The sequence below is a fragment of the Alosa alosa genome, chromosome 14 (genome assembly GCF_017589495.1).
Source record: "Alosa alosa isolate M-15738 ecotype Scorff River chromosome 14, AALO_Geno_1.1, whole genome shotgun sequence".
NCBI classification, from domain to species: Eukaryota; Metazoa; Chordata; class Actinopteri; order Clupeiformes; family Clupeidae; genus Alosa; species Alosa alosa.
The window spans coordinates 20,352,868-20,497,046 of record NC_063202.1 but is presented as its reverse complement, the minus strand read 5'-3'; the positions used below and the strand labels follow the sequence as shown (position 1 = coordinate 20,497,046).

General features: G+C 43.0%; 4 protein-coding genes across 7 annotated transcripts in view; 3 read left to right on the top strand and 1 right to left on the bottom strand.

Moving 5' to 3' along the window:
* Window positions 1–6,457: 6,457 nt before the first annotated feature.
* Window positions 6,458–16,012, bottom strand: ap1ar (adaptor related protein complex 1 associated regulatory protein). Of its 3 annotated transcripts, none has more exons than XM_048263285.1 (10): window positions 15,615–16,012; window positions 15,123–15,171; window positions 14,980–15,006; window positions 14,844–14,869; window positions 13,018–13,114; window positions 12,414–12,512; window positions 11,682–11,743; window positions 11,462–11,535; window positions 9,788–9,907; window positions 6,458–9,618 (listed from the first exon to the last, which is right to left on the bottom strand). In XM_048263285.1, the coding sequence occupies exons 1-10, from the start codon at window positions 15,683–15,685 to the stop codon at window positions 9,347–9,349; spliced, it is 897 nt and encodes a 298-aa protein (XP_048119242.1). In that variant the 5' UTR covers window positions 15,686–16,012; the 3' UTR covers window positions 6,458–9,346. The 3 variants fall into 3 exon arrangements, with proteins under 3 accessions (XP_048119242.1, XP_048119243.1, XP_048119244.1); XM_048263286.1 differs by having other exon boundaries at window positions 11,682–11,740; XM_048263287.1 differs by lacking the exon at window positions 12,414–12,512.
* A 29,073-nt stretch (window positions 16,013–45,085) lies between these two features.
* gabra4 (gamma-aminobutyric acid type A receptor subunit alpha4) lies at window positions 45,086–80,284 on the top strand. The gene is made up of 9 exons (XM_048263092.1): window positions 45,086–45,557; window positions 45,772–45,890; window positions 47,730–47,797; window positions 48,249–48,469; window positions 48,591–48,673; window positions 51,440–51,583; window positions 51,858–52,010; window positions 65,851–66,110; window positions 73,486–80,284. Exons 1-9 carry the CDS (start codon window positions 45,472–45,474, stop codon window positions 73,990–73,992), a joined length of 1,641 nt encoding a protein of 546 aa, XP_048119049.1. The 5' UTR covers window positions 45,086–45,471; the 3' UTR covers window positions 73,993–80,284.
* Window positions 80,285–91,493: 11,209 nt separating this feature from the next.
* Window positions 91,494–125,929, top strand: LOC125307312 (gamma-aminobutyric acid receptor subunit alpha-2). 2 transcript variants are annotated; one of them, XM_048263226.1, is made up of 10 exons: window positions 91,494–91,859; window positions 92,296–92,381; window positions 94,031–94,146; window positions 100,072–100,139; window positions 104,850–105,070; window positions 106,979–107,061; window positions 108,464–108,601; window positions 115,120–115,272; window positions 120,274–120,476; window positions 123,591–125,929. In XM_048263226.1, the coding sequence occupies exons 2-10, from the start codon at window positions 92,311–92,313 to the stop codon at window positions 123,891–123,893; spliced, it is 1,356 nt and encodes a 451-aa protein (XP_048119183.1). In that variant the 5' UTR covers window positions 91,494–91,859; window positions 92,296–92,310; the 3' UTR covers window positions 123,894–125,929. The 2 variants fall into 2 exon arrangements, with proteins under 2 accessions (XP_048119183.1, XP_048119182.1); XM_048263225.1 differs by having other exon boundaries at window positions 94,019–94,146.
* Window positions 125,930–141,314: 15,385 nt separating this feature from the next.
* Window positions 141,315–144,179, top strand: part of guf1 (GTP binding elongation factor GUF1) — an 11,368-nt gene continuing 8,503 nt past the window's right edge. Inside the window, exons 1-4 of the mRNA XM_048262576.1 lie at window positions 141,315–141,771; window positions 141,873–141,984; window positions 142,378–142,526; window positions 142,614–142,694. Coding sequence (XP_048118533.1) covers window positions 141,571–141,771; window positions 141,873–141,984; window positions 142,378–142,526; window positions 142,614–142,694 — 543 coding nt within the window. The 5' untranslated portion in view covers window positions 141,315–141,570. The remainder of the gene's footprint in view (window positions 141,772–141,872; window positions 141,985–142,377; window positions 142,527–142,613; window positions 142,695–144,179) is intronic.

Below are 144,179 nucleotides of genomic sequence, written 5' to 3'. Positions count from 1 at the left end.
GCACCGCACACACACACACACACACACACACATACACACACAAATACACACACACACACACACACACACACACACACACACACACACACACACATCTGACGTGCCACACGTCACCCCCACGCTCTCCCAGAACACAGGCCACGGATATGGGAAGGAGAGGGCAGAGGGGAACGTGGGAGCCGTTTTCAAAAGAAGCGCTGACGTACAGTGCACTCAACCAGAACAGCTGGAGGATCCAGAGCAGATCTGCCCGGGCCTGAGCCAGACTGGACCAGGATCAGAGCCAGAACTCTCCGCCAGCTGGGCTGGACAGAGCCTCTCCTATTCTCGTCTGAGTGGGTTAGGCAGAACGCAGTCATTCCTACGTGGATTAATCTCACATGATGCATATATAACAATACATTCCACATGATGGGATAACGTATATTAGCTTGTCTCGACATGTGAACTAATGACAAGAAAACAGGGAAATGATTAATCATTAATCAGATTGGGAGTGGATTACAACACACAAGTGCTCTGTGATGTCTGAGAATGTCTGATGTATTCAACAATATTATTGTTTTGCAAAGACAAATGGTTTGACTGTTTTGTTTGCTGCTGTTCTGCTACTCTGCTGATGTTTTCCTCTCTGGTGCAGTCTATTCAGTGAGACTCACTTCTTCTGCTGCCATAGACCCAAACACACACACTGTCTTTTCTATCTGGCTCAGTCTCTTTTCAAATCAGTGAGTGTGGCTTCACAAAATAATACATTCTAAGGTGTAGCAATTTGACAAGCCTCTTGCTTGATACGTGAAATGATACAATACTGATTTAAAGGTGCCATGTGTAAGAATTGAGGTAAAACTATCCAAAAAATGAGCTACACGCATCAAAAGAATGAGAAGAAATAAGGGCAATGATGTCATTAAAAAATTAACAAGGTATAGTGCTGCAGAGATATCAACCTGAATTAGCATGCTAAATTACTAGCCAAAGCCCGACAGGTGTCATAATACAGTTACAGTTATGAGTAAATCGGAGGGATGATGCATCCGGTCAGCCTGGGTAAGCTCCAGCCATACAACACTATCCCACTGTATGGCCAGCCCCAGCCTTCAAATGCCCGTGCGGACAGTGCTGTTCTCTTTGGCACAGTAGTGCCTTCTCATCTAGCTTTCTTCTCAGGCCTGACCACCCTCAGCCACCAGCCGTCCTCCCCTCAGGATGAAATAGGGAGAGGATGTTAATGATTGACTTGACCACACATCCCAGTGAGGGCTGTGAGGGGCCTAATTTCATTGTGGCGGCGGCAGCCACCTTCCAGAAGCGTGAGAAAGTGTCTGACCGGGATCAGGGAGGACACAGCTGTGCTCCGTCAGTCTGCCGAGAGAGCGAGAGAGCGCTGGGCAAGATAGCCTTGGCAATGACTCCCCCAACAACCCCGCTCAACCCATCACACACACACACACACACACACACACATGCATGCACGCACACACATACACACACACATGCACGCAAACACAAAAACACCCCACACCCCGCCAAACACACACACACACACACACACACACACACACACACAAATACACACACACACACATACACACACACATACACACACACACACACATACACACCACCCTTCAGAGACACAAACTACCCCCCGCCACCCTGTGATTCTGTTTCTTCCTCCCTCTGCTGTGAGAGAGACTTTAGATGTGCTCTCTCTGGCCAGTGGGAGAGCCTCCCAAGCTGAAAAAGGGACACTTGATTTCCTCTCACGGGGGCTGTGGGGGCTTCTATATTTGGTACATGCGCCATGACCTCCCCACCCCCACCACACTCACCACCACCACCCTCACCCATCCTCCTCCTCCTCCTCCTCCCATTGCTCCTTTGTCTATTCAACTCTGTGTGATGCAGTGTCTTCAGATCGACACTGAGTATTCACAGAGACACCACCCCCACCACCACCACTGTTCACTGCCTGCCTCCACTTCCTCTTGTCCTCTCCTTTCTTCCACCATACACACTGAATCTATGGAATTACAGCAAAGTCAATGACATTTCCTACCAAGTCCTCCCACCCCAGCTGTTTTGACAATGCGGCTCCAAAGGGGTTTTGCATACGCGGAATACATTAGTCCTATCTATTATCAGGCCTGTGAATGGTGTATGGCTGCAAACAATTACTCCTAATATGTTTACTTTGAGACAGGCCCAGAAGGAAAAGCTGCTTAGAACACCATATTTGCATAGTGTTTCTGTCAGGGAGGAAAATGTGGGATGCAGGCTTCTAAGAATGGGGAAAGTGTGTGTGTGTGTGTGTGTGTGTGTGTGTGTGTGTGTGTGTGTGTGTGTGTGTGTGTGTAGGAGGGGGGTGACACTGGGAGCTAACTGAAAGTGACGTTTAGATGGGATGAGCTAGGAAGCGATGGAAAGAGAGAGTTAGGAGCAAGAGTGAGAGAGAGAGAGAGAGAGAAAGTGTATTTGTGTGTGAGAGCGAGCGAGAGAAAGACAGAGAGAGATAAGCCAAGCCAGGTGATTGTGATTGTGGCATGGGCTCTAGGGAAACACCACAGCAACAGTCACACGCGCGTGTCCGTGGAAACGGGGGCATATAAATATTGAACAGGTGGCTCCTGTGCCGGAGCGCACGGCCCCGGTGACGATGATGGATATGGCGGCACGGCATGCCAGCTCCCTCGCCCGGACACCGCCGGGGCTAATTCCCTTCCTGAAGCTGTCAATCAACTTTAATGGATGTTAATTCAGGCCCCTGCCTCCTCTCCAACCTCCACCGCCAGTGCTTATCAAATTCACACTCCTCCTTATGCAAACTCCACACACCTTTACCCCCACATCTTCACCCCCTGCACACACACAGACAGACACACACACACACAAACACACACACCCTCCCAGGCTTCTTCTACCCGTGATGCCTGCGTTGTTATGTAACACAGATCATCACTAAAAACACCAGTGGAGTGTATCAACTGTCTAAACATGCGGGGGTGTGCTGAAAACCTCTTGCCCAAGTTTGTGGCCCCGAGTTTTCTTGACGGAAATGAAAACAGGTCAGAATCGATTCCTGTATCCGTCAAACGAAGTGCGCCAAGCGTTTGCATAAGCGATGAGATGGCGCGCTGATTTCATTTGTAATCCCCACCAGTGCCAACAAATCAGTGGAGCTGTCACTGACACTTTAGATCATCGCCTGAGAGCCCAGTCCATTTAGACTCAAACCCACGGCTAAATAGTTTCGCATTATGCAAGGTATCTTAATCAATCTGGCCGTCCTGATGGGTCAAGCTCATTTGGCAGCAGATTTCCCTTCCCCAATCTCCATCTCCAATAACGTCTCATGCATGTTTCATTGACGATGGCACTAAGACATTGTCTGAGCACCAACAATGAAAGAATGAGCTACGATCGCAGTCTACCGCGAGCTGCCATTGCCATTGACATTAGGGGCCCATAAATACGAGCATGCGTGCAAATGATCCCGGTTTCCACAATGCACCCAACATGTTTTCACATTAAGTGTTTGCTGAAACAATGAGTCCTCCTTAGACCCTTGGCTCACTTTAGGGTCCTCTTGACCCTGCTGTGGCCTCGTCTTTTTGGCAGTAAATTTGAGATGAAATGTGGCTCAGTGCTGGGCAGTATAATGGCCCGGCGTGGAGAAGGGGATAAAGGCGAGGTCTTTGTGTCGGAGGCCTGCAGGGCGATGGAGGAATGCATTTGGAGCGTTTGATTCATAACTGAGGGCCATGTTTACATGCTCTCTCTTCATTCATGCATTTTCATGCATTCTCTCTCTCTCCCTATCCATCTCTCTCTCTTCCTATCCATCTCTCTCTCTCTCTCTCTCCAGCTTTCCAACTATTCCTCTTTGTCTCTGTTTCTCGCTGGCTTCATGCTGGGTGCCAATACAGCGAGGCGGGAGGGTGTGTGTGTGTGGGGGGGGCTCATTCTCACACTGCACACGGCTCTAACTGTTTCTGACCGCAAAATGCCACGGAATGAAAAGGGCCGCAAGCACCACTGTCGAATCCTCGCTTTCTGAACCTTGAGAGCGGGAACACAGATCGTGTTGAGCGGGAAACACGCTGTAAAAAAAAACAACGATTTCGAGCGAAGACGGCAACAGAGTATTTTTTTCCCCCCTGACTCTGCTGGGCCTAGTGTGATCTGCAGTCAAACTATTAAAAAGACATTGTTCACTTCACTGTGGCAAACTGAATGAACACGAACATGCCAAACAAGCACGACCATCCTGTAAACCGAGGAAGCACACGTGTGTGTGTGTGCTACATGTGGGTCATGCCAAACAAGCCCTATCATCCTTTAAACCGAGGGAACACACATGTGCTAGATGCAAGTGTTAGAGTGGGGTGCAGTAGAGCCTGGAACATAGTGTTTACATCTGTAGGCAAGACATTAGTCAGGAGCAACCGCTCGCTGTAACCACCCCACCCCACCACAGAGAGGGAAGGAAGCAGTAAATCCTCAGTGCTGTGATCTGAGGTATGGACTCTGTGATAACATAAACAGTCTCTACCCACTTGTCGCATGTTTACAGAAAAAAAGTGACTTTAAGGAACAAAGGTGTCAAAGAAACGTCTTAACGGTGTTACACAATCCTGTGATAGCAACACATGGTGGTGCGGCTGGATTTGGCCATAGCTCCTATTCAGTATGGGTACAGCTTACACACATGTTGCAGTGCCTGATCCTGTTAGAATGTACAGTGTTTTGGAGCCAATTACAGTGGAGACTGGACCGAGCTAAATCACTTCACCTGGCCACCATTAATCATAGAAAATACGAATATTAGTAATTAAATGTTCATATAAAGTATTCCATATGTGCAGAGAGCTTAAATTATGAGCAACTATCATTTTCTAATCAATTGGCCTATTAGAGAGAGATAAATAAGAATGCAAGGCCAGAGAGACGCTGGGAACCCAGTTATATTCCACACTCACATGAAGCTATTGATCAACATTAGAAAATTGCACAGTAACATGAATAAAAGGCTATTCCTTGGGGCTTTGCATTGCCCAGCGTGTTCCACTAAATCATTTGCTGTCCACATGGTCCCTTCATAGACACACACCTCCACAAACACACACACACATACAGACACAGACACAGACACATACACACACAAACACACATACAGACAGATACACATTAGAGACTAGAGACTTGATTTTAAGCCACTGGCTCTCCCTTATTTTGTCCATCTGCCACGCCTCTTCATTTGTGACCCTCATCCCCTTCCCAGGAGAAAAATAAAGTTGCCTCCACCCAAGGGACTTTGAAAAAACACACACACGCACACAGACACACACGCACATTCACACACACACGCACACACACACGCACACACACACACACACACACACGCACACACACAAACACAAACACACACATAAAGTCAAAATCCAGTCAGAGCTTGCTGTCATGACATGGAGATAAGGGATCAAAGCGAGCAATATAAATGTGGCCAACAGTAATTTACTTAACCAGGAATATTCTGCAGTGTTTGTAGTTTCCCAGAATGAAGAGTCTCTGCCAAATGTTTGGCCGTCCAATGCTCCGATGTTGAGGGTTCAGTGAATGTTGGTAATGCTTTCATCCCTGACAGAACCTTTAAAACACTGCTTCCCATCCTTCTGCTCATGATCACAGAACTATCTACATCCTCATACTGTACTGCACTGACGATGTAACAAGAACAAACAACATAATATTATATAATATATAATAATGTAATATATAAACAACATAATATTATATAATATATAATATTATATAATAATATAATATATAATCTGTAGTTGAGTGACATCGTCAAAAGTTACATTGTCAAAAGTCATGTTATGTTTAAGATGACATTTTCAGTGCTTGGTGCAGTTTATTTCATCACTATGAAGCTCATGGTATGACAGCTAGGGTCTGGTTCCACGTGTGTACTTGTAGGAACACATAGCCTACAGTATAGCCTACTCACCCCTTACTGGCTGAGCTCACAACAAATCATGAGGTAGCGGTGCCATCTGCTGGCATAGTATAGCTACTACAGTTCCTCGCACTGCGCCAAACCATGAAATGGAATTATCTAAAAATGTCCCTGCCTCAAACCCATGTCTATAGTCATTACAACCCATTGTTAATCAGCTACATACAACTTATGTCCCATTATAAAGTGTAATGTTATATGTACAGGAAAATACATGGTCCTGTACGTGTGTACTTTATGTTTTTGAGGTCAGGGGGCAAGCAGAGATAAAAAGGTTGTGGGAAATTGCCTTGTTGCTTGCCATTATATGTAGCAAAAATTTGACCACTTTTAAACTAAAGGCTGCCCAGAACACATACTCCCATTTGTCACATTTGAGTACACTTCAGCCACCCCCCCTGCTCTACCCAAAAACATGTACAGAGAGAGAGCAACTTAATTTTATTCACTTTTATTTACATGTTATTTACCAGATTTTTGTGTGAGTCTGGGCAAATCAAAAGTACAGGAGGTTTATTTCATTCTTTCCACGAGGCCAGTGGGATTGCAAACATCCACATAATTATTCAGACTCACGTTAATAAAGAGTAAAAAGTAAAAAGATTAACACACAAGCACAAATAAAAAATATATGAAGGCTCTGGAGATTTCCTAACACACATCCCCTTGGTTCTTCCAGTCACAGAGCCAAATGTACAACACAATTAAGCTCTTGTAAGCTCGAAAATATAGAATAGCTCTGAGAGGAAAGTGAGTCACTGAGCCCGGTGAATGAACCACTCACTTTCACATATGGCTCCTTCCAAATTTCACTGTGCCCAGATCTGTCCTTTGACTGAGTGTACAGTACAGCACTTGTCCGGCTGGCAGTGCGTCCACTTCCTCGTGTATTTTCGGCAGGGTGTGGACATCCTTCTGACTAATATGAAGGGAGTGTGTGAAGGGGTGGTGCTGACGGTCTCTAAGGACTTTGACTTTGACTTAGCGTTTTGGCCTAAATTAACAAATACCCTGCTATTTCCCAAATTAATATGGGTAGCATTTCTCAAAAACATCCCTGTACAATGCCCACGCTCTCTGTGTTACTCAGTAATGTGGTCGCATAGTGATGCCTTCAGGGAACATAGCAGCCGGTGAAGCACACTCCTAAGCACTCTAGGGAATGATTTTTGTTTTTATTATTATGACCTGCACTATTCTGGTAAACATGTTGCAAATGACACATCATCTTAAAATCTACTAAGGGGGCAAAAAAAAAAAAACGGTTGGCTCTAAAATAGCTATCATTCAGTAGATATATGCACTGCACTGATTTGAAACATATGACATATTTTACAACTGAGTGCTGGATATTTTAGACAGAAGCGGACATGAACGCATAAAAATATGTTTAAAGCTATTGGTCACACAGTGAGGACAAAACACAGTGAGTGTTAAAGCATTTTTAAAAAAAAGTCACAGTTGCCTCCACTTACTGTGTGAGTGCACCCTCACCAATCTTAGCCAATGAAAAAAAGGCATTATCAAAATGATCATCTTTTTTTGTTGAAACACATTGCTTGTGATATTACGGTAGTCCCAAAAGCACATTCGATGAAAGAAATAACAAAACCACATGAAGGACAACAAGAAGCTCATTCAGATTGTGTTCTTACCACATTGACTACAGTAATAGATGCTCTTTCAGAAAGCTAGGTACAGTCCCATGTAAAAGTACCGTAACTCATTTGCAAATAATGGACCATTGTCAACAACCATTGTGCCCTCAGTCATTCTTGGATGCCGGTCAGTGATTGTGCTGTGGAAAAGCCTACATTTAAGTCTGTAGTTTTAACCCTCTAAAACACCTACAGCATACATATGTGATCTAAATACATGCTTGTTACTTCTTTTTTAAGAGAAAAAAAACTGTTATAAGATTTCCCCCAATCCCTGTGATTTCACATCTAGAATAATAATCCAAAACATAAAAGGTAAAAATAAATGGTTATACATCACTGAATTTTAGGCTCCTCTACATTCTTCTGTGCCATTGACTCAATAGACTAGAGTGGCAGTTTTGGGTTAGTGAATTTGTTTTCCAGTTTGTGACCTATCAAACCCAGAGGTAGAACATCATCAAGCGTACAAAACAGATTGAGATTTCCCTCTGATGATTTGACATCAGATCAACCCAGTCTCTAAAACCTTCTGGCCTTTGTTCAAATGGTAGTTTTAGAAAAGCAACATTTCTTAAGGCTGACAGTTCATATAGCATTTTTTTTTTTAGAAAGCCAGTGATTTTTCCCCCAATGAGGCTCAATCATATGCAGCCGCCTGGAGAAAAAGTGCTGTGCCCAGAAAGAATTTCTGTTTCTTCATTTTTTCCCCCTCCCTCTCAGAGTGCTCCACCTTTCTTGTGCAATCGATCTGAGCATTTCTAACTTAGTTGAACATTTGTCAACTTTTCAGAAAAGGCGCTGGTGGTGTTGGAGTGGTAATATCGAACCCCACATGCTCTCTTCGATGAAATGCTGGGATGAAGTTCTCTCCAGCGTACTACCAGTGAAAAACGCTATATGGACACCCGGCCCCAAGTCAGGGTCATTCAGAAACAAGATCACAATTTCACAAGAGATGGTTCCCACTGCCTTGATGTAAACCTTTCTTTTTAAAGAAAGAGGAGTTTCAATTTTTCATTTTTTCTCCAAAGGTTGCAGTATTTTGTATTTACAATTTATTTATGGTCTTATTTTTCTTGTAGGCACTGAATTCAAGCAGACAATGTTGCTTTGGACGAGACACAATGACAGAAATGGTGGTCTTCATGCAACCCACTCTGTGAACAGAAGCTCTCTCACATCCAATCAGAGGCCGTATGAATTGCACTTAATAATTAAATGTTCTGAAAACAGGCCAATTTAGAATTAAGGCTGAAAGAAACACAACCCTTTCAAACACATGGGAGACAGTACATCTTAAAGAAGGAGAACTTCACCCCAATCTTGACTGTTACATTTAATTTAGAAAGTTTTTTACCTGATCAGTGTAATAAACAAACTGTCAAATTTGGATTCAAACTGGAACTCTTCTAGCGCATCGTCCAGTCTCAGAGTCTAACCAGTAGTGGTATTTTAATTCCTACAGTGCAGGAATATAAACATTTGACTATAGACAACTCTGGAAAGTGACTGTAGGTCTTCTGATCTAGTTAGGGCTGGTTTGGGCGTACACAGACCAACTCCTGCAGGTTTTGGGCTGCATCTGACTGAGGGAGTTTAGGTTGAAGTTGAGACTGGACCAAAGTGGTCTGCTGACCGCACCTTCACTGGCACATAGCTGGGACTATCTCTCCTGACTCTCCACGTCAAGCGTCTCCGGTGTGCCTTCCGAGGGCGTGTCCAACACGGGGTTGACGAAGCCCTCAAACTCTTCGTCATCCTCGTTGTCCTCGGCGTGGGCGCTCACAAAGTCGTTCTCCCACTCCAGGGCGTTGGAGTCCTCCGAGGTGGAGGTGGGACCACTACCCACCGCCTTCCCACAGGGACGCAGCGCTGCACGGAGAATGTCCTCCTCGGTCTTCGAGCGCTCCCACGCTGGACCCAAGCGGTTCATGCCTGCAGAGGCACGCACACACACACACACACACACACACAGAGAGAGAATGTGGGTAACAATCCACACAACCTTAGAATCTCTATGGTTACCAAAATGGCAAATGGCAAAAGGAAATAAACTTAAATTATGACCTGAAATAAGTGAACTGAATATATTTGATAGCCTCACCTTCTTCATCCTCCCACTCCAGGTCCAAGGAGGTGCCATCATCGTTTGTGGAGCGCTTGCTGGTGAAGTCCCAGCTGCTCTCTGTGTTTGGGGTGACCACATTTGTCTCCGATGACAGCCCTGAGGAGACAAGTCACTTTTATTCCACAAGGACGACCGTCAGAACAGACAGAGCATGAGATTCTATTGTCTACAACAGTACCAAATGTACATTGATGCATTTGTTAATCCAAGCTGTGTGACAACATTCTTCACTTCAAACTTTCTTTCCAACTAATAAAACACAGAAATCAAGTCTGAGAAAGTCTCAGGTATCACTGTATCATCCTTTAAAACAAATGACTGCACTTATTGTGAAAATTGTGAAAACACAATCTTCAACAACACACTCAAATGACTACTATTACAGTCCAATTGAACTAACAAAGGTTTTAGTGTAGACCATCAGCAGGAGTCAAATTAGTGTTTTTATGTTATAATCACATAGCCTGGAAACAAGTACTTATTTACACCACTGCTAATTTTCATTAAAGTAGAACTGGGCAGTTTCTGCTTGAAGTCTTGGACCAGTGTTGTAACAATTCTTGCCAAAAAAGATTATAGGGAAAGCCGACAGTTGTTAGCTCAGTCTGTAATCACATAATTCTGGCTCAAAGATTCTAGCTCACATTAAGTTAATAGTTAAACCATTAAGTTAATAGTTTTAATCCAACCAATTTCCTTTCTTTTCTATTTCAGCCCAGGGTCATGAAAATGTCACTACACTCACTGCATTTACCTGAAAAACAGTCACCTAACATAAAAAATATATTAACAAAAACAGCTGTAAGATAACAGAATCTCCAGTTCAAACACCATAATTTAGGAAAGGGCATTGCGTGTCTTGTAGGTGTTAGCAAGTCAGAAACATCTTATGAACTTCACCACTAACCACTCGTTGAGTTGCAGTTTTGAAAACGAATGTTAAGGGTTGTTTTAGGACATGTTTGAGTAGCCTACTACAGTATGCCCATTGCCAGCCACCCTGAGAAGTCAAAGGCGATTCAAAACGAGTCAGAAAAGTCGAGACAGGACCAATCGTCAAAATTTCGGTGTCCACCACTCTAGTTCATCCATAACAAAACCAGAAAAGGGCCGTAAAGTGCTAAAAACCGGAATTTTCCTTTAATAGGCTCTCATGGTACAATCATTCATTAGTAGATATGACAATGTCCAACAGTTTGAAAATGCCAGCTTACCTCTATCAGTAACTAAGTAAGTAAGCAGCTCTTACAACTCTAGTTGGCATAACAGCGATGCTGACTTGCATTGAACTCTTAGCCACAGGAGATAGGCATGTCAAACATGTTATGACCAACACCATTTTCTGTTATTAATCCTTATGACAATCAATGATTTGGCAACGTAATCTTAAAGTTAAATTTTACTGATATTTAGCAGATGCTTTTATACAGACATGGACTCGCAATGGCGGGAATCAAACTCGGGTCGAACGATTCTCGGGTCTGACGGTGACCTTACCACTGCATGACCCTTCACATGACTCAGTTCCAACAGGTCATGGCTATGGCTCTGCTAGTCTTATGGCACAAGGTTCATGCTATGCATTACTTGACATGCACAAGGACTGAAAGAGAGAGAGAGAGAGAGAGAGATTTGCTTAGCATGACTCACGGCTACTGCGGAAGGCTTCTGACTGGGCCTTCACACTCTGCAGGTAGACATCAAACTCCCCACCAGCACCAGGTCTGTGGCGGAGCAAAGCAATTCATACGCAGGTGAGGATCACCAGGGATTTCTTTTTCAGTCAGCAACCAAAGATGACTGGCAGAATCAATAGGAGATGCTCTCTCTGCAAGTATCAAATGAAATGGGACAATAAAGAGGCACTCACTTCCTCTGGGTCGGAGCAGTCTCGGCTTCAGGCCGCCCTTTGTGTCCTTGCTCTTGTTGCTGCTTCAGAAAAGTAATACATTTTGTAACAGTAAGTATACAGACAGATAACTTGCCTCTATACCAGTATAGAACATATTCTGACAACAGTCTTATTGGAAAAGGTTGTTCAGAGCACAAGAGTCTGTTGTGAACTGAAATGAAGTATGTATGGATGATGGGAGGAACCAACACAAAGGTTTTGCTGCAATAACGTGTAAAGAAGGGCAGACAGGGGAGTTTAAAGCAACAACCAAAAATAAAAACTTAAGCTAAGCAACAGAAGATAAACTAATAAGTACAACATAACATGAAAAACCTGATGATGTTTAAGTAATATTACAGCTCAAGTAATATTACTGAAATATTAGAGTTTGATAACTATCTATTTAGCATGAGGCATGTTAGTCTTTAATACTTATATATTTAATATGACACTGGTACAATGTCATGAGATATGGTAGCCAGAATGGGTAATACCATCAGCACATAATTATCACCACATTAAATCAGACCAAGGGGAAGTTCTGAGTGATGACTCAAATTTATACACACGAGGGCTAAAGGGAAAATTTCTTCATTCATTATGTAAGGGTGTATACTTAGGGTGCATTTTGTATTCTACTAGAGGAGTGGCTAAACGTGGGTGTGGTCAGGACATGGGAGGAGAGGGGCGTGTCCTGTGCCACCTCACCTCCTGCAGCCTTCGTTCCCGTGCCAACCGGGCGGCCTCCCGTTGGGCTGCACATATAGCCTCTTCCTCTAGCCTTAACGCCTCCTCTTGTGCCACTAACTGGGCAGAAATGACAACAGAAAGCGACTCAGAACAGAACCAAAACAGAAAACATACAAAAACTCAAAAACAGGAGGTAACAAAAGCCATGTACAACTGCAAATTAAGTTCATAAAAACACAAGAGCTAAACTTAAAAGCAGAAAAAGAGCAAAGCCTTAGGATCTTAACTGATGACATTCACCAGGACTCCAGAATTCTTTTCTGTTTCACCATCTGTTCATTTTCAACATTGTTTAGGTATTGCTGAGCTGAAGTGTCTATATTTAAACTGTTCAAATCCCCCTCACTACCTTTTACACTGCTTCGCTAACTGACAAGGGCAATGATTGAAGATTCCTGTGCTTATGATGAGAACTTGTTCTGTGCTGATCTATGACTTCCTTCGGAAACAAAGCAGAAACAGCTTACAAGCACTTCTGGAGGACAAATGTAATCTCGCTGCTGTCTACTGGGGGATTTTGGCAGGACTTTGCCAAGGAGAGCTAGAGGACCCCCATTCATACCTCCGCACGCAGCTTCTCATCGATCAATGTCTGCTGGTCTGCAATGGCAGTGTAGCGAAGCTCCTTCAGGTGGTTGATCTCCTCTTCACTGATTGGTCTGTGGGATCGAAACCAGGAAGAAACATCCACGGATGTCATCCGTGTTTGAAAAGTATACCTGTATAATGTGGTGTGCATCCTGCTGTTCTCATCATTCCACATAAATATACACCTAGCCGAACAGGAAGAGATGGGCATTCATAGACCATTTCAACTGTATAAACTAACATGTGCGTTCCCAAGGCATTTCTGGTGGCACAGAAAACAGCATTGAGCTAATGGTAACTTTGGGACAAACAATAATTAAAAAAAAAAAAAAAAAAAGGTCAACATTTTATAGAGCATCACGCTACAGTCAGATACACGCTAAAGATTCATTTTCATTTCAAAGTATCTACGTTGGGTTTGAACGTTTCAACCAGAAACCCTCTAGGAACAGATTGAGTCTATATTAAGACCATGATACCAGGTGGCAGCTGGCTCTAGACAGGGTCTCATTTGGAAGAGGAGTGAACCATATATGGGGTTATTTTTGACATGCTAGGCAAAAGCTTCAAGTCTCATAAGTCAACATAAATCACTCTACTTCTCTACCAGAAACACAACTGAATACTAATTTTGGAGCCTCTAAGAGTTTCCAGGTTTTGCACCCACAGGTGTATACAACAGGGTTCCTACACATTTTCCATTTCAAAATTCCATACTTTTTCCATACTCAAATTTCCAAACTTCTTGGTAGATTTTGCTGACCATATTCTCGACATTGCGGCCACATCTGGTTTGGGATAACTTGGTGAAAACAAAGGTATGGACAACTGAAGTGAATTAAAAACTGACACTTATTATTCGTCCATTTAGCTGGGTTATTTTTAGTTGTATCTTAGTTGTATCTTGACGATGGGGACTGACAGTTAAGTTACACAACAGTAGGAATGGTTCATTATGACCTGAGTGAAGTGATTAGTACTGCAAATGCAATAGTCTGGAAACACAAATATTCCTCCATGCCCTTGTTTCTTTTTTCCATACTTATCCAGACCTGGAAATTACTAAAATCAAATTCCATACTTTTCCAGGTTTTTCATACTGCGTAGGAACCCTGATACAAAGCGTGCCTCACATTCTACATGCAGCCTATACTGCACTGTCAATCAATCACTTAATTAATCAATCAAGCAATAGAAGCCTGGTACTGAAAGCCTTCCAGTGGTACCCTTCACTGGTATTTATTGGACATACAGTAAGTATGACTGAACCATCTTCCAACTGAACCAAAAGCAATGAATTGATGCATGACTGCTGGAAATCCAGATGTCATATGTCTAACCTGCATTGTGTACACTGACCGCACCGATCAGCCCTGCTCCTGCTCAGACTTAAACCCGCAACTTGCAGCACTTCAGACTTGGAGGCGGGCGTGCTAGCAAGTGGGCTAAAACTCATGGATGTAAGTGCCAGTCGCTAACACAATCTCTTAAGGAGTCGGGAAGGAGGTTTACACACCTCCTGCCCAGCTGCTGGACCAGCTGGCTAATGTTATATGCACAGAGCAGGCAGAGATGACAAGAAAGCGAGCCTTTGGGGTGACACACGTCTGAGTCAGTGTCCCTCTTGTCTGGACTCTGACTGTGACCGTTATCAGAGTTAGGTGCATAGATGAGACAGAACACTGACTAAGACACACGCCACCAATATCTATAATTTAGCCCTCTGTATGCTTAATTACATGAAGAGGACCTGCATCACACTGATATGATCACATGAGATGGAAATGTTTTATAGCCTACCTGGGACAAGTTTCTGAACTTTCCCCCTGAAACAGAGAGTTCATTGTAAAGGTGGTATTGACATGTCACAGTAAAGAAAGTCAACCCAGAACATGTAAGTATACATTTTCAAAAATCCATGATCTCTATTCCTTACCTCATCGCTTTCAACAAGGTTCTCAAACTGAAAATATATGCAAGAACGACAGAAAAGTGTCAAACAACAATGCCATAGCAATCAAATTACATTTTAATTTAATTTCATTCAAACTTTCATTCAAAGACATTGAGTTACTGTACCTCTATAGTATAGTGCTCCCCTGTTGTACTACTTCTGAAGTACTTGGACCTGTGTGTTTAAAGTAACATATTGTCATTGTTCAGGTTTTTGAGGGTGTTTATTTGCTAATGGACATTTACACTCAATTATGCCACTCAAACACTATAAATGTAAAATAGTGATGAGTAAATGTGTCTTTCAGTTTATACTGGATTGCAATCAATCGCATTAAAGACGGGGCGTGGTCACTCGAAAATGTGGCTAAGTAAGGCGGAAATACTTAAGGTTGTCAGATCCGTAATAACTAAGACTGTTAACCTGCAAACACTGCAGCTTCCTGAAAGCTGTCGGTTTCAACTTAATAGAGGAAAACAGTTAGCTGGCAACAATCAACTTATTTTACAGGTAACGTTTTCGACAACTAGCTATCAACACCAGATGTTACAGTTGCTTTCCTTAGCATGGATACTGGTGGCACAAGCAGTAACGTTAAACAAGAAACGTTGACTCACCCTCCTCCTCGTTGAATTCTATTTGCTTCTTTTCTAAATAACGCATAGCAGTGAGACCAACAGTTCCCCATGGCATTATGTCAAAGTGGAGAGCCAGGATGATCAGCTAGTTATGTTGAAACTGGATAGTTAGGTGACAAGCTAGCCGAGAAGCTACATATCAGTGACCAGGATCATCATTCTAGAAACAAACTTAGAATCATAGCTAACACGTTAACGTTACCTAAAGGCAGAACAAAACCAGACGCGCCTTTTGTTGGCAGCCTAAACATGACGGTTTACAGTTGTGTAAGGAGGTGCTGAACTGGCCCAAACAGTCTCATGTCTGACCTGTGACAGACCAGTCAAATGCAGCATCTTCACCTGACGTGTTAGATCAGGGCTAGCTATCCTTTTGTTTCCTCTTCCTGACAACTCACACGTGATTAATGTTTCAGCTACGGCGAGCCAGTAGGCTCAAACAGTGCAATCATGTTGAAACCAGCAGGGGGAGACAGACATCAAAAAGTGGTTCAGCGAAACTAGGCCATGACTTACAGTATTGGCGTACCCTTCATCTCTCGCCCTTACCCTTCTTATTCACAGAGAACACTACCCCATCCCCCGCCCCCATCGCAATATTGAGGACACACGTCAGGTTCCACTTATTAGTTCTGCTCAGCCTATGTCCTGCAGATTCCAAAAGGTCACAGGGATTAAAATCTGAGGATCCGGCGGACTTTGACGCCTGATTCCCCACCAAGCAAATCAGATGTCACAGCGTGTGAAGCAGTGGGCACAGATTGTCCAGCAGGTAGCTGCTGCCCTGTCCTGCATGCTGCTGACTCTGCACGCACACACCTGCTCCTGGTCGCAGGGGTGCCCGGGATCTTAATGAAAAGTAGATTATACCTGGAGACAGGGACCACCGCACTGCTGACTCCCAACAGGAGCACGGGAGCGACAGCCGTCGTGATGTAGGTGTCTGGCAGTGTGTGCGGAAAAGAGAGCACCCAGAGAGTCAGACAGACTGTTAAACAGAACCGTTCAACCCTAAAAATGGAACGCAGTGACGCACTGCCATCACCTCGTTGCATAAGAGGTTAATTTCCTCCCTGATAAAACACCACTGACATTTGGAAACAAGACTTCTTGCAGTGGTGTGCTCTGCAAGTGTTTTACACAAAAAATAGATTTCTTTTTTAGGGAAATACTTTGTCAATGCCCATGCTCTCTCTATGTAGTGTCTGAGGTAGGCCTATACTTGCCTTTGACATTTAACCTGAAACTACGCTTTCAGGAGACTACTTGGCCAAAAGAACAACATCTGGAAATCCAAGCCTTTGGGTGAAAACATATGCTCTCTGGTGTACAGTCTAGTAACAATGTGAAGAGAGTGTTGTAAAATGCACGTTTTACATGAGTTTGTGGGCTCATCAAATTAAATATGGAATTGTATATGAATATTTTATCCCACCCCCACTCCTTCCCTGGGTTTGTATCTACCCTAACCCAGGTTGGTACACCTGAGGGGGTCACCCCCTACCTCCAACCCTCCAATCTGCTACCCTAGCTTAGCCTGGCCAAGCCCACCTACATCTCTTTTCATGGACATAGGCTGGGCCAATGATTTCAAAGTTAATGCTATGTCCCGTCACTGTGTTAGTGTTGGAAAGGTTTCACAATCTTGAGTCCCCAGACTCAATTCAAGAAGTGAATGAGTCTGGTTGTAACCAGGCTAACCCTGGCTAGCCTGTGGCATACCATGATGACATTGATGTTTAGAACTAGGCGTTGTGTTGTTCAGACCCTGAGATATGCATGTGGATTTTTTCCCAAAGTGTATCTTTAGGTGCATCTGTTGTTATCACTGGTATTGACATGTAAGTATAAGGGGGTGAGTTTGGGGCACCTGACGATCCTGTTGAGACTTGTTGGCCTGATTCAATAAAACACTGATGAATGAAGGTGCCTATTTGACAACCACATTGTCTTTGATGTTGTTATTATAATGATGGTGCACACTGTTATCTTACAGTACTTGCTGGTAATGAGTACTTGCAAGTGGCAATGAGAGGTTGGAAATCCTGAACAAAAGCCTTCTTCCCTCTTCTTCCCTCTTCCCTTCCGTTTTGTCTTTCCTGGAAGACATCAGAACACTTCACATTGCCTTATGCACGACCAGTCAGCATCCCTGTCCTCTCCTCTCTCCCTTCCCCTCCCTGCCCGTAACAGCCCCCGAAACCCCCCCATGACCGCAGCAGATGCGAGCGAGAGCCATCGTCCTCTGTCAGCAGCGCTACCCTTCGCCTGATGGACACGCTGGGCTGCTCCCACTGGCCTAAGGTCGTCGCAGCTTCGCGCTCCACCACAAGGCGACAGGACACTCAGCCATCAGCGTGCACGTGCCATCAGCTCCGCGCTCCACCGCGAGCCGACAGGACACTCAGCCATCAACGTGCACGTGCCCCAATCAGATCTGTTCACATGACGTACCCGTCCTCAGCTGCTTAGGAGTGATACTAATAATACATCTTCAGATGGGGACCCAGGACTGGTCTTGGCTCTGCCGCTTTGGGTCACTAGTTAATAATGAGACAAGTTGATAATTAATGTGTGATTGTATTTGACCAGAATAATAACAACTGACTCTTTAAAAGGTCGGTCGTCCCATTTAATTATACTTTGTTAAGGTAAACATGCGCTTTTGGAGCGTATTTGAAATTCCTCCAGAGACATTCAGAGGGCGAAGTTGTTGAGATCTTGGAGCAATAGCTCTCGCTTTTAACCCTCTGCTTCATGCGTTACTCAAAGTGGCCTGTGTTTATGCTGAAGGCGACTCTTAATGCAAACTTGTCTCTCCGCCACGTCGTTTTCCAGCCTCCAAATCCACAGTCACAAATAAAATCCGCTCAAATCCGCTCAAATCTCAGATGTCCTCCAGCGCCGGTTCCATTGTGAGACTTAGCCTACCTCAGACTCATCCCCACAGTTAGGCTACAGCTCTGAATGCTAACTCACAGAGACGACTAGCAATCAAAGCCACTCAAAAAAGGCTTTTCTTCAAAACGTAACACACTAGGTTGCTGTCAGTGAGTACGAAGAAGAATATGCCAAACTCAATCTGCTGAATATTTCAATTGGTCCGATCCAAATTATAAAATGATAAAATAGAACTAATTGGTTCAGTGATAAGTGTCAACCTACTCTTGTGAACGATGTGAAATGAGACAAAAATCCAGAATGGTAATTGCAACTGTTATCAGGTTTAAAAATGAGCGTAGTTTAGCAAGTGTAAATGTTATAAATTCATAATAGTGTAACGATTTGATAGCGACACACACAGTTGTCCAATCAAAAGGTTTATTCGCTGAGAACGAGAGCACACAGACTATAACTTAAGAGCAAACGACATAAACCCCCCAAATGTTCGCTCTCATATCCCAGCATGCCTTTCGCGGGAGAACGCTAACACTGTCTTTTTGCGCTGACGCTACATAGCTCCCCCAACAAGCCATTGCCGTCCTCGGCAACAACCACAAGGTAGCCACATGCTAGCGTCGGCGCGCGTCGCCCGCCACTCAGTCCAGTGCGACAGTACCGCCAAATCACGTGGGGTGCACACGCCGCAGGAGCTCACTCAACGGGGCGCCACGCTGCTAGCAATCCAGTTCGGGCGTGCTAGCAGCCACGTGGCCGACCCCGCTCGTCACCAGCTCCCTCTCAGCAGCCGCCCTCAGGCTGCACTTTCCGCGGCGTGTCACCACGGCACTCCTCCTCTCCTGGCGGGGCCCTAGGTGGCCTTTTCAACCGTCGACACTGTACCAAGCACCAGGGTTCGAGGGGGGCCAGATGAAGCTGCACCAACGCCACTCTGCTCCGTCGAGTCGCCGACCAGGACAGACAGGCACCGACTCCGCAGCAACCGGACCGCGCTGAGCTCTCCCGCTGCAGCTACCGTCTTCGGCGTCCCTCCTCATGTTGCCATCTCGCAGAGCCGTCCTGCTCTGCTCCCGGCCCGTTCCACTCCTTCGCGGCCTCGGCGAAGGCACGACCCCCGAGATGGCCATGCTAACGAACTCCACACAACAAACTTTTTTTTTTCTTTTTCCAAAGGCTCTCCCTCGGCTATGCTCATGCGTCGCGGCCACCGCCAGCTCCAGCCTCAAACCGCCCGGCGCGGAGTCACTGCCCAGCGTCGTCTTCTCCGCGAACGCTTCTTCAGGCCCCTCTTCCGGCAAGATCTCCTCCCATGGCAGCAGGCAGGTCCAGACAACAGCTCCTCTCCTCTGTCGGCAGTAACGATAGAAGGCCCCAAGCTTTTTAGCAGCCCTTACAAGGGCTCTCTCTGGATCCTCTTGCGTGGGCCTCCACCCAGTGGTATGGTCTTCCATTCCCAGCTTCTCTCGCTGGGCGGAGGCCATGTTCGATAATCGCTTCTGACACCAATGTAACGATTTGATAGCAACACACACAGCTGTCCAAACAAAAGGTTTATTCGCTGAGAACAAGAGCATATAGACTAAGACCAAGACACAGAACACAATACACACGGGGCAGGTCAAGCAGACACACACACTACACATAGAGGGGAGGACGCAGCCCCCCACACAAAAAGGAACACACACGGGGGAGAACTAAAAGGGAAACATGTTACAATAAAGACGCTAACATTACACTCAAAACTAAGGAGAATTAACAACATAAACCCCCCAAATGTTCGCTCTAGTATCCCAGCATGCCTTTCGCAGGAGAACGCTAACACTGTCTTTTTGCGCCGACGCTACAATAGATTACATTTAACAGAATTCACTGACTCAATTATATTGTTCACGGCAAATAAAGTCATAATATACCCTCCAGTGTGCGGTGTACAGTGTTGGGGAAGTTACTTTTAAAAAGTAGTGTCTGCTCGTTAGTCGTTACTTCTTAAAAAAGTAGCCCGTTACTTTACTTAGTTACCCTCTATGGAAAGTTACTTTTTATGTTACTCGTTACTTTTATGTTACTTTTATGTTGCTCCGCAGAACCCAATATCTGTTCCTAAATGTGTAGGCCTACATAAAGTTCTACTATGGAGGACATAACAGTTCTTTTGTGCTCTTTATTATATAAAAAAAATGTCACAAATAGAGCACATGACAAGAAAACATTGGGCTATCATAGGCTTCAACACCACCACTAAAGCCCTATTAAACAATATCAAATAACATAGCCTCGATACATCTTAAGGGCATATAGATGTACACAAAATTCATGAGGGCTTATTTTTCATGAGGCCTTATACCAAAGATTCTTGATTACTAGCTCCGCTTTAACCCTCTCTGCTTATATTCATTAAACAGGTGCTCCCCGAAATTTGGTGCAAAGTGCAAATCGTATCAATAGGCTGGCAGTCAAGTTAAAGGTAGTGGACAAAAGTTTCTCACCAGGGCACAGGTGTAGGCTACAACTTACAGGGGAGCTACACCAGGCGCATAACTGAAGCGTTCACGACGTGTAAATCCATTTTAGATAATAGTCTATTTTTTTTTACGTACGCGCAGGTATCACGTCTGTTGTAGCTACTTCCATTAATTATAGTGGAAGCTAATTGTTGCAGCAGATCCAACGCGAACAGAACACTTCAGTTACGTGCCGGTTGTAGACCGAGGTGAAGTTAGTTTGATATTTGATATTCGGATATTCGACAGATATTCAATTTTTTTTAATACAGCCGGTTTCACACCGTGTTTGCAGACAATGTACAAACAGATGACCTGTCTACTTGCTCCAAGCCGACCTACTGTACTTAGGGACCGTCTATAAAGTACCTTCTGAAATACCTTCATAGTCTTTTTTGTCAATAGCTTTGACATCATGTCACCTAGCGACTCCAAACCAATGCAGAATAGTTATCCTATATGGGACTCATCAGACACACCTATTTTTATAGTCACTGTATGCACACTGTATTTTATACTAATATTTTAAAGAAAATAAATTATTTCCTATAAGAAACAGTCTCCTTTTTTTCCAATACCTCCCAAGCCATGTGACCTAGGGACTCCAAACCAATGCAGAATAGTTATCCTATATGAGACTAATAAGACACACCTCTTCTTATAGTCACTGAATGTACTCTGTATTTTATATGAATATTTTAAAGAAAATTATTTGCCATCATGAATGGTCTCCTTTTTTCAATACCTCGCAAGCCGTGTGACCTAGGGACTCCAAACCAATATAGCATAATTATCCTATGATTCCAAACCAATGCAGAATAGTTATCCTATATAGGACTAATCAGACACACCTCAAATTAGTATGATTTTTGCACATACTATTTTATATTCATTTCTTAAAGAAAACCAATTTGTTTCCTATGGAAGCTGCTTTGTTCTCAATACCTTCAATATACTGGGTCCTAGACATCACAGATCAACATAGAACTGTTCTGCTATGTGATACTAATCAGACACACGTCAATGTGAAATAATATTTTGCATGAACTATTATATTTAATTTTCACATCTGTTTGCTATGGAAAACAGCTTTTTGCTCAATAGCTGCCATATGGGGGGGTCCTAGACAACACAGATCAATACAGAACTGTTTTGCTATGGGGTAATTATCAGACACACCTCAATATGGAAAATTATTTGGCATCTACTATGGAAGGTATTGAGAAAAAAACAGTTTTCATAGAAAACAAATGGGTACTATAAAATAGTATATGCAAAAATGATATTAATTTGAGGTGTGTCTGATTAGTCCCATAAAGGATATTCTGCATTGCTTTGGTGTCCCTACGTCACTTCCCTTGGGGGGCGGGGGGGTATTGAAAAAGGAGACCATTCCTTATAGGAAACGATGTATTTTCTTTAAAATATTCATATAAAATACAGTGTGCATACAGTCGCTATAAAAAGAAGTGTGTCTGATGAGTCCCATATAGGATAACTATTCTGCATTGGTTTGGAGTCCCTAGGTCACATGACTTAGGAGGTATTGAAAAAAGGAGACCATTCCTTATGGGAAATAATGTATTTTCTTTCAAATATTCCTATAAAATACAGTGTTCACACAGTGACTAAAAAGAGGTGTGTCTGATGAGTCCCATATAGGATAACTATTCTACATTGGTTTGGAGTCACTAGGTCACATGATGTCAAAGCTATTAACAAAAAAAGACTATGAAGGTAATTCAGAAGGTACTTTATAGACGGTCCCTAAGTAGGTCGGCTGGGAGCAAGTAGACAGGTCATCTGTTTGTACATTGTCTGCAAACATGGTGTGAAACCGGCCGTATTAAAAAAAATTGAATATCTGTCCAATATCCGAATATCAAATATCAAACTAACTTCACTTCGGTCTGGTGTAGCTCATCCCTCACATTCCTCCCCTTAGTTTCAACAAGTTTGAAGTAATGTGAATACCTCCATCATCCCTCAGAAGTTAGCGTTGGCTGCGCCTCGCTTCCTATGATTGCTCTTTATTGCCACCAGCCTCTGTCACGTACCGTGTGGAGCCATGATTGCACTTTATGCTACCAGCCTCGGTCATGTAGGCTGCCGTGTGGAGCTCGTGCCTATTGCACAAGCGCGCAGCTGAGAAAGCAGCGTTGCTGTCAAATCTGTCCCTGGGGAAAGTAATGTTGCTCCAATTTGAAAAAAGAACAACGTTAAGTTACCAAATTTTCAGTAGTAGTGCGTTACACTACTTTTTACCCGAAACACACACTGGCGATGTATACTACTTTTTGACTTTTCAATGGTTATACTGCACACCATCAGCACCAGGAGGAAGAAGCGCTGTACACAGAAATTTTGAACCTTGATCAATTGTATTGCATTTCGTTGTCTCTGTACTTGTAGGCCTACTCTGCACAATGACAAAAGTTGAATCAAATCTAATGTAATGATTTAGTCATTGTAATGTCAGAATTGCAACACCCAGTTACTTCCCTATACAACTACAACAGTGTGTACAAATAAAAAGGTTTATTTATTCATAAGAAGGCTAATAAAATAGTTTACATTTCATAATATGAGCCAGGTTGGTTTCAAAATAACACATGCGTGTTTCACTAGGTTTTACAGTAATGTCCCCATTTTTATCAACTCTGTCAGACATTCATTAAAATGTAATGCAATTAGGCAATATTAAGGGCAGCTGTCATTCTGAGGAGTCCCTTGCTGCATTTCACCTCTGCAGAATACATTAGTGTCAGGCTCTGGTGAGTTTTATAGTTTTTGACTATTTTATATGAATATGAAAATACCTCCTGTCACAACCGCGAATGTGAATGTGAACACCATCTTTGGATTTCTGAGCTTAATTGTTATGAAATAGACTCTGAAATAGACATAATATGTGAACACCATTAATTGTTATGAAATACACTCTGAAATAGACGCAATATGTGTACACCATCTTTGGATTTCTGAACTTAATTGTTATGAAATAGACTCTGTTAGCAGCTAGCATCAACAGAGAATATAATGGACTCCATTTGTTAAGTGAAAACAATGCCTAATTTGTCCACACATTGCAGATCATTTTGACTCACCATGATATTAAGGCACATTTTGATGTTGCATCAACACATATGTCAGGTTAACTTCTGTATTGTGTTTTGTTCCTTTGAAACAGTGTTATGCGATACCTTACAATAACATCCCATCCTAGCGCAATGGGAACTATTTTTGAACTCAACAGAGGTGCTGGCCACTTACCCAGACTTTTCTGTCTCCCGTCTGTCTTGGAAAACCCCCCTCGAGGACAAGGCTGTGCACGGAGGGAAGCAGGAGACAGGCTCTCTGTTGCTGGGACTGATGCTCTGCACGCAGGGAAATGACTAAATAAATGACTCCCATTATCACAGTCAATGGAACATGACACTGTGGGTCTCCACAGAGCAAGGCCAATTTCCCACATTACTGAGACAAGTCTGAACGCAGCTCCAACACACACACACACACACACACACACACACACACACACACACACACACACACACACACACACACTCAACAAAAAACATACGTATAGAGTAAAAGGCAGACTATAGTCATACACACTTACATACATATATTGAAGTTTCAGCTGCATATACTGTATTATCATATACAAGTTCACAAATACAGATAATAAATAAATAACAATAGGATACACACTCACACAGAGTAAATTCACACATAAACTCAAACACCCACACCTACCCACACAAACACACACACACAGACACACACACACACAGACACTCACACATGAGGGAAGGCACACTAACGAGCCCAGGTGCAGCACCCCAGTAGATTTGGTGTGTGTGCTGTGAGTCACTTGGCCCACACCGAGAGTATACTCTCATTAGCACCAGCCTAATTCATCCTCCACACCACCGACCCTCGGGTGTACTTTGCTCATACCCTTTTCCCTGCTTTTCAAAGATTTGTGAAGTCACCTCCAGTGGAGACCACAGGGATATCACAGCTAAATTATGCTGTCAAACCACCCCCATCCCCCAAAGAAATCAAATTGATTGCAGAGTGACCGGGCAAGAACATGCAAATTCTGATCGCTGTGGATTGTCTGAGCTCTGGGAGACTGCAAAAAGAATGGGTTCATTGTGTGAAGGTGTGGACGGGTGCAGAAGAGTGAATCTTTCGTCACGTGTGTGCTGTGGTGCTGAACCTACGCAAGGTTACTGGGCATTTTAGCAAATGAATGTAGCCAGAGTGAGATTCTATCATCACCATCCCTAAAAATATGAGCAGATCTGTTATCAAAGAGCCTCGTTGCTGGTCTCCCCACAGCGAGCGTTAATTCTGGATCTTTCTCTCTCTCTGCTCCCCCCCTCAGGCTAGGACAAAGCTCTTTGAAGATATCACACAAACAAATTTCCATCTGCCTCTGAAGAGAATCATTAACATTTCTCCTCTACAAATCACCTTTATAACAACATGAGCATTGTGGGCTTTAGCCATGAATGTCAAAGGAAAGCAACAGAGAAATCACTTGTGGCGAAAATACAAATTCAAATGTTGATTTAGATTATCCACAGTCCTTTGCTTAAAGCACAGATTTTTCAAACTGTGTGTTAGCACATTTTAATTAGCATACTGTCTCTGTGGATATAATCATTTTTGACATATGCGTGCAGAAACATCTCGCAAATAACAGTCCCCGGTTTCTGGAAGAGAGGTTGATGCATTTGCATTTTCTCATTTACTTCATTTTAAAAATCCATGACAAATTAATAATTCCAATTTTGAAAATCAAATAAATAATTCCCACATTATTAGCCTCTTTTGTCCCCACATGATGCCTGCAGAACTGATAATGATGAAGTAATTGAAACCTTGTATTGTGTAATTCCTCTAGCTCAAGGCTTTTCCATGGGAAAGCGGGGAATGACAGGGTTTAATACGGGCAGTCTGCGGCTGGGTTGGGCTGAGGCGGAGGCCCCCCTGTGGTACCATGCGAAGTTCAATTTTAGCGCAGCGCGTACGCTGGAACACATAGAGCCATCCAAGACAGACAGCGTTTCCTGTGTATATAGGTCATTTAACATGGCTTCTAATCAGAGCGTCTCCCAGGAGCTGCGGGAAACTCCGATAATCCAAGGTGTGCTCAATCCTCTCCCAGAGCCCACAAGCGGCACTTCTCCCCAATCTACACGCTCACCTTGCACTCCCTGTTGTGGGCTCACAACATCTGAGGGTTGCTGTTTTAATTGTTTCTGCTTTATGAACACTCCTGAGTGTGAATTGTCAAGCAGGGAGTGTGTGCTTATTCATTATATCATTTGTTGTCCTCTGTGTCCTTTTCAAAGCGGTGCTTACTTATTGTTCCATGGAGATAGTTCCCCTGTCTGAACTGCTCATGGAGCAATACCTCAAATAACCAAGTGGATCAAGAGTCTTTTCCAGGCTCCATCTTTTTTCCCGTAACACCCTTTGTGTTCTGGTGTGACATTTTCCATTACCCTAGGGCCCAGTCACAGATATGACTTCTCTCCCCAGATTGTTTTCAAGGTTTGCTTCCATTAAAGGGACTGTCTTAGGGGGAAAGCTGATGAGCCTCTTTTTTTATGACGCAAAGAGCGGACTATGCCCAAGCATCCCAGGGGCGCTGGAAGCCTAGATTTCTCAAAATGCAGGTCAGTGCCACATCGTTTTCTGCATATGAACCATCAGTCTAGCTGTGCAATCTAAGTGTGGTCAACACATAGGCCCCGATATTCACTGATGTTTTACGCTTGTGTTATACCATGTAACATTTGCAAGATATATTCCAAAAGGTCACATTGCATGTTGAGGATTTGATTTGTTTTGTTTGTTTCCATGACCGAAAAACAAGGCTTGTTTTTGCATCGCGTGACAAACTGGACGGTCAGCGAGGACATTTCATCATAATGATCACTGCAAAAAGAAACAAAAACAAAACAGAGAGGGGAGGGTGGAAAAATGACAACGAAATAACAAGTCCCTCCCTGTATGCCGGGTTAATGGAGTGAGCGGGACAACCCTGCGGCTGCAATCAGCCGCTCGTTCTGCAGGGAGAGACGCTTGTGCTGAAATGTACCATGAACCACAGGAAGTGTCCTTACGTTCCAAGGTCATACTGATGATTGGGGGGTTGTGGGTAGTGTGTTGTTCCTCACAGGCTGTCTGTCATAACAACAAAAAAGCACTCGGCCATGAGGTGTCTACGACATGTGGTCAGTCCTGCATTTGAGTGTGACTTATGAGCAGACCTCTACAAATAGCCCGGAGTACTACTATGTCAACTTGATGATTTGACCCAGTAACAGTCCATTTTCAGCCTGCCCTGGCCTGCACTCTGTGTGTTTCTGTGTCCTAGACTGAATGCCCTGAGCAGATGAAACCTCCTTTGCGACCCGTTCACAGTCTCACATTGCACCCCTCTGTCACGACCTCCTTCACAGTCGCATTAATCCCCTCTTAAGCAGAGACAGAAGTCACGGTCTGTGGGGACCATTTGCCTGCGTGACGCCCCTTGTGTTGTTTTGACAGGCACAGGCTCGTCGTCGCGGTGACACCAGAGAAACTCGGGAGACGCCAGCTCAGTTCCGCAGAGGCTGCTCGGCGCGGCCCGGCTAAGACAGGTTGTGCCCAGAATAACTCTGTGTGAGGCTACAGGGGACAGCAGGAAAGTAAACTGAGCAGCAGTCTCAAAAAACTGCCAAACTGTGAAACAGAAAACCTGCACTACAATGAGGTCCCCTGAATTCACTCAACAAAACAACCACGGCCATTGAACCAGCGCAGGTAAACATTGTTCCTGTTTAACTAAAACAACAACAACTTTCCTGTACCACCTGAATTTGTGCGTTGTCATAACACTTTTGACTTGTTTATGACACATTCATGACAGTGTCATGCCACTCTTATGTCGATACTGTCAAGTTAAGTGTAACCGTTAATTCTTTGTTATTTATATTCACGTTCAAAGAGGCCATTGCACCACTATATCTGGCCTCAGGGTGTGATGACTTGACCGTGTGCTTACAGGGAGGGCAGTCAACTATTACTAATGAGAGTTGTGGTTCAGCCAATATTAAAACTTCTCCTTTGATTTGATACTGTTCTACCAGCTAGCTAGCAAACCTGACCATAATGGTATCCATTAACGGAGTGACCTTTTGCACCCATGGTACAATTAGGCTTGGTGACACAGCTGGGCTATTCACACCCTGTATGATGAGTGACAACAAATGTATTGTGCATGCACAAAAAAACATGGCGGTCAATTATTTTTTGTCAACAGAAAGTAAAGAATTCACAAAGGTTTCGGCAATAAAATCTGTTCTGATGAATTTTCTAGTGGAAAAGTTGTGTTTTATTTCCATAATCTTTGTTCAGTGAATACATACAACCGCCAGTCTGTTAGTTAACAGCAATCTCTTGATTATGACAGTCAGTCCTATGAACTATAAATTTGCCTGCAAACTCCCAACAGTAAGTTGTTCGTACACGATGTGGCACATGGGGGTCTGGGGTTCCATTCCTGTGAGAAGTGTAAGAGTAAGAGAAGCCAGAGTGGTTAAGACAAGTAGCTACGGGACCAATATTTGCATCCCTAAGTATAAGTGTGCATGTGTACCATCGACTCTGCAGAGACGGCGCACAATTTGAAGAAGATACAATGAAGAAAGCAATTCTCAAACTAAGGTGTAAATATCACACATTACTATACACCAGGAATAGCATACACTTCTAATCATACACTGGTGTAGATAGCATACATTATTTGTACAAGGGTGAAAATAGTCTTTGCCCATCAGTAGGGTGTGAAAGTAATTGTGGTGAATAATTACTTAATATTAACTTAGACTGGCAAACTTCAGGAACACTCAGGAATCAGGTTTATTCTGTTACAAGCAGAGAGGGTAAAAATGGTCTATGGTCATGGCCTCTGTTGGATCAACCTCTCCCTCTCTTCTTCAGTTCTACATCTTATTCTAGTACTTCTTCTTTTGTATGGGTTAAACAAAGAAAGGATTTGGCGGCAAAACAAGTCAACATGATTGGTTCTCCAGATGGCATCAGACACACCTACTCACACCTACTTCACACCTATCTGAATAGCATGAGGAGAGATCTCTTATATATCAGAAATATCACTTATAGAATGTTCCAAACATTCTCACAATCAAATCATTACAATCCTTGTACTGAGACTATTACAATGATACCAAACATGAATATATTTACATTTCATGACATATGGATTCAGTATAGCAAGTTATTATACGGCTCTTCACAATGCAAGTAGAATGCTCCATTGACTTGAATGGGATTTCCGAAAGTTCTAGCGGTCATTATTTCTTGGGAAAGGACCTCTGAAAACAAGAATGACCGCTGTCAATGGCAACGGAGTTTGCGCTTGGAACTTCTTTCAAAAGTGAAAAGAAGTTCTAAAGAATGTTTGATTCAAGTTCAGCGTGTGTTGCGAACTATTTGTTTCTCAGCAAAAGCCACGACGAAACGGTAACAAATAAGTGTAAAGAGACATATCATGGAGTTTATTTTTTCGTTTTGGCAAGTAGCCATATAATAAGCAGGATAATGTATAGAACGCCGGTCATTATGGGAAAATAAGTCCCTTCAGGGTTCGCCCTGTCGGGACTTATTTTCCCCATAATGACCGGCGTTCTATACATTATCCCTTACATAACATCCTTTGTCTTGTGGATCTGATAGCCCTTGGAACCAGTACATTAGCATTTCATTGGGGGAGGGGAGGGTGCCTTTGTTTAATGCCAAGAGGGGCCACATGGCTAACTAAAAGTAGTTTTGAAACCCTAAAATAATTGCTATCAGGTGTAAATAGAACACATTGCTACACCTGGGTACGAGTAGCATCCACTTCTAATTATACACTGACATTACAAATAGCATACACCAATATTTGTACCAGAGTGACTTTTGCACTCCTGGTACAATTAGCCTTGGCACACAGCTGGGCTATTCACACCCTGTATGACGTGTGACAGCAAATGTGTTGTGCAACGGTAGCACACGGGAGCCCGGGGTTCGATTTCTTGTGAAGAGCATACTTTGCTAGAGCATACAGTCTATGGGCTAGAGCGGTTGAGAAAGTATCCGCTTTTAATTACACATTGGTGCAAATAACATACATTACTGTATTTGTATCAGGGTGAAAAGTCTTTGCCCATCAGTCCTTACACCAGGGTGTAAATAGCACACATTGCTATATACACCAGGGTACAATTAGTATCCACTTCTAATTATACACTGGTACAAATAGCATACATTGATATTTGTACCGGGGTGAAAATAGCCTTTACCTATTTGTACCAGGGGAAAAATAAATACATTTAGATGGGTGTGTCCCAACCCATTATATAGAAAATTCAAATGATTACACTGACCCATTTACTGAAACAAATCTACTGTACATATTAACCAAAACACAGTAAGTATCTGTGATGAGTGTACTAACAAAATATCAAGTGTTTGCTTCTTATGATATGAGGCTATTTATTATACAATGCCCATGAAAGCATCACTTAGCTCATAGTGTATATCCAGCAGGTGGCATTGCTACAGTATGTATATTAGTACAATCTGCATTATGTAAATGAATCATCATGATGGTTTAGCTTTCAAATGGGTCATGGGCCAAAAACTGTGTCAAACCGCAGAGTGGAGCAAAACGGCAGATCACACAACCTATTTACCTGTGTGTGTGTGTGTGTGTGTGTTTGTGTGTGTGTGTGTGTGTGTGTGTGTGTGTGTGTGTGTGTATTTGTGTGTGTTTGTTTGTGTGTGTAGCTGACTACAGGTCTGTTTGATAGAGGGGGAGATTTACAACTTATTTACCTGTGTGTGTGTGGCTGATTACAGGTCTGTTTGAGAGAAGGGGAGATTCACACATAGAGGGGGGGTGGGCGTGGAAGAGGGAGAGAGAGACAGAGAGGTGGAGAGAGCAAAAGAAAGAGACCGAAAAAAAGGGAGAAAGAGAGATATGGAGATAAAGAGAAAAGAGAGGAAATGAGGGAGAGAGAGATGATGAGTGTGAGAAAGAGGGAGGCATGGTGAGAGAGAGGGAGAGAAAGAAGGAGAAAGAGAGAGAGAGAGAAAGAGAGAAAAAGGGAGGGAGGGAGAGAGATAGAAAGAGAAAGAGGGAGGGAGGCAGTCATGTTTCAGCTGAGAGAGAAAAGAGTGAGAGAAAGAGATGGAGGGAGAGGGAGAGAAAAGAAAGAGATAGAGAGAGAGAGGGAGGGAGGCAGTGATGTTTCCGCTGATTTGAGAAACCCACTCCTCCCGCTCTGGGTGCACAGTGCCGAACGCCCAGAGACAGATATATCACCTCCCACCGCTGCTCGCTGTGGCCTCGCGCTTCTTAAAGCGCCATGGCGGCCCACACACACACACATGAGCAATTTTAACATCCACAGGTCGCACAACCCTCTGAGGAGAGCACGCACACACACATATGCACATGTGTGAAGGAGTTGGGATTCTCGCAGCCGATGTATGGAAGGTTGCATTTAGAGGCCAAGGGATCAAAGGGATACTGCACTGCGCTTCTAAAAACATGAAGCAGTTTGCACAGGTTGGAGAAGAGGAGAGAAGAGAAAAGAGAGGAGAGAGGAGAGAGAGAGAAAAAAAACAGGCTGCTGGTTTGGAGAAGAGCTTGTAGAAGAGCTCGCTTCAGCTAATAACAAGCCTGGCGAGGCTGTCAGGCTCCGAGCACTGTTGGGATTTGAAAATGGGCCGAGATGAGAATGGCTCCTGCTGAGCGCTCATAGCAGCTAACTGTCGTGCGGGCACATGCGGCCCAGGCGTGGCACAGGTCTGGGCCAGGGGCAACTGCAGAACCAGCTGCCATTTGAGAAATGAGGGCGGGAACCCACCCAGCACTGTGTTGAAGGAGGGGTCTGTCTGAACAGCAGAGCAGTGTTCACCGCTCACACAGGGGAGAGGAAAAAAGCACAAGTCATGGCCCAGTGATTTGCCCTTTGTCCTTGCTGTCATCGGAGGCAAAGAAAAGCCTGTTTCCTCTTAGGTGAAGGAGAGAATTTAAATAGCAGGGCTTATGCCTGTTCCTCAGATTCATCCTTCTCTTCATGCATACCCTCTCTCTCTCTCTTTCTCTCTCTCTCTGGAAAGCACACATAGTCTAAGCACACACTCACAGACACAGACACAGTCACACACATACACACACTCACACACACACACACAGGTCATTCAATGTAAACTCTCCCATTCCAAGAATTTAATAACAAGCCCCTCAGAAGACAGCAGATAAGCCAGAGACCATTTTAAAAACATGATTTAGGAAGCTTATTCCCCATGCTTTTAACTCGATATTCAATTATTGTCCTCTGTTCCATATGCAAGTTGAGAGGGGAAAAAAAGCTTTGTTGAAATCCTTATCGGCCCCTCTATTCTTAATGGTGGATTAACTGGGAGAGAGAGAGAGAGAGAGAGAGAGAGAGGGAGAGAGAGAGAGGCTGACGAAGGGAGTCTAGGGATTTTTCATAATGTGCATGAATTCAGATTCCTCTGTGAGAGATAAATGAAAATGTTCATATTCTTTGTTTGACTACTTCTGGACTTATCGCATTGTTTGGACATGCCTGACATACGGTAGGCTTTCCCTTACTGAAAGAAAATTGCTCTCTGACACGTGGCGTACTGCCAGGCCTTTTGGTATTGTGCTGGTTTTGGTTCAGAATAGGTCCCATTGTTCATTGTTCCAAGATCTTACGCCTCACAAACTAGGACCCTCCACACAGATAATCAAGTCAAAAGCTGAATATTCTGCAGAAAAACAATAACATCCAGTGGGCAACTGAGTTTCTAGAAGTGACCTTGTAGTCATGATTTTCCCGGAAGAGACAATCAATATGTAATGTTTATATATTATCTGAAAAAGAAAAAAAAGCATAAAGAGAGGCTAAGGGACAGCCATAAAGCTGGTGTGACAAAAGCTTGCAGTTTAGTCAATGGGGCATTGATCATGACGGTCATTATCACAGTATTGCTCTCTATCTATTATGAGGCAAAATACAGTGTGAGAGGCCAACCGCTATCTCCTGCTCTCCTCCTCCATCCTGTTAGCCCTTTGGCACTGGTGAGTGTGGTCTATGAATCTACTCCAGATCACAGCATGAAGCCACTATCCCTCTGCTCTGCTCTGTCTCTGCCTTTGCATTGCTTCCATTAACAAAAAGAGACTCCTTTGAATAATTTACTGTATTTATTTTTCATAATGTGTTAGCTGATTTATGGTACATATAGTACATTCTCTGACATTATTTTTCGTGTACAGATTAATCATTTTTACTCTTTGAACAGATTTCTGCCTGTCTGCATTTCTTTAGGCATGTTATGACAGTAAATGCAGTTTGTTTCTGTACAGTGAATGCGAATTGTTTTGAGGTGCTGATTACTGTTTTAAATTGGAATTGCATAATCCATGTTTAAATATGTAAATAGCTTTTCGATTTGTGAGGTGAAAAGATTATTTTTTTGTTCAATTCATTCCCAATATAGATCACACAGGGCCATGGTAAATGTTAGCCTAGCGCTGAATAATTACCAAATTCCTAGTGTAAAAATCCCAGGCTATTGAAGAAATTGAAGAAGTGCCTGAACTGTGTGTGTGTGTGTGTGTGTGTGTGTGCGCGTCAGCGTCAGAGAGAGAGAGAGAGAGAGAGACAGGGAGAGAGAGAATGAAAGGAGTGAGAGACAGAGGAGGAGACAGTGAGTGTAGAGATGGCAAGCAAGCGGGAGGGAGAGAGAGAGCAAAGAGAGCACAGAGAGAAATGAAGGGGAATAAATCCCCCCAATATTTCAGTGGGACTCTCCGAGGTTATTTCAGTCCTCCTACCCTGAGATTGGCCAGACACATTTTAATCAGGTTACCCTTAACGTACAGCCCAGGTCATGAATATCTACCTAGCGCAATGAGTTTGCACAGCCAACGTCCCCTGATGGATGTCCAGTTCTTTGGAAGCAATTCATCCGCTTCTCTCTTACTTAGAGCTATCTTTGATTTACACTGACACCTGTCTATTTATAATACTCTTCCTGCAATAACTCTTAAAGCACTGAGCTAACAGTGAACATTATGTCAGCAAGTGTTTTATCATTTCTGCAAGATTAGCGGAGTGACTTGGCATCTTTGTCAATAAAAGTCCTTGCCACAATCTGCCTTCTCACTTTTCACAGGATGAACGATGAAGTGCGGCAAATCACTTTAATTATTTTTCATTTTATTTTGAAAGTGAAACAATTAACACACCCAAGAAAGATTAATTGCCGTAGAGACTTATTAGGATGGGAGGAGTGCTTATAACTTAATTTGGACACAACTGAGTGAATAAAATGATCCGTTTCACCTTGGGCTAAAAATAAAGTGACTGTGCGGTGTAGACGCAGAGTCAATCACATGACACCCTCCTTGGGCACAGCGATAAGACCCACGACTTTCAAGGGCCTGCGTCTGGCAGGTTTGTGCCCTTGCGCTGGGTTGGCCGCTTGACTCTCCCAATGGCAGGGCTTTGGACTTAAGGGGTAAGTGTGTGGGTGGGTGAGGGTGGTGAAATGAACAGTAGCGTTGTCATGGGGACTTTCCCTCTGGACTGCGGAGATAATAGGACCTAACTCCACATTTAAACTCTCATTATTTCTGAATTAATTAAAGAAAAAAAGGAATCCTGTAGACCCTGGGTCTTTTGAGAGGATTCCCATCTAGTCTCCGTATCAGATGCAGAAGTTGTTCCTGAATGCCTTTGGGGGAAGGTATCCATGCAAAGCAGTACCACTTGAGAAGAGTGCTGAGCTACTTGAGGGACTGAGGATGGAGGGGAAACAGGGAAGGGAAGTCTCCTGACAGCCAGGCTGCTCCACGGGGATGCACACATGTCCTGCTTTTTAGCACATGCTTTCACACTCATGCAAACGGCACTGTCCAATAAAGCACGTCAAGCGAAAGATATTGCTATGTTGTTTAGTTTGATTGCTTGTTGATTGATGATTTTATATGATAAAAGTCACCAGAGAATGCACTGGCTATAATATGCAACATACTGTAGAGGAATTATTCATAATTCATCACATATACCAAGCATGTTCTAGACATATGTGGCTTTTACCACTATGTTACTCCCTAAGAGCTGTCTCTATTCATAAGGTTGATATTTACGGAGGGAGGTGATGTTTGGCTGGGCTTTGTCGTGCAGACCTTCGGAATGAGAAATGGCCCCAGATTTCGCCAGCAGTGGGGGGACCCATCACCTTTGCCAACCCTTTATCCAACGCCCCCCACTGCTCTGCAATGCCATATCTCCTCCCGCCCCTCCCCCCTCCCCTCAAGGTGTCCTCTGCACCTCACAGCCGGCGTGTAATTATCAGCACTCATCTGGTCCTGCTGGCTGGACAGCCTGTGAGAGACGGACACAGAGAGGGAGAGAGGGAGAGAGAGAGATGGGAGGGAGAGAGAGACAGGCAGGAGAGAGAGAGAGAGAGAGAGAATGAGAGAGAAAAAGAGTGAGGCATGAAAGAGAGAGAGATTAGGCACAGGGATGTTTGTGCATCAGGTACACCTCAGATGACTGATTCTGCCCTGTGCTACATACATACACACACACACACTGTCACACACATACACACACACACGAGCGCACACACACACAGCCTCTGGCCCTTCAAAGAAAGTGATAGCCATGCCATACAGATGATTCCCAGAGATTAAATGGTCTTAAATGGTCTTAAATGGTCTGCACTGAGAAAAAAATCTTCACTGCTACACTGACCAGACCACACAGACCAGTCAATCACTCAGGCTATCTAATCAGCATTATTGGCTATTACAAATATAATTATATTTTTTATCTGCTTTTTATCTGCTAACTACTCTACTTATTGGTGTTGGTACACTCGGTTTTATTGACAAATGATACCAGTCTCCAGCAATTAACCTTTTCTGTGTGACCTACCATCTTTCAGTGTTTGTGCAGTGTTTGTGAATTTGTCACAATAGACGCCCAGTTGGATCAGATGCATCAACATATGCAGCAAGTGAGATTCATGGCTGGTTTAAACTAGCGTGAGAGCATAGACGGGCGCCTCTATGAGAGAGTGATGAAGTGATGTCAATACGACATGACGAGTTGAGGCGCGAGGTGCCTCCGCTCTCCATCTCGATTACACATAAAAAATCCACCCCGCAGGGAAATACAATCAGGCGGAAACGCTTCTGCTGTCACATGAGCACACACACACACACACACACACACACACACACACACACACACACAAACACACACACACACACTCACTCACTCACACATACATCTCATTATATGTGCATAAACTACACATACTGACACTTACTGTACACGCGCACACACACACAAACAACACACACACACAAAACAAACACACGCACACACACACACACACACACACACACACACACACACACACACACACACACACTCACACACAAAAAACATTGTGTCCACTTAAGTCTTCATTAAAATAATGTGCTCTGCATGCAAATAACATCCAAACACGAAAATACCAAACAGAATCAACATTATATGCAAAGAGAACGGAGCAATCTCATCAAAACTGACTGGTCCGTTTGTACAGTTTAATATCTCAAGCCACAGTTTTCTATTTCACAAAAACTCTAACATTTGGTGAGTATCAGCACAGTGATGTTGACAATGCTTTCACATGAAAGATTTCTGCTGAGGAGATGGTCAGCATCACATGAGGTAGAAGCGATCAATTAGTTTAAACTCATTTCACCACATGTTCCATGTCAATGAGACCCTGCTCATCATAAATAAACATAACAGCTTGCCAGTGTGGTGCATGGTATTGATGGGGTCATTGATGTCTGCATGTAATTTTGTGCTCACAGAACTTAACTAATCAATCACCTCTGACTAACCAATTTATCTCCACTCACTCTCCTCCATTACGTGTCCAGCTAAGTTCTGGGAAGAGAAATGGGTTCTTCCCCCGAAGACAGCTGACTAAGAGGCTTCAGTCAAGTCCAAAATGTTTGTGTTTGTGCACCATGGATGCATACAGTACTTGCACATCATTTGTGTATCCAAAGTATGCTAGTTTTTTCGGTTAAACTTTGTTGACAGTGCCGACATGAACATGTACACTTAGAGACATGTCTGCAACAGAAAAAACAGTAACACTTTCCTTGACAGTTTCGACATAAGAGTGACATGACACTGTCATAAATGTGTCATAAACATGTCATAAATGTTTATGACATAACACTACTGTTATTAAGTGTCATTTGGTTTTTGTCATAACAAGTAAGGGTTAGGATTAGGATTAGGTTTAAGGTTAGAGTTAGGGTTAGGATTAGGGTTAAAGGTTAGGATTAGGGTTAGGGTTAGGGTTTGGGTTCATATGTCATGACAGTGTCATGTCACTCTTATGTTGATACTGTCAATTAGTAAAAAAAAAATTCTGTTGCAGACACGTCTCTAAGTGTACATGTTCATTCACTCAAAAAGCTAAACTCAGCAACTCTCTGTGCATTTGCGCTTTGTTCCAGGTTCCTGTCATTGGCTCCTGTTATTTCCTGTCCTCATTAGTTCCAGCATGTCCACACAGATGCTGAGTGACTTCATAGCCACAAAAACACCCCTCTCAGTGTGCGCGCGCACACACACACACACACTTTTCCCACATCCTGCGAAACATGCGGGTTTCCGTCCGTTTGGAAGTGTGGCCACCCCTCCATCCATCCGGCCATCTCAGGAGAGCTCCCTCGGAGCGTCCGCCTTATTTCTGGCAGGCCTATTTATATGGCACTCCGCTGCGCTCCTTTCCGCCTGGAAAAAGAGACACCCGCATCCAGGCCATGGATCCACCCCTGGGGAAGCTGCCGAGCTTCCACGCTCAAGCAAAGCACGCACTTACTGTAAGGAAACGACTACAGGAGCAGCCTGAGCTGTGTGTGTGTGTGTGTGTGTGTGTGTGTGTGTGTGTGTGTGTGTGTGTGTGTGTGTAAACAGTAAACAACTACAGGACCACCAGCCTGTGGTGTGTGTGTGTGTGTGTGTGTGTGTGTGTGTATGTGTGTGTGTGTTTGTCAAAACACGCAGTTACTGTAAACAGAAACAACTACAGGACCACCAGCCTGTGGTGTGTGTGTGTGTGTGTGTGTGTGTGTGTCTGTGTATGTGTGTGTCAAAGCACTCACTTACTGTACTGAAACGACTTCAGGACCAGCCTGAGTTGTGTGTATGTGTCAAAGCATGCAGTTACGGTGTGGAAAGGACTTCAAGAGCACCAGCCTGTGTGTGGGTGTCAAAGCACGCAGTTACGGTGCGGAAAGGACATCAGGACCACCAGCCTGTGTGTATATGTGTGTGTGTGTGTGTGTGTGTGTGTGTGTGTGTGTGTGTGTGTGCATGTGTCAAAGCACGCAGTTACAGTGCGGAAACGACTTCAGGACCACCAGCCTGTGTGTATATGTGTGTGTGTGTGTGTGTGTGTGTGTGTGTGTGTGTGTGTGTGTGTGTGTGTGTGTGTGTCAAATGTACAGTACTCAACCACTCCTGATATTCGCATATATTTTTTTGTTGTATATATGTTTTTTTCTTTCTCTTTGTGTTGTCTTGCTCTGACTTTGTAAAGCCACCCTGAGTCTGAGAAAGGCACCATATAAATAAAACCTATTATTATTATACTATGTTGTATTTTTGATAGTTTACTGAAACGCATCTTTTTTCCGATGGTTGGACAATGTGATGCTTTACTGTTGGCTTATTGGATAGTGATTCATACAGATCTGTGTCTCATGTGCGATTCATTTTTAGTTTTTACTCAACCCCCTGAGGCAGCGACATCTGTAATGTGGTGATCACGAGTGTCGGAGTGAGGTGTCTCGAGTTGGAAAGCGAGTGTCACTGTCTAAAAACAAATGCCTATGGGTGCTGATTGGCGCCAAGCAAAGACACTCTGAGACTTGTGCAAATTTTTTGGAAGCACAGTCGTTTTGGAAGCACAGTCATCTCGTGCCTGCTTTACAAAAATTACCAGTACTGAATGTTTTTATTTCTTGATTATTTTTCACTGCATGATATGTTGTCGTAAATGCATATTCCAGTCTTACTCGGTCCCCAATGAAAGTTTACACTCGTTATCCACCAAAGATATATGATAGGTTGTTGTTAGACCAGACTTTTGGTCCTTTAACCTTTATACTGTATCTATTATTATTTCTTCCAATATCTAGTTTTCAAAAAAGTAACCAAAAAAGTAAAAAAATCAATAAATAAAATTCCAACTAATGCTTGTCTAGCCAAAGAATTCCTCCCTTTTATCCAGAGGTCTCCAGTCTCCTGGGGAGAGGGTTGGGTTGCTGATGAGTAGCAGTGAGAGGACTTGTGACTTGTGGCGTTATGATGCACTGGCCGTGGTGCTGAAATCTGATGCACTCCCAGCCACTGGCCCTTATTTACACACACTACAATCTCCTGGAAACTAAAACAGCATGCACACTTATGCATATGTAAACTTGTAAGCAATAAATATGGCATTTCTGTTCATTAATATTCAAATGAAAAGACTGCTGAAAGGCTTATGCAAAGGGGGTGAAGGCATAACCTCCAATGCCCCCAGGAAACAGCTGGCTTTTTAAAAAGGAATAAACAACGCTGACCTGCTCAAAGACAGAAATGAAATGGCGCCGCTCTACCTTGTGTGTTTTTCGCTTCTGTGGCATACATATAAGAAAAGCTCAGGGATCACCATGGTTACATCAGCTTGTAACATTGTCTGAAATCAATTACTGTAACTCCACAGCAGATTAGGCTTGACTTATGAGCTGTTTCAGGGTCAGATTAGACCTAGCGCTTACAGAGAGCACACAGAGTGAGTCTATGAGGTGATATCAACCAGAAATCAACACTGACCAGTGAGACAGTGCATACGAAACTTGCTAAGCCCCCTCCTGCATCTATTTGTTTTGTTGCACAGATACAAACACATTTTCAGCCAAGACATGGCAGAGTAGGATATGGTTTTTCTTGATGTGTTGATCTTGATTACAGCTTAAATGCAGGATTATACCAGTTGGCTGCTCTCCAGTGAACTATTATAAAGAAAAGTCCAAAAAATCTCTATCCATTTTTTAAGACCCAGCGTGCCACCTTAACCAACACTTTTAGTACTTTTTAATCTCACTGTGAAAGGAGCCACTGCACAATAGACACTCACACAAGCATGTGTAGTTCTGATCTGGTTTGGATGCAGTCCCAGTCCCATTCCCAGTCAAAGCCAGACCCATCCGATAGTCATCTCATTACAGGGGGTGTGACTGAAAAGCAACAAGCAGACGTATTATGTGGACAGACCCGCAGTGCCAGACGAGAGGCCCCTCTTCCACTCTCCTCCTTCCTTCTGCCAGGCCTCTCATTCCTGCTATGCCATGTTTGTGCTGTGTTTGTGTGTCTTGTGAAATCAGCTTGTGCTGAGAAGAGCGCCTGTGCAGCATGTGTTAACATGCATATGCATTTCGCCTGCGCTGTGGCACTGGGCTACGTAGGCGGCAGGTATTTATTTCTTAAACAAGGGGCGGAAATGAGGCGTTCACTCTTTTATAGGCCATTTGGAGCGATCATTTCACGCGCGTCCCTGGAGTCAGCCGTCTGTGGGAGATCCAGGGAGAGGCGTTTCCGATAGCGAGGAAAACATTCGCCCTGGAGCTAATGGAGTGTGCAGGAGAGGAGAAGAGAGGAGAAGAGAAGAGGAGAAAGCTCTCTCTCTCTTTCTCTTTCTCTCTCTCTCTCTCTCGGTCTGTTTCTCTCTGCTTCTCGCCTGCCATGAAAACACATTCATCTCGCCAAAACACAGGGATGGGGAAAAAGATGGCTCTCCGCCGAGCACATGTGTTGATCGATCCCACTGAAACAGGCAACAGTGAAGCGGGAGGCAGCGAGCCAGATTCCCGTTCCTCCTGCAGCCTTCCCTTCCCTTTCAGTCAGAGCTTCAAGGTTGACAGGCCTGCTGCGTTCCCCAGGTTGGCTGGACGGACCGACTGACTGCATCCTCAAGTCTGAGCAGAAGAGAGTACGCAGGCCTCTCACATACAACAGGGGGCAAATGTTTTTTTCCCAAAATGATTCTTCCATCATCTTCGCCATTATGAAGACGCTGGTCTAATGGATCTTCAAGGGCAGACTGACGTATACATAGCCACACACACACACACACACACACACACACACACACACACACACACACACATACAGCTACATCACACCCCCACTCAGCGGGACTTCCACCAGATTAAAATGTGTAACATATTTGAAGAAAAGGTTTTTGGTTTGTTTTTTATCTTCTGCTGACAGGATGATGAATCTACTCCAGTAGGTGGTAATGGAGCTTTTTGGAGGGGTGAATGAAGTCAAGGAAATATGAATCCTACATGTCTTCAGACTCAAATCAACACAAAATCTTTACAGAACAAAAGAAAACCTTTGTGGTTTTTATTGCTTCAGATACTTCTTTTGAAAGTTTTTTTGTGAGTTCTTCAAATAAATTTCTTGAAGGGGTATTGTGTACAATATTGTGGTAAAGAGAATGTTTAAAGCGCTCTTTGCCTCAAAGCAAATACAAAACAAACCCAAAAGTTTTCCACAAAAGTTCCTCTGAACCTCTGAAAGGCTTGTTGCGTGTAAACTTAAAGCATTTTGCTTTGAGTGAGTTGAGTGGCACCAACTATCAGTACTACCCACGTAATATATACACATATTTTTATTCGGTAAATGTTAATGATTGCTAATATTCTACCATGTTTAAAATATTTCACATGATTTAGAGCACTGCAAAAGTGTCAAAAATTATTTTGTTGAAAAATCTCCTCACTGATTCCTATGCTGGCTTCAAGCAGAGAAGCCATATCCCCCCAAAATGACAGGAAGTGAATTAAAAAAGGCTGGTGTGATTACTGAAGTATAGAAAATGCTGCTTTACCGTAAATCACTGTGATCACTGTACACTTTCCTCTCAAGAGCAAAGGTCTTATGTGTGTGAAAAATAACGTGTGCAAAAATACGAAGCTCCATTTAATCAAGAGCAAGCTCAGATACCAATTTACTTCTCTCTGACTTCTCATTTTTATCCCCTCTTCCCCCCCTTCTCTTTATTTCCCTTATCTCTCTCTCACTTCCTCTCTCTCTCTCTCCCCCTCTCTCTCGTCTCATTGCTCACACTGGAGGGTATCATGGAAACATGATCACAGTGGGCTCCTGCACCACTTCCTTAGTCATCGCCATCACAGACTTCACCCCCCACCAGCAGGAGCAGATGTAGCCACCACACTTTGCTGGTGCCTTTTTTTGCTGAGCAGGGGGAAAAGATCCACCAAACACACACACACACACACACACACACACACACACACACACACACACACAGACACAGACCCTAACCTTTCTTCTGGCAAATACTTGTCTGCTCTGTTGACTTCTTGACAGGAAGACGCTTCGGCCAGTTTTATGATGCAGGAACACAGCAGTGGCAGTGCTTTTGGAAAAGTTTTGCCCGAGAGCCAGCGGGTGCAAAGCGGTAACAAGCACTATTCTCCATGCCCTATTTCCCTGGCTTAAATTTTCTGAAATGTGTGACAAGCTCCGAGTACTAAAATCTGCAAAATGGTTCTATAAAAACTGAATTAATTCCCTTTTTTGGCAGATTTTCCTTTAGAATACCCATGCTATTAGCCATGTGGGTGTTATCATTAAACTGGTTTAAAGGCTGAAAAATATAACAGAAAACTTTCTCTGACATCTCTAAATTGTTAAAGAGGCAAGCATCTAAGTATTAAACACAATATGTAGACTTACAACTGCTGTCGGAGGTTATTCTCTACAGTTAATAAACCATGGGTGAAGAAGCACAACACACACACACACACACACACACACACACACACACACACACACACACACACACACACACACACACACACACTAAAGGCCCACTGAAAGTGTATCAGCTCGCTAAGTGGAAGGGGAAAAGCATAAAAGGTAGGGCGTTTTGCTCTCCGCCACTTCCTCCCTCTCTCGCTCTCGGTGTTCCTCTGAACTGCCTTTTTCTTGGGTGGGATTTGATTACTAGACAGCTTGACTCACGGTTCTGACTCATTAGTCTCATTTGCCAAACCCGCTGCTAGGACTCCCATCAATACCCCCATGTGCAATAAAGGAAAAAGCGCTCCTTCGCGAGGGGGAGTACAATGAGGTTAATGCCTTTCTGATGTCTCTGTGATGTTCTCTAAACGCTCGGATGCGAAAACATTGCTGTCACTGTGGCCTCTGAACCGCAGTTTATCAGCATAAAAAAAATGTTATTTTTAATGTTACGCTTTGAAGAAAACAAGTTCAGCTCTGGTTAACACTGATTTATTGATGATGCACTATTTATGATAATGAAATATGACTACCACAATTTGTGAATTTCTAATGTCTCACAATGTCTAATGTTAGCACATCTTTGCTAAGTCTTTTTTTTTTTAAAAAAAAGAAAATTCCCTCCGACGTTTAATACAATCAAATCACTGAGACATACTCAAAATACAAACATACTTGACTCACATATTTTAGAACAAAAATGCAGATCCTTTACAGTGGAAGCATATTCCTTTTTGCAGTTTTGCATTCAAGAGTGTTTTGCATTCAAGTGTGCTATGTTTTCAACTGAGAAAACAAGCAAGATGCCATGGCACCTGATAGCATCATGTAACGCTCAGACCTCACACTGGATATAGAGGAGCTATAGCTTGTCATTATACACTTTGATCTCCTAGGGTCAATGTAAATTGTGCAAAATTATCAAACGATTATCATTAATTCCAGAAAATGTATACCTACTGTAAATGGACACATACTTATGATCTGAATCTGTCCACTTGCTGACCATTGTGGAATTATCACAAAAGAGTGTCCAAATCCCTCTACTGTATGTATACCTGTGAATGTAGGAATTTGACAGATGGCAAATTATAAAGGATTAACAAACCAGGTCTCAGTTATGTTTCCCCACTGTTGCCATTCCAGCCCCTTGGAAAGGTGCTTTGGACCAGCGAATGATACCGGCATGTCCAACAGCATGAGTGCTGAGCATACTGCGCCTCCCATGGAGGTGGGCAGCACCCCGCGTGTCCTTTTGGCCAAGCAGCAAACCCACTCACTCCAAACGGCTTTGTTCCCCTCCCAGGTGCTGAGAAATCTGTGAGGCAGCATGTGACTTGCCCCACTTATTTTACAGTGTGTTTGTACCTGCTGTACCTGTGTGTGTGTGTGTGTGTGTGTGTGTGTGTGTGTGTGTGTGTGTGTGTGTGTGTGTGTGTGTGTGTGTGTGTGTGTGTGGGGGGTGAGAGAGAGAGAGAGATGGACAGACATCTGAGTGGGGAGACTATAAAACTGTATGTGTGTGTGTGTATACGTGTGTGTGTGTGTGTGTGTGTGTGTGTGTGTGTGTGTGTGTGACAGAGCACCTGCATGTGTGTTTGTGTTTGCTCGGATTTCTAAACAATGGCTGACCCAAATGAAGCTAGTGCACTAAAATCGCTCACAATCACCATTGTTTAAACGTAAGCCACATTAAATGTGCTAGGCCAAATATGAATCCAAATGCACGTGTGCAGATTTGTGAGCATGTCTGTCCTCTAAGACATAAACAAAGTTTGCCCTAGAAGTGGAGAGTGAATCATAATCAGTATGTCCTACCTTGGTGTGTGGTCAGTGCCTTTGAAATATGTTTGGTTCACTCCAAACACAGATGTATAATCTCAATCTCTCTCTCCCTCTGTCACTATCCCTCCCTCTCTCCCTCTATCTCTCTCTCTCTCTCTCTCTCTCTCTCTCTCTCTCTCTCTCTCTCTCTCTAAGATGTAACACTTCTGGCGTAGTATACAGACAACGCGTCGTCAAACCACACGGTGGTTATGTTCCCTGTTGTTGCACTGATAGTGTGACTATTGGATCTGTTGCGCGAGGGTCGCACAACCCAGTGTAGGTATGTAACCCCGCGTGCAGTGCTAAAACAACTCAGCCACTCTGTTCATCTTTTTTATTTCTCAAGAAAACGGTGAATTTGAAAGGATGTCTATTTACGGGTCTTTCCAGCAAGAGAGTTTCTGGTGTGGATTTACTCATCAAGCTAAGAGGTGTGTGTGATCTGACTGACACGGGTTCTTGTACCGATGGAGGAGCGCAGAGGTGGTTATGCCGGTGGTTCCTTCAGCGCCGTTCGCCCGCTCTTCCCCACGACTGTAATCTTTTCTTGGGACAGGACATTTGGCGAGGGGAAATGTGAAGAGGCTTAAAGTATGGCATGCAAAGATGGTCTCTGCCAAGAAGGAGATGGTGACTGCGATGTACCCAAGTTGCGTTTCGACTCTCTTGTACTTACTCTTCGTGACTGCTTGGTGAGTTTCAATGAACCTAAGATATTTAAGCCCCTTTACATTTTGAGATCCTTCACTCTGTCACAAGTTGGTAGGGGTACGCTACACCCCATGTCCCTGAAACGGGCATGAATCCTAAAACTTATTTAGTAACAAATTCATAGCGCCAAAAATGGTTTCAGTTCGGGGAATGGGTTCTGATAACACGACATGGATCTTGTGCTTTTTTTTGCAGTATAAAGAAAATCTCTGGCCAACCCAAAAAGGATGATAAATTATATCCGGAGAATTTTACACGAATTTTAGACCGCCTTCTGGATGGCTACGACAACAGACTTCGACCAGGATTTGGGGGTACGTACTTCGGCGACATTTATCCAAGTGATGCAAGGTGTCGGATTAGGCGAAGAGTTTCACTTGGGCGATGCTCAAGGCACATAGGATGAATTGTTTTCTGTTGTTTGTTCTTGGTGAGGACGTAGCGTTACTATGTTGCTCTCTAGCTTTTTGATTCAGTGCGCATTGTCAAGTTCAGACTCTTACTGAAAGGCGGCAATTCTGTTTTTTCCCCCCTAGATTTAATCCCCAAGTAGCAGTTGCTTCCTCTCATACCAGCTTGATTTGATACTCAGTGCAATCTCTTACAGCAGTAGGCTACCTTCTAATGTTTAAGCGAGTTTTGTTATGTAATGTGATGAAAAAGCCGCTTAATGCACAATGTAAGTAGGAAGAGTGCAGATGTTCTTTTTGGTGTGTGTGTGTGCGCGTGTTTGCGGGGGGGGGTATGTGCGTGAGTGTGTGGGCAGTCACAACCTCCGCTCCCACCTCAAGTTACTGACCTAAAATATTTGCAAAGGACACATCTAAACTTATTTCAACTCTCATATAAATAGCCTAAATAGATGCGAATAAATAATTTATAGATCGTATTAGATTGCCCCTATGCTGTCACAGCACGACACCTTCAAGCGACTGCTCCCTGGGTGCCTTCATTTTACGAGCTAAACCTTCGATATGTGCATAAATGTTCGGCTTACATTCCCTGAGGAGTTATATTCTAAACTCCGTTAACTATTTTTCTCTCCATTATATAAACGCCTCGAAGGACAAGCAAGCTACCAGATACCAAAAAACATGCAGGCGCATCATTCAAATATTTGGGATTTCACGTAATTTTAGCCAATGATTCAGCAAATAAGCCTATATCAGCATCATAGTAAGCTATCATTACAGTTTTAGGCTTTCGTGGTATTGGTTTAGTTTTCAGATTAAAAGTGAGTTGTAGGTTCCTCAGAAAAAGTGGCTTGTATGCCTATGGTATGTCAATTACACAAATGCTGCTATATCCAAAGTACTTCACAATGGCTTTTGAAACCACTCTCTGTAAGAGGCCAGGCTGTGTATCAGCAACCCAGTTCATGGGCTCGTTTGCAGGTTTGGAAACTGACAATACATACTGGGTAAAATGCAAAAGCATGCTCATTAGTTAAATGTCTAATGAATGCCATCCATTATTCCTGTGACACCATCACATATACTATATATAGATATTTAATTTGATATAGTGGGTTAAAATCTCCATGCTAATGGCAGTTTTAAAAAAAACCTGCTACTCACGGCAAGTGGCATACTGTAGTGGCTTTGGAATTTTGTGCCTGCTATTGCACAAGCAAATTATGGAGTAGGCTACAGATTTAGTCCTGGAACAACACTGATTAAAGGCATCATGAAAGTTATTTACCTTGATATAACAGTGTCAAGTGTCAAGTGTCAATAACAGTTGTGATGGTAAACTAACTTGAAAAAAGGAGAATGGCCTGCCTTGCCAGCCATATACCTGTCTATGGAGATCCAACCTTGCAACTTCCCTCAGAGAATCACAACTTACTTTACAGCAATTGTGCATTTGTATTAAGTCATGTAATATTACCTTGTCAGTCAACGTGGGTCTTTGGATATTATATGTGCTGGTTTGTAAACAAATGCACATGGACTGTGTCCAAGGGGTGCAAGCCATGATTGGGATATTCATGACAGTTGTGTAAAATGCCCCCTCCACAACTGTAGGGGGAGCCGGGTAGCATTGGATTGCTTTGAGACACCTGGCACAGAGGTTGCTCATCTCTGCCCTGTTAACTGTAGATGTGCAATAACAATACAATATTTTTTAACAAAAAATCAATTATTTTACAGGTCCAGTGACAGAAGTCAAGACTGATATTTACGTCACCAGCTTTGGTCCTGTCTCTGATGTTGAAATGGTAAATATTGCTGCAGAATATGGAGATGTACTGCAGAACTGTGTCATGAGCATCATATAAAAACAGTTTAATATCTGATCTGTTGTCTGTTAGTCCTTTATTTTTAGTTTAAAGGCCATTTAGGTTTGTAGTTTGAAAACTATTTACCTGACAAACCTCTGTCAGTGATCTTAGACTCCATGCAGCTGTTAGCAAGTGATGTAATCATGGTGAGACAGATGCCACTAAGTAGGTTAGTGAACAAGCTAGGCAAAAAAACTTAGGAGGCTAGAGCTTAATAGCAGTGGTCACTGTGGGAAGATTGACTAAAGTAGTATTACAGTCTGTGGTCTCATTTTCTACATTTCGAGGATTTGTATTCACTGAGGATAAAAATCTGATTAAAGATTAAGTGTAGTGAGAAATGTCCAGTGTTTTTTATGATTTGTCTGTTTGTTTTTTGTATCAATAGGAGTACACAATGGATGTGTTTTTTCGGCAAACCTGGGTCGACAGACGACTGAAATATGAGGGGCCTATTGAGATCTTGAGACTTAACAATCTCATGGTGACTAAGGTGTGGACCCCCGACACGTTTTTCAGGAATGGGAAGAGATCCGTGGCTCACAACATGACTGCCCCAAACAAGCTCTTCCGCATCATGAAGAATGGTACCATCCTTTACACAATGAGGTGAGACTTTTTTGGGATGGTTATGCTGAACCAAGTGAAACATGGACAAACAAAGAAGAGCTTTGAATTTTTTCTATTTGTGATGTTATTTTTCTATGTGTGTGTGTGTATTGCTTTTTAGACTGACGATCAGTGCAGAATGTCCAATGAAGCTGGTGGATTTTCCTATGGACGGTCACTCTTGTCCCCTTAAATTTGGGAGCTGTAAGTAACTCCACACTTACAGTCAATTAGCCCAGCCAGATTTCCCTTTCTTACTGATTTATTTCTACTGATTACACCTTCTGAGTTACTGTAGCTCTTATTATTATTTGATCAGTTGTCTGCACACTACATGTTCTATCACCCCATTGCCATGTTCTTATTTTTAAGCATACAACAGTGTGACCATTTACCACAGCTCATTACTGCAATTCACAGATTATAATATTTAATCCTTCATGCTCTCCTGCCCCAACCTGCCCCAAATTACAGTGTGTGTTGGAACAGAGGACTTGTTTCTTGTCCTTCCACAAGTGGTGATTCAGCTTGAGTTAGATGAGGATGAACATGACACATGACATTATACCAGTGTAGTTGCGTGGAGCTCTGTCAAATTAAGAGAGAATGTGTTGTTGCTGCAAAAACTAAATGGCATCCCATTTTAGAGGATATCCAATTCTATCAAAACGGAATGGAAAAGAGCCTTTTGGGAATGAATTGACTGTGATCTCAAATGGACTTGTTAATGGTGTCACTTCAGAAGACATGGACTGTTCTTTGCGGGTAGATTATTTTGAAAACATATTGGAGTTAATCTGTCGGGACTGGTTACTTTGAGCAGGAGAGAGAATGTCAACTCAAAGTGTTTACTTTCATTTCTGCCATGTGTGTGTAGTCAGAACTCCTCAATCCCTGAGCAAAATCCACAACAATAGCTTCGCCCGCAAAGAGTGGAAATGCAAACTCAAAATCAGATCTCACACCAAAACCAGAACAAAAAACGACGATATCAGCACCATACTCAAGAGCGGTCAGCAAAAAAAAAAGAAAAGAAAGAAATATAGGGAAAGGAGGAAAAAGAAAGGGAGGTAGAGAGAAGAGAGAGGAGAAAGAGAGAGGAAAGAGAGAGAGGCTAATCTCAAAAAGAGGAATCTGTGGAACATGGCTGCCTCTTATCACTGCTGCCTGAGTGATTTGGAGATAATATCTGTCCTGGAGATGGAAGGAGGAAAAGCTCAGCAGGGACGATTTTCACCCCACAACTCACATCCTCCTCCTCCTCCTCCTCCTCCTCATCCTCTTCCCCCTTCATGGTTCCAGTAAATACAGTGACATTGGGGAGGACAAAGTTCTGATTTGGAGCTAGTGAGCGATTAATCTCGCTTTGGAGAGGTAATAATAGCGGCGGCAGCTACCTGGACGGCCGTCCCCGCTGTGCGGATCGTGGCCCGGGGACAGGGAGGCAGACGTGGGGCCGCCGGGCCCATGCCGCACCGCAAAGGTCAAAATCTCTCCTCTCCCGCCCCAGGTTAGCATAGACCTATTCTAGCTCCACCACTCGTCCCTCCTCCATCCCTCCTTCCCTCCCTCTCTCTTGTTTCTTCTCTCTCCCTCTCCCCCTTTTTCTCTCTTAAACACACTTAATACAAATGATATTATTTTGACCAGATTAATGATTAAAAAAGATATACTATTTTCTGAAATATTTACAGTAAACAGTATATCTATAGTCTCCTGAGATGACTGAGATGATGAAGATCATTACTAATTGTAATATAAGCTGGATGTAAGATGAGAAATAAGATCATCATTACTAATTGTAATATAAGCTGGATGTGAGATAATAAAATCTCCTTCTCACTCTCCATCACCTCCTTTTAGTCTTGGACCTTTTTTTGAAATTCCCTACCTTACCTTCCCTTTCTCAGTGCCTCTCCTCCCTCTCTTCCTGCTTCCTGACCCCTCCCCTCCATCTCTCTCTCTCTCTTTCTCTCTCTCTCTCTCTCTATCTCTCTCTCTTCGAGTTGGGGAGGAGGATGTCTTGCTCTTGCTCCATCTCAGCAGTTTTGTCCTCCTTCTGTTTGCCTGCCTCTGCTCTTCTCCTCTCCTTGTCGGGACTGTCCTCAGGGAACTGGCCCCCATAGATAGACCCCTAGAGAACAGACACGCACACACATTAGAATATTACCTATATAACATACATAGCACCCCCCCCGCAAAACCTAACGCACGTCCTCTCCTGAAGGAGGGCTGTCTTTTGATGCGTAGCGCCATACCCTTGTGAATAGCATTGCCATTGGGGCCCTCTGTTAATTGAACATTTTTTTATGGCCTAACTAAAAATAGGTAAAACATGGCAGGCTTGTGTGAAGAGGGGATCATTTGCATTTCTTTGTGGTTGTGATTGATACACTGGCCAATGAGGGAACTTGTGGCCTGGTGATGACCAGGGGGAGCAGTGGGAAAGGAAGGATTAATTTGTCCATGACATCTGTCAACGACACCCACAAATAAACATTACTGTACTCAACTGAGCACGCGCACACACACACACACACACACACACACACACACACACACACTCTATGTCCTTTTTCTATGTCCATCTTTATGCATAATGATCTTAAGACTTACAGTTTGTCTGACAGAGGCATCCTTATAGTGGCTTAAGATGATGGTATTACAATAGAATGTACCCGCAAAGAAACTGCTGGGTATCTTTCTGCAAAGTATATACATATATGCATGATCATGAATATGTATACACATATGCGTATGTCTTACGGAAAATGCACTCTGGACTGTGTTGTGCACACACACCCACACGCACACACACACACACACACACACACACACACACACACACACACACACACACACACACACACACACACACACATTCACCTTTCTACATATTCTCTCTATATACACCTTTCTATAAGTTGCATATATTGAATTGTTGTTATTCCTTTTCTCCCGGGATGACAGATGCATATCCTAAGACAGAGATGATCTACACTTGGACAAAAGGACCAGAAAACTCTGTAGTCGTGCCCCCAGAATCGTCCAGTCTGGTGCAGTATGACCTGATTGGTCAAAGTGTTTCCAGTGAAACCGTCAAATCAATCACAGGTAAAAAAATGTTTCTGGGAAATTCAAGGAATGAAAAATGCATGTGTATATCTCCCAGCTCTGTAGGTAACTCTATGCTGAACACTAAGCTGATGTCAAATTAAGATGTTAACTAATTGTGTCTATTTGACATGTAAATTGAATGAATTAAGTGTACAACTGTATTACAGTAATTGCCGTTTGATTATGTTAATAAAGGTTAGATGATGGGACCACTGTTTTATGTCTGTATTGGACCTCTCTGAAGCTCCCTTTCTCTCTCTTGCTCTCTCAGGTGAATATGTGGTGATGACGGTGTATTTCCACTTGATAAGAAAAATGGGCTACTTCATGATTCAGACATACATCCCTTGCATAATGACAGTAATCCTCTCCCAAGTGTCCTTCTGGATAAATAAAGAATCTGTTCCCGCGAGAACCGTCTTTGGTGCGTATTGCTCACAAATCCGCACTCACACCACTGCAGTCATTCCGCTAGAGCTAGGGGGGGGCATTTTTATGCAAATGTTGAAGAGGGAGGGGTGTGTGTGTGTGTGTGTGTGTGTGTGTGTGTGTGTGTCTGTGTTTGTGTGTGTGTATGGGGATAGCTGGTTAAGAGTACAAGACTAATGTCTGGAATGTTTAGCTATTTACATCTTTGGTAAGGCTTTGCGTGGTTAAGTCTTACTCTTTACTTGAAAATGAATGGTTTTGCTGAGTAGATTTGTTTTGGATACCCTGCTGATGTTTATATGCAAGCAACACTGAGTGATCCAATATGTACCAGAATACTAGCGAGCACACACACAAACACACACACAAACACACACACAGTCACACACATTCATATATATATATTAGGGCTGTCAAAATAACTGATTAATTTCGATTAATTAATTTGAGAAAAAATAACTGATTAAAAAAAATAACGCAGATTAATCGATTCCGTATGACCTTTGACCCCGAGCCATTGTAGTCAGTAACCATTAGACTGTAAAAAGAAGGAGAGAGAAGAAAATGTGCTGCCTAGATCATTGATTGGAACATTTATTTTTAAAAAATGGCCTGATGGTGTTGATTAAAATAAAGTCCTCTGCAATGTTTGCAGCAAGGAATTTGCATATCACCGGAGTTCATCAACTCTAACGCACATCAATGCAAAGAAATAGTGTTGACATTGAGGGGAGTGTTAATTTATTTCCATTGTGTCCCCTAGGTTATATCTGTGGCCTGAAATAGCTTGTATATGAAAAAAACTTCTTCCCGAAGCACTTTTGAATTTATTTCCTCAGCATAGTAGGTCATATCATAGATTATTATGGCCATTATAAAAATAATAATAAAATGGTTTTTGAACTTTAATGTCACTAATGCTGATTATTCAATGATTCATTAGAAAATACTTTTACAGATTACAAATATTATATATGCTATTAATTTAGATTCATTAATCACAGATTATGTAATTAATTAGATTATTTTTTTTAATCGATTGACAGCCCTAATATATATATATATATATATATATATATATATATATATATTTGAACAGAAGAAAGAGACATAGCAGCGCTCGACGCACCCTATATGAAACTTTACCTGGGGCAACAGAACGCTCAGAATAGCCCGCTCTGGATTTCTCCGTGAGAAAGTGTAACAATGACCCACCTTCCAATGGCCGCTCATACGCACTGTGTGTTGGCCACGTGCCGAGCCAAAGGATTCATGTCCTAGATGCTAAAGTGTGGAGAGTGAAGAGGCGCTCCTCAGTGCCAGCGCTAGTGGAGAGGCACTGCACACTGCCAGCGCTAACGCTAGTGGCTTGAAAGCCTGGCGGAGCGGACGCTCGCTTCTTATCAAATGCTCCTCTCCGCGCTGCCTTTTAAAACCTATCCTCCATTTTTAGAAGAACTGAAGGACTTTTGTATGTGTGTGTGTGCGTGTATTCATGATTTAATGCAGGCAATCACACTGACTGTTTTGAAATGAACATACAGATCCACTGTGCTTTTTTTTCCCTGCCCAACAATAGTTTTACCTTTGCCTCCTGCCAATCCTGTGATGCCTTATGCTTCATAGATCTCTTTGGAGATTACGTGACGTTGTTTGTGTTTAGACATCTTCTTTCTCCATGTTTAATTGTGGGGACATGGACAGTGTTACTCCCTCAATTCCCCGACTTTAAACTCAAAATCAGTGGCAGACTGTTTTGTTTTTATGCTAAGGTGTTGAATGGGGATCACTTTATGTTCCAAGGGTGTCATCCCCAGAGACAGTTACAGACTTTAAATGTTGTTGATGTTTTGTTTATGTTTTTGTTGGTTACTGTTTGTTCCAATGTTGGCACACAGGGAAATAGTGTGGTCAGTGTTCTTACAGTAGGTTGTGGTACTACTGGTTCTGCAGTCCACAATGTGTGTGCGAGTTCATTTCTCCTCATTCTCTTTAGAGGCTCTGAGCTTCATTTCTCCCCTTTATACTCATCCACTGTCTGGCACGGACCCCACTGGTCCATGTTGGACCATGATCCCCAGCGTGACCTGTGCTGCCCCTTAACCCCAGTGCCTGCTGGGCCGGGTGGGAGAGAGGGGCGGGGGAAGTCCATGGCACTGTTTGCTACTGAGCGTGCTCAGTGCACTGTGCTCTCCCTGATCTAAGCCTGCTGCTGTTGCTGCTGCCAGTGCTGTTGGAGCTGGGCGCTTGCTTTCCCTCTGGCCAACTCAGTGCTCAGATTTATTGATTGCTTTTTTGTGTGTGTTTGTATGTGTGTGTGTGTGTGTGTGTGTGTGTGTGTGTGTGTGTGTGTGTGTGTGTGTGTGTGGAGTTGTGTGCATTGTTAGCTGTGCCTGAGGAGAGCAGTCGGCAGATGTGGAGAATGTGTGTGTGTGTGTGTGTGTGTGTGTGTGTGTGTGTGTGTGTGTGTGTGTGTGTGTGTGTGTGCACTCGCATTTGTATGGTGTACAAGTGGGTGCCCATACTGTATGTGTTTGTGGATGTGAATTTATCTTTAGATTGTGTTTTTTTGTGCAATATTGTGACAGGCTTGCTGTTTGCTGGCAAGTCTTAAAGTGCATCTGCGTGCGTATGTTTTTTTTGCTGTACGTGTGTATGTGCGTTTGTGTGTGTGTTTTGTGTGTGTGTGTGTGTGTGTGTGTGTGTGTGTGTGTGTGTGTGCGTGTACGTGTCTGTGTGTCTGTGTGTGTGTGTGTGTGTGTGTGTGTGTGTGTGTGTGTGTGTGTGTGTGTGTGAGAGAGTGTGTGTGAAGTTTGAAGAGATTGCTGGCGGCCTGTGTGTGTGTGTGTGTGTGACTCAGTGCTTGGCACATTCATCAAATCGTGGCAGGTCTGTGGTTTAGGGAAGGGAGAATGGAGACCACTCGTAAAATGAAGACGTTTTAATTAAGAATGAATGAGGCTCCCTCTGCTGGTGCAAGAAACCGCCGTCCAAAGAAACATACCCTCGAAACGAAACGTGTGGGAATAACTCTATACAAGCCGCAGCGCAAAACGTGTGGGCAATGGGATAATTCTACAGAACAAAAAACATCCCCTTAAAATGTCTGTCCATAATTCTGTGGATACACCACCTCAAAATGTGTGAGAATTTTACACAAACACCACCTCGAAATGCGTGACAATTTTACACAAACGACATCTCCAAATGCGTGGGGATAGTTCTACACAAACCCCTACACAGCGTGTACAAGAAGACCTGATACAAAGCGTTGTTTTGAATTGCGTGTGGATAATTTGGCACAATGGCGTTTCTCTGAGCTGTGTCTGGAGGAGCTTGGGCATGAGAGCCCATGTGGGGGCACAGCAAACGTGTTTCTTTTCTGAGCCCCTCTTCCCCCTCATACCCTCAATGTGTCTGGGTGTGTTATTGTTGAGGCGGGCCGTAGCGAAGCATGACTCGTGATAAAACTAGGCCCTTGAGGTTCGAGCTCTGAATGCGTATTCACAGTGGGGGCCCTTGAGTCGTTCGAGGGACATTCGTCACGACGGAGTCTCTTCCAGTGAGGCAGTGCGTTGTGTAACGCGAGCTGCAGCGTCAGGGAATGTCTGCCCTGGCGAGACCAAAGGTGCCGCACACGTCTGGACAGTCTCAATCTAACGTGTGTGCTTCCCAGCCGACCTAGAGGCCCAGGAAGTGTGTCACTGCTTGCACCCGCGCCATCCTGTTGCTTTAACAGCGTAGATTACATATCTGTAAAATCCTGGAAAGGCTTATCAAGACAGTGTTGTTTAGGAGTGCTGATTAGAATGAACTAGAATAACACAATCTGCTGTTTCTTTAATTACATTCATCACCTCCGGAGATTAGACCGTGTCTGATTGGAATGTGCATGCTCCTTCAGAGTGCATGGAGAGAGTAATCGCACAAATAATCTCGCACAATTCAAACTAATCATTGAGACTAATCGCTGCAACTAATAACTGGAGAGCCATTTTCTTTTTTCACTGGCGGATCTGGTGTGATTTGCCACACCTATGATGTATGATTGACAGATTTTCATCTTGCCACCAGTGCAGATTATAGCTTTATATCATAAAGCATGTTTAAGCAGAGCTGGCTGTAGTTTGTGCTGTATACGTGACACAAAGAAGCTTACCTTAAATCACATTACAGATATTTGTTAGAAATCCGCAGGTCAATTGACCAGAGAGCTTAGCTCCTTGTAATTGTAATGGCATAATCCTCAGCTATAGGGGTTGAATGGTTATCATTTTATAATACCAGAAAGGCTCCCTGCATACACAAAGCAAAAGGCTCTACTGCTTAACTCTTGACTTTGAGTCATGGTTTAATTCCTTCAAGACCTCAGACTTCAGCAACTGGGGCCGTTGAGTCTAAATGCTTGATAATGTGTGGACTCATAGCTAGCTTTGATCTTAATGATTCTGGTGAGTCTTAGTAATCCTAGCTTCCCAAGAGCTATTGGTGCTAGGGTGCTCCTGGCAACGAACAGACTGAATATTTTGTTGTTCTGTCATGCTGTGGTACAAAATGCTGTGATACAACATTTAGTGTTTATGAAACCATAAAACACTGCAATGCCTGAGAAACATAAATGTGTCGAAAGAGGAGTTTACTGGAGCAACACAGATGTATAAAGTTCAGATTTTATTTAAAGTGCCAACATAAGGGAATAACGTTTCGACGTTCTGCCACGTCTTCGTCAGAGTCTAGTATGGCAAGCATAGGTAGTGGTACCTTATTAAGCTAAACAGGAACACCTGACAGGCATAGTTCGAATTACAGGGGGTACTGGGGGGTACTATACCCCCCAATTAAGACCCAGTAACCTACCCCCCAAAGAGACAGAAATATCAGTTTTGGGGGGTCAGATAATTTTTCTGATATTGTGAAAAAATATCATTACAGTTAGGCTACAATACAAGTCAACTCCTGTTTTCACTGTATAGCTGGGAAGGAATATGTGAAAAATCATGAAGATTGGGCACTTCTGGATAAGTTTTTGATTTTTGGCAGGGTGTTAGGTATAGGCCTAAGGTTTTCAAAAATCCATGGATACAAGTTGGGGTGGCCCCCCTAGTGGCAGTTATCCATAATCCAAAATGGCCCCCGCCGAAAAGAGAAAAGGTTATATCTCAGCTTCCTGTAGTCTTAAATTGTTGTATTATGTATTTTCTCTACTTTGTTTGATACAAGGAATCCAATTTTGATTTGTTCGTCTTATTTTAAGTCCATTTCCATGTTAAATCTAGTATCATAGTCATATTTAGCTCATAAACTGTCAATATCTTTAAAAAAGTCACATTCAAATATTACTCAGGTCCGTAGACCCATATTTTACCTCCAAGGTATGCTTTTCTTTGTTAATTGGACATGTTGTGACCAAAAGGACCATTGTTGAGGCCTTAAATAAACACACATTCAGAACTATGCCACAGTGAAAAGTTACAGTATATTAGGCTTTTCACCATGTTAAGGATCAATATTACATTTTAGTCAAATAACACAAAAAAAACAATTCATACTTGTTGGGAACGGGTGGGAAAGGGATAAGCCGTTGATGCACCTGATTTCATTGCGATCAGTTTTAGGGAGTCACATGACGTTTCATCTCAGATGACCGGATGTAACGCAGGTAGAATTGTAGGCCTACCTCGCAGTCACTCTTTCTTTTCAAACCAGATGGTGCATCTAATGCAGTGGTGAGAGCACTGTTTATCGCGTTTGAACTTTGCCAGCGGTGATCCAACACGAAGCGGGTAAGGAAAGCGTTTTTGGCTTAATTGTTTGAGGCAGAGATCAACCAATACACATGGACGGATTATGAACTTTTGGGCCCCTGGGCCTAGATATATTAAGGGCCCCCCACTAATTGTCGCATATGTGGGAGGGGGGGTTTGGGGGTCCTCCCTCAGAATTTTTTTAATATGTTTGATGTGATTTCCTGTATTCTTGTGCATTTTGGGGCCAATACTAAATTCAATCAGATTCATAGCCTACATCCTGATTTGTTGATATTGAGGCAATATATATGATATATATATATGATATTTCAGGGCCCCCTGACCTCTTGGGCCCCTGAGCCTGGGCCCGGTAGGCCCGTGCAGTAATCCATCCCTGCCAATACAGGCCATAAGCTTACAAACTTTGTGATGTGTTAAACATTATAGTGTTTCAGTCGTCTGGTGCCTGGTCGTCATCATCGGCTGTGGTACATACATGGTGCGTCGATATTCAGGTATTAAAATATTTTATTGTCCGTCTGTTTAGTGCGGCTTCGCTATAACTAATGTGTATTGATATTGTAGCTCCCTCGTTCGCGTTGTGTCCGAACAGGGTGGCTGTCTAGCTGCATGAGTGTTTGTTGAAGATTCTATTAACTTAAAATGTTATGTATTTTAAAGTGTAACCCATTAATCTTAAGATAAGAAAGGTACGTGCTGTTGTGTGTTGAATATGCACTCATTGTCTTTGTAGAAATGTTGGTTCCAGTCTACATAATATGAGAACATTACAAAGGTTATCAGGTATTAATTGATTAAATTCTCAACCATATATCATGTTACTTCAGTCGGTTGAATGGGCATGGGATTAATGTGATCTTTTTTATTTTCAGGAGCAAGTTGTAGCCACTGTTTTCCCCTTATGTAAAACATGACATGTCAGTGGGTTAAAGTTATGTTGTAGGTAGCTGTAGCTCTTATAAGTGTGTAAAACCACTTCCAAGTTTGTGTGTTAATTTATTCTCTTGCTGTGTATGGCGAGGCCTGCTCTTTTCCTTTCATTCCTTTGTGAGCTGGGGCTGGGAGAACACAGAGGGTAGCATACTCTGCTCTGCCTCGAACCTAGTCAGTGTTGCCTGCAGTGAGGCCTATACTAAGTCTGTGTGTGTAGTGACTATGGGCATAGCTCAGAATTTCACCACATATGCTAAGGTCTTGGTTCTATAGAGTTAGGAATGTGAATTTTGGGCACATTTTCATGATCCTCAAACCCTTCTGAACATTTCAGGTACATTTTTAGCATTTTTGAGCAATCCAGTCTGGAGAAAATCAACCTTATATCAGGTGTGCGCCGGTTATTTCTGCCGCTGCTGTTGGCCGGTTGCAACTTATGCTCGTCAATACGTCATCGACACGCCTCTTTATGCAGACAGGATTCGATCCCCATTTCGCGCCCATAGACATGAACTACGACAAAGTATCTTGCTCCGCCTTAACAATCTTTGGTTAGGTTACACCCAAGGGGGCAGGCGAATTCCCGGAAGTAGAAGAATCGACGTAGGCTGGAGGGACCACCTCTCTGCTAACTCCCATAGAAGTCCATTCATTCTAGGATTTTTTTGAAATACCATAACTTCATATAACATATATCCTGTGCCGATATTGTAGCTTCTGTGTAATCCACATAAACACTACAAAGGCAAAACAGACTCCACTACCTCGTCCGTAGCGTCGGGTTACCCGTAAGAAGAATGGTTAGCTTGTTCGGTTGGAGGAAGCTAGCTTTGGCGTAATCTCTCTTTTCGCACCGTAGGGAGATAACCGTATTGTTTGGATAAGAAGCTCAGTCCACCTTACTATGACGGTAACTCATAAGCAAACCCTAGCATACACGACCGTATGTTAAGGTAAAGCATTACACAGAGGCAACCTAATAATAATAAAAAAGTAAACCTAATTTTTTTAAAAACGGCACTAATCATTACAGAGGTTTTCGATGGATTGACCGTAGGTCGGAAAAGTGGAAAGAAGATTAGCTTCAAGGCTATAACTTTTTTGTTTTGTTGACTGTTTTTGAAGATGATCATGTATGGTAGCTTCAACATTAACACGACTTGGTGAGGATGATATTAATAATAATACATAAATAAATGTTTAACTTTGATGACTTTGAAGGCGAAGGAAGTGTGAGAAGAATTTCTGTGTATCTATCATATGAGTTACAAGATTCAGTTCGATGGCTAACGTCACAAAGTTAAGTGTGAGTCTGCGCAGTACTGGGGGGACCAACTGAAAAATCGTTCTATTTGACTCAGTGCCCTCCCATTGAAAACGACGGAGTCTGTTCGTCCATTTCTTTTACTGTCTATGGTTACACCAGAGCCCGTCTACGGAGAGCCTTGGCACTTCCTATTAAGCCCCATATATGGAAATTGGTTGCAGTTCCATTAGAATTCCACTGGGGGTGATCGCGGGCGAGTGCAGGTTGAATGGGGGTCTATGGAGCTAGACGGCTAAATGTATCTCTTTCACCTGCTTGTCGTGGAAGAATCGTAGATTTTATTGTAGTTTATGCAAGTTCAATATAGATTTTAGATCAAAAGTTGAATGAACGAGTACTTATGTCCTTTTCATTTCTTACAGGTTGGGTCATTGTTGCCCATATCACGCTAGCATTGTGCTAATGAATGATGTCATTGACATATTTGAAAGACTTTTTAGAAGACTTATGTGACTTCAAAAAATATAAGAATCAACAGTGTGTATTTTCTTTGCCTCTCCTAGCGAATGCAACATTCAAATTACTACTCAAAAAATGATATACAGAGAAAAGTGGATATTGAGGGGTAAAGCTCCATAGACCTCCATGCATTCTGCACTCGCCTGCGAGCGCCCTCAAGTGGAATCTGAGGAGGAACTGCAACCAGTCCAGAAACCGAAAGTAACCAGACAGTGCCAATTCTCTTCCTATTAGACATTCTCTGGTTACACTTAAACCAGAGACGTTCTAATGAGGAGACACAGCACTCAAAAAATCCTCCATAGAAATGCATGAGCTTAGTTTGTAACGGCAATATGGCAGTTGTCTACACAAATCACACCCCTTCCGCGGCAAAATGTTGACATGTGAATACATTGAGCCAATCATGTGCTGTGTTGTGAATACATTGAGCCAATAATGTGGTGTGTTGTGAAGACATCGTGCCAGTCACACTGTAAAAAATAATAAGTAATGGTTACTTGAAAAAAGGGTGGAAACTCGTTGCCTTAAATAAGTTAAGTAAACAAAACTTTTCTCTTTCAAGTTAAGTTTACTTGATGTCTACAAGTAATGCTTACTTAGAAGAAGTTATCCTTACTTAAGACTTTAAAGTTCTGGTTACTTACTTCCAACTAGTAAAGTTTACTTCATGCCCTCAAGTAAAGCTTACTTGAAACAAAGTTGTATTTACTACTGTTAAATGAGTTACCCTTACTTTGAGTTGTAAAGGGTACTTTATGTTGGATAGTAAAGTTTACTTGCAGAATATACACAAATAGTTGGCACTATTAGATTAGATAACTTTATTGTCATTTTGCAGAGTACAAGTACAAAGACAACAAAATGCAGTTTGCATCTAACTAGAAGTGCAAAAAAAGCAGAAAAATGCAATGTGATATACAAAGACAGGTGGTGCATAGACAGGATAGGAAATATGCGGTGTAAACAGTAGTATACAGTTGGTTTACAGAAGGTGGTTTAGAGTAATATAAATTAGGTATAAATATGTGCAGTGTATTAGCAGAATAAATATGGATATATTTGGTATGAACCATATAGACATATATGTACAGTATACAGCTATGTGCAGTGTGGTAACAGTACTGTAGTGCAGAAACAGTAACATTATAACAGTAGTAAGAATACGTGTATGTGCAGGATGAATAGTATGAAGAGCAGTAGAAAATGGAATGGCTATATGTGTAATTACAGTATGTACATTTGTAAATAAATAGAACACTATGGGTGGGATAGGGTAGTGCAATTGTCCACGGGGGGTGGGTGTCCCCCGTCAAGGTTTCCGTGGTCATGGTGGACACCTCAACAGGCACAGGCAAGGAGGCATCGGGCGGGGGCTTAGTTGGTTGGTTGTCACCGGGATGCACAGCTAGAGTTCAGTAGGGTGACAGCCGCAGGGAAGGAGCTTCCTCTGAACCTGCTGGTTTGGGTGCAGAGAGACCTGTAACGCCTCCCAGAGGGGAGTGGGGTGAACAGTCTGTGGTTGAGGTGAGAACAGTCTTTGATGATGCTTGCTTGCGCTTTACATAAAGCATCACTTGCCCTGGATGGCCTTGATGGTGGGGAGTGAGGAACCAGTGATGCGTTGGCCAGTTTTCACCACCCTCTGCAGTTTTTTTCGGTCGTATTCTGGTGTAACCTCCATGTTTCAATCAGTAGTGTTTGAGCAACTGACCTCTGACTTCACATCCAAACAAGCACAACTTACATGTCCAGTTCATTGCTCTGCATTTTCAGTTTTCCAACTGCAAAAAGAAAAAGAGGGCAAAATTATTATCAATATGCATCTATTGGCCATGTTTAACTAAAACAGCTGATTAAGTTTATCACATTAAATGTTAATTTAAATTATTTCTCCAGAGACCTAATTAATACTGTTAAGCTAAAAATATTATGATTTGGCAAGTTAATTTTCTCTATTGCTTCAGGCCTAGTACATTTATCACAATAGAATTTAAAATGTCAATCATACGTTGGAATTATATGATGCCATTTTGCACCTCAATAAAGGCACATTCGTTCAAATTCCACACACTGCAACCTAAGTCCTCTTGCTAAATCACAACGAAAGATTTTAGATAAAATACCATGGCTTTCTCAGTCAGTAAGGTTATGAGTCCAATTATCCTAATTGTTTTATCAATACAGTAGGAATATCGACGTAAACCATACACAGTTTAATCTTTACACGTTTTGAATCAACTTAGCATGCTAGCAAGCGTTTCTCATGAGAAATGGCTAACGTTAGAACTAAACTTCATTAAGAGAGCTCATGAAGACAACTGCTATTGGCAAATTTATACAGCCTAGTTTTAGACCCCAGGCGCCACCACTTCCTCATAACCCGATAACAAAACATATCAAAGGGCTTGAATACCTAGAATATTTGTTTTCTGCTCAGCATGGTCTGAGGCAGTGTTAACAAAGATCTTTGGTGTTAACTTTCGCATAGCTGCTATCAGTTAGCTGCAAACTGTTAGTAGCTAAGCGATATATAAACCACTTAGCAAGTTGAACTTAACATTACCCCAGTTGTTAATGAAACCGAATGTACAGTTTTGCACAAATGCTGTTAGTTCAACCTATACTGTAAACATTTGACACATTAATACATACTGTAAACTTACCGGACAGAGCAAGTCACTGGTGAAGCTGTTACACTCCCATCCCAAAAGTCAGCCACACCGTAACACTGCCGACCGTTGGCTGTGGAATCCAGAATGCTCCCTCTGCAACTGTCTTGGCGTGTGCACTGCGTGGAGTCCAGTTTACTCAGGTCTGAGTTGTGAAGCTTACGTGTATCTCAAGTTTTAGACCCCATTGTTGCAAGTTCGGCACATTACTAATGTTACTCTAGTAAGAACACTAGGTCAGCCTATAGTAAGTAAAGTATACTTGTGTTACTGCAGTAAGATGTAGTGTTATTTTTTTACAGTGCATGTGTTGTGATCTCACTGCTGGGATATTGACCGTTTATGAGCTAAACATGACTGATACTAGATTTAACATGGAAATAGACTTCAAATAAGAAGAACATATCAAAATTGGATTCCTTGTATCAAACAAAGTAGAGAAAATACATTACACAACAATTTAAGACTAAAGGAAGCTGAAAAATTACCTTTTCTCTATTTGGCGGGGGCCATTTTGGATTTGATGGATAACTGCCACTAGGGGTGCCACCCCAACTTGTATCCATGGATTTTTGAAAACCTTAGGCCTATACCTAACACCCTGCCAAAAATCAAAAACTTATCCAGAAGTGCTCAATTATTAGGAATTGCATCCTAGCTAATAGGAATATTTATGTATATGTAAAGCGATTCCAGACACCCCTATTGTGGACCGTACCATTTATAACCACCGTGGCGCTAGAAGCAACGGAGATAGAGAATGACTAAACACTAGGTAAATTCCTCCAGTAGGCCTAGGCTAAATTCGGTTTGCTGCGTCTATGGTTTGCTGCTGATGCATGGGTAAATGTAAGTTGCTAGCAGACGTCTAGCTTGTTGAAAATGTGTTATTTTACAATTTTCATTTATTAACATGTTTTGTTCTTTCATAGCTCATGTCACGTCTTCATACATTGAATTACCGGTTACTTACCTGCTACTTAAAGTGGACCTTGGTTAGTTAGCAAGGTTAGTTAGCAAGATAATTCTATTTAAATCAAGCTTTGCATTGTGGTGAGGTAAAATCGATTGTCATTTCCAAGATAAACTCCATAGCCTAGGTGTCCATTCTCATTTTATCTTGAATAAATTATTGTGCCCTTTGAAATGAGTTTGGCACCGATCCTGTGTTGTTTTTATGTTATGCACAAGAGGGTCTGATAAGCCTACATAACATCAGTGAAACCTGTGGAAACATAAAAAGAGCCAAGTAGCCTAGGCTAAAGAGTACATGCTAGTATTTGAATTTGTTTTTAATTGGTTAGTATTGTTTTTACATTCTATTATTTCATATTTTTAGTTTGATAAATGTAGTTTCATCTAAGAACCCCACTATCGCTCTGTAGTTCTTCTGTGGTACTATGTTTTTTCATAGCTCCTTAATCACATTAAAGATTGCTCAGGTTTCACATATCTCCAAGTAATTGTGTTGATTTGACACTGACTACCATAGACTATAATGGAAAATTGGTTTCTGTTTATATAGTAGGCCTATATGAGAGGGTTGGGTCTTACCTCCAGGTCTTGTGAAATCTAAAAATAAACCAAATCAATTTTTCATGAAATAGGCAATAGGCTTCTTGTATAAAGAAAGGTATTACTAGTAATTGTAAAGTACTTTACTAGTAATTAGAATGGTATTTCAGTGCACTTAACATCTAACTTTTGGGAGTTGACAGTTCTCTTTTGGATATATAATAACAATGAGATATTCTGTAGCCTACTGATTATCAGTTTGTCGCATGTTTAGACCTTGTATGTGTGTTGCACAACATATGTTGCACTTGGCGATCATGGTGGGGATTGATATGGTAGTGGACCATGATGGTCATAGAAGAAGTGAAGGAGCAGTACCCCCCAATTATGGTGGGGTAATTTGCACTCTGCTGACAGGTGTGCCTCAACATTAACAGCCCTTAGGGGTGTAGGCATAACAAATAATTATACTAACAGGGACACTATTACATAGAGAAAATAGATATAGAAATCACATAAATGTGTGTGTGTGTGTGTGTGTGTGTGCCTTGTGTCCACTCAGTACTGAGGAGAGCACATTCCCTCATGTCAAGAAATTCATGATTCATGTGATGCACTAAAATGTTTGTTGTGATTTTCATTTCATACATAGATGTTCTAAGCGAACATATTTACTCTTCTGGAATGAGATGCAGAATGTGCTATACTGTGATGATTCTGTCATCTTGTCATCTGTCATCTGTCATTATGTCCACTTGCCGTAAAGGTTTTGGACAGAAGAGTGGTGGACATGGATTCACTATAAATCCTGGCCTGAGACATGTCATAGCACAGAATGCCATATGACTACGAGAAAAGGTCTTGGTTGCTTATTGCTCTGGTCTTAGAATGAATATGTTGACTGCCTTGCCTCATTTCTGTCATTGCTGTTAGTGCTTGCTGTCATTACACTTTTATATACATGTATATTTATTCAACAGGTGATTTTATCTGTTAATTCAAACACATGGTCCTGCTGGTGTCAGCACTCTGCTGTTCTTGTTGAGCTGTCAGAACTCATTTAGTGTCAGATGTGCTTGAGTACAAGTTCCTGACTAATCTACTGAACTCAGCGTCGTGTTCCTCATCTTTGGCGGGGTGTTGATTTTTTTTTTTTTCCAGGCATCACCACAGTCCTGACCATGACCACCCTGAGCATCAGCGCCCGCCACTCGCTGCCCAAGGTCTCCTACGCCACGGCCATGGACTGGTTTATCGCCGTCTGCTTTGCCTTTGTCTTCTCCGCCCTCATCGAGTTCGCCGCCGTCAACTACTTCACCAATGCGCAAGCAGAGCGGGCCAAGAGGAAGCTGGCCAAACAGTGCCCGGTGCATTCAGCTGAGGCCAAAGCCAAGGACAAAGACACGGAGGAGGTTCTGCAGGTGAGAGCCCCTAAGATTACAGATCATACGATTACAGAGGAGTGACCAGATGTTGTGTGAGTTCAATCTGGAGCAGAGGCTAAAGGACACATGCGTGACGCTGCTGTGTTGAATTATCTTTCTAAAATGGATAGTTCCGGTCTTTGGCTGTGCTTGGCTGAATCGCACTGCTATTGTAAAGCCCAACGCAACCCTTCACGTTGACCACATATCATTCTGTGTGAATTGATACAAAAGTTAGAGTCGCTGCGTCTTGGTGTTGCTTGGCAACCATTCTGATAAAAGAAATATGTTTCTTGGCGGAAGAATGATTATCTATGAATAAATCATGGAATTTCTTATTGCTCATTGCCTTTATTTTAAAGTATATGTAGTATTTTTTCTTTGCGTCTTGCCAAAAAAACACCTTTTAGCTGTTCTAAAATCACTGGAACCTACGGCCCCTTGGAGCGTAGTGCAAATTATTTTCATGCAAAAGGCATTATCATGCAGATGTTAGAGATTTATTGTTTATGTGTGTTAATAATAATCCTCAGCAGTGTGGCTCAGTGACAATAACATGGTTCCTGTACCTAATCGGTAAAGCAAGATGCACACACAGTAAAACAAAAAGTTTCATAGCCAATAGATGCCATGCTAATGAAAAAATATATAACTACACAGAATGTCACTGTAAGCCACTTTAAAAAAAAGAAAAAAAACACACACAAATGGAAACAGAACGCTAATGAAAACAGAAGTAAATATGCTTACATATGCTCTTTTTCACTAATATTCTGAGCATATTAATAAAACACAACCCCCTAGTGAGCACAGTTTCCTATGTGAAGCTTTTTATTCTTTCTATGAAGACCAACGTGAACCTCTCCATGTCGTACTTTAGTTTCTCTGCTGTCATGAGTGGTCATGAAGCTTGTGGGACTTGTCATTTGGTGGCCCTAATAGGATTGTAAAGGTCTTATAATTAAAGGCGACACGAAAAGCGTTACCTTTTAGCTCTAATGCAATGTGAAATTACAAGAGAGCAGCATATTTAGGGCATGCATGACATATTTAGACTTTTGAAGGGATAATATCTCTCTAAGCTGCAGGCGCAGGATTAGAAGTGGCATGCACTGACAGCTGTGGGCCCGTACCTGAGCGGACATGGTGGTGAGAGATCCTTTCTGACAGGAAGTACATTTTGCTCTTTTGCTGCTGTGTCTCTCTCTCTCTCTCTCTCTCTCTCTCTCTCTCTCTAATTATGCCTTTGCTTTTGAGTGAGTGTGTGCAGTTTGAGAGCAAATCTATTTTAGAAAAAAAAAAAGGTATTTGGACTGCGGTAATGCAACATGTTTTTAGACAAATGCACTTGTGTACTTGTGTCTCATATTAGGTATATACAGAAGTGTGTGAATTGGAACACAGCCATGGGTTCACTGGGGTCACAGTGATGCCAATGTTGTTGTCAGAGGTTATATATGGGGGCCCTGTGAGAAGACACGTATGCACACTTTGTTATGGCAACTATGCCATAGTAGGGTCACCAAAGGGCACCAACCGTACCTGCGTATGTAACATGTCCTCCAGGACACAGGGCTTGAGACTAGCATGTAATATCGGTGGGATGCTGTTTATTTGTGGTACAAGCTAAGAGATTTATATTTTCTCCATAGACAGGTCCTGGAGTTGCATTTCTCATTTTGACTGTTACAGCCAGACAGTCAGAACACCATGTTCAACAGATATATAATATCCTAAAGAATACCTCTACCCTGGTGATAAATCCTGCAAAAGCAGCGCAGCACAGCACAGCGTGCCGAATGTTCCAGGCACATACATTCAGGTGAACCGTCCCAGCTGTCTGTATAGCTCAATGCACGCCATGTGTAATCCAACGCAAGGGCTTAAAGATATTATCCCCTCAGAAAATCTAAGCACAGTATGCACGTCCTAAAGAGGCCTCTCTCCTGATAAATTTGCTGCCCATTAAAAGTGGACGTGCATGTGGTCGTCCTGTCTCACTTACACGGAGGACATCATTATGTTCTTATGAACTGTGGAACCGGACTTTAATCACATAGCCCTTCTCACATGAATGACTGCTTTTGTCTTACTGTACACTCATATTATTAAAGCCCTTGAAGTGAAAAACAAATTCTAGAATAATCAGTTCATGAGTGGTCAGATACTGGCTCAAACACTCACACACACTACAGCATTGTGTCTTACAATCTCACATACAGGAAAGGAGTAAGAGAAAGAAAGAGAGAGAGAGAGAGATAAAAGGCCCAATATGGAGTAATCGTGTGGGAATGTGGTTTTAGTAACTGAGGTCCACACTGGTGGATTAGTGGGTTGCCACAGCAACGGAGCCACTGCACATCTGTACAGTATATTGTAGGTTTTCTAGAGCCAATGCAAAGTGAAGTGGGTGCGGGGGTGCGAGGGGGGTGGGGGATTAATAATCTTTTCCTAGAGAGCCCCCACCATCACCACCACCATCACCACAAACACACACAGGAACACACACAAGGAAGCTGCTGCATGGACATTTGCTTAGAAGACCCAGACACTTACAAACATATACACACACACGCTCACACACACTCACATACTCAAACTTTCTCACACATACTTACTCACTCTCTCTCTCTCTCTCTCTCTCTCTCTCTCTCTCTCTCACACTCACACACACACACACAATCAATAACACATAGAAGTGTGTGCGCACCCATTCACACACTCATTCTTCCAAACGTATCGGTAAAAGCATTGGCTCTTCCGAAATGGAGAATAAATAAATAAACCACTCAACTCTTTCAGGACATATTATCTCCCCATAGGCCACTACATTCCCTCACCTCCATAATAACTCAAATGCTGGAGGAGTACACTGATGTACAAGGACACAGTGATGCAAAAGCAAAACAAACGGAGCCAAAAAAGATCCCAACGGGCGCCTCTCCCCTGTGCTCACTTGAGCGCTGAGCCCTTTGAGCAGGACCAGCTGCACTAGTGAGATTTTCTGGCGCTCCGCTGCCACACCGGGTCCGGCTTAGTCATCTCCCCCGCCCCGGCCCTGCCACTGAGAGTTGCTTTAAAAATTCAATATTGATAGACGCCTCCCCCTCACGCCTACTCGCCTGCTCTGCTTCACACAAACACCTCCCACAAATGCATTTGTATAATGCTCAGGCCTCTCTCCGACCACTCGCGTTCCCAAAGGCTCCTCATGCTGCTCCGCGTTATATAATGAGAGTGAATAATTGAAAGCATACTGTTTTTTGCCATGATTCTATGATTCAGTGCTCTCCAGCAAATCAAAACCACTGCCTGTGTGTTATTTCAGACATTGATATGTGAAGATGCTAAATGCACTTCAGTTCACTCACTGAAAGATGTTAAATATGAGCTGTCTGCTTGTTAGCTGTGTAAGGACAGCTCGCATGTCTACAAGTACGCTATGGTTTGCTTTGGTCCAAGTGATGTAAATGTTAACATCAGAGGGTGTACAATGACTATGCATATGTGATGCCATCTAGGAAAACCCATTACATGGTGCACTCATAAATCCTTGATTTTTGCTCTGTTTTAACCCTCTATGTTGAAATGTCACCAATTTAAGATTCTGATACCATCCTAGCAACATTCTGGACACTGTCTCCTAGCACTGTGCATCTATAAGGACCTGGTCTAATGGTCTGTAATGGTTTAATTGAGAACCACGCCCACTCTCACTCTGACCCACTCCAGCTCTGGGCCAGGCTGTTGAAGTGGGTGAGAGCCATTTGAGCTATTGGACTGTACAAGCAGTGCTGTAATGTTCTTTTTAAAAGAGTTATGTGTAAGCCTGACTAGCTGACTGGCAAATGAAATAATTTCCTACTCTCTACCCCTGCACCTGCAAAAGTAAAATTAGGCCAGTCTAATTGTTTACTTTTAATGCTGCCGTGCAGCTCATCTACTCTGCAAACATTAATCATCGGAGCATGGTCATTAGCCGCAAATTGTTGGTCTGTGATTTCCATGAGAGATTAAAACAAATGTCTCATACCTGATTAATAGTTTATGCCCAAAATTCTGACCAGTGGTTTCAGTGATCAGAGTTTATCAGTCATGTTTACCAAGTTTTGTTTGGAAACAAAACAAGCTACAAGCAATTGCAACCAAGAAGGATGACATATCAGGATGAAGAAATAAGGGAAATCAAGACCTACAGTAGACATCTAAAAAGAACAAAATTCCTTGTGTAACATGGTGATCACCATTCTGAAATGTATTCCATGCAGCACAACGCATTGATCACTGCACGCTGAGTGTGTGATGTCAGCGTTATAAGCATTTATTGTGCGATCCATTTGTACATGCTGACGGTGTGACAACTCGTAACTTGTGAAATGACGTAACTTCCTTGTTGTAAGAACTCGCCGTGAACTGGGGGTCCTTTGACTAGTATGAGATCGCTTCTCTTAAGACGAGTTTAGGGGGGCATGCTGTCGCGTCATTTTGCGTAACTTCCGGATTCCGAACTTACTACTCGTTAGACAAGCACACTGGACAAATGGATCGCACCATTATACTGTACAACACTAGTTGCCTTCGAAGTGAAGAGAGGCTGTTACCACCGATCAAAGATGCAACAATTGTAAACAAGAGGACTAGCTAACAGTGTCAAGAAGGTCAGGGGCGCGTTTCCCAAAACCATAGTTGCCAACTAAGTTTCCCATTGCCAACCAACTAAGTTGCTATCAGGTTAGCAACTATAGTTTTGGGAAACGCACCCCTGAGCAGTAGAGATACTTTGGTTGAAATAATTGTGTTTATTAGGCCTACCTTTTGCTGGATGTTCTTTTGCAATGTACCTGCTAATAATTCCCCCGTACTGCAACTCTCTGCGGTAACTTCTCCAGCTGACTATCACCACTGCTAGCTTAGCCTACTAATCACATTCACCTGTGCTGCTCTCTCTCTGCTTACTTTGCTTAATCTATTTCCTTAACTGGCGATTCAAACTTCACGATTCCCCTGTGCTGCAACTCTTAAACTGACTTGTCAAACATTCAAACTTTATGACTCTACAGTTCATAAACCAGTTCCAATTCTACTACAAACCACTCACAATCTGATGCCCATTTTTACATTTTGTTTTGAAAAGAATTTATCTTCATTATTTTACTACTTTCATTGACACTGTTATCGTGTGAATAAGCCTTTTAAGTTTATTTAGGATGTGGGCTACAGTATATGAAATGCTGATATGTCGGGCTGCTATTGTCTGATGTTGTCCTCTGTTAATTTATGAGAACTTAGCAAACACCTGGTGCCTGTAGAAGCACACCTGCTCCCTGGTCTTGGCTTTCCTTGGCTCTCCTGCTTTTGATCTCACAGTCATAAAAAATCAGCTGCATATGCAAGGCTGAAATTTGGCTACACCAGCTGGAAAAACATAATTTTGACGTCACACTCGGCCGCCTAGTCCTGTGATCCCATTTTCCATCGTACTCATCTTACGTAGTAAGCTGTCCGAAAAAACGGAAGTTACGCAAAATTACGCAAATACGCCCATTTCAAGTCATCTGACGAGAAGCGATCTCGTACAAGCCAGAAGACCCCCAAGTTCGGCGGAGAGTTCTTACGGCTTGAAAACAAAGATGGCTGCGGCCTGTGTTTGTGTTAAGTAGCTGTGCTATTTTACTCTTCTTTTTACTGCTTAGCAAATGTGAATGTCCATTTCAATTACTCGTACACATTCCAATGCCTCAAGGGTATGTGTTATGTTGTCTTGTTGTTCGTGGAATATCGTGGAATGTGTTGTTTATCCGTTGGTGTTGGTAAAAGTGGTTAGCAATGTTCCTGTGTTGCTAGAAACAAACGCTAGACAACAATACGTTACTCAAGGTGAATACCAGCGATTAATTGGTCTTTGACTCATTGTGTTGTGATAAACGCAAACTGGAGTGCTTCTTATGAGGAAGTGACGTAATTTCACAAGTAACGGGTTGTCACAAGCCATCAGCATGGACAACAGGATCACAGCACAAGGCCAGGAATGTCGAGAATGGCTGCAGATCATTTGTCTTTTTGTCCATCTCTCCTTCCATCCTTCCTCCTGTCCTAACCCCTTCTTCTAATTATATTTGTGAAGGAAACAAGAAAGGAACGATGAGGATGGAGGAATAAAGGAGAGACCAATATGATGGTGCCTTCATGTGCATTGGAAAAACATTTTTTCCAGTGAAAACGCCATAATTTACATCACTTCATGTGGGAATAAGAGGTGGGAAACTGGGGGGAAGATTTTGCAACCCGAGTTGCCCAGTTGGGGGCTATGTTTGATAGTTCTGGAGACATGAATGAATACTTATTATACAATGCGTGAACAAAACAGGCATGAACTTTTAATTTTTAAAGTTTGCATAGTAGTTCATGATCAGTCCAGCATTTAAAGCTCTTTTCTTGGTCTATCTAGTAACTTATTGCCGCTAATAAATCCCTACGAACTTGGTGGAAACTGAAAGTTGATAGACATGGGAGGGAACTTTTCGCATTGACTGTTTGGACCAATGATCACACAATTCCAACTGAAAACACTTCCACATAGGATGTTCTCATATTTCCTTGCGCATCAGCCCTTTCGCCTCTCTCCTCTCTTCTCGTTCTCACCTCCTCTGGTTGCAATTAGACAAATGAGACATCCTCGATGACGTAGACCTTTGAACGATTTCCGGGGCACGAGCTGAGGACCGAGGAGAGAGGAGGTTTGCAAATAGGCCTTTGGGATGCAGCCTATAAAGCTAATGAATGAAACTATAGGAAATGTGCCAGTTGGTCTGTCCCCAATTCTCTTCACCAGATGGACCTAGTTTCATTGTCGTTACTCATGATGGAGAAGTGACCAAGCCTTTGCCCTCCAGCCATCATAGTCCACCAAGCCTCACCCCAAGCTTCCTACAGGTTCCCTACTTAGACTTAACCTTGCTTTTGCATTTGGGTTCTACAGGGTTATGTACTTGGTCCTCTTTATTTCTTATTTATTGTTCTGTTTATTGTGAGGTATCTATGTCTTATAAACTACACAAAATTGTATTTCTTTTCTGGGGATTTCGTTTCCCCAGCATACCCTTTTGGGAAATGCTGTGCTAAAAAGAAAGACATATTCATTTTATTTTGTAATGTAATTGAGAAAGCTAATATCAATTGAATACGCTGGTAACTCATGATTGCTAGAATAATTTGGCAGGTAATCCAGAAGACTCTTAAACAGGATTAGGCATCGTGTCCCTTTTACCAATCTTAAACTAAGGACCTGAAAGAAAAGGGCAACTAACAGTATGTTCAGTATTTTACCGTGTTTGGTCATGCAGTTATTCAGTCTTCTCTCATCCCTTGACAGCAAAACTCGGACACAAACGGCAACCTTAGGAAACGGCTGAACAACTCCTCATCCCGCTCGGACTCCAAGAAGGCCGACTCAGCCAGCAGCAGCAGTGGCAGCAGCGGTAACAACAGCACCGCGGTGAAGGGCGCACGGCAAGCCTCCTCCAACACCGGGACCACCGGCAGCTCCTCCACCCTCGCTCCAACCGGCCCCAACTCAGCGCTCACTGCAGCCTCCAACTCCAAAACCACCCCACCCGCGCCCCCCTCCACCCCCACTGTGGGAGGCCGGATGGGGGCCAGTGCCCAGGGGGGTGCGCCTTCCCTCCACAACCTTCTGGGGCCGAAGCTGGAGCACATCCAGAGCAAGATGGATGCAAAGCAGAGCGCTCCTGCCACGGGCGGCACCAGCAAGATCGACAAATATGCACGCATCCTCTTCCCAGTGTCCTTTGGGGCCTTCAACATGGTCTACTGGGTGGTTTACTTATCAAAAGATACAATGGAGGGACGAAATATTTAATCCTCCTCGTCTTCGTCTCGGCGTGGATTAATATCTGTCTGTCACGCTCTCTCAGTCTCTCTCTCTCTATATACCCTCTCTCTCTCTCTCTCTCTCTCTCTCTCTCTCTCTCTCTAACCTCTCTCACGTGGAGATGTTGAGTTACAGAGGAAATAAATCTCTCTGTGTGGATATGGTCAAACATTTCCAAGGGGAGAAATGAAATCATATCTTGACAAGTCAGAAAAAACACTGAACAAGCATTGTTGCAGATTATCTCAGCAAAAATAATCTTTTAGCCTGTTTTTTTTTTTGTTGTTGTTCATCGTCAAGGACCCCCATGCTAACCGTCCCTCAAGAACAAGCATGTGGATTTAATAAGAAAAAATCTTTCAAGCAGTCTCCAGAGATGGAATATAAAAATCTCTGGATTTTGTTTTTGTTTATTGTTTGTTTGGGGGTTTATTTGTGCTCACATATTTATGCCAATTCATCTGAGGGACATCTGGCAGTTTCCTTTCAATCAGAGTATCTAACCTGGGAGGATGCCACAATAGGACTCAGTAGGAACTGAGCACTTTCCAGGTCTGTTTTTTTTACCCACAATGCAACACCCCCCTCACTGGGGGCCAGTTCTCAACCCACCTTTCCCTGTTTCCCTCCTAAATTCAGGTTGGCTAAAATAGCATAAACAAATCAAGGTCTCATCCAATGTAAGCTTCTCTGAGTCGTTGCAAACTTTGGGTCAAGTACAGGATCTTTAAACAATACAACAGCTTGAACAGCAATTCAGCTGATGTTTCACCAGCGTAAGACCACTAATTTAAATGCATGTCTTTTAATTCTTTATTTTTTCGTTTTGTGACACAGTCCTGACCAGAGACATGGATGACTGATGCTGTCTCTATAACCTCTTATTGACTAGAATAGTATTAAGTCCAGCGAACCCACAGTGGCTTGACATATGCTTGTTTGTTTTAACGTTTTAACTTTTTTTACTTATTGGTAGAGCATTTTCTTGTCTTTTCTTTTCTTTGAATGTGTTATTCCTTCCTGTCATCAGGCTGGCAGGTTAGTGAGTATGGTGTAACAAATGATACTTCATACAATACATGTGTATAGGCATTCTGTTGCCTATCCTGATCATGTGACCAAACAATAACAGAGGCTGTTACAGCAGTGGAACCTTAACAGAACTTTGAAAGGTATTTGATTTACATAGCACAAAACCTTTGGACATGGTCCGGTACACTCTCCTTGAAAACAAAGATTGTATGGGATGATATGAGTTTGCATGTTTATTTGTATCAGGGCAGATAGGTTTGAGAAAAGACTTTGTACGATGACCCAATCTGAAGGGCAAAATGCCCAGATTGAATAGTGGGGTGAGGGCACAGAGAAAGGGCCAGATTGATAGCAAAGCCCTGTCTACTTCAGAGAGGAAATATTGACCAGGCGTAAGCAGTTCTGGTTGCCCAGGAAGTGTCTTCCACACACACCATTAACTTGAGAAACTTCCATATCTCACCCTAAAACACAACCACATTTTCCCCGGGTCCGTCCCGGCCTTGTGATTTAATACTGGCCATCGGTTCAGAGCCAAGCTCTAGCCACAGTCCAGTTTACACACACACACACACACACACACACACACACACACACACACACACACACACACCCTCTGCAGCTATTGAGTTTTCTCAGAGCGCTTGCCAATCTCGGGAGCTGGTGATGTGCCAGGCCTGTCTGGCTGTGCCAGGTGTGTTGAGAGTGATGTGTCCGGGAGCCAGGAGGACACCGGCAGGGGCGGTAAATCGCCAGGAGCCAGCCAGACCCCGGATTAAATGTCAATTTCGACCGGGCGATGGGAGGCCAGCGCGGAGCTTTCTCCAGCCCAAGGCCCATCCACCAGATGATATGCTCTTCTCACACTTAAATACAGTGACAGAGATCATCGCGTCATGTCCTTATTGTGGTCAATAGTAGGCGATTGGATTAGCTCGATCTCTAAGTATTAGGATGGCTGCCCTGTTGTCCTTGTTAATAGCTGCCTTATTGATTGGAGTACTGAGAACAGTCACCCCACACACACACACACACACACACACACACATACATCTCCCAGTGAGTACATTTAATCTGCTAGCCGCTAAATTAAATCAGTGTGTGTTTTGTTGTTCCTGAGAGAGGATGCATTGACATGGCAACCATGTAAGGCATTTCTTCAGCCTGAGCCTGGAGCATGTGGGAAGAATACTAATACTTTCTGAGGCATCTGCAGGCTTTTTGTCTTCGTTTCCTCTCTGAAACCAGCAGTGCCGTTTCAAAGGTTAAAGTGCTAAGTAGATATTTAGTGCCCCTGGGGATCTTGTTCCAGGCACTTACCTTTGCTAGGGATGTGTCACTTCTATACAACACTGGGTAGCTCATTACCTGTCTTGTTCTTTTTCTCTCTCTTTCGCTCTCTCTCTCACTCATTCCTTTTCTCTGTGTGCACTCTCTATTCCCTCTATTTCTCCTTTCCCTATCCTGCTTTCTGTTCTCTCTCTCTTTCACCCCCCCACACACACACACACACACATACAGATACACACTTACACACACTCATTCCTTCTAAAATAGACTAATGCTCCTTCCACAGCTCATCTTGGATACACTCTTTAATAGGGGATGTATTTCAAATCAAAAGACCGATGAGGGATGAAGACGTTTGGGACTATGAGTGTCCTAGGAAAAAACGCGCTCATGGGTGAAATTGACTTTGTAACCTTGACCTACCCCCTCCCCTATCTAACTCCACCTATACCTGTTTTTAGAAACACACACACATTCACACAATTTTGACCTCCGATGAGCCATCTCTTTGCTTAGAAACCACTGGAGTCGCCCTACCTAGTCCTGTTCTCACACCCTCTGGCCCTGCCGTTTCTCTTGTAGCTCACCTGCTCTGAGGGAGGCATGTCATCTGAGGATAATAGTTTTGCCGTTTACATAAGAAAGCATTCAGCCAGAGGAGGCGAGCTCAGTAACTAACAGAAATATCATTACCGAAGACAGGGCTGTGGTTCACTGACTGCATTCGACACTTTAAACCGACCCTCCAAGCTATCTGTTGAGACAACACGCTTTATTGCTCTCTCCTCTTTTTCTCTTCCGGTCTTTTCTCCATCACTAAGAAGCTTAATGAAAGTGCAAATCACAGTCAGCGAGCATCCTGTTGTGAACTTTGTGGTGGTGTTTGATTTTCTTTCTTTTCTCTTTCTCTTTTTTTCCAATTTGTCTTGTTTTTTTGTGCAATAAAGCAATGCCCAGATTTCCTGTTCCATGTTGCTTGCATCAATAACCAGACTAGATCATCTCAGGTTAGGCTGGCCTTGAATTATGTGTATACATGCATGATTTTAAAAAAAAAAAGATGCATCGGCATTTATTTAATTCCTTGTAAGCGAAAAAGGACACCTTAATAGGATACCACTGGACTTCAGTGTTTCTGATGGAATTTTAACCTCAGTGAACCTGGAGCTCTGTCGGGCAGTGCAAGACGCAGGGCATTCCCCATTCATCCACTGCCGCTGATGATGCAGAGTACTGGCAGCTGGGTGTGCAAACGTTATCCCAACATACTGACTTTGTTTTTCCTTCTCCTCACCAAGAAGCATTGTCCGCCGCAGCGGGAGACCTCACCTAGGGAAGTTGTATTGCCCTATAGCTCGTATTTGTGTGTGATCTTGCTCTTGGACTGCATCTAAAAACCCACAAGGAGGACGAGAAGGAGCAGCAGTGGGAGAAACGAAGCACACAGCACACAGACAGCAAATGAAATGTGTGAAGACGAACAAAATAAGTCTTGTTCCTCACCAACAGACCAGTCTGGAAACACCTGTAATTTAAACACTTGCTGTAAATACGGTCATCAATAACTGAATGTGTTTGTACAGACAATACTAACATTCTGTGTTTTGTAGTTGAAAAGAATATTTACAATTGCTCTATGCAAAACAATCACCTTAGAATATGACATTGTGCAGGTGCCTAAGATGGTCTCCTTAATGATGATATCGATCACAGCCAAATAAAACCAGTGATAATGTTCGAATAAATATAACCATTCATCCTCTGTTATTTGCTGTAAAGAATTCCTCTTTGTTTTAATGTAGTAGTGTCCATTTTAATGGTTATATTCTATATCATATGAAGGTATGCTGAGGTTACATGCACAGATATTTCTGGAATTTCTGGCAGGTGTGCCAACAACAACAACACATCTCAGTCTGTTTACTTTGTGCTTCCTGCAGACAGTAATACTTCGGGCTATTTATTTTGTTTAGCATCGTTCTATGCAACCCTGAGTCAATACACACCAGTGCATGTACATACATGATAGAATAAGCTTAAAGTGTGTGTGTGTGTGTGAAAGAGAGAGGGAGAACAGAAAATCAGAGTAAAAAAAAAGAGCTTGAGGGCCTGGTGTAGTTCCAGACCTCCAAGCTGCATCGACCCTGAATCGACCCTTTTCCCCCTGCTGTGCTACTGAAAGAGAGAGATTCCTTCAAACCCAAGAGGACCCCCAATAATAACACTGGGGGCCCCCACACACCACTGGCACGAATCAGTCAGTTAGAAATACCAAAAGCCCAGTCCTAGTGTTTCCAACACGTACTGTATGGTGATTGAGCAACCGAGCTCTCAAGAGCCCTGCACAGTGTGTATTCTGCTAACACGGCAGTCTGTGTGTGACAGCCTGGACTCTCCAAAAGAGCATGTCTGTCAGTGGAGGACAGCCATTTGAACAGAAAAAAACTAAATTGTGCTAACCACTGACAAAAGAAGCCAGTTCTTCTCTCTTTCTTCAACACATTTAAACATCAGTCTAAAAATAGGAGACGCTGCCATGACAACCGTAGTTTGAGAGCAAAAAAAAACTGTAAACAGCTATGGCACTGACAGTTTTCAATGGCTAGCTGAAGAAAGGCAGTTTCTGCGGAGCAATTAAAGTCTAATTAAGAAACATGACTTCATGGCTGGACGGCTTGGCTGTTGTCTCTGACAGCAGAGGGAGAATGGGTTCAGGCCCTTGGCTCTTGTTCATAATTGTTCTGACTTTTCCATTCCTGTACTGAACTGGATTTATTGCTGTGACGGAAGAGAAGGAAATAATTATTCCTCTTCCCCAACTCCAACCCCCAAACACACACGCTCACACACACACATACATGCATGTGTGCACACACACACACACCAAACCACACTATTAATACATACAGAGGCAAGGGTTTATACTTAAAAAAATAAATAAAAAATGCACTGCTGCACACTGAGTAAATATTAGATTATCACCACAATTTGTCTATTATGGATACACACTGAGTTGTCTACGATGTTCATCATGTGTTTCATGCATGCTTCATTACACAAGTTCACACTTGTTTCTTTAGTAGCCATGAGATGTTCATCTTTGCCAGATTATCAGTGCTATTTATAAGACAGCGGCCTCTACTGCATATGTGTGATTCAAGATCATTTGAATAGGGCCCCCTTCTGGTTAAACTGATGAACACATAAACTCCACAAAATTAAAGTTCCCATTTTTAGATGGGCATTTAAGGTATTATCACATTAAGGCATTATCATGTGTGAGGATAATGTGTGTTTATTTCAATATACAATTAACTGTCTTTAATCTGTTTATTTTACTGGGCAAAAGAAGATCTGTAGAATGGAAGACTAAAACTCTCTGTGAGACGGCAGATATGTCTTGTCCCTCACTGCAATACTTGGTCATATGAGAGTAAGTGGGTAGTTATTTATTCACAATGTGTTTTTTTTCCCTCTCTTCGCTTGTTTTATATCATTTTTGTTATAAAAGCCAGGAGGGGGAATAATTTGCAATTATGTTTCTGTCAGCATTTACTACTTGGGACATACCCAGGCATACTGTATGTGCAGGTAGCCCTCTCACACATAACCTCCACCCGCCCACACAGGACCCGCACACACCCACCCACCTACGCATGCATATATAGACACACACATATTATACAAACACACACACACATGCTCACAGTTTCTGTGCTATTTATAAACACTGTTCATGTTAAGATCAAAAAACGGTATGCCTTCTATTTCTGCCTTTCAACAAGATCGAACCATCTGGATGTTATATACGCCAGTGTTGTGCCCAGTTTAATCGCTGGTGTCGAGTGAGAGTGTTATGTTTTTATTATGAGTGATTCTCTGTTTTTTATTTGAGGTTATCTTTACTGTTTTTCTTTTTGAATGGAGAGAACATGAAGATAAATACTTAAACACATGACATATTGCTGTCCCGTCCGTGAATAGAAACGTGCACAGTTGTACTGTATAGGGGTTCTTGGGTGGCCTTCCTACCACTGTACCTGTATGCATGGTCAAGAGCTCAATAACAGTATCCAGACCATTGAATGACTTTAGTTCTCTACACTAAATGAAGTGTATTTATTCACTTCATTTTTTCAACAAAGATGTTAATATTACATCTATTCATTTAGCAGACACTGTTGTTCAAAGTGACTTATGTTAACTATATTATAAGTGATTACAGTGTCCCCAGAGCAACTTGGGGTTAAAGGAAAATTCCGGTATTTAGCCCTTTGAGTCCCTTTTCTGGTTTGTTTTGGATGAACTAGAGTGGTGGACACCAAAATTTGCAAACAGGCATATTGTAGGCTACTCAAACATGTCCTAAAACAACCCTAAACTGTGCAACTCACCGAGTGGTTAGTGGTGTTCGTTGATTATTAAAAGCAAATATATCGGCCAATGTATGATTTCCAGCCGTCTTATTTGCTATTGTGGAACTATTCACAACCGCTCAATATTTGAACTTGAAGCATAGACGGTGGCGCAGTAATATCAACGTGCAATGAGTCTTCCAACAGAAATCAATGGGATTTTACAAAATGCCAAATAAAACACGACAGAAACTGTATTTCGCTACGCTACTTGTTTTGGAACATAAACTAACCACCACTAACCACTCGGTGAGTTGCACAGTTTTGAAAATGAACGTTCAGGGTTGTTTTAGGACATGTTTGAGTAGCCTACAGTATGCCTGCTGGCAGCCACTCTGACTAGTCAAAGGTGATTCAAAACAAGGCAGAAAGGTCGAGACAGGACCAATCGTCAAAATTTCGGTGTCCACCACTCTAGTTCATCCAAAACAAACCAGAAAAGGGACTCAAAGTGCTAAATACCGGAATTTTCCTTTAAGTGCCATGCTCATGGGCACAACGGTGGAAGCTGGGAATTGAACCCACAACTTTCAGGCTACTGCACCCTAGCCCAGCTTCTTAACCACTACACTTCCACCACCCCATGTTAACTTGATTAACTAATTAATACATATAAACACCTATTTGTATAAAAACAATTCATCTGCAGAAAATAGTTTACGTTTGATTATGAGGTTTATGCGGCATCATAACTTCTTCAGGTATTTCCCATTTCAGTATCTGGGGTACATGTCTTCAGTATGTCTTTTTTTATGTTGACATTCAAAATACACTTAATTGGTGTTTTCCAGTAGATTAAGCCCAGAAATGGATGCAAATTTCTCTGATTTTGCATGCCATGCCATGATGCAACAGCCTGCAAAAAGAAGCGCAGAGGATCAGAACACACATGACAAAGAATTCTGCTCAGGTTTGTTTCCCTGGTAACCAACTAGTGGTATTAGCAATTGTAAGAGTACACACAAACTCCTGAGAATAGCACCAGTGAGGTTGGAATTGGCAGGCCTGTGCATTTGATTCAAACAGAATGACTCACTGTAGAAGGCTTTAGACAGAGAGCGAGAGAGAGAGCGAGAGAAAGAGAGAGACAGAGAGAGAGAGAGAGTCTCTGGGGCGGTCAGTAAGCAATGCTGCTATTGCACAGGTTACACATAGCCACAGCAGTCACTGGCCTCGTGTCTCAGACAAAAGCTGTCACCCCCGGTGCTGCCCCACTGAGTTGCATTATAACAGGGGAAGCCATATGAGTCCCTGGTGAATTTCACAGCCTTTGTTCCTTCCCACTTAGGTGAGTCCAGCCATGGTCGGTTTAAAAAGACACTGAAAAAACAACAGACACAGGTATGAATTGATGGTTCCATTTTTTTTATCATAAATATTAGATGTGAGATGTCATACATGGATACAATATGTATTTTCAGGCTGAATTGTCATCCTATAGACAGTATGCCTGATTTATGAGCATGCACAGATAAGTCAATAGCACACCACACACATAGAGGTGAAATCAGTCATATCCTCTCTAATTATATGCATGTGATTCCCCAATTTCTCCTAATTATTGTTGGGTAGAACCTAGCATGCAGGATGTAATTATCAGTCATTAGCCAACACTTGGAGAGTAACAGGAGTCACACAGCGTGCTCTGATGCAGCTGAGGATCTGGTTAAGGAATGATGGATGAAAACCTCTGTCAGGTGAATTCAGATGTGCCGCCATCTGCATCTTTCAACACTCCTTCTCCCCTCTGCATTTGTATTTACAGGAGTTCAACTTTGTAGCCATCACCACTTTTACACCTCTCTTACTTTTGTAAAATTATGATGGCATACACTGCAAACATGCTTTCCTATATAATTTCTCTATCTCTCTCTCTCTCTTTAATACTGTTGAGAGAGAGAGAAAGAGAGAGAGAAACATGCTTTCCTATATCATTTCTCTCTGTCTCTCTCTCTATAATACTGTTGAGAGAGAGAAACATGCTTTCCTATATCATTTCTCTCTCTCTCTCTCTCTCTCTCTTTAATAATGTTGCATCTCCTCTGGAACCTAATGTGGGTTTGTTGAGCTAGCTATAAGACTCCTGCCAAAAGAGGGTTGTTGCACAACCACCCACCCCCAAACTCCTGACCCAAATCACTTTGACTGCCACTGACGATTTCTCCCGCCCACATACGAATGTCTCACAACATACAATGTAGTATGAAAACATCATGACCCATTCCTCTTTCGTAAAAAAAAAAAAATATATATATATATATATATATAAGCCTCTACAAGGGGAAGCATCTTAAGGGCCCCCTTAAGCACTCCAGGTCGATTCCTTTTGAATTGCTGTAGATTGTAATATAATAGCTACGCTTGTAATGCTGAAAATAGTCAATATCCTTGCTGGATAAAATAGAACTGAATTCTGGTTTTTAATTTACCATATAGTGGTCAGATAATATGGACCTTAGTGACAAGATTCTAAAACATTATCTTTTCATAGCCAGTGCTCTTTGATATATATGTGTGTGTGCACACATTCTACGGTATAAAGCACACAATGATTTGAACCAATGGAGTTTAAAAACAACACAGTAAAAGTTCTCCTTGGAGATTGTTTTCTTCTTGTTGTTGAAGATCAAGTTCAAGTTCAAGTTCAAGTTCAAGTTACTTTATTAGTATCCAGAGGTAGATTTTGTTTACAGTAGAGCCCCCAGACACATATGGGAAAAAGACAAAGAACACAGAGGCACAAATCACACGTCATCCAACTTAAGACAATGGCAGTTAAAAATTTCCAACAGGTCCGGATCATCGTGAGATATTGGAGTGCACTAAAATACAACACTAAAAATAAATCAAATTAATAAAAGAAAAATAAAAAGAAATATAGGCTATAACTTTGACTTATTCCTCAGTGTAGTGCAAGAACAAAACTGTTTTTGTATCGTTTTGTTCTACGCCTATGGGATTGTGAACCTGCGACCATGGGAGGAGAAGCTGAAACTCAATGGATGCAATGGATGGGAACTGTCATTTAAAAATGTAGACCCTTTAGCTGCACTTTAGCTGTCAAATGTATAAGTATAATTATATATACTCATTTGATCCCATGAGGGAAATTTGGTCTTTGCATTTATCCCAATCCGTGAATTAGTGAAACACACTCAGCACACAGCGAACACACAGTGAGGTGAAGCACACACTAATCCCGACGCAGTAAGCTGCCTGTTACAGCGGCGCTCGGGGAGCAGTGAGGGGTTAGGTGCCTTGCTCAAGGGCACTTCAGCCATTCCTACTAATCGGGGTTCTACTATACCCGGCAACCTTCCGGTTACAAGTCTGAAGCACTAACCAGTAGGCCACGGCTGCCCCTGTGTGTAATATTCTGTCCATTTTGGCCTGGCCTTGCACAATGAAAAAGAAAAGAGAGGGCAAAACACTTTTTTTGTTTAAGATGTATCATATTGTATCCATTTCGGCTGCCAAGACGAAGAAAAAATCTCTCTCTCTCCCGGCTGTATCGCCCATGGAGTATTTATCAGTGTCAGCGACCCACCACTGCCTACGCAACATCACGCGCCCTCCGTGCCCGCAGCACACTGCTTTGTTGCCTCGGCAACAGGCTGTAGACTGGACCGGTAATCCATGCATCATGTCGTGATCAGCTGATTGAAGCGGTGTTAAAGAGGATCTAACTCCGGAGTTTAGTACCCTGATCACGCGTAAACCCCAGTAGAAGAGGAAGTCGAATAGGCTACATTCTGGGAGCATCACGTGATGGATCATAGCCACACTGACAGAGGGACAAATTAACTGTCTTGTTGAAGGGTAAACTTATCTGGTGGTGTCAGCAGGGCTTGATGTATGCGAGTCTGGTATTCACAGGTTATGTTATCTTTTATTCACGACGAGTCTGGTATTCACAGGTTATGTTATATTTTATTCACGACATCACGTTGTTTGCTTCTTTTAGCTGTTGTAATGTGTTCGGGTCTGTGGGACCCGTTTTCAATGTTTGCTAAAATAAGAAGTATGCTATTTATTATTTTTTTCTAACTCAAACTCATTGGACTTGGCTCTGTGAAGAACATAAAAAATAACTTATTTTCAATGACTGCACACAGTGCAACCCCCCTACACATAACTATTACATATGAGGTGTTCAGGTCTACATGACCCGAGTGTAATAATTGTAGGTGCTATGTCGTAGGCCCTAACTGGGCCTGCTGTGTGTGTGTGTGTGTGTGAGTCTGTGTCTGTGTGTCTCTGTGTCACTCTGTGTGTCTGTGTGTGTGTCTGTGTGTCTATGCACTGCCCACTGTATGTGTGCATGTCTGAGTGTAGGTGTTTGTGTGCAGGAATATTGTCTTTCTGCACTTGCTATTCCCACACAAAGTTACAAAACTGTTACATTTCATACTGTTACAGTATGAAGTTACAAAACTGTTACATACAGTTCTGATTAAGTTCTAAGAAATAAGCACCAATAATGATCAAAAATCTTGTTTCTATTTTTTTTTTTTTTTAATTTTTCTCACAAAAAATGAAAATGATCATAGGCCTATGATCGTAAATGTGATATCACAGTTGTAAATGGCAAAAATAAACCATAAATGATGTCTATATCATTGGTAATTGAGCTAAAGTAAACATCTGCTAAGTATTTTTACATAAATTGTTATGGCTGTATTGATTTAAAAGCCTAATAATGTGGTGGGTCCACCAGACCTGGGAACATTGGCTGAGAAACAAAAATATGAACACCTTACAAGGTTAAGAGCGCAATAGTCGAAACAGTAGGCCTATTGTGGACAGTATTTTAAACTGATGTCCTCAAATGAAGAACACATCAAAAGAAGGTGAGAAATCTATTAAATGTAATAGATCATGCAATTCTGATGCTTTGTAACTCTGTTCACTGTTACCTGGTTCAAGCCACACATGAAAGCTTGATTATTCGTTTCTTTTTTTTTTTTTTTTTTATTTATTTGCAATTATTTTATTTGGGATTGGCAATTATTTTATTTATATTGATTATTCGTTTCTGAGGTAGTGTTAAAGACATATTTATTTCATCCAGCAGAGGTCGCTGTTAGTTGATTGCTAGTTAGGCTTTCAGGAAAAGTGAAGAGGATGCCTGTCACTTACCTTTCCATTGGAATCTGGTTTCTGACCCATTGTGAGCCAGGCAGGTGGACGTCGTGATGCAAAATAAGCAGCACATTTTACCATCTGCCTGTCTTTGCTTCTGCCTGCTGGGTGACCTTCACTGGCAAGTAAAAGGAATTCCCTGTCCTTGACCAGGCAGTGCGGCTGATGTTGCCACTGATGCAATGTCAGGCAACACTAACAATGCATTTATGCCCTGGAGCTACAAAGACATTTAATATTCATTCAATATCAACCAAAGCTTTTTAATCTTCATGGATAGATGCTTGAAAAGTAAAAGTCAGCCTTTTCACAGCTCACTACAAATGTGTACAGTGTTTTAAAACACATTTCGTTACAGTTTTTTTCCCCCAATTGTTCTGTCAATTACGCACTTTAAAGAAAAAGAGAGAGAGAGAGAGAGAGAAAATGGAATCCACCAGCCACTTAAAAGCATTAATAACACAAGTGACAACCTTTATTAGTAATTTAATGCACATATTTGTTTAAAGTGAGTTATCACTTGCTTGCATTTGTAAGTGCAGGCTTTAATTAGAAACACGTTTCTGAAAAATAAGGGGGAGTTGTGAAGTCGTTGTCACAGCTTAAATCTATATCTTAAATGGGTATATGTAGAATAATTGGAATGTCAAGAAGAATGCTATACCTTTCAGAATGCTATCTATCATGGTGCCATAAAACAGTTGTCATTGTGAGATCTTATCTGAGCCAAGTACCTTAACCAGTATACATTTGTATAGATTTGTAGCAATGTAACTATTGCTTGCTGTGTTATTATGTGCCCTAAAGGGTTTATCTACAACCTTTGTTAGTTCACACACACACACACATACAGTACACACACACACACACACATACAAAAAAAGGAAAAATAAAAACACCTTACACACAGGGAGACACAAAGCAGCAAGGGCACTGAAGGTCATTTAGCTTTCACTGTCTGTGGCGAGGGGCAGTGGTGATCGTGACCTGCTGTCACGGCGACAGCATGGCTCGGGGATCAATATGGCTGCCCGGGGGTCTCTCATAATAAGCAGGTGGAGCTCCGAGCAGCTGATAAGCAGCGAGGGCTCCTGAGCACAAAGAGAGGGGGTTCAGCTTGGCTAGGGAGAGCAGAGGTGGGGGTAGAGGGGGGGGACTGTGCCTCCATTCATGCTTGGCAATGCCACGGTTGTTGTGCCTTTGAGTGCAGGCGATCGACCTGGAGTGAAATGGCTTAGAGAGGCAATGCGGATTGTGTGCTTCACTGGTCGAGTGAACCCAAAGAGAGGAAACAAAAGAGAGAGAAGGAGTGATAACCAAATAACTATTACATGTAATCACAGGAATTAGTCATGAGGTGTGCTTCCTTTCTCTGCATTTAAATGCTCGAAAAGGTAAGGCAGAAATAGATAAATAAATCTATGCTATATTTCCCACCATTATGTTGTGCACTCAAAGGAGACTGGGGTGTTGCAATTGGGTTTGCGGTATTTGCAGTCTTCCTGCAAGACTTTGTTAAAGGCCATTGAAAGGTTGCAGAAAAACACAATGCTAAATGATTGCTTTGGATTGGAGTTAATTACATGTTCACTCTATTGTCATCTAAGGAGAGTATGTGTCCATCCCTCAAATACAGGTGACATATTAGTAAGTCAGGAGTCATGCACACTTAACTCAAGATGATTGCCTTGGACAGCTCATTGCCTGGGCTTAATCAGTCTCTTGTTTTTTTTTTTTGTCTTTTCTGTCTTAGTGATGCTTCCCACCGTGGTGAACGGTTCATATAAGGAACACAATGAAAGGCATGCTTGAGAGGCATGTCTGCATAAAGACAAAGTGTACACACCACTAAATGCAATCTAAAAATAGGGCCAGTTGAATAGCAGGCATGTGCCACATGATGGCACATTTCAAATAAGACTGTCAGTACTGGCCCTGTATGTACCATATGAGTGTGCAAAGCAAACATGCCTCTTTGCAACTGCAGGGGACTTTTCTCAGTGTTACATGTGTGTGTGTGTGTGTGTGTGTATGTGTGTGTGTGTGTGTGTGTGTGTGAGTATGTGTGAGTGTGTGTGAGTGTGTGTTTTAAATGCATACTTTTTTAATGGTATCATTAGACATTTCACCCTCCCACACACAGCCCACCTACACACCCCAGCTCACCACACACACGTCTGGCCCAGCGCTGGCTTTTGAATTCTCACAAGAGAGCATCATTTCAGTTGGAAAACTCTCCGCCTCTTTTGTCCCTCAGCATGGTACAGTTTGTACAAATGGACTATTGATGTGTGTGTGTGTCTGTGTGTGTGAGTGTGTGTGTGTGTTTGTGTGTGTGTGTTTGTGTGTGCATGTGTGCGTGTGTGTGTGCATGAGTGTGTGTGCATGGCACGGTGTGTGTATTTCTGAGTGTATGCCGTGTGTGTGTGTGTGTGCGTGTGAAAAGACGCCACATGATTTATGCTATACATACACCCCTCTTTCTCCCCCCATCAAATCTAAACTACAGTTCTGTTTAGCGAGACAGACAGAAGGGGTAGAGATCTGGGAATGCAATTAGTACAAGATCAAAATTGCATCTCAGCTTGCCCACCAGAGACGTGCTCATTTTTTGTGCTGGGAAAAGATGTTTCAACTCCTACGCTTTCTTCACTTGGAGGTGTCGTAGTCTCCTGATGGGCCTCAGCTGACAGAGGGGGCATATGTTTGCCAAGGATAGGCACAAGATGCAATTACTTTATACAGTATTAAATACCGGAATGTGAAACTCATATAGGTATAATGTATTTCTTTCTAAGCAATTTTGTTATGAAACCGTAAGTGATGCATGAAAAAAGCATCACAAAACTCATGGGATATGTGCTAAGGTTTTTATATCAACTACATGCTGTGGTTTTACAGTTAGGAAATGAGCAGTATTGTGGGGTGTCACACTGGAGACATGCATTTCAAACACTGTTTTGTTAAGCTTAGGCTGCCCGTCGCTGTGTGTGGAACCCCAGTCCTTGTTTCTGAAGCCCCCAATCCCCCCATGCAGGCACACTGACATGTGAACCATATGTGACATGATACTTCTTGGCAGCAACCCTCTTGTTGAAAATCTCTATTTTACCTCCACAGAAGAAATGCTCTCTCTCTCTCTCTCTCTCTCTCTCTCTCTCCCACCAGACACTCAGCTTTCTCCTGTCTGCGCTGTTACCAGCAGGCGGACCATCATAGCCACACTGTCCTCTTGTCACGGTGCGTCATTTGGACAAAAGTCTCCCCCAAATGGCAGAGCGCAGCATGTCTTCCCATTTCTAGCCGCCAAAGGTGGATGGCAGAGATTCCCCACTGAGCCATGGTGGGATTGGTTTAGACATGTGTATGAGACACTGCAAACAGTCAAAGCTCCATTTCATTTCCCCTTAAAGAGTAATTGCTCTCCGTCAGGCTGAGTGATCTCCTTATCGTTAACATTTTATCGTCGTGAGCCTAAACAAAAGTCACGCTGAGATGTGGGCCTCAATTATGCTCCGGACGTGCTTGTGCAGGAGTTAAGTGTTTTGAAACATTGTGATGAGTCCTATTCTTAGCACAGGTGATGTATAGCCACGTCAATGAAATGAAAGAAAATGGTGTTAGCAGCCATTAGAGTACAGGTTGAACACTGCTCAGTCAAAGAGGAAAGCTAAATATCATCCTGTCCATCCCTCTCTCCCTCCCCTATATCCCTCTCTCACTTTCACCTTCTCTTTCTCTCTCTTTTCTCTCTCTTTCTCTTTCTATCTCTCTCTCTCTCTCTGCAGATGAGCTCCATTACAATCATTTATTATGGTAGTATTCTACTCTGGGCAAACATAGACATGCCATTTGCAATAATGGCATTCCCCTGCACTGTTTTTCTCATTACTAACTTAATTCAGGGACACTGGCAGGCGATGGGAACTGTTTAATCTCACTGTTACTTTCACACAACATGCAAAAACACCGGCAACACAAGCCAACTCCTGTGCTGCAGGACCTGAAGAAGGCATGCTGAAATATTTAAGCCAGGACTGCGGGACACGTAAGATAAATTAGAGTTTAATCGTTAGTGCTTGATCAATGATCATCCTGAGGTGATTTAGTGGGAGGCTGGGAAATAAATCTGCCGACTGCGCAGTTGGGCAGCGCGGGAGCACAGCACCACCTGCCCTCTCCTCAGACGTCCACAAGAAACTCAGAAAAGCCGAGCCTGTCTTGGGAGGCTTTACAGTGAAACCGCTGGAGTCAGGACACAGACATTCTGCGGGATGAGGGGGATATTTGTTGGCAACCTGCGCTTGCTCCATTAGGCTGACTGGTTGTCAGGTCGCTTTGATTTACTCCGCTTGGAACTCATTGTGTGTGGGGTCTTATTTATGCGTCTGTCTTTCAACAATGCATAAATTCTCAGAACAGTGGAGGCAAGCAAACACATAAAATATTACAACTCTCTTTGGGAGCATGGGGATGTTTATAGCAGATTTCCCAGATTAAGATGTTGGCCTGTGTCAGTGATTTATCCAGTCCTCCAACCATGCAGTATGCAGCATATATGCACACCACGTACACACATACAAACACACACACCATATGCAACGCATACACACACACACACACACGCATGTACACATCACGTATACGCACATACAAACACATGCACCATATGCAATGCATACATACACACACAAACACGCATGTACACACCACGTACACACATACAAACACACGCACCATATGCAGCGCATACACACACACACGCATGTACACACCACGTACGCACATACAAACACATGCACCATATGCAGCGCATAAACACACACACACACACACAAACTCACACACACACACACACACGCATGTACACACCACGTATGCGCATACAAACACACACACGCATGTACACACCACGTATACACATACAAACACACGCACCATATGCAGTGCTGTCTACACATGTGCTTTACGTACTGCTATATGTGTAAACATACACACACACACACTCTCTCTCTCTCTCTGTCACACACACACACACACGCATGTACACACACACAAATGCACGCCCACACACACACCTTTATTATATATATATATATACAATAGTAGAACTAGGCTATCCCAATATAATGAAAAACAAACTAATCCAAATGTCTCCCACATATACTTTATTTCTCCATTGACTATTCTATAAAACACTAGTCTACAGTGTATGCAACATCAAAACTCTGCATTGTACATATTTTTGGGGATGGGTGCAGAATTGTATCCATTATAACCCATATTATTTTGTTTAATTTGTTAACCAACATGCTGTTGGAATAACTCTTAGTATCTCTGCCAAAATTCTTCACAATACCACCATGATTACCATCACCATTAAGGATTTGTCTCTTTGGTATCATCAGACACACCATGGCCATCATCATCAACATAATCGTCATCTTCACCATCATGTATTATTAACAATAAAACATTAATATCGTTTTGAAAGATTGTGAAATCCCCATAGTAACTAACTACCCCTCAACATTACCTCATTCCGTCACAATCTTGATTTGCAGAAAAGGCTCATTGCACTGAACACACTGCCTTTAGGACCCTGTTGTCAACGGGCGGCTCTTTCTTTGTAGTTTTTCTTCCATCTCACGCGCAAAATATGTATTGTGGACTCAGTGAGACTCAACCAAAGGTGAGCCACTTAGTGCCGTGAGTTGGAGTTGGGGTTAGACAGAGAAGGTGATAACCGTTGTTTATTTTTAAGACTTGGAAACGTGGGTCTCCAGTAGGAATGTATGAGATTGGCACTGGAAGTAGACTATAATACGGCTCGCCCTGTTTGCAGTTGCGCGCTCTCTTGAAATCTTCACCGACACCTCACTGAAACCATCAGTGCCGTGAGCTGTTGAGCTCAACTTTCATATCTTCAGTGTTTGGATTGGGGGGGAAAACAAAGATAAGCAGCTTATCCAACAGGTGAGCATTTTCACTTAATTCCAGGGCTTTGCGTGCTGACAACAATGAGCGGATCTTAAGATCTACATTGCAGTGCATTTGGAGAATATTTGAAGAGGTAGCCAACACGTGAGTGTTTGACACTCATCCACAAGCTGTATTTGTTTTGGACGGAGGCGGTTTTTTTTTTTTTAAAGGAAATTACCATGCAACGCCTGGAAATTCAGTGGCAGTCAATGCATATGAAGTGGTCTTTGTTAACGTGTGGCAAATATGAATGTAATGGCTGTCCACCAAAATAGCCTACATTTTTTGACATTAACAGAAAAAATAAATTGTTTCCGTCAAATATAATTGTAGCTTACTAGTAGATCATTCTTAACTGTCAGTAAGTATAAATACTACTGAAAGTGTAATAATTCAACGGCTTTCCCCCGTTCCGCTCTATTTTCTGTAGGTGTTCAAACCAGCAATGAGGGAGAGGGTGATCATATTCTGCCATCTGTTCTTCTGTCTGTCCTTAGCTGTGCTTTTGCACTCAAGGTAAGCATTTCATTTCAATTCAGTGAGAAAAGAAAGTGTTAACCATGAGTGTTAATAGCCTACAGCGTCAGCCCATCAAGTTGGTCCTTAGTCCAGATTCCTGTCTTGATACACATTACAGTAATTACACTTCATTTTAAAGGTCACATCACTTTTTTCTGGTAAGCTTTTGTTTGTTTGAATGACAATCTTAAACAGTATGGTAGGCTATAGTATCAAGTCCCGCACTCCTGGACCTGAACGATTTCTCTAGGTGGAGTCAGATTTCAGCTTCGCTGAGAGAGGAGTGTGAGGAGTAGCCTATTGAATATTAGGAGGGAGCCCCGTTTCATCAAGTGCAGGTTGACTGAGTTTTGTCAGATCTGATAGTAAAGTGCCTGGCGCGTTTCACAAATACAACATTGATTGCTGGCCAAGCGGTAAGGTTCAAATGTTTTTTTATTTGTTTGTTTGGTCGTTTGTTTATTAATTTATAATTGCCTATTTCGTCAACTTGCTGCGTTGGATACATCACCCATAAATCTCTACCTTAAAATGTTACACAGTAGCCTACACACACTTAAAAACGACACGGTCCGCGCTAGTCACCTCCAGCCTCAGAGCGCCAGCGTGTGCGAAGAAAGTGTGACTTTTACCTGAGCAGATTACCTTTACCTATTCAGAAATCATTTCACTTGACCTCCAGCAAAGTTAACTACCTCGTTAGTTTTGATCAGAAACAAAATGTCGCACTCAAATGTCAAGCTGTAATGTCTTTCATTAGGCTATTTACATTAGGCTATTTAACAATGAAATTGTGATTAGAAATAACTGTTTTGAAGCACGAATATGACCTAGCTGTTAGTCATGGAACAAGACACCAGATGTTAGAGGGATACTTATCTACCAATAGTAGCCTACATGTTCTAATTTCATTACAAACTTTGACATTTTATACATTTTTGCATAGATGTCAAAGTTTTATGGGGAATCATTCTAATCGACTTTATATGAAAAACAAGCTTTGAGAAAATGGGCTATTGTTGGCAACACATATTCTAATTGTGTTGCATATTTACCACTTTTCTCTTGAAACCCAAAACGGCATCAGTCACCATAGGCTAGACAAGGCATTGTGTTAATTATATATAGGCAGGTGACTATAGTAACATATTACACAAACCTTGCTGAATGTACCAATAATTCTCATTAATTAGCTGCCATTATCCCTCAGACTCTTATAGCATATAGCATGGTGTTCTACAGGAGTAATGGTGTACAGGAGTCATTGTGCTTTAAAGTGCTTGTAACTTACACATCAGCAATTTGCAGTGGAAGGAAGACTCGTTTACAGGACACAGAGAAAGGCTTTAGAAGGGTTTGGCACATTCACTAATGCATCTGCGTAGGAAGCAAACCTTGTTGGCTGAATTTTGAGTCTGGCCGAAAATGTTTCTCCTGTCTGTCTAACACTGTTGGTCGATCTGCTTAATAAATCAATAATAGTATAATTATTTAAAAAAAATAGGCCCTTACCAGACCAACCCCATAATGGGTATTGCCATGTCATGATGATGTAATAACAGTACTTAACAATACAGGTTTTTCACATTTTTGCTGTAGGTAACCTTCATGAACAACTGGTTAACACGTATCAGAATCCCTTTTAGGTCGATTTCTGGTGACGCCAGTACAGATGCCTTCAAGAACAACATCACACTCTTTACACGGATCCTGGATAGACTTCTGGATGGCTACGATAATCGACTGAGACCTGGCCTTGGAGGTAAGACACGGAACCTGCTGTGCTGAGTTGTGCCAATTACATTACGCTGTTTAAGCCATTGTTTTTTTTTTTCATTACATTCTCTGTGTGGAGTAACCATTTAGTTTATCTAGCAAATGAGACCTGGTGATATTGTTCCCATTTGACACATTTCACTTATTTTACTACAGGTGGCAATTTGAACTATCTAGTTATGTAAACACATATACATAAACACACATATTGCACACTGCCCTCTCCCCACATACACAGCACACTATCCCATCTCCCTTGTTATCCCCCCAACACACACACCAAGACCCCTGGCAGTTGGGTTAGCCCCTTGAGCCGTGGATCTGCCCAAGGTTTCTTCCTTGGTAAGGGAGTTTTTCCTTGCCCCTGTTGCTCTTGGGTGCTCCTTGTTGGTGCCCCCCCCCCCAATCCCAATCCTCCCCCACCTTTCTTATGCAGCCCTTGCCACTTAATCTACTAAACCCCTCTTCTACTGCACTTTTCACCCCCCCATAAATGCACAAATAGGCTGACACCAGACATAATTTCACTGCTATATGCATGTGACAATAAACTTCCTTGTATCCTTGTATCCTTGTACATTGACAATAGTCAAACTCTGTTCCGTCCATTTACGTTTAGGCTACTGCCAAAAGCATCAGCTCAAGTTTGAGATGACCAAACATCATAAATAAGGAATGGCAAGAGTTCAAACACGGGCAAAGATCTGTGTTTTTACTGGAGCTGTAAACCGCCTTTGTTATTCATAACCTTCCGCTGCTGCATTAAAACTTGTGCTATAAAAAATAAAGAAAACGAAACAGAAAGAAAAGAGAAAAAAGAAAAAGAATGAGGCTTAGTGTCCATTTCACAGCTCCACTGTCCCACTGGCTCTCCCAGGCCATTCATCTTCCTGTCTTGCCTCCTTGCACACTTTGACCCCCACCAAGCCCGACCATTAGCACTCTGGGGTCATCATTAGGGTCTAGTAAGCTCCCTGTAGATCTCTCGTTAGTTGATTGGACACTGTCGTTTGTACTTGATCCATGTGGTCAATGTGAAGGGTCAATCCTAAGAGGCACATCTGATTGGGAGGTCATCCCAAAGCAGTGCAGTCAGCTGATTTGAATGTTTCAACTGACAACCCAGACACATTGCTTTTAGAGAAGTGACCCTTGCTTATTTTATACTCAGCTGAACTGACTCAGGCCCAGCCCCCTGTCTCAACCATCATTTATTACTTAAAGCTAACGAGAGCAAATTAAATTGTTGCGATGCGAGAGCAGCCAAACGGTGCACATTAAAAGACACAAGCGCTTGTGTCCATCCAGACGAGGAGTGGAAGGGAAAACAGACGTGAAGTGATTGGGTTTGTCTGGCAGTCTGTCAGGAGCTCAGCCTCTTACTCACCCTGACGCAGGGCCGCCCCATCCATCGGAGAAACCAATCAAAGTGCCACGAACGCAAGAGTGACGAGTCATCACCAGCAGCACCAGCAGCAGCGGTAACGGCGGTAGCAGCCCGGCCAGGTTGAGGTGGTATGGCAGCTCATCCACACTCAATCCAACTTGGCCACAAACATGGCTGACATTTAGATGCCACGGCCAGAGCTTGAGTAGTGTGAGGCGGGCTGATGAAATGAAACAAATTCACGGCTGAAGCTCCATTGACTTCACCTCATTTCATTTAAAATGATGAGCGGCTTCACCAGCATTGCTTCATGTTTGCATGCTGTGAAAACACAGCCTTGAAAAGAGAGCCATAATTGTGTAGGATACTAACGTGGAGGTATTTATAGGAGTTGTCACGATGTACCCAGTAAACATGTGGTAGTCATGGTAATCTGTTGGTACGAACTCAAGCTCTAGTCTTCTACTAACTGATTGCCATGTCCACTTCAGCAAAGGATTTATAGAACATCATCTGTGATACATCGTTTAGATAGACGCAGGTGAAGCCAATGGTGCTTGATGGTCTGTCACATAGTATGGTTTGGTCAACTTCAAAGCACTCAGGGCCAAGTGAGCATATTGCCCATATGTCAAGCTCATCTGAGACTGAATACAGAAAGTGTGTGTGTGTGTGTGTGTGTGTGTGTGTGTGTGTGTGTGTGTGTGTGTGTGTGCGTGTTGTAGAATCCACTATTAGGGTACATAGATGGACTTTCTCCATCATCAGTGTACACAGATGTACTTTGACCATCTCTTGTCCCCACAGGGCTGCTTAGTGTAACCTTTTTTTTTTCTTTCAGTGTCAGTCCGTTTTCAGGTGTCCCACAATCTTGGGAAGAGATCAAAGGCTCTCGTATTTTGTCTTGCCTCTCAGACCCGAGATATCATAAGATGTACAGTAGTAATATCGCTATGACATTTTGGAAGAGTTGCTAAGACATTTTCATTTCTTCACAGTGGTTAGAGAGATTATTTGTGCTATGCTCAGTTCCCACGGGTCATGGAATTTCTTGAATATCATAGAAGTCTATTCCAAAAATGGAAAGTCGGGGGAAATATATAATTTTTGGGATAAAGTCAGGGAATATCAGGGAATTTTGTTTGAGCAGATGAAAATGTACTTGCCAAAATACATTAACACAAATATATTTCCACACAGCATCTGTGATTATCATGTTATTAGCTTTTTCCATTACTGTGCTCGCTTGAGTGGTTGTGGTTAGCCCTACTTTGTTCTTTCAATGCCCATTTATTTCCCAAATGGTCAGGGAAAAGTCATGGAATTTTACATTTGACTTAGAGTGGGAACTCTGTAAATTGCTTTGTGTTTTTCTGCCACATGATTTAAAAGTAAATGTCCTGTTTTTCGAGTAAAGAACAGATTTCCTGTGGTTGCTCACTATGTAATTGTGACTTAAATATACTGTGGGGCAGATGGGGGAGATGAGATGTTGTGGTTGCAGTCAGAGAAAATGTGGTGTCATTATCCCTGATTATCCAATCACAGAATGGCCATCACAGCTGATCAGCTTTCATGAAGGCATGGAAAGGTTGTGAGTGAAATATTTGTCTTTGAAAAGGTGAAAGGGTCCACAGACCCCCCTCCCACACACACACACACACACTCACCTCTGTCTTTGGCACACGCTCAGATGGCATGGGCAGCAGCGCCTCCTCGGGGTGATTAAGGTTTGCGAGCGAATCAGAGAGCAATCCCTCAACATTGGCCGAGCGGTGCAGTTATCAGCACCGGTCAGGGGATTTAATGATCTAATAAAAATCACATTTCAGGGCAGCATAGGACGGCCCTTTCATTATTATTTTGTCCTCAAGAGTGGGCTATTGATTGAGCTGAAGGTGATTTTTGTCGCCGGTTCCCCAGCCCAGCAGGTATCAGGCACCCAATTGCAGGATGATGATAAACAGCGTAGGAGGGGACTGTTAATCGATGATAGGAAGTGAATGATGGTGTGAAGCAGCACAATAAAAACTCCACACAGGAGTCTCATGGGGGGCAAGGTGCCTGGAGAGGGTAGAGGGGGATGTGGTGGTACGACTGCAGACTCTTCATTTGGGAATACAAGGCCAGTGCAACAGACTGAGACGGTACCATAACATACTTACAGAAGCTAAGGGCACCTTCAGGACAACTTGTAAATGGTTTTGAACATCGAATGCAGAGAATTTGCTTTGGAGAGCAATTTTTGTAAATATAAAAAGAAGTCAGTTACTAGAGCAGTTATGTGCAGCTCTAATTTAGAAACCATGGCCAATCAGTGGAAATACAGTACTTGCATTGTAAGGGCTGAGCTATGCCAGAGGGATGTGTTGTTGGTTATTATTTAAGACTTAAATGGATGTTGGCATGCTCTCGTCCATAAGCTGGAGCGGGATCATTAGGGGTGGTTGGAGTGTTTGCCTGCGCGGGCGAATTGGCAGCAGGTGAGAGAGGTGCAGGTGTCCACGTTTGTCAGCTGGCTCTAACTGAAGCGCAGACAGGGTGCATGCATTACCATGTGTGTGTGAGAGTGTGTACCTGAGTGTGTGTGTGTGTGTGTGTGTGTGTGTGCATGTGTGTGTGTGTGTGTGTGCTTGTGTGTGTGTGTGCATGCATTACCATGTGTGTGTGTGTGCTGCTCCTATTAAGGTAGTACATGCAAAACCAACCGACCAGACCCCCAACACACAGACACACACACACTCATATTCGCCATCTAAATTCCACCCCCTTTCCAACCCAACCCCCCACCCAGTCCCCAGAACCTTGGTGCCTGCGCTTGTCCCAGAAGGACCCAGCCGCCGCTGGAAATTTAAATTCAGGCAGGCCCGCAGCCACCCTCAGCTCATCTGTTATGGCAGACAACCCCCCACACACACACACACACACACACTCTCTCTCTCTTTGGGTTTGGAGGCATAAACGTTTGAGCATCCGCTGTTTTGAAAGTGGGAGTTCTCATGGAATGTCTAGTCTCGTCTCATTCTCCCCCCAACCTCCTAATACATCGTTGTTGTTTCTTCAGTAACCCCTCATTTTGACTTGGAAAGAAACAGGCACACCCGTCATCTCCATCTGTCCTGGCAGATTTTGATATTTCTGGGCATATATGAATACTAAGGGGTGAGGTGAAAAACACAGAGGCATCAAGGTCTTTCAAAGCAGTTCTGAGGATTCTCTGCCATGAATAAACCAACCTACATTACATATCTATTAATAAAGCAGACTAGCATCCTCGGGCATTGAATGCACTCTAGATTTTAATAGTAAATTGCATCAAAATCCCTGAAGGCAGTTGCTTTGTATTTAAGCTTGGTGTGTGTGTATGTGCATATCAGACATGTGCAACATGCTTTTATTATTTGTTTTTATTAGTGTGTGTGTGTGTGTGTGTGTGTGTGTGTGTGTGTGTGTGTGTGTGTGTGTGTCTGTGTGTGTGTGTTTGTTTGCAGAGTAACCAGGTCATATTTCTTCATAAGACAATTAGATGACAGCACTCATTAGTTGTCTTGTTGCAACCTTTCATTCCCTCCTGTGTCTCTAAATCACTTTGGGGAAGTCGATGGTCGGGCGCACCCTCCTTTTTTAAATGAAATAGATGGCCCCTTGCTTCTGCAGCATTTGGTGTTTAATATTATACAAACGTCTGCACATATGGTCACAAAGACCCACACATATACTCAGACATACACACAAACACACACACACACACAGATTATTGCACACACACACACATTCACAAACCCACACATAGACACACATACATATACACAAACGCACACACATACCCACACACGCATAGTTAGAGGAGTGTGCTATTAGAAATGCGTCAGCATGGCTGGGAGTCGGTGTAAATTACCCTTATTGCCTGTTCCATTTGATCTATATGGGTTTGTAAATGAATAGGCTCTGGAGGTAAATTTTTTCCCCTCCCCTCCCTCCTGCCATATAAAGGGGGAGAGCTGGGTCGAGTTCTCCTGCTTGATAGCACTTTGTTTAGCCTAATGAACAGCTCTTTACAGTGGAGGGGAGTCTTGAGTCGGAGAGGGGGATAAATAAGATTGGTTGGGGTGTGTGTGTGGGGGGAGTGGGATGCCGAGTGAGCCTTCTGGATCAGGCAAGCACTGGTGCAAACATTTTCATGACAGACAAACATAAATGTAGGCTGGTGAACCGCAGAAAACTGCACCTATCAAGACACAGGGCAGCTCCCAAAGAAAAGAGGACAAATCCTGTGGTTTGTTATGAAAAGATAACTAGGGGGAAACCACAGAGTTGAAGCCATTTACTTGGAATAGCTGGTTGTCATGGACAAACTGCCATGGCAGTCTGTGAGGCGACGGTGTGATTGTGTAAGAACAACAGCAAAGTGAAAGACATTAAAGTTGTTTCAAGTTTCAGTGGAAAAAGGAAGAGAAGATTGGCGCAGTTGGTGTTTTTCTTTCCTTATTCTGTCCTTGTCTTCTCTCTCCCCTCTAATTGTAGATCGGGTAACAGAGGTGAAAACAAACATCTACGTCACCAGCTTTGGCCCTGTGTCAGACACCGACATGGTAAGAGCTCCTCCTTCTTTTCTATTGTTATCTCTGTGTTGACATTTAAAACCCTAAAACGTATCCACTGAATCACTCATGTTCAACGATATAAAGTATGCAAAAAATTATTACACAAAGACATAAGTCAAGTACAAAGGGAGAGATAGTAGAATATAGCTTGTGAGTAAATGAGAACAACAGGAAAGCCCATTACGGGCACATTATCTACTGTGGTTTCTTCAAGTTAACGCATTTGGAGTGTTGTCTGAGTGGAGCTTAACACATAATTCCCTCTCAGTCCTTGTTTTGTATTGGTTGGTGGATAGTTCTCTATTCATGTCTCAGAATACTGTGCAGCACAATAATGAGCTGTGTGGTGAAGGACAGTTCTCATATCCTGGGTGTGGCGTTCCTCCTCTCCTGGAGTCTTGAAAAGAAAAGCGCTTTTCTGGCATCTGACAGCCCCTGTGCAATTAATTTGATTATTAATTTCAGATAAAACAGGGTGTGTTTGATGTGAATGGATCTCATGTCTAAACACACACACACACACACACACACACACACACACACACACACACACACCTACACACACACACACACACACACACACACCTACACACACACACACACACACACACACACACACACACACACACACACACACACACACACACACACACTCACCCCACACACACATCTGGCTAGTGGGCTACATATTAATTTCAGCCGTGAAGCTGTAAGGCATGAAGAACCTGGTATTATAGCACTCAGCATCTTAATTCACCCGCATGATCCTTTTGCTTTCGTCGTCTTTTTCTCCGACATCTTCACAGTGCAACAGACAGAAAGATCTGGATTGCCCTCTAAACAAACTGAGGGGGCCACTAATTGCCCCTAATGGGAGAAGCTGCGTGGCAAGGCTGAGAGACGGCGCTCTCTGAGTGCCCTTGCTCTGTATTGTGCCTGACTTGAGAGGATGATCCTCCAGACCTCCTGAGCTTGTCTGTTGATGAGTCAGTAGGATTGCATACATTCCAGAACCTTTCTGACCAAATGGGAGATGATGTGTGTACTCTTTAAAAGATCTGTGTCTGAATTCAGGGATACCTTGTCTAACACATGTGAAGATGTAAAGCAAAATTATGGAGTCCACTTCCATATTGAGGAATGCTGTATTGTTGTAAATATTAGGGGTGTAACAGTACACAATTGTCACAATTTGGTGCATACCTCTTGATTGATTGATGGTTGAAGTCTTGAAGTCAAGTTCATTTTCGATGCAGTAAGCCTGCTAGTCTAACATTCACTGACCACATTGCTGATGCTCAACATATGAGCAGGAATAATATTTTGAAAAGTTGTCAAATGTTTTTTGCTGTTAATTAACTAAGCTGACCAGTCTCTGTACAGTCAAACACTAACATGTTTGTGTGGGAACTCAAATTTAAAACATTGTCCGCACGCAAAAAAAGCCTACTGTTGATTGCTATTTAAAACTGCATATGGTACATTGAAAATGTTTTTACCTAAATTGTTCAGTATGAATATTTATACCTTTACACCCTTAATAAATAAACAAAGGTATTGCATAATGTCAGGTTTGACTGTTAGGTGTAAGGATTGATAAGTCTAGGACAACACCAGCATGAGGTCTCTTTGTAGTCTGAGGTTTCTTTTCAGTTTGATTGTAAGTACGGTATATTTCAAGGAATGTTAAACATGCTGCATTTCTTATATCTGGATCGTCCAGAAATGCCATTCTTACCAAATGCATGGCAGTTCTAAGTGTGAGCCTCTGTGAAGACGTTAACTCAACCCCCTAAACCCACTTGCCTGATTCTGCTACAGCACATATCCCCTTGGGCCTTCCCATTTCTTTTGTGAGCTGATGCTCCTTACTATGCTTTATTCAGAGGGGAGGATGTAGCCCGTGTTCCATTCTGATGCTCTGTAAGTGGGTAAAAGAGATAGGCCATATGTGCCGTCTGTCTTATTGTGCGATTTGCCCTCTTCTCATAGCTCATCTCATTCACTGACTTCCACCCTCCCACCCCCCCCCGCTCCTTCCTCCCTCCTAGATAGATGTTCAGCTGTGAAAAACCTCCTCTCGCTCACTCTTTGATATATTTTCCGTTCGTTTTCAAATGGCAAAATTGGCTCTTTTTTTTAACAGCCTTGTTCTGTCGTGCTCGTATATATTCCTTCATTTCTTATTCAGGTAGCACATTAGTCACTTGTTTACTGCCACTGAAATGGTTCCATCCCCACCAAGGGTCGCATACTAGTCCTCTTTCACAGATGCAGTTTTATATCTAATGAATAACTTAAAATGCTATTTTTGTTTTTATAGAAAACGGGCCCTTCAATGTTGTTGTTTCAGGAGTTTTTTTGGTCTTTAGTTCATTGCAAGCAGCAGTGTCAATAAATCATCTGCAGCCTACTCAAAATGATCCTCTCAGTCATGCAAAGTCGTCTGTCCCCTCCAGTCCACTCCGAACATGACACAAAAACATTCATCAGTCATCTGTCCTGTTTCATACACACACCTATTAACCGGCACACGTTAGAAATGGCTTACTCAATGAATCTTAGCGGCTGATAAATGACTTCCCCCATAGCTGTCTCAAAAAGTATTTCAAAGACGCATCCTAACTAGATGTCAACCAACTTGAATGCTGGCAAAATGCCCACACCGGATTGAATAAGCCACAACAGTCAGTGGACCCATGAACCAAGCAAGTAAACCCACAAAGACATGAGCTTCACTATTCCTTTTATAAGACCCTCCTTCACCGCAGTTTTCCTGTGAAAAACGGAAGGAGAGGTACCAAAAGCAGATGACTAGCCATGGACGAGTGTGGGCAGAATCCGTCCCTAAGCTGGTACAGACCCGTCACATTAGGCCTACGTCTGTTCCTGAGTCCTCCTCTCTGGGACCGCGTTGCCACTTTAATGAAGCCTAATGAGGCGTGAGTTTATGGCATTTTGTAAACAACCTCGAGGAGGTTATGGAGCAATTTAGCACAGCCCTGGTTCCTGTGTCCAGCGCTACAGCAGCTCCAGGTGCTTCAGCGGCCCCCTGCCATTAAGAGTGATCATTTGCCCGCGCCTGCCGCCGTTCCTATGCCTGGATGCCTCATTTCAAAGGGACGCACTCTCGCCGTTTTCATTTCCTCTGGATAGAACTCCTCCTCTTTCCACAGCGTAAACTGATTACAGTACTTCTACTCTCTATACCACAGCTGTTCCAATGTCCAAAGTCCCTCACCAATAAGCTAGAAATAAAGTCCCCACCCCACCCCACCCCACCCCACCCCCGCCCACTCCTTTCCCCTCCACCCCCGCCAGCCCCTCCATTTGCCTCCTGTAGAATGTCTGTTTTGTCTCCCCGCGATAGCGCCTCAGACATTCATCGGGCTCTGTCAGAGCAGCACTGGCGGCCAAAGCCGGGATGAAAAATGCTTAAGCTCCTCTAGTCTCTTAAGATGCTGTCATCCACATGTATGATAAAGATCCCCACACCTCGGGCAGCACCCCCCTGCCTGCAGCGGGCCATGATGGATCTGCGGCAGCTTTTGTCTCCCTTTTGGCCCCAGCTCAGCGGAGCCCCCTACTGTTGTGGCTGCTGCCTTGCCATGCGCTCCTGTTTATCTCATCCCGCCGACACAAGGGAGGAAAAGACACGCACACTTACTCACACACACACACACACACACACACAAAATGCACATAGACACATACACACATACAAAGAGAAGAAGAGAGATTGTGTGATAGAGATTGTAGGTTTTTATGTCTTATTTATTTTTTTCATGATGGCCAAAAGTTGGCAGTATTGGGTAAATTGCGATAAATGGCAATTATAATTTGAGTTTGAGTTTAAGTACTTTGTAAGTCCACTGTATACATATACACACATGCATGCGCACATACACACACACTCACATATGAACACACACGTCCGCGCTCAAACACACAGCCAGCCATCATGCATGCCTATTAATGGGGTTTGCCTCTGAGCAACACAGAGAGCGTGTGTGCTGTAAGAATGGAGTGGAGGATGAAGTGAAGCAGAGAGAGAGAGGAGGAGGAGGGGAGGAGAGGAAAGGAGGAAGAGAAGGGGGCGGAAGGGCAAAGAGGGCCGTGGCTTGTTTGGCTTCTGAATTGCACTCTTGGCCCCAGGGCCTCGGCCGGGACCCGGCACAAGCGCGTCAGTTGGGGACACACGAGTGGAGCGGGGTGCGGAGCGAGGAGTGCGGAGCGAGAGTGTGCGCCAGACTGCACCTGTTAAATAACCCCTCCGCCCCGTCTCCAGCGGCCTGCCGCACGCCCGCACTCGTAAAAAAGGGGCTCGTTTATCCTGTGTGCTGTTTCACTGCCCCCACTGGTGTCGTTTGCGTAACGTGTGACGTCGAGCGTGTGCATTTTTATGGACTGGGGCAGGCTTTTGTAGCCGTTTCAGAAAGTGCACATGACAGTGTGTTTGTGTTTTTTTATGCTGTGTGCTGTAACATGCGCCGCTGCTTGATAATGGCCCCCCACATAAACCTGCAGGAGCCACAGGAACATATAGGGGTGGGAGGTGATCAGCACGAAATCATAGCGGGAGAGTTATGAGCAAGATATGATGTGTTTTTCAGTGGCGTTGTTTTGACAGCCGTGACTGAGTTGCTGATGGATGGTCACGGTGACGATTGAATAATGGCCTCATGTCTGACCTGACAGGAGTACACAATAGATGTCTTCTTCCGCCAAAGTTGGAAGGACGAGAGGCTCAAATTCGATGGGCCCATGAACATCTTGCGCCTCAACAACCTCATGGCCAGCAAGATCTGGACACCAGACACCTTCTTCCACAATGGCAAGAAATCGGTTGCCCACAACATGACGATGCCCAACAAGCTACTGAGAATCCAGGATGACGGCACCCTGCTCTACACAATGAGGTACGGTGGAGAGTGGAGATCTCACTGTTGCTAGCAATAGATTCAGGTTCATGCAGTCCATGCTTTTATCCAAACTGCCTGACGTAATTGTATGGAGTAATTGAGGTAATGGAATATCATTAATGAGAATAATAGAAAGCAGGCATAACGATAATTATACACTTTTCTCCTTACTCTAAGGGAGCAGGCGTAATGAAGGTATAGGCCTAGGTTCAGGTTTTAGCCCCATTCATGTGCATATCCAGCCGATTTCCATCTAAGCTCCCCTAGAACAATGCCCTGTCTATGCTGCCGGGTGCCTGTATGTCACAGCCAAATCAGACAGGTGACGAAAACATTGAGAGAACTTTTCCATAACTAACATGGGATTTGTTTGATAATAAGTTGCCTGGGTTAGGTAACTCTGTCCATCTACACTGCACTGTAAAACATAATTAATTGGATAAAAGCACTGTGAGAACCACTTTTCAGAACCAATGAGGGGAAAAAGGAAATCGTGAAGCTCTTTGCACACTGTTGAAAATATAACATTTGATTATAGAACCCTTGTAGACCTACAGTAATACATTTGACTCGGCTTAAAAGGACACCAGGAAAGCCTGGTGTTTTTTCTCTACGAAGCTCCCCCTAGCGTCTGTACATGTTGATACGTGTGCGAGCCCTCGCTCGGTCTGAAGCTCTTTTCCTTTTCTTTGCATCTTCCGTCAAGGGTTTTCGCTGCTTCTTCGCCGGCTCTGCTATTATACACACGTTTGCAACAATCGCTAGCGTTTCGTTAGCCTGCCTCTGTGCTGAGGATGCAGGATGTAAACTGATCCTGCTTCTCGCGATGTCTGAGACTTTGTGAGACTGAAAGTCGGCGGGTTAGATACACCAAACTTGCAAGCGGCGTATTCTTCCTACATGTAGTAGGGGCCGGTAAGAGAGTCTTCTTTCGCTCTGTAATGAATCATTTAACCATATACCGACTTACAAAGATGATTAATTAACGCAAAATGTTGCCTGGTGTCCCTTTAATATGGAAAAGTTTCACTTCAATGTAATATTCCTATCCTGTGGACAAGCATGTGACAGTAGGCCCACAATAGGCCCACAGTAGGCCCCACACATCCATGAAGCAGAGTAGCTGATCAAAAGTCCACATATGATTGAAAGGATTATCAGGAATGTCAGGACCCTTACAGCACCATGTTTTAAATGAAAACATGACCGCTCCAAAAAGTAGTTATACTCTAATAGGAACATGATTTTGTTTGATCCTTGCTTAACATTTAAAGGGCACCCTGAGTCATAGTCCTCTACTTTCGCTCTGGCTTCCTTTTTTGGCTTTTCCTCTGCACCTGAAATTGCCTTCTTTCCCCTTCCTTCTGCCCGGGCAGAAGCTGAAAATGTTAAAGTGCTCCTGAATCAATAAGAGAGTGATTTAGTGCAGAGCTAGTGGCAGGCCGTTACTTGTGACAGGAGCTATTATTCTGAGTAGTGAGTCTCTGCAGATGTCACGGAGGGCCTTTGTGCCACCGGCCGAATTGACTGACTTTAGAGGAACATGCTGGGAGACTAGGGCAGGCAAATTTCCCCAGAGTTACCCTGTGGACGAGGCGCATGTGTCTTAGCCAACATCTCAATGCATCACTTTTGTCAAAGGCATCAGATGTGTCCTTTCCACTGTGATTTTGTTGAGGTGGTTGCAAGCTATGAATTAATTATGATGTTTACAATACAAATCTCTTTGCTCTCACACTCTCACTTGTTATCACTTCTCATCTCCACCATCCCTCTTTCTCTCTCTCTCTCTCTCTCTCTCTCTCCTTCTTTCTCTCTCCCCTTCTATCTCTCTCTTTCTCCCCTTCTATCTCTCTCTCTTTCTCTCTCTCTCTCCCCCCTTCTCTCTTTCTCTGTCTGCCATAGGTTGACAGTGCATGCAGAATGCCCGATGCACCTTGAGGACTTCCCCATGGACTTCCATTCCTGCCCTCTCAAATTTGGCAGCTGTAAGCTACCCTCTGCACACACCTTCCAACGCATACTGTTATGCTACAATTGTAATTAATATTTAAAGCACAACAAAACAAAGTTTATACAGCCTTCCCTAATGAATTTGGGCGAAGTTTATGCTCATCATAACTTGTGCTAGGGACAGGTTTACTCTTCCAGTAATGGTGCTATGGTAAATTCATAGCCCTGCCATACTAAACATCTGGCTCGTAGTTAGAGATCTATATGCCTTGACAGGTACTGTTATGGAAATTAGATCAATGATAAAAGTTCATCATTCAAATCGGGGGGAAATGCCTACTGTGCAGTTCCCTGATATAAATAGTGTTACCATCTCCCAAAAAATCCGATGGGTGCTAATTTGTAACTGGGTCCTGACATCAAATGTCAGATTGAGTGAATGCGTCCTGAGTGCATGCTTGTTTGTCTCTCTCTCTCTCTCTCTCTCTCTCTCTCTCTCTCTCTCTCTCTCTCTCTCTCTCTCTCTCTCTCTCTCTCTCTCTCTCTCTCTCCCTCTCTCTCTCTCATTCTCTCTCTCTTTAGTGTAAGGGAAGGTGCTGAGAGGTAGAAAAAAAAGGATCATTCTCTAATGGCCTGATGACTCACCACTTGGCAGCGCTACGTCTAATATTCTCTGCCATTTGATATTCATCATATTTAGCATGGGATGTGGGAGAGAGGGATGGAAAGAAGGATGGAAAGAAGGATGGAACGATGGAAGGATGGATGGGGCAAGAGAAAGCAAGGGACCGCTGGGGTGTCATCGCAGCAACTGCCCTGGAAGGCCGAGACTGTTACCAAACAGGCGCAGAGATAACTCAGAGGCGAATACTTGCCCAACTCCAACTCTGTGGTATTTATAGCTGAGTAATGTAACTCAGAGGCGAATGCTTGCCCAACTCCAACTCTGTGGTATTTATAGCTGAGTAATGTAACTCAGAGGCGAATGCTTGCCCAACTCCGTGGTATTTAAAGCTGAGTCATTATCAGGGCCTTTGTTTCTGTCCTGATGCCTGCTGAGAAAAAGTAATAAGTGGGTATTAGTGTGGAAACCCTCTTGCTTCTCTTGCCTGCTGTGTAGTGGGGCTTGGACTGAGCTGTTCCTCATCTTGTTAGATGCAGACACCAAACTCTCCCTGGCTTTGTTCAGTATAGAAACAAAAAAAAAATGTCTAGTTATAGTTTCTTGCCTTGCTAAGTGCAGAGTGCTGGCGCTAAACTGTTTTACTGTCTGGTTCAAGATGCAAACAGCAAGCTTTTGTCTTTAATTAGGTGCCTCGATAATCCAATATTGTCCATGTCTGCTTAAGTCCGTATTTTCCTTTCCGTACATTTGATATTTTCCTTGTTTAATGACATGCCAACGGTGTTGTTCTTGTTCTTGTTGTTGTCCTCCAGATGCCTACACCATGTCAGAAGTGACCTATGAGTGGACTCCCAACACTACAGTCGTGGTGGAGGAAGAGAGTTCCCGACTCAACCAGTACGATCTGCTTGGCCAGACAGTCGGACAGGAGACCATCAAATCCAGCACAGGTCAGATATCACACTAATAAAAGCATGTTGCCGGTCAGATATCAGACAATAGAAGCATGTAGTAGGTCAGATATCACACTAATGAAAGATTGTTGCAGGTCAGATATCACACTAATGAAAGCATGTTGAAGCAAAGAATACCTTTTCTCTTTCACCAGTCATTTGCAGATGAATTTGAATTCTAAACCTGTTTGAACTTTTAAAAGAAATAGCACTCACTTAATAGCCTTACCTAAACCACTATTATACCATTAAGCACAACCTTCCATACTAATTATCCATCTGTAATGCTACAGTGGCAGTCTGTGCTTATATGCACTTTAGCTAAATCCCACCTACAATCTCCCAGGATCCTGTATGTAATTACACCAACATACCCGAGTACCAACACGCTGCTGCTCCTCAGTGCTGCTCTACTGTACTTAATTGTGTAATTTAAAAAACGCAACAACAGCATAGTCATATAATCATCTTTGTTGCATGAGTTGTTGTTGTTGCGTGTGTCTTGGTCATGTAGGCATCACCATATTCATGGGACACATGTAGCCCATGTAGGTAACATAGAATTTGTCATGTCGTCAGCTCCTCTCCGTGAGGTTTACACGCACTCAGGGGTCTGTCAGTGTGTGCAGTGACCTCCCCGTCACCTCCTCGTCTCGCGCCCCTCCACAATAAAACATCTTTCAAATGGCTTCCCCCTAATACTGGCTGCACTCTCCAGCGCCGTGCCATTTAGTCGGAGTGCAAACACTCGCGTTGGCACGGGCCACGGGGCCTGAATCAGCAACCACAACAAGACTCTCCACTTTACCGGGAAGCGAGCAGGCCACTGGAGGACAGACGCATCCGAGAGACGGACCACAAAAAACGGCCCGGGGCGGGACACAGATGGGGGAACTCGCCGGTTAACTACTCTGTGCACTCTCTCCTTCTCTTTCTCATCCTCTGGTCTATCTCTCTCTCTTTCTCTCTCTCTCTCTCTCGCTCTCTCTCTCTTTCTTTGTCTCTCTCTCCTTCATTCTCATCCCATTCCTTTACTGTTCCCCCCTTTCTCTTTCTCTCTTCCTCTCATTCAGCCACTCAGTCCCTTTCCGGTTTATCTCACCCTCTCTCTTCCTTTCACTCATTCTCGAGTTCTCTCTCTCTCCCTCTCTCTCTCTCCCTCTCTCTGTCCCTCTTCCTCTCACTCATCTGTCTGTCCTCTTTCCTAGTTAGGCAAGACAAGCAGAGCTCTGAGAGAGAGAGAGAAAGAGAGAGAGAGTGGTGGTTTAGAAGGAGAGACCTAACGCACAGGGAGCTCTCACTTGTTCGCTCGCTCGCTCACTTGCTTGCTCAGACAGGAGGTTGCGGGGGAACTCCTACGTCTTCATGCCTGAACTGTGTGCCTGCTTACTCCAGGCCCCTCTGAGATGGAGTCTGGGAGAATGCGTGGCTTTCAAAAGGTCACTGATACATTAAAACGAAAAAAAAAAACAAGTTGGCTTCTCTTCAGCTCAGTAGAGAGGATTAACCCCTAAACTAACTGCTGATAACTGAACACCACAAAGCTGACATGCATCAAGTCAACTACTTGTTGGCTGTAAATTACTCTCTATCTATAATCTAATATATACTATATATACTATCTTATAATATATCTAATATATACTATCTTCTGTTGCCATCACATGTTTAAGAATGTGCAATATTGTACATGGAATGTCAATTTCATTTCATCTTTAAACATCTTAATGGGGAGAGTCCATCTCAAAATGTGTTGGCCTATTAGCATGATAAATGCATCAGATCAGTGCGGCGTCTAATGGACGGGCATTTAGCATGTCCCAGATCTGGAGATCAGGAATGTACACAGACCAAACACAAACACAGACCACCTCAGGCTGATCTGGCCCTGGGCGACCACGATGTTCACCAGGTCAGAGCTTGATTGATTCCAGTGTCAGCTGATATCAGAGATCGCAATAACATGCGCAGGGCCAACATTCTCTCCAACGAAAGCCCTCCAACACCAGTCCCTGACAGAGGCGTTCAGCTTACTGTAAGTGCACCTCCATTATTTCCCCGGGACCCCATCACCGCATTGGAAAATCCCCATCTTTCGTTTCTCCCCACTGCCTGTCATCCGCTGTTAGGTCACCACACAGTCAGGTCCCCAACATGGCGCTTTGTGTTCTCAAGCTAAGCGCGAAAGCTCATGGTTGAAACACTTTGCACATCGCCAGACTATCTCTGTGGGGGCTTTCGTAGATTTCTCGATGGCCTGACTTTTGGATTAATCATTCATTACTACAGTGTCAGTGGGTAGTCTACTGTGCAGGGAATCTAGGTCGTTTGGCACACTTGAATGTTCACTTGAGCTCAAGGGGTGTTTAAGGGACATCTTGCACAGAGCCGCGAGCACTGAATCCACTTAACAAGGAGAGAAAGAGAGAGAGAGAATATTCTTTTCTTTCTTCTTCTTTTATTATTATTAGTATTATTATTATCCATAGTCCATGTCAATTGTTGTTATTATTACTATTAGTTGCTAATTATTTTCTTCTCTTGATGTAATTTTCTCCATTACTGCTTTGGCAACATTGTAAAACTTACAGTCATGCCAATAAATCTCATTGAATTGAGAGAGAGAGAGGAGAGGCTTCAGGAAAGGAAAAGGCTTTTATGTTGTTATGTTTCACACTCAGTTTAATCGCCATCTTCTGCTGCTCTCAACGTGAACACAGCTCATGTTGGAGTTCTGTGTGTAACCTGTCTTAGCAGGTAGTTATGCAGCAACTCTGATGGTTATGCTGTGTGTGTGTGTGTGTGTGTGTGTGTGTGTGTGTGTGTGTGTGTGTGTGTGTTTTTCAGTGCCATCAGGAGGAAAATCCTCCTGGGCCACCACAAACGTTAGTGGAAGTAGTAGTGTTTTGTGTTGGCTTTCACAGGTCATTTATTCTAAAGAAGTGATATATGTTGACTTATTTTCCTTTCAGGCATGCATGCATATGCTTTCTCTCTCTCACTCTCTTACACACACACACACACGCACACATGCACTGTACACACACACGGACACACACACACACACACACACATTACATAACTAAACCTACATGCAGTAACATAAAACTACACACATATACACATATATGTGCACTCTGTAGCAAACTCCAGCCGGACAGTTGTAGCGTACTGATGGTTTCTTTATTTCTTTGTGAAAGTCCTGAGACCACCATAAGAGCTATGTACAATATAATACAATAACATACAATAAGAACTTAACATGACACACATAACAGCAATATGTTAGGTTACAGTAAAATGAATAAAAAGAAAGAATAGTATCTAGCCACCTTGTTCCCGTTCCAGCTGAGTGCTAAGATTTATCCTTAAGAATCCACTTCTTTAAGCTACAAAGTAGCACCGTAAGAGCTATATGATAAGCCTATAATACAATGATATTAATTAAGAACAAACAATATAATTTAACACGATATATTAAAAGAAGGATAAAAAGAAAGAAAAGTATTTAGAAACCTTGTTCTCCGTAAGAGTCGTGTCCTTAAGCTACAATGTTGCACCGTGAGAGCTATACAAGTAACCTTGTTCTCCGTAAGAGTTACTATTCCTAAGCTACAAAGCAAAGATTCTAGAACAGAGCTGTTCTAGAATCTTTGCTACAAAGTAGCACCGTATCCAAGACTTTACTGTAGCCTAGTTCCTTTAAAAGGAAATGCATTCTAAATAATGCCGTTGCCGTAGTGACAATAACAAGCGTGCAGCCAAAGCCTTAGAATGCACCTTGTGGAACGTCTTATGTAGGCTACTGTACCAATGGAATTAAGTCAAATATAAATGATACACATGAATTGAAATTAAACAAAAACAAATAAACAACAGGTATATTTAAACAAAAACAAATAAACAAGACATGTTTATTTACACACTCTCTCTCTCTTTTCAAAACAGCAAAGACACTCATACACACTTATGGACATATTCAGTAGTCCAGTGAAGGCCTACATGAGGGTCTCATTTCCATCTAATTGGCTAGCACTTGCTCTACTCCTCTCCTAATCAAAGGAAGCAGAGTTTTACAGAGATAACAGGACGACCCAGATTCCTTCATTGACACCGTCTTCCTTTTCATTATGAATTTGCATTACAAGTGACGCTGGTGTCATCAGTGCTCTCTCTCTCTCTCTCTCTCTCTCTCTCTCTCTCTCTCTCTGTGAGCGACACTCATTCAGTCTCATTGACTAATTAAGAGCCTGGCTTTTTTCTGCCGTCATTCAGACAACGCAGAGAAACTAATTTCACCAGCTCGTCATCACGCCGTTGCACTATTCATTTGAGTGGAGAAGGCAGAGAAAATGGCTGTCTGTTGCTGTGAGGAAATTGGATTGAGGTCCAGTGAGAGACAGCAACAAAGCTCACAGGAAATGAACAAGGTCTCTGGAAAACCAAGCATCCGAGGTCATTACCACGCTGTTCAGGACCAATGCTGACTTGCCTTATAGTAGTTATTGCCAGTGTAATAGTAATTGTTCAATCAGTTCGGCCATTTTGGAGAATGGACCACTGGTCATTGTACATGCTGTCTCCCTTTTTTTAAAAAAGGATTTAATTGCCATGTAATTGGATAGGTGGTTGGTATGTGATCTTTTCTGCCATATTAACCTTCAAAAATTATAGCAGTTAAAGAGCACTAATGGCAATGCAAGCTATACGTGTGGAACTGGAATGGAGCTGTTAATGTGGAAGATGGGGTTGAGCAGGAGACGGAGATAACACAGTCTTCAGTCTGCACCCAGATTCTTCCTCCTTCCACGTCTCCCCTAACACCATTTGCCATGGGTGGGTGAGTGCGCCGCGCCATACTGCGCTGCGCTAGCTTCCCCGCCCACTCAGGGGCAAATGCAGCGTGTTGTCCTTCTGTTCATTCTTCTTTGTTTCTATTTGTGTTGAGTTCAGGTCATGACTCCCAAGGCCCAGTCTCTGGTCTGCTCAGTCTTTGTTTCCCCCACACACAGACACACACACACACACACGCACACATGAACATGAACATGAACACACACCAAGGCATTAGACAGAGAGGAGGAGAGCAAGGCCCAGTCTCTGGTCAATGTCTTTGTTTTGCTTTTTCCGTAAATAAGAATCTGTCATGGTAGAGTTCGGAAGGGTGATGGTGGTGGCAGTGGTTGTGTGTGTGTGTGTGTGTGTGTGTGTGTGTGTGGGGGGGCATGCTGGCGGTTCAGATAGGTGTGTGCGTGGGGTGCGGGGGTTGGCTGGCAGCCGGGGTTTGACTCTGGACAGGGCGACCACTGGGTGATTATCATCTTCATGCAGTAATTACCATCTTCACGGTCAGAGTAAAGAAGCATTAAGCCTCTCAGAGGAAAAAATGGCTCTTACTCAGACCTACCCCCCACACACACACACACACACACACACTCCATCTGCCTCCTCTCAAAGCATGGGCAAGAGCCATCGGCGCACAAATTGAAATATAGAGATATAGGGCTCTTTAGTGTACAGAGAACAGCCTCATCTTCCATGGATCTGTCTTCAGGGAGGTACACACACACACACACAGTTACACACACACATGTACACCCACACACACACACACACACCTAGGCATTCAACAGAGATGAGGAGAGCAAGGGTACAGTTGACAGTGTACGCTCACACAATAGAGGCACAGCTAAATCTTTGGGGATTATGGAGATAAAGAGAGAAAGAGAGAGAGAGAGAGAGAGAGAAAACCCTACTTTGCATGCTCAACAGAAGACAGGGAGTTCCCCCTTCGCCAAGTGGCAGAATCAAGGCATCCTTTTCAGAATCACAAGGACTGAGACACATTCCTCTCTTCTGTTGCCATGGGCAACGGGCATATTTCTCCTCTCCTGTCTCTTGCTCTCTCTCTCTCTCTCTCTCTCTCTCTCTCTCACTCTCTCTCTCTCTCTCTCTCTCTCTCTCTCCTCTGGTGAGGGATTCTCAGTTCCACATGTGGGCATCGTGCCCGCCGCTCATCTCTGAAAAGGAAAGCGGTCGAGCAAATTATGCTGTCGTAAGGCTTTTCACGCCATTATTGTGTCCATTTGGTGTCCTTCCTCATGTTGTGTTTTGTTTTTCTCACTCCCTGCTTCCCTGAAAATGAAATGACTAAAGAGGGCACACTTGCATGGGGAGTTCGGTCAGTTCAGGCCAGAACGTTCTGGCCGGCTCAAATTCAGGAGGGGAAACATCGACAGCGTTGCTGGTCAGAAATAAGCTCTGCACTTAATGCTGGAGATTTCCCGTTCATTGTTTCACTAATGCACCCATGTGCTCTCTCTCTCTCTCTCTAGCTCAGTCTCTCTCTTTCTCTCAATCTCTCTCTCTCTCACACTCTTCCTCTCTCTCTTAATCTCTCTCTGTCTCACTTCTTTCTCTCTCTCTCTGTCTCTCTCTTTTCGTTCAATTGAATATGTAATAATTCCCAGTACCGTTGGCCTACTTACAGTAATTGATTTTCTCCACCCGCACAGGCGAGTACACGGTCATGATGGCCCATTTCCATCTGAAGAGGAAGATCGGCTACTTTGTGATCCAAACGTACCTGCCCTGCATCATGACCGTCATCCTCTCCCAGGTCTCCTTCTGGCTCAACCGGGAGTCGGTGCCCGCCAGGACTGTATTCGGTGAGTGCCACTCACCACTCACACTAAGGGGCTCTCATAATCATCCCATCTGTCTCTCCCTGACAGGAGCTGTACATCAAGGTGTCATGTTTATGGCGTGTTTGTGGAGAGTTATGCATTCTTTGAATTATAGCAGGAGGAAGTGCTATCGTTTCATCTAAGGGGAGCGGGTGGGACGCGATTGAAGGAATCGCTGTCAATCAAGCTGGTGTGAGAGACACAAGATCCTTTGAGGATGCAACAAAAGAAGTTTGATTGTATGAGCATTGGATGGAATTGAAAAATTCTAAATTCAATTTATTTACATTGCACAGAGACTGAATGAGCTCTCTTCAGCCAATGTTTATGCTTTCGCCAGGTGTTTTTTCTCAAATTAGATTTTGTTATCCTCGGGGAGAGAAAGCGTTGAGCCTGGCAAATGTTCTTGCATTGTCTTCTTTTTGAGGAATTATGGGGGATTGAAGCCTGCTGATCATATTAGCGAGGTGCTTCTCAGACCTCTTGGGCAGAGCCCAGGCAGCGAGCAGGAGATGAACCTCCTCTCTGGCACCCGAGCCTCCCTCTCGCTCCGTTTCTTCCTCTCCCTCTCTATCTCTTTTTCCTGTTCAGGCTTTCCTTTTTCCTCTTGCTCTCACCATCTTTCCCTGTTTCTGTTCGTCTCTCCTTCTCCTTGTTTTTCCCCCTTTCTTTCTGTCTTTCTCTTTTCCCTCCTCTTTTGTTGTTTGCCTCTCTCTATCACTCTGTCTCACTCTCTTCTGTTTCTCTCTACCACTTTCGGTGTGTGTGTATATGTGTTTGTGTGTGTGTGTGTGTGTGTGTGTGTGTGTGTGTGTGTGTGTGTGTGTGCGTATGATCACTTTGCATGTGTGTGTGTGTATGTGTGTGTGTGAGAGAAAGAGAGCGCGACAGAGAGAGAGAGAGATTATCCATGGTAAACACCTCCAATGCTCTTCTCAGTACCCAGCTCACGCCGGCTCATGCCACTGTTAACTCCCCAGCTTCATGCCCCGAGTAGTGCCCTCTGCATCTGCCAGCCTGCCTGTCAGGATGCCAACAACCGCCCCCCCCCCCACACACACACACACATTCAAAGTGATCATGCACACACACACACACACACACACACACACACACACACACACACACACACACTCCACTAAACTCCTTACCCACAACCCTACTCTCCCGCACCCCAATCCCCTTACCTACCATCCCCTACGGGCACGAGAGTGGCACAGCCCTCAACCCCCCACTCTGTTGCCAGCCTCATCCTCAGTCTCAGTAATTAAACGTGAGCTTGTTAAAATGGCTGCCTGGCTGGAACAGGGTGCCTGAGCACACCCATTACTCTCGGAGTAATTACTCACGGACCCGTGATCGAATATATATGCCACATATGTTAGATGAAAGAGGAGACACAGAGCTATCATTTGATACCAAATACATCCTTCTGGGTTATAAAACAGACGAAGTGACAGCAAAATAATAACTTCATATAGCTGGACTTACCCCACGTTTTTGTCTGTTTTTGTGGCAAAGCATGTTTATAATCCAACGCTATCGTGTGTTTCTCTATGGCAAAACATGTTCATAATCCGGTTTTGAGATCCTAGCAAATTCCTGCATGGCATCCAATTCAAGGCTCACATTGCATCCCAATTTGTTCAACAAAGAAACACCTTTTTCCTTTACTTTGTTCATGGCAATGCAGTAAAAGTTGAGAAATCATCACGAGTGCATACACCATAGTCACACATGCTAACAGGCAAACTTGGGTCAAGTCAGGTCAGATCAGTTCGTGTCACAGATATGGAGCTCAGAATGGTCATTTTTCAACGCTAAATAAAAAATGGCATTTATTTCTGTAAATCACACACCACATATTTCTGTAAATTGCTCAGCTCCAGAGTATCCCTCCAACATGGCAATTATATTGCCCGTTTCAGGACAGTCTGCCCTACACACACATGAAATGCATGTAGAGCTATGAGCTTGCTGTGGTGAGATACAGGTCAAAATATAAGAATTTTTATAATATGATTTTTATATTTTAATTCTTTAAAAATCTAAATAAAATCAATGCTAGTACTAATACATGAAATGATCTGGATAGCCTAGACTCTGCTGAAAACAACAATATATAATATGTGTGTGTGGCACTTACAATGACCAGAATAAATCCTTATGAATAAAGGTAGTGAAAATGCCCTAAAAACAGCTTAGGGTTCTAAGGGTTAATATTCATGAGGCATAAGGCATGTACTGGGTAATGTATGCATAGGAAGTGTCAAGAGTAGCTGGGATAGGTTTGGGGGCCTCTCCAGGCGCATGTATGAGAGAAGGTGAGAACGAGATTCGTCCCCCTCAGGTGGTTTGTGGTGGTCACATAAAGGCCGTATCCCACCACAAAGGTTAGCAGTAAGAGCAAGTCAGAATGGATCTGTCATACAGAGTGGTTGGAAAAGGAGTTTTTCCTCTCTCTCCCCCTCCCTCCCCCTCTCTCTCCCCCACTCTCTCTATCCACACCAAAGGTTTTAGAAGCTCATTATATTTAGGTCAGAGCCACAGCAGTGGACAGCTCAAGCATGATCTACTCTTCAGGTCCTTCACTGCCACCCCACACGCTCTCTGGTCCAGATCATCATCGGCGTACGTTTAACAAAAAGGTTCTCTACCCTAGGTGTCATTAACGTCTAATGGCTTGCATGTTGTTGTTTTTGTGTTTTTTTTAGCTTAATGTGCTTTGGGTTTATTTCAGCACTGAGTTAATTTCACTAGTGTAGCTGATGAGAATTTAATGACTTCACCATTTCAAGCCTCGCTGCTTGTGTCCAAGGGGGTCACCCTAAAACCCAAGGAGATGTCCTGAGAGAGAGAGAATTTCTCTCCTAAAGGGACACATGTGCTTTTACATGATTGGATGATTTTGTTTATTGTTGTTAAAAATAAACTCCCTCAGAGGCTCTCACAGCTCTGACTTTATTGATCCCACACTTTTTAACATGTTTCATAATGTGGACTTGCACAATCACAGTAAGGTACGGAAATATTATCATGCCTCAAAGAGCATGTGACCTTGTTGTCAAACTGGAACCGTAAAAAGGCAAGAACTCGGTGATTAATTCCAATTAATCACCCTTTTAATCACTTTGTGAATTAATGAGCAGCTCAGTCAGCCATGATTGCAACACACCTAGCTCAATCTGCTTGCTTTTCTTAGTTAATTGTAGTTCATGGCATGCATATATTGTGATATATGTCAGGAATCAAATTTTTTACTTTTTCAAAATGGAAAATATAGAGTTAAAATGTGTCACTGTGTTGGGTCTTTGTTTTGTAAATGCACTGGTAATGCTTGTATGTATTCTGTTTGAGGTGATTGTATCTTCAGATATATTTGGAATGAAAAGGAGTTCTCTCAGGATCGGTGATCCCCAATATTCTTGTACTGGACGGTAGAGGATTCTTTGATGTAGATGTTATGATGTATAAATCCCAAATGTTATCTGGAAAATAAATTGCACGTTGTGCCGATGGGCGGTTTCTGCAGTCTCATTGACAATCTGATCAGCTCGGTCCCACAGAAACGATGTGAACATCTTTCATCTTCCCGGACAGAGAGTGGAGCGCTGTCGGAAATTTGGTTCCTCCCTGTCGTTTGCCTCCCTGCATCTGAAGATTAGTGGCTGTTTCATCAATATGAATGAGCCGATTAGGACTGAATGTGCTTTGGCAAATAGACCCACTGAGTTGGCAATCAGTTCTTGATGTGGCCCACCTCTTCTGTCCCCGATCGTCTTAAGTAGCCCACCTTCCAAAGAACCATAAAATTTGAGCCCATGTCATCATCGATGCATTTCTCACTCCTTGGAGATATGTTTAGTCTGTGTGATGTATGGCTGTTGTTCCTGTGTGCACTGATGGACTAATGCAAGCTATTTGTCCTGATGGTCCAGGAGTCAGGAATGATCCGTCTCCCCAGATGTGGGTGTTGTTGGCGGGGATGCTTTTTCTTCTACCTCCCCTTCTTCTACCTCAGACAATCAGGTGTCATCTCTTCCTCTCAGACACAGGGGAGTAGGCGCAGGAGTGTTTTGACGTCGCCAGGAAATTAATTAGGAGCTTTTGTTTATGCGCTTTGATAGACTTCACTGGATTCCACGTCTGTGTGCTCCCCCAAGGAGAGCTGTGCCTTCCCACTGATCCAGGAGCAGTTTTTGTTCTGTCTGTCTCCTGTGGAATGCCTATGTGATGTCACCAGTGCTCAGAGGACCCTCCTTGCACCAACCTTCTGTGGAGACAACAGTCTGCCAGTTAAGCCTCATTAAGGTCAATGTCTCATTTCTCCTTGCCAGAGTGGGCTGCCAATGCGATTTATTTTTCGAGCAATTAAAAAAAAAACACACACAGAAAGTAGGTTAGAATAATTCACGTCCATTCTCCCTGACATACAGTCTAAAAATACACTCATAAACTTCTTTTTCTCGCCAGAAAAGAGGATGAAATGTTGTTCACAAAAGAGAGAGAGAGAAAGAGAGGGAGGGAATATAAAACAACGAGAGTGAGACAGGGGAAGCCAGGGAACACGGCAGGTCCACTGGAGCATGAATGGACACAGCGGTTCCCATCCAGTTGGCTAATGATGACTCCAAACAATGAGAGCAAATGTGGCCCAGAAAGATACGGCAGGCCCTATGTCTGGCCACGCCAGTGCAAGCATCCACCGAGGATAGTAATCAAGCGATGGTGGCAGCCTGCAATAGCTCAAATAAGTTTAAATGTGTTTCCACAATAGTGCCCCCCCACCCCCCACACCCCCATTCGTACTTGAATGAATGCTCAAATGCGAGATCATAGATCCGGGGTTCCTGTGATGAGTGCGCCAAAAAAGTCAAGGACGTTCGCTGGTCCTTTTATTCGCGGGGTCTCTCAATCCAGATTTCTCCCAAACAGAGAAAGTGTTTCTCCTTTGCGCTGATGATATCATGTTTGTGTCCACAGGCGTGACGACCGTGCTGACCATGACCACCCTGAGCATCAGTGCCCGCAACTCGCTGCCCAAGGTGGCCTACGCCACCGCCATGGACTGGTTCATCGCCGTGTGCTACGCCTTCGTCTTCTCCGCCCTCATCGAGTTCGCCACCGTCAACTACTTCACCAAGCGCGGCTGGGCCTGGGATGGGAAGAGCATTGTCAATGAAAAGGTAATGGCCGCCTCCATTTCGGCTGTCAGCCTCAATTTTCTCGCTGAAGCGTGCATTGATCTGATCGATGGGAAGGTGACATCCCATCACAACCCCGTGGTCACACAGCGCAGGGGGATTTCCACAAACATTGTGGCTTAATTATCCCCCTGGTGTCCCCGTGGTCTCAGCAGTGGTGTGCGCTCTGCTCTTGTTGCAGGGCTCCAAAATAAAACCCAAAAGCCATTGTGTGTTCAGGCCATAACCATACATCTTTACTTGAATAACTGTTATATTATATAATAATATATATATATTGTTATATTATTAATACCAACGGGATAATTAACCCACAGTGTGTGTAAAAAAAGAACTTACCATTGATTCTGATAATGTCTCCAAGGGGGGGGGGGGGGGATTGTGGATTCAGCAGGCTTTTAGCCTCCTGTGAGCAATGGAGGCTAGCATCACTGGCTCTCCAAGTGGAACAGAGAACCAATGAGCTGTGAAGGGTCTCCGGTGGCGGAGGTCTGGACAGGGCTCTGTCCATATTGATGGTACTAAAGTGGGGTCTTAAACAAGGAAGAGTGCATTTTATTAAACGGAGGTTCATTCAGGATAGAGAGGATGCATGCACATTTGATATTAAGGTGAATATCTTATGAATATAAACTGTTCATTAAAGAATAAAAGATGCAGAAAGAAAACCCTTGAAAGACAAAATGAGCAATTTTTCTGTGTTTTTAGTGGGTGACTTTTTTTTAATACTTTTTTATTAAAAAGTAACAACAGTACAGAGAGAGTACAGAGAGAGAGAGAGAGAGAGCGAGGCCTCTGAGTCCTATTGTACATTCATTGACCTCCCTCTCGCCTTAAGTCCAGTTCTACTCTTTCCCATCTGCTGATAGCGCTAGAGAGGATGCTCCTGGAGAAATGAATGGGCTCTATAAATACACGGCGCCGGCCAATCCTGACGGATGTGCTTTCACAACAAAACACACCATTTCAGATATTATCAGGCCAGGTGCAAGCTCTTGTTTTTGTATTTGCTCCGGAAGTGGCTGGAGATTAAGTTGTTACGATGTTATCGCCACGGCTTCAGAGACACTAAACCCTCTCCCCTCTCTCTCTCTCTCTCTCTCTCTCAGCCCCTCTGCATCCTCCAGGTCAGTTTGCTCAGCAGGTCAATTGAATTCTAATTAAGAGAGATTAATTAGACAGTAGCCAGTGTGTTTGTTTAAACATTTGACGCAACTGGACCACCAGACAGAAGAAGCCTTAGCTCAGCATGTGGCCTCTCTGAATAGCAGATTAAGACATCGGAGCTCTCTAGTGCATCCCTCCACAAATGATTGCTGATCCATAGATACGGCGTGTGGTTCCCACAATGCAATTGTGCACTCGGCTGGTGGTGGGGAGCATAGAAAATTGCTTTGAGCTCCACTCGTAATAGAGATCGGTGTGTGATATCTTCATCCTTGCTGGTCAGTGCAGGACTGTCTGCTCATGAATTTCTTGGTTTATAAATTTCCGGAGCTCCTTTTCTTATGCCCTGACGTAATAATCTCATATCTTCACCCCCCCCCCCCAAAAACCCTTATACTGTGTCAGCTCCTTCAAAATGAATGATATGTGTGCAGGGTTCATGCATTGGGTATTCATGAACGTCCCCAGCCCACCCAAATTATACAGAATAAATGTCATCAGGCCAATCAAACAAGACACTCTGTTAAAGCCCCTGTGTCTGGAAGATAATGGAATGTCCACAGTTTGAATAGGCTCAAAATGAAGAGAGACATATTTGGTTTCCAGGAACTCAAATGGGCCTGTTTGGTGAGCTAATAAGAAGCCTGTCAGTTCTTATATTTCATGCAGGTTATTGTCATTCACTGGACCTAACATGTATTAAATTGCATTGAAGTATGCGTTTCAGTTTTTGGAGAATGGGTATCCTCTCCTTTATTAAGTTCTACTTGAAAGAAAGGAACTAATGAAATAAGTCCTATGTAATCTTTCTTTTTATTGATAAATGTAATTTAAGTCAGTAATTTATATTACAACTGGATTTAGCTGCACATTGAGGAATGTCCCCCCACTTTGTAATGCATTTATATACATTAGCATTATTTATGCATAACTTGTGTTGTGTACAAATTGCAGACCCCATCCAACGCTTTTCCATAGTACTTAATGATAAATGTGCACCATAACCCATTTGTCATTAAAACGGCACAATTATGAGGGGTCTCATCACATGCAGATCTAGACTCTCTTCCAGTGGCCTCAAAACTTCTTCCAGATGTAATTAGCAGATTGAATTAATGAGACCCGACCAAAGAGTCCCACCCTTATTTCCTGTTAAATTGTTAATGGTGTATGGCTTGGCAGTATAGCTGACACCCCACTGCTCCTCGCACTGCAACAGTTTTGCATTTAGATTAATGCATTAGCCTCTCCTCAATCTCATTAATTAACATTGCGCCGCTCCCAAGTGTCTATTCATCAAGCACAGCTCTGGGGAATGGCAGCTGTCCAGAAGTGTCCCTTTCTTAAGATGTGTGGGTTTTATTTTATTTTTTATTTAGTTTCATTATTTTATATTTTTTGGTCTCTATCAAACACCAGGAGGCCCATGCCAGACGTGCTGGACGCTCCCAATCAGATGGCATCAGCATGAATCAGCAGAAGTTCTGCCAGGAGACCTCGAGAGGCTACAATTATTTTGTCAATTGCATTAACAAATTAATAGCATTAGCTAAACAGTAAAACAAGAAGCACGTTCTGCAATGGGATCAGTGGGTGTTGAGTGCAACCCTTGTCAGACTTGAGGAGCATGTTCATGCTCTCAAACTTCCAGACAGCAGGTTTTCTAATGCGAGAGGTTCAGATAGGTCTTTTTTGAGCTTTGCCTCCTTTGTAAACAAAGCTGGCTTTCTCATTTAGCTCAGCTTGATGGCAAATTAGACAGTGATGCAACCTCTTTACAAATATATCATGTCTAACAGTCATTTATCTTTATCTGTCTCTTTCTCTCCGTATCTGTCTCTTTCTCTCTCTGTCTCTCTCTTTCTATCTTTCTCTCTCTCTGTTTTCTTTCTTGCTCTCTTTCTTTCTCTCCTCGATTGCTCTGCATAGAAAAAAGAGAAGGCCTCAGTGGTGAAGAAGAACAACGCGTACGCCGTCGCTGTGGCCAACTACGCCCCAAACATCACCAAGGACTCTGTGCTGCCCACCATCGCCAAGGGCGGCGCCGGCGACCCCAACAAGCCCAAAGGGGAGGGCAAGCAGGAGTGCAAGAAGTCCTTCAACAGCGTGAGCAAGATCGACCGCATGTCCCGCATCCTCTTCCCCATGCTCTTCGGGAGCTTCAACCTGGTCTACTGGGCCACGTACCTCAACAGGGAGCCCGTCATCAAGGACATGGTGCCCTCGACCTAAAGGCACGCCCTGCCTCCCAACCCCGTGGTGTGGTCTGAGCTGATCAAAGAGTGAGACCAGAGACATACCAAATACCCCCTAGAGACTGCTGATTCTCCTGTGCACGCGTCCGGTCCAGACGCAGTGAGGCAGACAAGTTGTGGATAGTTTCCAGGTCTTCTCTTTCTTTTCTTTTTTCTACATCTTTTTCTGCAGTGCTTTTGGACTGACATTTGCCTTTGTAAATAACGTGTGTATTTATAATAATCTAAGGTTAGGATTGGGGAAGGGTGGGACAGTCACTAGTACTTGTGTCAGTGTGTTTATAATTTTTAGTTTGTGATATTTTGGCAGTGTTTAAAGAGCAGTATCTCAAAACTAGTTATTTTTTTGGGAGAGCTTAGACATAGTACAATATCGCTGTACTGTATTTATTCACAGTTCTTTCTGTTTTCTCTGAAACGTTGCCTTTCTATTGGTTCTGTGATGGTGCTTGTTGTGGGATGGCATTACACATGTATGATCATAACTATAGTCATTTACAGGCAGAAACTCAGATGACCGGTTTGATGACCAGGATTCTTAAACTGTAATCACCGTTGTTTAGGCATACATACAGTCAGTGAAGTTAATTTTGAACTTTCAAACAATATGGTTTTATTCAAATACAAAAGCATGTGGTTTATTGAGCTTTTTACGGACGTAAAAGCCTCATCACCTTCACAGAGGACAAAGCTATGTTTTTTTTTTTTTTTTTTTGGAGGTTTGACACAAGTGCAGGTTTAGCTTCAAGTGTTTTTGTTTGTTTCTGATTTCAACCTTCGCTCTGTTTACTCTTCTTAATTTTCTAACTGACTATTCTTTTTATGTCAAAGTAAGTGACTGCAACAAAGTTGATCACAACAGCTGTGGTTTTGTGAACTGATCATTTGATAAAATGATGTTGCATCTCAAGATGTTTGGCTTGCATGCACCGAATTATTTCTACGACTACAAATGTGGTTAACATTGGACTTGCAACATGGCAACTAGTAGAAGGCTGTGGGTGCTTACCTCTCATTCAAATCACTTTGGTGAAGTGATCGGATTTTCTAACAGTGTTGAACGGACCAAAACACCTGCAAGTGCTTCAAGTCCTACTGCATGTTTGATAGTGAAAATTGCATTTATATTTTGGGTTTATTAACTTTTTGACAACAATGACAGAGGCAGATTTTTTCTATATTCCATATAGGTTGTCATTAATAGCACTTGTCTGTCCTTGCACTTCTTGTTATCATAGATTAGAACTCAACAAACAACCGCCACTAACTGTAAATATCCATGTACTCACTGAATTCTTAGTAGCAACTCTCACACCCCAGTACTTAATTTTTGTCTGACATCAGTGTTCTGAATTAGTTCAGTAACTAATATAACACATATGCACGTACATTTTTTAAATTATAGACAACCCTTCAGCAGTCATGTCTATATTAGTGTAGAATTAATTGATTTCAGAAATGAGAGCCAACAACCATTTGCATAGCTTTCTTACCTGCATCATTGGCTGTGCAGATACTGTTTAAGCAATAACATACAGATGGAATGGCAACGTAGTTCATACCGAGAGCTGCTGTAAGCATAGGAATGTAATATAACTTTATTTTGAAATTGACTGCTTCTTTTGAGAAAAATTTATTATATTTATTTATTTATTTATTTATTTATTTATTTATTTATTATTTTGTCTTGCAGGGTGACTTGCAGACATTTTAGTTGAGTTTACAAAATATATTTCATATATTTCATAAATTATATCACATTATTTTGACCACCCTACACACTTTGATTACTTTCTCCAGCATGGTTCATTCTTGTGTCATACATGTTGTACAAAACCTGTTTGTTTGTTTGTTGAAATTTCTGGGAGCATTGTGGGCTGGTGTCCAAAACTATTCCACCTGGTGTCTTATCCCTGCTTGGTCAGGTTCTGTTTTATAAATATGATCTTTACTCATATCTTCTCTTTCAAAGGCTTCTTGCTATAAGGCTGAATTAAAAAAAATAATGATGCACTCAGGTTGTGCTTGAATCCTTTCATTCCACATGTGATTCAGATGGCACTTTACACTGTAGGGAAAAAAACATATTTGTTTGGAAATAATTTTACATAAAAGACACTGTTGTTTCATGTTTGATGAATGACACCCTCCATCAGTATCAGTATAAATTATCCCACGGCGTATTGGTGCAGGTGGTAACCAATCATTCAGATATCCAGAGTTGCTTTTATATGCCAGAACAACTGTTATTCGAGTAATTATAGTTTCTCAACAGGATTTTAGATGGTACTTTTGAATTTATAGCTTCAAAAGATGTGCTGCCATTTTAATAGCTATTTGTTCATCCTTATCTTGATAAAAGATTCTTACACACACAGAGCCCCCACTCCCCTCCCCCAAGGGACTCCTGTGGTGGATTTGACAAGCTGTCCTCTCCCCTGAGCTCAGTACTTGATGGCGAGGGCAGGGAGGCTTTGGTGGTACAGACATCGGAGATCACACACACCCTCTATCTCTCTATTTTTTTTATCTTTCTTTTTTTTCTCACTGGGTCTCGTCTTGTCTTGACTGACACAGTTGTGATGGAGTGCTCTGATTAAAACTCCTGGTCCTGTTCACCCAGAAATGGGCTTCTAAAAATGGCAGAGGGAGAAAGGAGAGAGGTCATTATCCAGGGTGCACCCGTCTTCATCACTCAGCTACTGAAGACAAGGAGCCTTCTGACAAAAAGACAAGCAGGAACCTGGAAGATGGTGTCATTCTACCTTTCATGTCCCCGGGAATAATAATGAGGCCTCTCACATGGATCACATCTACCTAAGGATGAGACCTCTTTTCATGCCAACGCTGTGTGAAATTGATGGGGCTGATATGGTAATAGGAGGAGCCACAGGTTGTGTTTGTCAGTGAACTTGAGTGGCAGTTTTAATTAACTCGTTTCATATATTGCCACTTACATACTGAATCAAGGGTGTCAAGGCGAACTAAATTGAAAGGGATAATTTATCAAAAACCTTCACTTTGAAATGTACACCTATGTTGTGCCACTTGTGCCCCCTTTGCAGTTATTGCTTCAAAAAAGTGCAGTCAAGCTCCAAAAGCAATTGTGTTTGCCTACAAAGGCTCTTGTTGACGACCACCACCAAATTTAAAGAAAAGCCTGGGCAAACCACTGTCTCAATACAAGAGTAGAATTTGAATGCTGAGATACACGATATCTGCACTGTTGAGTGTGGATGATGATAACGACCAGGGGCTGAAATTGCTGTTGCACACTTTGATGTTTGAGAGATCAATAATAAACCATTCACATGGTGTATTTGAACATACATATAAGGTTTAAAATCAGGGGCCTTTTCTGAAAATTCAATCTGTAGCCTACATTGCTAATTGTCCTTTGTTAGTGAAAGAGAAATAGAAAGGATTGAGTTGTTGTCCCTATTGTACTTTCCATTTGAGTAACTACTTGTTAGCTTCCATTAGGGTCATTCAATTTCCATTTAGGCCATGAATTATAGGCACATATAGCTTGTCAATAGTAAGCCAGGTACTATAGCTCCTGACTGAGACACAAAAGCACGTATCCAGCTCTCTCTCTCTCTCTGTCTCTCTCTCCCACTCTCTCTATCCCTCCCTCTCTTTTCTCTCTCCAGCAACATGAGCTCACAGATGGCGTCTTCACGTGGCCTATTTTTGCCACCTTTCAGTCATCGCCATGATGAAGTGAAGACGTCGCATGGCATTAACCCATCAACTCCCTCCCTTCATCAGAGATCTGGGAAGAGGAGCTTGAACTCCATAGAGGACTGGGAGCTAGGGGCTGGGGGCTGGGGGCTGATGATGCGGATGGCAGTGTGTGTGGAGCAGGGGCAGCAGATTGTTGGTTTGAGTGTCAGCTGGAGTCTGAAAATGAGGAAGTCATTTCCATGTTATTTGATTGATGCCAAGCGCTTAAGTTGTCAACAGCTATAGCCATACTCATTGCCTGGTTTCAAAAGGCAGTCAACTTCACTTTCCAGTCCCCCCCCCCCTTCTTTTCCAAATGAAAGACAAGCTCCTGTCTCCAGTTGAGGCCTTGGCAGCAGGGATTTGGCAAACACTGCCCATGTGTACTTGGGGGAAGACAGACCATATTTTAGACAACTACATGACAGTAATTATAACTTTTAATAATTATCACAACTGTGTCATTGATTGTGCAACTCCGCAGACGGGAGGTGGGATAATAATTGGCTACATCAGAGTGTTCTCTGCTGATGGGAATGCGTTCCATTCCCAGATGCACTGACGGAGGTTTATTTTGCTTCAGAACTTATTTCAACGAAATATGTGGAGGCTGTGTTTGTACCCCCCACTCGATCAGTCCATAGAGCTTATTGTTAGAATAATAGGAAGTCTGTTCGCGTACACGTTATTTTCTACCAGTTCCTGCTCTATTGAGCATGATAATTAAAATATAGCTACATTCCCCAAACTCCAATGAGAATGAAATTATGATTAGAATTTCTCCATCGCACTAATTTAGGCTTCCTGCTCTTCTCTTAAGCTGACAAGCTCAGGCTGCTCATATTAATTGCACGCGTGACATTAATCATTTATTTACGTTTGTGTGAGATGTGATAATCATAACGTGATCAAATCCAGCACAAGGTCAAATATGGCTCAAATAAATATTTTGGCAAAATTTGATTAGAAACACAGGGAAAGGCTGACATGATCATTAAAGGAAGCATGGAAATCATTTGAATATTATACATTGCATTTCACATTATCACTCTACACTCACAGGATTGTGTCTCTATCTAGAACATAGACACAGAAGTGCACAGCCCTGCATGCAGGACAGAAATATGTGGAGGTTCTTTTCAGGTTGCATGTGAGAATTTTTATCTATAAATCAGAGTGAGAAATCTTTCTCCCAACTCCTTCAATTCCCTGGTTATAAGTGAGAGGGGAGGATGATAGGGGATTTATTAATGTGTTTCCAGCTTGCGCCCACACACACGCACACACACACACACACACACACACACACACACACACACACACACATGCACGCACGCACGCACGCATGCACACACACAAACTCTCTCTCTCAGACACACTCATGTGCACATGTTTGTGTGCACATCATGCACATGAAAGCACACACACACACACTCACACACACACCAGCAGTTTCTCACACAAATGATTAATATTGCATGAGATATTTTACAGTCTGGCAACCAAACTATTGCAGTTCCAATTCTCCCATTTATTTGTTGTTCACCATTATGATTTTAATAGGGACTTGCAGTCTGTCAGGCACAAAAGAAAGCCAAAATGACAGAAACATTTGCATTCAAATTGTGCAAATGAACACTTTCTAGTAGTGAGTCATAACGCACCACACAGCGATGTTTGCAATTGGTCTTCTTTCAGAGAAAAAGCAGAAATTGAGGATCACTCTTACCTCTTCACGACTCATTTGACTGAGACCACACAACAAAACCATGCATCAACAGAGGTTGAACACCTCTGGATCATGAAGGAACAATATCAGGCTAGAGGTGAAATAATTGGCTGCCATTTCCCATGCATGTGACGTTAGCATTGGAGAGTGCAGTCAGCTGGCATGATTCACTCCATGGACATGATGAAAAGTGAATGAAAATGAATATGCATACTTGCTAATTCTCTGTACAGTAGATCCACTTAAAAATAAGATACTATGAATTGAGGCCAGATGTGCTAATCAAGGTGACATATTTTTCAGTAACACTGTTGTATTTGGTATTTGGTGAAGTGGTAATGTATTATTGTCACCCTTCCTATCTGTATCACAGTGGCCCTGTTAATGTAGTCCTTATCACTTTCATTCAGGGCCATAATATGATTGAAGCATGTCCTGTTTGTGTTGGCTGAAGATACTGGCACCTTTCGAGTGTTTGGAACGGGACACCATGTTTACGAGGCATCAGGAATGGAAAGTGAAGGCGATACAGACAGCGGCGCTGAAAATTGGATTGGAATTGCGAGGCCTGGGAGCTTGATGGCTCTCAAGTGTTACCTATCTAAATTCAACATCATTCTGGTGGCTTGGCTTTCTGCGCGCCGACCTGTGAAACATTGATACTGCATCCCCAGGGGGGGGCCTCTCTCTGTGTGCCTGCCTGAGGATGTGCTGCGGCCCCTGTGTACCCTGGGAGAAAAAAACAGAAAACAGCAGTGACGGGAAAGGAGTCCGAGAGGATCTTCTGAGAAAGCCATTAGGTACCAGTCCCCGTGCTTCCTCCGTGTGTTATTTACCGGGGAGAGAGAGAGAGAGACAGAGGAAGAGAGAGAGAGAGAGAGAGAGAGAGCTGCAGCGCTGCATGCAGGGAATGAGAAACACCTTGGAGCATCACATCACATCACAGGAGCCTTTTCTGGAATGTGGAAAAGACACGTCACGCCTTCACCACCATGTCTACCTCCAATGTGTTGGACTGCTTCACTATGGTGAAACCATTTAAAAAAAATAGGTATTGGCCAAGAAGTGTGTATTATTCTCTGCAAATGTCTATATGCTCTGCTTCACCGTGATGGCATCACTAATGGACACAGTAGTAGCCATGGCAAACAGTGGTGCCGGCATATATCTCTCCATTCTGTTTGCTTGATCAACTGTGCGCATGTTAATCTGTGCTGCTCTCCCATGCTGTGGTTCCTTTGCTCTGTTTCTCCACACTGTTTTCCTGACTCTCTATTTTTTTTTTTCTGTCAGCCGTCAATGCATGGCTGGTGAAAAGCACTACCGGTGACATCCTTTATTTGACAAGCTCCCAGCTGTAACGTTCAGAGATAGCATTCTCTGCGGCATTCTCCCCTAGACACTCCAATAGCAGGTGACTGTTGGAATCCATCACCCACATCAGGGCCACATCTGTGCCGCGCCTGGGCCAGTGTCTACCTCCGCCTGAGCAAACCGTGATATAGATCCCCTCCCCTGGCTCTTAGACTCTCTCCCTCAGTCTCTCTATTCCAGACAGAAAATTGACTTTTTCCCCCTACCTTCCATCTCTCTCATGTCAGACGCCAGGCGACTGGTTTCTGTCCATCTCGCTGACGCTGAGCTCAACTGGACTCCCCGAGTCTATTTAGTGCCACGCCATGTATGCTGACATTTTGACATTTTTACCAATTCAGAGGCAAGACCGCTGCACTGTCTGTAGTTACCACAGCAGTGCAGGGGATACCCTTATCACCCTCTTTTCTATATAAATTATATCTGGATCAACATCCCATCATTAAAACTGATGATCACACAGATACCAGACAATCTGAGACAGAAACAGAATGCACATGCATATGAGAGTGAAATGAGTAGAAATGCATGGAGCATTACATCTGTGTTCTTATTTAGGATGACACAGGACCTTGAGTGATCTGTTTCTTTTATACAACAACTGTGTAATTACAGGACTAAAAAGTGAAAATCAGCCAAAAAATTAACTTTGCAGTAAGTAGATTTATATTGCAAAGAGACACCACAAAAGCAACACTAATTGTTAGTATAAAAGGCAAGTAGCCCTATGATGCTGGCACAGTCCTGTGGTGTTTTCAGGATTAAGCACAGACCTGAATGTTGTCTTCCGATCATATTGTGTGGTCTGAACTAACTACTGGATCATTTACATGTTAACATGAGTGCTTCCTCTGAATACTCTATAAGTCTAAAGTCAAACTAATGCCCTGCCAAAGATCTACCATGTCATCCATCTACTTCTAAGAAGTGGTCTCCTCTAAGATGTGCAGGCTTCAAGGTTTCCTGAGTGATCTAGTTTGCAAGCTGTCACTCCAAACAAATGGACTACTTCCTGTGTCTTGATGAATGTGCCGGAATTCTCTGCATGGTTCGGAACTCTTTACATTTCCAGATGCGTCCTACTAATTTCTCTTCGGTATGTCTTCTTGTGATGTATTGCACGGGGTGTTCTGATTCTATTAGGGTTAATGTGGCTGACATTGTCATCAATTTAATTGCAACTATAATGACAAAGGCAATAATGATTGTGTTCGCCAAAGAAAGCATGTGTCATCATGTTATTGATGATGGTCAGATGAATTCTTGGGAGGCCTATTCACTGGACAGCCTTCATGAGAAATGTGGTCTCAATGTTAGTCTCATAGCACTCTTAGTCACCGAGCCATCGTCAAGTCTTTACCATTGTGTCTGCAAGATGCTTGTCTTGGCACGGATCTCTCTCTCTCTCTCTCTCACACACATACACACACACACAAAAACTCAGACACACACTCACATACACACACTGACACTCATACACACAGAGACACACATTCTGTACACACTCACACTCAACACATACACACACAATCTTAGACACACACACAGACACAGACACACACACACATACACACATACACATACACATGCACACACTGACACTCATACACACAGAGAGACACACACACTCATGCGCACAGATTCTTTGAAACTCTCACCATCTGCACTGGCCTCTCAGGAACAATGCAATCTGTGGTATGAGCTGAGCAGCGCAACCTTTCAAGCCGTCCATTTCACCCAGGCTGCCATGCCATGCTGCATCACTGGCAATTCCTCAAAGTTCTGCTGGTGCCTGCAGCCACAAGCTCACAAGTAAACAAACCCACTTCATCTGCTGGTACTGGAGAGCCTGGACTTCATCAGATTCATGTCAAATTGTGTGGCTAAAAATGGACATTTCCACGTGTCATTATAACCTGGTCAGCCCGAAGCAGATGACCTATCTGGGTCATTATTACTGTAAAGTGTGTGTCGTTATATCTGTTGTAGAGAGAACTGCCTTTCCATGGACTCTATCAAAATGTGTCATCTACTGTAGCCTACCAACTCTTCCGTTTTTCAGAGCTCTGTTGTCGAAATAACTACAACATGTGTAATATCTTGTTATATTTGCTCAAGATCTGTGGCCCAAACACCATTGTTAGACCTGTTATTTACAAGTGGTCTTCCTGGATACAAGCTGAGGTATTCAAATGGAAGCTTCCTCACGCAGGCTCCCGTTAGCACACGCTTTCCAGTCTGCATCCCATTGTATTATCATGCCTGCGCTGTGCTCCTCTACCTCTGCATTAATACGGCTGATTTAACTGGTGCCGTTTTTGCGGGACACACGTGTGTTTTTGTGTGGTTCAATACTGTTTGCTGTGTGTGCGTGTGTGTGTGTGTGTGTGTGTGTGTGTGTGTGTGTGTGTGTGTGTGTGAAGGTTTGGTTGTGTGCCACTGGGTGCAGTCGCTTTGAAGTGTGTGATTGTATTTGTGAAGTAGAGCAGCAGACAAATGCACTGATACGTTCGGACTGAACAGCGCTGCACGGGCATCTGTGGATTAACTGGCAGGCCAGGTTCAGCGTTGTGGCAGGACTCAGCCCTCTGGGTCACGGACAGTGATTGCTCAGTGAACCAATCGATTTGTGCTTCATGGACGATATGGCCGCGGTACCTATTGTGGGCGTTTTACACAGTCAGCCCATAGAAGAGCAGATGGTAATTGGTGTCGGTGGTGCGGCCCTGAGGAATTACAGGGTTAAGAACAGGACGGTGGCTGACTCTGGCGTGGATGTAGCTCTGGCTGGAATCTGGCATTGATCTTGTCCTAAATGAGCCACTGTCCTGTGAGTCCTCTGTCACTTTGCTCAGCGTATCGCAAAATGGATTTCTCAAGATATCGTTCAGTATTACTAAGCCATATGTTTTAAACCATCAAATCCCTTTTAGAGTTGAGAGTAAGACAGTCCTTATGTCATGAAATGGATTATTTGAGATATCCTCCAGTTTAGTTAAAACATAATCTTGAGGATTAATTCATCTCTCAGAGTGGAAACTGAAACATTGACCACAGCACCAAATGGATTAGTCTTTTAGGTTATATGGGCAGTGGTAGTGTAATGGTAAAGGAGCTTGGCTAACAGTAGCCACAAAAGTTGTGGGTTCAATTACCAACCTGTCACCATCTTGCCCTTGAGCAAGACTCTGTAACTGGCAGTCGCTTTGGATAAAGGCGTTAGCTAAAGATATACATAAATAATTAAAGATACACCAACAGGTCTCTCTTTCAATTAAATAACTCACCAAACATTACCTTCAAAATCCTTCACATAAAACAATTTGAATTTGAACACTATTTAAGATAATAGACAGAAAGAGTCAGTGAAATAATCTGACATGCCCCCCCCTCTGATTCAGGTCAAAACAAGATAAAAGGAGAAATGAATCTCAGTCAAAACAAAATGCCCTGACGCCCTTCATTGGGCTGACCCAGATACAGCAAACTGTCATCCGACTGTTGATTTGCAGTAATACAGTTGTATAAATCATGAATGTGCCTGTTTCCACGTCTCGACGTTGGCCCTCTTTTCCAGCCATAATCCTCATTATCGATGGCAGAGTGTATAGAAACACGCTCTCATGGCACTGTTGCCCCCACAATCAGTTTTGAAAACATTGGACCAAGCACAGACAGCCAGCAATTAGGCCTGTTTGAAATCTTCAGGGAAAAAGAATGAGATGAATAATAGAGCATTTCATACAGCAACTATATTGAGCTGAACACTGTTACAATATGTCACAAAAAAAAACGTCTTACATGAAGACCTATCAAAGGGTCTTTTAACTCCAGACCTTTAAGGAGGGAATCAGGCAACATTATAAGTTGCATCTTTCTTCTCTCTGAGCCAAGGAATGAAAGGGGGAGAAAATAGTCTTTGTAAATAGTTTCCTTGGAAACAGAGGAAAGAGAGGATTTTCTAGTTTGAACAGCTCAGCTTCCCATGACAGTACTTGTGCTAGGAATAGATCCAATGTTTGCAGGACCCTGAAATCAAATCCCCTATCCATTTAAAACCATACTTTCAGAGTGAAATAGAAAATAGATTGTATTTATGCACCTTAGCCAGTCAATCAATGTTATAATGTTGCAGTGTTATCATTATTGGTGAATCTAAAAGCAATTTATGTAAAGTGTGGTATATACCATGTGGTGTATTACTGGTGGGTAAAAGGAGCTGACGGAGAAGTCATGGTGTGTTAAGGACATAAGAGGGTGGCAGGGGACACTCCATGAAAGCCACCACTGCAATTGGGATTAACAACTTTCTCCAAGCGGTCGCTAAGGAAGACCCCTCCTTGCCCCTTACTATCTTCTCATCACAGTAAACCATGTAGTAGCCACTGGTGGATAGTATGCTCTTCTAATTACCAAAATATATGGTCTTAAAAGTGGCGATCTGTATGGAGAGTGGAAGACAGAAACACAGCATGAAAGTATTTCAACTGTGAAAGCAAGCACAGCATGAGATATAATTTAATTTCATCCCCCACACACACACACACACTGCACTCCCCCCACCCCTGCTCGGTGCCCGAGTGTCCCACTGTGGTTTGAGCTCACAGGCACACATAAGGTGGCCTGAGTCTCCAGACCCACACAGCAGCAGCTTTTACGAAATGCCTCACACACTCAGAGCTGGCCCTGACACGCCGTCCGTGCCACGAGCAACAATAGAAGTGACGCGCGTGCCATAGCTATGGTCCTGGCATCTGGCATGGCGGGCATGGACTGACCATATGGGGGCCAGATAGGCAGGCCATGCCACTCCAGATGGCCACGCCTCAGCAGTCGCAGCTCTGAGATGAGTGAGGCTGGACTGGCTCATTGGAGTGGGCCTGTCCTTGATGATGATGACAGGTGCTGGAGAGTTTTTGGATGCCTGCAATAGGGTGAGGTTTCAGAGCCTTATCTGTGGGGTTCTGGAGCGATAATGCAATGAAGGAAAAAGCCCTACCGATGATATTTCATACAATCAGTATCTGGATATGGTGGAATTATTTGTTCTGTAGAATGTATGTGTTGTTTAATACTTTGAGGGACATTTTAAATAAAAAGGAATATGGATTAGAGAAAAGAGATGTTTGCATGTTATTATCGATGTGAATGCATTATATGAGTGCAAAAAGCAGCAAACAAAATGAAAGACTAATTGACACTAACATAAAGCAAATTAAAAGCATATAAAGGAAACTACAACATGCCAGGTTTGAAACAGCAAATGTTAACAGTAATGGCTGGCAGTTTCCATGCCAACAACTGTTCAGGTTGTGCACGATTTCATGTGTAAGTAAACAGTGACCAAAATAATCGACGTGGAGGTTGGTGTCCGATAGTCAGTTGTCACTCCTAATGACTCAACTCTCCAAACTAAAAGTATCAAAGCACAGCGCGGCGCCGCTCCTGCCTTCCGCGCGATAACTGGCAGGCGGCGTGCACCAAACGGAGAAACAAAAGGGACCGCGTGAGGGAATCCCAGCTAACAGCCTTTTTGGGTTTAACCTGTGTGAGTTGGAACCATGGAGTGAGCAGATGTTCCCATCATGCTTCAGGAAGCACCGCCGCCATGCCTTTCAGGTTGTCAGTTACACCATGAGAGGTGGAAAAAAACAGAAAAGCAAAGAAAGAAGAAAAACAAATAAAGGAATAAACGCCTTATCTCAGCGACTCCCTTGAGTAGCAGACCGAAAAGGACAGACGGTGGAGGAGCGCACCGCGACTGGTGAGAGAGAGGAAGTCACCGGGATCCCCCACCTGCCAACACTATCCGCAGCCTGAACCTGGGCTGACACAGTAGGACATGATTGGGCCTGCGTCTGATTAAATATGCAGACAGATTGCCACGGAGAGAGACAGTGTTGCGCACGATTCAGAGGTTTTCATCAAAACTGAGAAGCAACCCTCTACTGAAGCAGCAGACTAACACGTTTGCTCAAACTGTCCATGTATATACATTCAACAAATAGTCCTATGCATACAGCTGTATATGCATATACACACACACACACCCACACCCTTAAACACTCAGAAAAAGACCATTTGCACACTCTCGTGGATGCACACACAATTTACTAAGCAATGCACCGCTGAAAATTGCTCTTGCCCTTGCTTCACCTGTCTGTCCTGTCCAGAAATTGAAGCGATTATTTCACGCTCTGGTTGACAGGAATCAAATAGTGGGGCTGTGCTTTGCGTACCCCCCCTTGGCGCCGAAGGAGGGGAACGAGGGGGGGGGGGGCATGATGCGCCCTGTTACCTGCGAGAGACAGATCCACCTATATGGGGAATGAAGCATCCCAGCGTGTTTGTGTGCACAACTGTTGCCTCCATCTCTGAGTGGGTCATCACTCGCCTGAATGTCACGATTTCACAGATGCTGCTGTTGTAGAGAAAGGGCAATAGATTTCATTTCTGATGTGATACCCAATGAAAGTGGGTTTCATAATGATATTTTGCCTGACGTTCATTGTATTACCGAGAAGTGTTCCGCGCAGACAGGATGGCGCGATCGCAGGCCAACGCTATGATAACTGCATCAGATTTCACCTGTCATCTCTGATCAGTTCATCCCTGCGCAGTCGTTGCAATTAAATCTCATTCACCAAGTGCCCAATATGCTCCTCAGACCTGTACTGCTTAATTACAACAGACAAGCAATTTCAGACCACCGTTTGAAAATTAACTTTGGATTTTTTAACGCTCGGTTTTATTGTTCTGGGATGGAGAGGGCATTCTGTTAATGTAGGCAACTTAGAAATGATTTATGCGCCAGAGCCAGCCATAATATGGTCATTATATTTAATGGACATGCTTTCATTTTGTCTAATTCCCCATCAAACCAGTTTTTACTGGTTTAACATGCAGTAGCTTTTAGTCATCAGTTGCATCCCATGTGTGATTTCGACTTCATTTTAAAATGCATTCATGGTGACCTGTCCTCTCTATAGAGATTGACTTGACATTCATGCCCAAATAGGGAGTGTCTATTAAAAATAGACAGTGTTTCGGGAAAATGAAATATGCATCATGAATTCTTCATGTCTGGCTCAATTCAAACTACAGCATGTCTCTAGTTGCCATATAGGCTGGAGCAATTGTCCCCTTACTGATTCTTGCTGCTATAATTAGAATAGTCTCAGGCCCCAGTTTCTGCACGGCTTCTAGCAAAATGTCTGATCAAGGATCACAGAGTTGTATGATCAGATGTTCAGCATTCGGCTCGCTGCTGAGCGGGGCCCCACAGTTAACCACAGTCTCTGGAAACCATCTGGTGGCCTGGTGGAAACTCTTTCTTTGTGCAGACCCTCAGAGCTATAACTACGACTCGGAGGCACACAAAAAAAAAAACGGTTTGTAATCAATAGCAGCAGAAGTGAGAATTTTGTTGCTCCTTTACTTCATCCCAAACGGCTACAGGCTAAGTCGATAGAGAGGGAGAGAGAGAGACAAAGAGAGAGAGGGAGAGAGGGGGGGGCGGAGAGAGAGTTGTGTTTGTTCTGTTCTGCAGGATGACAATGACACAGGATATTGTTTTAGTGTGGGACAGCTGAGAAGAGACACAACGCTGGCCTAATAGCACACTTCCCCTTGTCCATGTCTGAGTATTTGGATACATGAACATAAGATAGCATACATGACAAATAGTTTAGCATGTCTGGTTATACTGTCGTGATAATACCTTCAGTTCTGTCTCCCATACTAAACTGCTGTGTGTCTATGTTGTTAAAGGTAATGGATGTGTGCATTCAAAAGGCTGATGCGGTAGATGGATCTGAGTGTATTGTATTCCATTCCAGCGGACTTGCATTAGAAAATCTCATCCAAGTAATTGGAGGTAGAAGCACAGAGTGCAGAGTGAGCCTTTTTCAGGGAGAGCGCTGCCTTTGTGTTGACTGATTTTCTTGTTCATTCAGAATGACAAACTCCTATTAGCCTGCTTGTCCTGTAATTGTTTAAGAGGAAAAAAAGTAGGAGACCATTTCACTTTCATTACGTCTTTGAAATTAACAAGACTAAGGCACCTAATGTAAACTAACTTCAGGAGGTACAGCCCTACGTCACATGCTGACAGAGGTTCATGACATCACCTTTGATGGAGGTAAAAAAAAAACAGGAACCAGTTTGCATTTTTAAATGACTGAAACCAAAAAATGTTTTGAGCCACAAAGGCTGTTAGCACACGTTGAGAACCACAATTGTTTTGAAGTGCTGGCCACAAGTATACTCTATTGCGGCAAAAATGGGTACGTGGGTGGCTGCTCTCTCTCTCTCTCTCTGTCTTTCTCTCTCCCCCCCCTCTCTCTCTATCTCCCTCTTTTCCCTCTCTCTGTCTGTCACCAGTGCTCCATGATGGTGGTTGCCTTGGTGCTCCATTTTCCCCCCAACAATTATAATCACCAGCTGTGGTCTCCAATCTCCCTTTTAACCTTAATGTGGCTGAGTCAGGATGTATTTGATTGAAGCCCTCTGCCAGGTTTATATAGGAGCGAAGCTGAAGCCAAATTGAAGTCGGATTGAATGTGAGCAAAGATCAGAGATGAGGCCATTTGTCGCCCGGCATGGAGTGTGAAGGAGATTACTTGAAATAACTCCAAACATAAGAAATATTGAACCAAAAATGCTGCCAGATCACGCCGAGACAAATAGCCACCTTCTCCACAGAGGTCAAGTTGGAACGGAGAATGTGTGCCTATTCACAGAGCCAAATTGAAGAGATGGATTTCCCATTTCTTTGCCCTTCCTCTCTCAGCACTGAAGAAGATGGCTGCTGCACATTGGGATTTTCCTGTGAGTTTGGCCTTGTTTTCCCTTCCAATGACTGCATGCAGGCACGGCACAACACAAATGCACACAAAGAACATATCTGGGGGTACAGACACATCTCTTTCCTCAGTGAATTCCCTTATTTTATAGCAGGAGAGACAACAATGTCCCACAGCTACTCTTGGCTCCAGTTAATGAAGCCCATGGAAACCCATCTTGAGCTTCATGCCCAATGCTGTAGTTTACACTCTATCCTACTCCCAGGTCCAATCACTATTATCAGTGAGGGGGGGAATACCCTGTCGGTCACCTCACCTCCAGACTGCACTCTCACACACCGGGGCTGTTGCCAGATCTGGCTCCATGACATACAGATGGAAATATAAATGTATCTACAGTGGCAGAGGTAAACATAAGACTTGGATGTTTTGTGTGTCTGGATCTTTGTCCCCATATATTATTTTCATGCCATTTGATAACAACAACAAAAGTAACACACTGACATGTTTTCTTGTGTGAAAAGGTATTTGAGATGTATCACATTTGTGCTGGTTTGAAAATAAAATAAATGTGTTTCTGGAAAATAAATGCTTCTACTATGCATTTTGGTCATGAAAACATCTGGCACCTGGCAGCACTTTTGAGGAACAGGCATTCAATTTGGAATTGCCTACATAGTTTGATGAGAGAGAAAACAAAATGTGAAAGTGCACTTGCTCAGGGAAAAGGAGATAAATTACTCTGATGTGGAGAGTGGACAATAAAGAAGGTGTAATGCATTTGACAGGTAGTTTTAGCACTTGCTATTCCCAATCAAACATGGCACACCATAAATAACTCAGCAATGCATTTAGTGAAATAAAAGTGGCTCTACCCTTTGCATCTGTAAGACATGAGCCTGTATGAGAAGATAATAAAATATGTATATAATTGTGTTGTCAGTGTGTTTGATGTACAGTCTCTGAGCAAATCTGTGGTCACACTCAGACATATTTGTGTTCATCTTTCACATAAGTATTTGTATGTGACACAACATAAAAAGGTAAATATTACTTGACATGTCATCTGAATTACACTAAAGATGTGCTGAATAGGTCAGAGATGAATAGACATTCACCGCCTAGGAGAGAGAGGCTTGACAAAGACAGATATCTATCTGCTGACAAGGATAAAGGCACCTGAGAGAGATTTCATTTGATGCCTTATCAGGGCAGCTTTCAGGATACATACTTAGGATGAGTGGGTTGCTATGTTGCCATGGAAATCCATTCTTTTCATTTTCTCTTTTGGCTGTCACATTTTTTGTGTTCGTGGCGCTCCCTTGTGGTTGTACATGGAACCACTCTAAAGTATTCGCGTATTCGAAATGAAGCTATGTTGCCACTTTGTGGACATTTTTAGTAACAAATATGATTATGAAATATTTTCCAAAATCAACACGTGTCCTGTTAGTGATGGGAGAGAGAGAGAGAGAGAGAGAGAGAGAGAGAGAGAGAGAGAGATGTCCCAACAAAAATAGTCAAGCAGATCAGATGAAACGCCTACAAATGTAGACTAATTTAATATTTAACATTCAGAAGCCTGTCTGTGAGCATATGCTTATAAGTTAGTGATGTATCATAGTGTTGTCGATATCTAAGCTACATACGATAGATCATATCGTCTAGAGGGTTATGTTTCCTGAAGAATTTCAGCGCGTTTAGCTCCTGTATATAAAAATAAGAAGACTACATTTCCCAAAAACCACTGCGAATCCAAGATGGCAGCCTCCTTGATTGTCACACTGAATTTTTTTATGAGTACTTGAAACCTACAAGAAACGCTTCTAATTAATTGACTAAAACTGTCAACGATAAGTATTAGCACGGAATGCTTTTCTGATATCGGGTTCGTGTGACCTCAGACATCACCAAGTAGTTTCATGCTGAGGTTACACAAGGAGAGAGCTGTCAAAGTGTTATAGCTGGGATTAGCTGCCTTGAGTTGTAATTATGGTAGCTAGGTAGCAAACCCTCGAAATATGCAGTTATCTTTATTTAATACTCGTGGGCAGGTTATGCCCTTGATGACACGTTTTCTTGATTTGAAAATATGCACGATTAGAAGACGTACCCAGGATTACAGTACTATATGCACGCTGGTTAGGCACCGGTGGATGAAAAGTGCAGTGATATGTCTACCAGAACACATTTCCAAAGGTTACAGTTCTAGTGCCGAAAAGGTATCAATATGTGCCCTACCAATTGAGTTAATGTTTTTATCAATGCAATTGAAATGGCTTGGCAATGTTTTAAGCGTGTCCTCTCCCTTCGTCCCTAATAGCGAGGCATTGACATGTCGAACTTTCCTGTCGACAAGATAAGAAATTTCAGTATCATTGCCCACATCGATCACGGGAAGAGCACCTTAGCTGACAGGCTATTGGAGATAACAGGTAAGTGCAGGTTTTTAGATTTCTTGACCCCAAATAACCTCAAATTATTGATAACTGATGGTGTGATTTAAAGAAGCCTACCTACTAATGATTGATTCTGCCTGAGAATACTGAGGGTTCTTGACGATGCTGGCCTACACGTATTTGGATTTAAAGCTCTCAGAATAGAGAGCAGGAGACAGTTGCGGCATTTGCTTGAAACTGCATTTAAATGTGAGCAACAATAATGAAGCTTCAAAAGTTTGTGGATGCACGCATAGGGGAGTAGGTCATATCCGTTAGGTCAACCAAAGTAAGAAAAAGAGTGATAATCACGTGATTCCACAAATAATGCCTTTCCCCACAGTTCCAATTTCCAAACTCACTGACTTGAGCTTATTCTTTTTTTGTTAGGGGCCATTGTAAAAACGGAGAAGAACAAGCAAGTGCTTGATAAACTACAGGTGGAGCGTGAGAGAGGCATCACAGTCAAGGCCCAAACTGCCTCCTTGTTCTACACACACCAAGATGAAACATACCTACTCAATCTCATTGACACACCAGTAAGTCCTTGTTTAGACAGAATAGTTACTTTTTTTATTCTGTATTGACTCTGTCATGGCATTCACAACACTGTGCTCTTTGTTAAGGGTCATGTTGACTTCAGCTATGAAGTGTCACGGTCCATTTCTGCTTGCCAAGGAGTTCTTCTTGTTGTTGATGCCAACCAGGTGAGTTATGAATAGGCTATAGATTATAGTGAAGCCTGTAAATAAGTTATAGGTTGTGTGTGTGTGTGTGTGTGTGTACATAAGTATTTCCTTATCTATTTAAGACCATATGTTGACTATTACTGATGCATCTGAACTTCTAAACAGATATGTAGAAATGTGAGAGAATCCTAAATAGGAAATAGCTTGTCAGATTGTCTCAATACTGTGGCATTGTGTTGGGAAAGACATTTTGGAGTCATTAAAGCTGCAGTTGGGAAGATTTTTTTGATTATATTGACTGAAACCGACACTGCTCCGACAGAACAACATAAATCAGCCGGTTTTAGAAAAAACACGCACTTCTACCTCCACCTAGAGCCTGTTATTTGTTTTGCAAAAATCCACAGCTCCCGGTTCTTCTGGTCCAATGAGAGCTGGGCTGTGTGAGTTCTGACTGTCAATCGCAGTCTGGTGCGCACTGATGAACACAAACTCGATGAGAGGGTGCTTGGTAGTAGTGGGGGAGGGTCATGAGAGTTGTAAACATTCCAAATTTTGGCTAAGTTCCCTCAATCTGTCAGACTTGCCAACTGCAGCTTTGGGCAGCCGTGGCCCACTGGTTAGCACTCTGGACTTGTAACCGGAGGGTTGCAGGTTCGAGCCCCGACCAGTGGGCCATGGCTTAAGTGCCCTTGAGCAAGGCACTTAATCCCTCACTGCTCCCCGAGCGCCGCCGTTGTAGCAGGTAGCTCACTGCGCCGGGATTAGTGTGTGCTTCACCTCACTGTGTGTTCACTGTGTGCTGTTTGTGTTTCACTAATTCACCGATTGGGTTAAATGCAGAGACCAAATTTCCCTCACGGAATCAAAAAAGTATATATACTTATACTTATACTTATACTTAATAACAATCATGGTGAGGGAGTTAAATGTAATGTTAATCCAGAGTTTACTTTGTCACAGCTTTGTTCACGAGCAAGAAGAATAAACTAAATGAACAATATGATATGAGCAGTCATTCATGGATGTCTTTTCAGATACTCTGTGCCTAGATGCAGATTTGTTGTAGCCTGGTTTACACCAGACTTCTTCTGAAATCTCAGTTGAGACTGAGAGTCAGAGAGTGGGTCTGGGAAGTCTTCATTGATTTACAACTTCCAGGGGCGATACCAGCAGTGAAGTTAAACTTAACAACAAATTGTTATTACAAGAAATATTTTTCTTGTAACCAAATGTTTTAAATGAAATTCCACGTTCATGTCTGTTATTGTTAAGAAACCGCGTCCTTCAAGTTGTATTAAATGTTGGGGTTGGTCATTGTTTCATGACTACTGATATTTGCTTTCATGAACCCATAGTATGTTGTCAATTAGGTATTCATGGAAATGTATTGTGTATTTAAAAAAAACAAATCTGTTAAATGCTAATAGCATTTAGTGTTCTTAAGTGTTCAGAGTCAAATGAGAATGGATTTTCTGTATTAGGCCTATGAAAAGTGCTGTT

What these genes read in the sequence shown, in the direction of transcription:
- ap1ar (XM_048263285.1), bottom strand. Translation starts at nt 15,685, where the DNA reads ATGGGGAACTGTTGGTCTCACTGCTATGCGTTATTTAGAAAAGAAGCA. An exon ending in GGGAACGAAGGCTGCAGGAG is followed by an intron (nt 11,744 to 12,413) that starts GTGAGGTGGCAC and finishes ACTTTTCTGAAG; the next exon opens with CAGCAACAAGAGCAAGGACA. An exon ending in ACTGCTCCGACCCAGAGGAA is followed by an intron (nt 11,536 to 11,681) that starts GTGAGTGCCTCT and finishes GCTCCGCCACAG; the next exon opens with ACCTGGTGCTGGTGGGGAGT.
- gabra4 (XM_048263092.1), top strand. Translation starts at nt 45,472, where the DNA reads ATGGTCTCTGCCAAGAAGGAGATGGTGACTGCGATGTACCCAAGTTGC. An exon ending in CTGTCTCTGATGTTGAAATG is followed by an intron (nt 47,798 to 48,248) that starts GTAAATATTGCT and finishes TTGTATCAATAG; the next exon opens with GAGTACACAATGGATGTGTT. An exon ending in ACCATCCTTTACACAATGAG is followed by an intron (nt 48,470 to 48,590) that starts GTGAGACTTTTT and finishes ATTGCTTTTTAG; the next exon opens with ACTGACGATCAGTGCAGAAT.
- LOC125307312 (XM_048263225.1), top strand. Translation starts at nt 92,311, where the DNA reads ATGAGGGAGAGGGTGATCATATTCTGCCATCTGTTCTTCTGTCTGTCC. An exon ending in GCTGTGCTTTTGCACTCAAG is followed by an intron (nt 92,382 to 94,018) that starts GTAAGCATTTCA and finishes AACACGTATCAG; the next exon opens with AATCCCTTTTAGGTCGATTT. An exon ending in GACCATCAAATCCAGCACAG is followed by an intron (nt 108,602 to 115,119) that starts GTCAGATATCAC and finishes CCACCCGCACAG; the next exon opens with GCGAGTACACGGTCATGATG.